The 144179-nt window shown below is 42.5% G+C and overlaps 1 protein-coding gene across 3 annotated transcripts; it reads right to left on the bottom strand.

Moving 5' to 3' along the window:
* Positions 1-57712: 57712 nt before the first annotated feature.
* Positions 57713-137100, bottom strand: MEIS3 (Meis homeobox 3). 3 transcript variants are annotated; one of them, XM_073641630.1, is made up of 13 exons: positions 136665-137098; positions 130540-130742; positions 99039-99186; positions 97109-97159; positions 84150-84200; positions 78620-78769; positions 75068-75179; positions 67312-67457; positions 62859-62935; positions 61738-61796; positions 61386-61475; positions 60930-61014; positions 58434-58570 (listed from the first exon to the last, which is right to left on the bottom strand). In XM_073641630.1, exons 1-12 carry the CDS (start codon positions 136674-136676, stop codon positions 60959-60961), a joined length of 1155 nt encoding a protein of 384 aa, XP_073497731.1. In that variant the 5' UTR covers positions 136677-137098; the 3' UTR covers positions 58434-58570; positions 60930-60958. The 3 variants fall into 3 exon arrangements, with proteins under 3 accessions (XP_073497729.1, XP_073497731.1, XP_073497730.1); XM_073641629.1 differs by having other exon boundaries at positions 60930-61017; positions 136665-137097; XM_073641628.1 differs by lacking the exon at positions 60930-61014 and having other exon boundaries at positions 57713-58570; positions 136665-137100.
* Positions 137101-144179: the final 7079 nt, after the last annotated feature.

The following is a 144179-nucleotide window of genomic DNA, read 5'->3' as shown; positions in this document are numbered from 1 at the left end:
TCATCACTCGAGCTGACGGATGGAGGGGGGTCCAGGGCAGCCCCATAGCAGTCGCATGGCCTGCCGCCATTGGCTCTAAGCTAGAAGAGACAGTCTCCTTACTCTCTCATTGACACAGATAGTGCATTACTGCTGAGGAGACCGACCGGCGAGGCACAATATAGGGGGAGCTCACAAGTCTATTATATATCCTATGTGTTATGTATATGCAGTATGCAGTCAGCTCTCAAGCTCCCCCTTGTGGTGGCAGCAGACAGCCGTAATGTTATAATTTAGAAAGATAATGTTATCAAAGATGCAAACATTAAACAGCTGGCTTAATTCTATAGGGCTCGTACAAACCTTTGTAATCGTCTCTTGTTTAAATCCCCTGAAGAAATTGAAGTTCCACCTATGAAATCAGCATGAGCTGGTTGTCCCACAAGGTAGACAGCAAGGAGACCATGACTAGTCCCTGTGGCAGCTCCGCCCAGGTGACTGGTAAGAGCGGCTGTTTTATAACCAGCGATTTAATAGCGGCAACCTTGATGACAGGGTCCCTTTAACAGAAAAAAGGGGTGTCTAAAATATTAACCAAATTCATCAGAAGTATTATTCTGTAGGTCAGTCTTTGTACAAGGCGTCCCGAACAATCAAAGTGTGGGGATTTTGTCAGATACTGAATAAATCGAGATGTTTTAAGGTTTTTGTTTCCATTTTTTCATCATTTGCCTACAGTAACATGTCTATCCATCCCCTGATTTCCATTGCTCCATGACTTTTCCTTCTTAGTGTTGCAATTTTAATGTTGCGGAGTGTATATGTATATGGACAGAGGTGTTTCTCCGTCTCGTGTTCTCCAGAATCTGTCTGTGCACAGATCCTCTCCTCCTCCTCCCACCTACTGAGTCCCGGGTTGACATTTGCTAAGATGATTGTTCTTGGAGAAGAGATGTATGTGTGATTTAATAATGTTTCCTCGGCAGCACATGGCTCTTCTGCCTCGTATATTTCTTACAAGAGATTATTGCAAATGCTGTGTTCCCGCTCAGGTAATATCTAAAATATCTAAAATATCTAAACCTGTAGAATTCATTCATTCATAATGGGCCCATTGCCATTACCGATTGGTGGTGTCCTCCATAAAAACTATTTTTTTCTAATTTAACCCACCGGAAACTAACAAATGTAGTTAACTTTCATGGTTGCACAACAACACTGTGATTTTCACCCATTGAATGACTCTTTCCATAGACATAGGTTTGGGTCACAGGTTTTCTAAGTCTAGGTGGCCATTCCCTGAGTAATGCTCATGACTTGGCCCAAAATAAAAAAACATTTTCAAAATTGAGCAAAGGTAAGATAGACATTATGGTTCCACGACAGAAAGCAAAGCCAGACCAGAGTCTATTTGTGTAGTAGTCAGCAATATTTAGTCTTTGTGGTCTCAAGGGGAAGGGATAGAAAAGGAAGTCAAGATTCGGTTTGGGCCAAAGTTAAAAAACCAAGGGGTCAAGGTTGGAAGTGCAGACAGAACGCTGGCTATACTGTAATCCACTACTGTCACTGGCATCATCTTGGTCCTCTTTCAATTTGAGAACCTGCAGAACAAATTGTTGAACCACACAATGTGCAGGGTGATGTAATTTTGGAGTTTTTTATTTGCAAGTTCTAAAAGTTTGTCTAAAATCATGTGGCAAGACTTTTTAAAGGGTCCAGTTTTGTAGGGTAGCACTAGAAAATCAGCTTTATTCCTTTCGGACAAGAGCTAATTTGCATACCCTTTCCCCAGGGAGTCCTTACATGTCCCATAAATCGCCTTATACCAGCTTGGTGGTCTCCCCAAGGAGAAATGGACTTACCTTTAAATACTAATTCTTATAGCGTCAGGAGGAGAGAACAGTTAAGTGTCTTTGTAGCCTAAGCAATTGATTACTTATTTATTTTTTTTAATCTTGTTTCAAAATGAAATTTTCCACATATTTAATGGATTAGTATACCATTATTGATTTTAGAGGGTGTACAATCATAGGGGCTTTATTTGACTGAGTGCAGCCTCTTGGGAATAAAGAGTTTAAACTCAGGGATCTTTAAAGGACTAAAGGATTTACTCTGCCAGAGATTCATGGCAGGGAAAGGATTAAGGGTAAAGAGTCTGGGTGTGAAGGGGTTAATAAGTGAGTCTTACTGGAGTTATGTTAAGAGAGTCTTGAGTTAAGAGTCTTGAGGTAATTCCCACCATTGTCCAACAGGTCACAGTATCAGAAGATAATCACGGTGACGGTTGTGAGTGTCAAGTCGCCAATGAACACTATCGGTCTAATATAAGCTTATGCCTTCCTCGTTTCCACAAGTCCTTGCCCGTATCTCCAAAATAAGATTGTTCAGCCCAGACGGACACTTTGACTGATGGATATTGGTTTGAGAAGGACAAGTAACTGTAAATAATCAATTTTGTGTCTGGAACACTCTGCTCTGTACAACACTTCACAACAAGTGACAAATTAGGTGGAAGTCGATGGGTCGGAGCTTTACTTGTGCATATAACTTACTGTCAACGTCCAAGAGTGAAATGGTCAACCTATCTGTTCACGTCCTCCTGTCAAACAAGGCCATAAAGATGAAGATGGACCTTCTGGAAATTTGGCTTGAGTGGAGTTTAGACATAACTTTTGATTGCGCAATGGATTTTGCAGTGTAGGAATGGATTGTAGCACCATGAATTAGTGGACGTCATACACTTTAGACTAACGTCGGCCAAACCTGCCGATCTTGGCAGTCTAATGTGTATGGGGGGGAGGGATCCAGCACACCGTATTCCCGATTGTTGATCTTTTTGTTCTCTTGGAGATAAACCGCCACCAGAGGAGCCTGGCAGTGGCCTTTTAATAGAGGAGCACTATCTATTGTGTATAGTGAAGGCTTTAGTTTTTATGAATGTGTGTCACACCTAGTAGGTAGAAAACTCAAAAGACTGGTGACCACAACTGCCTAAAGCCCTAACGACTGCCTTAGACACTGGATTTATAATAGTGAATATCTCACCTAAGGAGGTGGATTCTCGAAGCCCTTGGTCTGGATAACCAGATCAAATGTAGCACAAATTGATAAAATTGATGAAGTGAGGTGAGCTGGTTGGAGCAATGGAGGCTGTAGAGTCTGGATGGTGGTTGAAGGAATGGAGGTTATAGTTTCTGGAGATCCATCGAATAAGGACTGATGAAGCAGAGCAGGGATAACAGTTCAGTAGAGTAGTCTCATCAATGTAGCAGAGCTGATTAAGTAAAGAGACTCATGTTAAAGATGGAGTAGAATTAAGTGTTGTAGCAGAGCCCAGCAACAGAGCAGAGCTGGATATAACAGGAGACACAATCATGGTCATGTAGCAGAGCCCAGAGGCAAACCAGAGCTGCATACGCCGGGAGACTAACTGTGGACATATAGCAGAGCTGGGTACGACAAGTGTCTCACTGTAGAGATGTAGCAGAGCCCAGCAAAGTTCCAGAACTACCACATCAAATGGCCAATTAAGAGCTGCCGTAGGGAAGCAGTCCAGAGTAGTAGCTACCTCAGCCAGCCTGTGAGGCCTGAGAGTGTGACCATAATGGGTTACCATTAAGAGCAAAGATAGAGATGGCTGCTGGGGAAGGAGGACAAAGAGCTTGTGGTTGGAACCGGGAAAGGTGTTTAACAGTGAATCTCTTCAATTTTACTTGGATTGGTCAATAATCTATTTTCCATAGTCACCTGTTATCCATGTGGTGAAATAATGGGTCAGCAGGTTGGATTTGTATCCGTCCAATGCACAGGAATTTCTTATTGAAACAAAGTTCCTCCAATCCAAACATGGAGGTGAATCTGGCAGTAGGAGCCATCTCTTGCCAGACGAAACCAATCTTCAGCCAATGTTAGACTAGAGAAAATCCTTCAACAAATACAGATGTTACCCTAATTACTTTCTCATTTCCAAATTTCAAAGATCTCCAGAAAGCCGAGACTTAGGGAATATTAAAGCAGAGTTCTCACACGAGTCACCATCAGCTGGGCATGAGAAAATGGCCATATTGTGTCTTGTGAGCGACTTGATTGGAAAGAGGGAATAGGATTTGGGTGGAAGTTTGTTCCACAATGGGTGATATTGGATTTTTGATCCTACAGGGAATCCCATAATCACAACTTTAACTCTTGTTTTTTACGTAAGAAATTAAAAAATCATTTAGACTGGACCGATAGTAAGACCTATTGATTTTTGACATCATTGGACATAACAGCTTTGTGACCCACATAGAAAGACTGGGTTAAACAAAAATGAGAGTCTACTCACATAATAAATCAAATCAAACCAGACATTTCACTCGAAGCAAGGATCACCCAGCTACAACTTGTCTACTTTGAACACTTCAATCAAAGACAGCAATCACTGGAGAATCATGGTCGGAAGATTAGAAGAATCAAGGTGAAGAGGAAGACCAACAACCCGGTGGCTTGATACAATCAGCATAATAGCGGAGAAGACCCTGGTTGACCCATTTAGGCTTGCATAAGATCGATCTTCCTACAGAGCGTTCATCCATCAAGTCAACAACGCTCGAGATCAAGCCATAGGCCGTTAAAATAAAAGATCTCACATAATAGATGGTACTCAGTGTAATGATTTAATTTGAGTCATCCATAGCCGCTCTATAACTATAGATTGGGGTTCTTTCACCCACAAATTGTTTACAATACTCAGATGTCAACAAGGAATGCATCCAATTGGATGGATCCCAATGTTATGATATTTTATGGATATTTTTGGGGTTCTCTGCACAGAATGAGAATATCTTTTGCTAATTGGAAGGATTTTTGTGGAAAAAAAACCATTCCAATAATAGTAGTTAGCGCAAAAATTATTATCATTTATTATTATAGCGCCATTTATTCCATGGCGCTTTACATGTGAAAAAGGGGTATACATACAAAAACAATTACAATAATCTTGAACAAAACGTGACGGCGACTGGTACAGAAGGAAAGAGGACCATGCCCGCGAGGGCTCAGTCTACAGGGGATGCGTGAGGATACAGTAGGTGAGGGTAGAGCTGGTCGTGCAGCAGTATGGTGGAGCGAGAGTTACTGCAGGTTGTAGGCTTGTCGGAAGAGATGGGTCTTCAGGTTCCTTTTGAAGGTTTCCACGGTAGGTGAGAGTCTGATATGTTGGGGTAGAGAGTTCCAGAGTAGGGGGGGATGCACAGGAGAAATCTTGTATGCGATTGTGACAAAAAGAGATAAGAGGGGAGTAGAGAAGGAGATCAAGTGAGGATCGGAGGCTGTGTGCAGGTATGTATTCTTAGTTTACTGCCGTACTTGGTTGTATACAGTAATATGTTCTGCTTATTTAGTGTAAGTTAAATTATTGTCCATGTTGTAGGTGTAGGGTCGTTGTTGACTTGATGGCTATGTCCATGTCTGTAGACAGGTAGCAGAATGTAGGGACGCGCGGACAATTGCAAGAAGTTGCATATGCCACCAGGTGTGGATGGACAGACAGGAGTATATATCGCTGACAGCCATGTGTGGATGAAGGATCTTAATCTGCCTCAGGAGAGTGGGAGTCATCAGACTTATCCTGTCTCCCCATAATGTAACCCTGACCCTTTCTTTAGAGGCATTCATCACCGGCTCTGCTGCCTCTGATCTGACACCAGGAATGAGGATCCTGCACATCCCACCACATTCCAGCCGCCAAACAATCCAGACCTTCTCCAGAATGAGACTACTGGGAAATGTAGGATGGTTAACCTATTTATTGCTTGACGAGATGATAAATAACTGGTAACAGAAAGGCTTTGAGGTTTCCATCAACTGTGAATTTTCTTCTGGACATACAGGTCTCCCAAGGGTTAAACCCTGAACTTCATAGTAGGGCTCTGGTGGGAATGAGATGAGCTATATTTAAAGGAGAAGGGGGTAAAACTTGACTATGATCCATTGTACCACCGTGATCCCGTCTAAGAGGAGCTGTGTCTGTGCCAGTTCATGTCATGGTCACGTATTCCTTGCTGACATCTTCTTGTCTGCGTCATTACTTATGACTTTCGAAGAAGTTTGGCTTGAAAACTAAAAGTTGTTGAATGTACAGGAGTCAAAGTTTTATTTTTTGGATAAAAGCCATAAATCAGCAAATATAAATATAAAGTCATTTTTGTATAAAAAAAACAAAAAAAAAACAGGCTACCTGAAGCTACCACTAGAAGGCGCTTCAGAGCAGATTGTATACTGCATTATCTGGTTCATTTAAAGTATAATTGCACTTTAAAAAAAAAATGATATGTGATAGAAACATGTGAGAAATTTTAATCGTTGGGGGTCTGGGTAATGAGAACCACTAAAAAGAAAGAGCAGCGATCAATAGAGCCCTGCACTCATCCAAGACTGAATGCTTACTCCATAGACTTTCTATTTAGCTTGTCATCACTCTCAGAGGAGAGCAACACTTGGCTGGGCGCTTCTGCTCCTTTTTCTTTTAGTGATCAGTGTAGGTTTTGACAACTGAACCCCCCAGCAATCAAAACTTTTGACATGTCTCTGTAATATATCAACATTTTTTTTTTTAAAAAAGTTATACTTTACAAAGTATGCAGTGAGCTCTTAAGCTCCCTCTAGTGGTGGCACTGATTTCTATAAAAATAAGTTAAGAGGGGATGTCCAGTGGAAAACAGATTTTGACTCCCGATACTCTTACCGATCCCCCTACAGCTCTTATTTCGATGCTTGTCCAGTATCCGGAGGTCTCTACTTTGTCAACAAACAGGAAATCATCGATCACAGTGATCTAACAGATCATGCTCCTGGTCATTCAGTTAAGAGATCTCATATCTATAACCATCTCTAGATATGACCATTCACGCTTGGCTAAGCTTTCCATGCTTATTGAGTGGAATGACGATGACACTACTTGTTGAGCCGACAGCTCTGTGGGCACCTTTAATACTTACTCGTTCCCGAACAGACCTCTAATTTCCAGGGCTACCTGAACACTAATCCGATTATAAACACAAGTCCAAAGTAAAATAAACCATTATCCAAGCCGTGAGCGCAAGTGGAACGGGCTGCAGAGCTCATATAGGAATCCCAATTGTGTAAATAAACGGTGCTCAAAAATTCACTCTGATCCCGTCCACAGCATGGAAGTCACCAGGCGGATAACCAAGCAGTATAAAGATCCATGGAAAGCACAGTCCGTCCATTCCAGTCAGGCATATTCCCAGCCAGGTGTCCCTCAGCATCCACATCAGAAGTTTTCTAATGGCTTAATATAAACATTGTTTTATGGGAAAGGTAAAGCGAACATCATTCCTGAACGATTCCTTAATTTTGCACTTCAAATTATAAACCAAGTAATAATCCCAATATTTCCAAAAGCACTTGCAAACATTTTTACAACTTTTTGGTGAGGTTATAAAGGTCGATGCTCTAATTTTTTTGACCTGAAACCACTGTCTTTGAAGAACTGCTCGGTTCCATATGGACCAGTTTTTGAGAATTGGGGGAATGGAGACAGTTGGTGAAATGGTACATGGGAACGTGCCCTTTTACAGCTAATGAAATTTTTTGTCATTTCAGCCAATATTAGCACATACAATAAAAAATTATATTGTGGTACTGTGTTAGCCAGAAAAATCGATGTAAATACTTTTATGCCCAATGATGACAAAAATATTTTTGGAGTCATACCTTTATTGGCTAACCAGAACAAAATACACTGCTCAAAAAAATAAAGGGAATACTCAAATAACACATCCTAGATCTGAATGAAAGAAATATTCTCATTGAATTCTTTGTTCTGTACAAAGTTGAATGTGCTGACAACAAAATCACACAAAAATCATCAATGGAAATCAAATTTATTAACCAATGGAGGCCTGGATTTGGAGTCACCCCCAAAATTAAAGTGGAAAAACACACTACAGGCTGATCCAACTTTGATGTAATGTCCTTAAAACAACTCAAAATGAGGCTCAGTGTAATGCACACGCCCAGACTGACTGGCGTGTACGTGTTTATGTAGTGATTCCACTGTGCCATGAACCGGAGAGTGCCTGGAGGGGAGTAACTAAGTATCTTCCCGATCCGACCAAGGCCGCACGACGGCATACGACGCCAGTGCACCAGGGAGGAACCGAGCAGAGGAACCAGGGTCTACTCCAGGTCAGACTCCGGACACGGCTGTTGACCCATACCGGGGAATACAGGAACAGGCAGACTAGAGCGCAGGCTGGGTAGGGTCCAGTACAGACTGGGAGACAAATTTGAAACCGCAGACGCGGTGGACAGAGCTGAGCAAAGCGAAAACCGCAGACGCGGTGGACAGAGCTGAGCAAAGCGAAAACCGCAGACGCGGTGGACAGAGCTGAGCAAATCGAAAACCGCAGACGCGGTGGACAGAGCTGAGCAAAGCGAAAACCGCAGACGCGGTGGACAGAGCTGAGCAAAGCGAAAACCGCAGACGCGGTGGACAGAGCTGAGCAAAGCGAAAACCGCAGACGCGGTGGACAGAGCTGAGCAAAGCGAAAACCGCAGACGCGGTGGACAGAGCTGAGCAAAGCGAAAACCGCAGACGCGGTGGACAGAGCTGAGCAAAGCAAAAACCGCAGACGCGGTGGACAGAGCTGAGCAAAGCGAAAACCGCAGACGCGGTGGACAGAGCTGAGCAAAGCGAAAACCGCAGACGCGGTGGACAGAGCTGAGCAAAGCGAAAACCGCAGACACGGTGGACAGAGCTGAGCAAATCGAAAACCGCAGACGCGGTGGACAGAGCTGAGCAAAGCGAAAACTGCAGACGCGGTGGACAGAGCTGAGCAAAGCGAAAACCGCAGACGCGGTGGACAGAGCTGAGCAAAGCGAAAACCGCAGACGCGGTGGACAGAGCTGAGCAAAGCGAAAACCGCAGACGCGGTGGACAGAGCTGAGCAAAGCGAAAACCGCAGACGCGGTGGACAGGGCTGAGCAAAGCGAAACCGCAGACGCGGTGGGGACAGGGCTCTGTACACACGGAACAGACTAGAAGGGAAAGGCAGAACCAGATACCCACAGGGTACTTGCAGAGAAGTAGCGAGTGGACCACAAACTCACAAACGGAAGTACAGTGACAACGAGCAGGAGTTAGGTACGAGTTCAGACTCTGCAGAAAAAGGGAAAGTACGGACATAGAGAAAAACAAAACAGACTAGGAGAGTATTCAGACAAGAACAGACACAGCAGCAAGATACAGCAGCGGGTCTAGGTATACGGTCCCTAGAAGGCGGAACGAACAGGCAGGAGCGAGTTCACACAGGCCTGGAAATACAGCCTCCAGGATAGGCAGAAGACAACAGGCTAGAAGATAATACAGACAGGACACAGTTCAGACACGGGAACTGATACCGAAGGCAGGAAACATAAACGGGACCTGGCATATCAGTGACCAAAGGCCAACTGACAGAACACAATGCTCAGGCAGGGATTCATTGGAGCAGCTGGGTTAAATACCAGATGGCAGACAGCAATAGGCTGAGGACGCACAAGGGGTGTGTCTGCAGCAGGTACAAAAAGCAGGAAGTGATCGGGCGCCGCCCTTAAGCAGCAGACACAGAGGCAAACAGACAGCATGGAGGGAAGCCAGGCTAGCAAACTGGACTGGAGATCAAGTGCGCGCTCTTGCACAGTGGGAGATGGACCACTATGCAAGGACGCCGCCAGGTATGTTACAGTACCCCCCCCTTACGCCCCCTCTTCTTCAAGCCTGCCAGAATGTTCCGCAGGGAATTCGAGGGCCAATCCTTTACTTCAAGGAGATCACTTCCACTGTCCACCGGAAAAACTGGTCTGCTCTGGGTAGCTAGGATGCTACCTCCTATCCAGCCATCCTCAGCAACAGACGAAACGGGTGGAGTACCAGGAATAGCACACAAGGAAGTCTCTCTCCACTTATTATCAGGTAGCACCCCAGAGGGTTCAGGAGACAACTGGAAGCCCTCCGACGGGTTGGAGGGGTGCAGAGACTCGGGGGTAACCTCTGCTTCGGGGTACATCTTGTCAAGCTCACAGGATGAAATGGGCGAGGTATCAGGTACAAGGTGTAGAAAAGTCACTGTCTCTTTGTTATCAGGTGGTACCCCGGAGGATTCAGGAAACAACTGGGGGTCCTCCGCCAGGTCGGAAGAGTGCAGAGACTCGGGGGTAACCTCTGCTTCGGAGTACACTAGGTTGGACTCACTGGAAGAAGTGGGCGAGGTATCAGGTACAGAGTATAGGAGAGTCTCTGTCCATTCGCTATCAGGTAGCACCCCGAAGGGTTCAGGAGACAACTGGAGGTCCTCCGCCTGGTCAGAGGGGTGTAGAGACTCATGGGTAACCTCTGCTTCAGAGTACACTAGGTCGGACTCACTGGACGAAGCAGGCGAGGTATCGGGTGCCGAGTATAGGAAAGTCTCTGTCCATTCACCACCAGGTGGCACCCCGAAGGGTTCTGGAGACAAGTGGAGGTCCTCCGCCTGGTCAGAGGGGTGTAGAGACTAATGGGTAACCTCTGCTTCAGAGTACACTAGGTCGGACTCACTGGACGAAGCGAGCGAGGTATCAGGTACAGAGTATAGGAGAGTCTCTGTCCTTTCGCTACCAGGTAGCACCCCGAAGGGTTCTGGAGACAACTGGAGGTCCTCCGCCTGGTCGGAGGGGTGTAGAGACTCGGGGGTAACTACCACTTTGGGGTACCCATTGTCAGGCTCACAGGACGGAGTGGACAAAGTATCGAGTACCGGGTGTAGAGAAGTCTCTCTCCATTTGTCATCGAGTGGTATCCCGGAGGATTCAGGAGGCAACAGGGGGCCCTCCGCCAGGTAGTAGAGGTGCACAGACTCGGAGGTAATCACAGCTTCGGAGCATCCTTGGACATGCACACTGGTTAAAGTGGGTGAAGTATCTGATGCCGGGTGCAGGAAGTTCTCCTGTGTGGAGTCTGGATGGGCAGTAGTCTCTTCGGGCAGGAGAACTGGTGCACTACCCACGCACATTACCCGTTGGGGCTTCTCCGGAATACAGGGAGATGAATCTTCAGTAGGGACTTCAAGATTGGGGTCAGGAGGTCTCAGGGAGGACAAACCCTGGCGTGACGGCTTGCCTCTACGTCTAACACGTCTGGACTGCCTCTTGAGGTTGGGAGAAGTATTCCAGAGAGCGTAGTCACCCTGTGAGGATTCTGGGTGGGCAGTAGTCTCATTGGGCTGGAGGACTATTGCGCTACCCACACACATTACCCATCGGGGCTGCTCCGGGATATTGGGAAGTGAAGCTTCAGCAGGAGCCTCCGGGTTAGGATCATCGAAGACCATTAGAAAGGCCACCAGGAAGGCCATTATGTCCAGGACGATAGGATCCTGTGTTTCCCATAGGGGGTTGATCCATTCCAAGGCATCACCCGCTAGGTTAGACATAATGAATCCCACCTTAACCCGATCGGTGGGAAAACAAAGAGGGTAGAACTTGAAGTGTAGCATGCATTGCTCCACAAATGCACGACTCTGTCTTGGATCCCCATAGTACCGTGGCGGATCCGCAGGAACGAGAGCTGATAGATCCATCTGGACGGGTGCGTAATTCGCCTGGAACTCAGCTAGAGAAAAAAATATTTATTTTTACTGCACATATTCGCTGGAAAACGTCTCAGAGAGCGAAGGCCGAGGGGCTCAACGGGAACTATGGCCTGAGCATGCTGTAATGCACACGCCCGGACTGACTGGCGTGTGCGTGTTTATGTAGTGATTCCACTGTGCCATGAACCGGAGAGTGCCTGGAGGGGCGTAACTAAGTATCTGCCCGATCCGACCAAGGCCGCACGACGGCATACGATGCCAGTGCACCAGGGAGGAACCGAGCAGAGGAACCAGGGTCTACTCCAGGTCAGACTCCGGACACGGTTGTTGACCCACACCGGGGAATACAGGAACAGACAGACTAGAGCGCAGGCTGGGTCGGGTCCAGTACAGACTGGGAGACAAATTCGAAACCGCAGACGCGGTGGACAGAGCTGAGCAAAGCGAAAACTGCAGACGCGGTGGACAGAGCTGAGCAAAGCGAAAACCGCAGACGCGGTGGACAGAGCTGAGCAAAGCGAAAACCGCAGACGCGGTGGACAGAGCTGAGCAAAGCGAAAACCGCAGACGCGGTGGACAGAGCTGAGCAAAGCGAAAACCGCAGACGCGGTGGACAGAGCTGAGCAAAGCGAAAACCGCAGACGCGGTGGACAGAGCTGAGCAAAGCGAAAACCGCAGACGCGGTGGACAGAGCTGAGCAAAGTGAAAACCGCAGACGCGGTGGACAGAGCTGAGCAAAGCGAAAACCGCAGACGCGGTGGACAGGGCTGAGCAAAGCGAAACCGCAGACGCGGTGGGGACAGGGCTCTGTACACACGGAACAGACTAGAAGGGAAAGGCAGAACCAGATACCCACAGGGTACTTGCAGAGAAGTAGCGAGTGAACCACAAACTCACAAACGGAAGTACAGTGACAACGAGCAGGAGTTAGGTACGAGTTCAGACTCTGCAGAAAAAGGGAAAGTACGGACATAGAGAAAAACAAAACAGACTAGGAGAGTATTCAGACAAGAACAGACACAGCAGCAAGATACAGCAGCGGGTCTAGGTATACGGTCCCTAGAAGGCGGAACGAACAGGCAGGAGCGAGTTCACACAGGCCTGGAAATACAGCCTCCAGGATAGGCAGAAGACAACAGGCTAGAAGATAATACAGACAGGACACAGTTCAGACACGGGAACTGATACCGAAGGCAGGAAACATAAACGGGACCTGGCATATCAGTGACCAAATGCCAACTGACAGAACACAATGCTCAGGCAGGGATTCATTGGAGCAGCTGGGTTAAATACCAGATGGCAGACAGCAATAGGCTGAGGATGCACAAGGGGTGTGTCTGCAGCAGGTACAAAAAGCAGGAAGTGATCGGGCGCCGCCCTTAAGCAGCAGACACAGAGGCAAACAGACAGCATGGAGGGAAGCCAGGCTAGCAAACTGGACTGGAGATCAAGTGCGCGCTCTTACACAGTGGGAGATGGACCACTATGCAAGGACGCCGCCAGGTATGTTACACTCAGTATTGTGTGTGGCCTCCACGTGCCTGTATGACCTCCCTAAAACGCCTGGGCATGCTCCTGATGAGGTTGCGGATGGTCTCCTGTGGGATCTCCTCCCAGACCTGGACTAAAGCATCCGCCAACTCCTGGACGGTCTGTGGTGCAACGTGACGTTGGTGGATAGAGCGAGACATGATGTCCCAGATGTGCTCAATCGGATTCAGGTCTGGGGAACGGGCGGGCCAGTCCATAGCTTCAATGCCTTCATCTTGCAGGAACTGCTGACACACTCCAGCCACATGAGGTCTGGCATTGTCCTGCATTAGGAGGAACCCAGGGCCAACCGCACCAGCATATGGTCTCACAAGGGGTCTGAGGATCTCATCTCGGTACCTTTTGGCAGTCAGGCTACCTCTGGCGAGCACATGGAGGGCTGTGCGGCCCTCCAAAGAAATGCCAACCCACACCATTACTGACCCACTGCCAAACCGGTCATGCTGAAGGATGTTGCAGGCAGCAGATCGCTCTCCACGGCGTCTCCAGACTCTGTCACGTCTGTCACATGTGCTCAGTGTGAACCTGCTTTCTTCTGTGAAGAGCACAGGGCGCCAGTGGCGACTTTGCCAATCCTGGTGTTCTGTGGCAAATGCCAAGCGTCCTGCACGGTGTTGGGCTGTGAGCACAACCCCCATCTGTGGACGTCGGGCCCTCATACCATCCTCATGGAGTCGGTTTCTAACCGTTTGTGCAGACACATGCACATTTGGGGCCTGCTGGAGGTCATTTTGCAGGGATCTGGCAGTGCTCCTCCTGTTCCTCCTTGCACAAAGGCGGAGGTAGCGGTTCTGCTGCTGAGTTGTTGCCCTTCTATGGCCCCCTCCACGTCTCCTGGTGTACTGGCCTGTCTCCTGGTAGCGCCTCCAGCCTCTGGACACTACGCTGACAGACACAGCAAACCTTCTTGCCACAGCTCACATTGATGTGCCATCCTGGATGAGCTACACTACCTGAGCAACTTCTGTGGGTTGCAGAGTCCGTCTCATGCTACCACGAGTGTAAAAGCACAACCAACATTCAAAAGTGACCAAAACATCAGCCAGAAAGCATTGGTACTGAGATGTGGTCTGTGGTCCCCACCTGCAGAACCACTCCTTTATTGAGTGTGTCTTGATAATTGCCAATAATTTCCATCTATTGTCTATTCCATTTGCACAACAGCATGCGAAATTGATTGTGAATCAGTGTTGCTTCCTAAGTGGACAGTTTGATTTCACAGAAGTTTGATTTACTTGGAGTTATATTCCTTTGTTTAAGTGTTCCCTTTATTTTTTTGAGCAATGTATATATTTGCAAGTTTTCAGAGCACAGAGGTTCCTTCTTCAGGCAGGTTTACAAAAGATTTTGTGAACCTGCCTGAAGAAGGAGCCTCTGTGTTCTGAAAGCTTGCAAATATATATTTTGTTCTGGTTAGCCAATAAAGGTATCACTCCGAGAAAACTTTTGTCATCATTGGGCATAAAAGTATTTACAGCCAATATTAGCAAAAGCACTGAAGTTACAAACCACATAGGGCTCATTCACATTGTGGCAATTATTCTTTCTATTCTCTCCCATCTGTCCTTGCTTATTTTTGCCAAAAATGGAGTTGGATCTCCAGAGAAAGAGGACTGTTTACAGTTTTATAGTAAAGGTCACCATCCACATTAGATAAAAGTCACCTGAATTCGCTGATTTTGGTGTAATTGGTCGGCCATCTAATGTGTATGGGGGCTCTTAAATCCCCCCCCCACACACATGTGAGTGGAATACCAATGGCCAATCCTTTTTTTCGGAGGGGAAATAAGGCGCTGCCAGAGTAGTCTGGAGCTGTTGACTGAGCTTGAGCGTTCCTGTGTAGGGTAAGTCAGGAGCGATAGCTGTTGGCTGAATGATCCTTTGCCATTAGATTAAGGCTATTTGCTAAAAAGGTTCCCCCAAAATAGGCTGATTATGAGTTATGACCCATGTTGAGATAAAATCACTGATCAGTTCAGTAAGGTGGGTTCACATCAGGTGTTCCGTCCTCCTGCAGCGCCACCACAGGGGAAGCAAAGCATTACATGGTCAATAGACTGTCCCTGTAATGTACTCCTGGCCAGGTCCTCCAGAGAGACAGATTATGTTCTTGGTAGCAGCTGACCGTTCCAGCTAATTGATTTAGGTCCAGAATGAAGAACTCCGAGAACGCCCTATTAGGGTGTCTGAAAAATGAGGGTTTTTTTTAAAACTAGATTTACAGAACAGGTTTTACTTTGGATGTCTTGGTTTTTTTTTAATTAAGCTTACATAAATCTGTGTTTTTTTTCTAGTCAAACAGATACTTGTGGGTACAGAGATTAAAGAAGAACAATCATTACAATTTTTATTCCATCATCTGTCCTAATTATGTATGTAATGGTGTATAATCGCACTTAAATACTTACCGATCGCCATCTTTCCTGGTTTTCAGCGCAGCTCCAGTCCTCTTCTGGCTCCTGTGACCTGAAAACAGACTAACTGGCTCACACAGGGGTTTGTGTGGGCGAAGGAAGTCACTTTCTCAATGTAAGTCTGGGGAGATACGTTCTGAGTCTTATAGACTTCTGCTGGGAAAGAAGCATCAAAACAATAGATGTTGTATGAGCCGGCACAGCTGCAGAGAGGTCACGTGTACAAGAAGAGGACCGGAGCAGCGCTGGAAACCTGAGAAGACGGCGATTGGTAATAAGACCCCATTGGTTGTGGTCATGGCTGCGAATCAATTGTAAGATATGACGAGCAACAATGAAAAGTTGAATTTTCTTAGAAGTTAAGCTGGTATGTGGAAATACTTCCAGAGATTCAGTGCAGCACAAGAGAAGTCTGGGAGACAGGAGTGAGACGTTGTGATGAGGGAGAGTTATTACGGCAGGTCTGATCATGGTAGGAGAGTTGAGGCAAGAGACTATAGGGAGTTTGAGAAAACTGGACTATAATGGACGATTTTGCAGAGATTGCATAATTCTAAGGGCTTGTTCAGACGAGTGAATCATACGCATACATGTGCCAGGAACTGCACACAGAGAGCACATGGACCCTTTATAATCAATACGCCAGTGTGCATGACTGATTTTCCACATGGACCAATGTCCTACTTGAAAAAAATCACAGTATACGTATATCCGACCAGATTAGTGCATGTTGCACTTTTTTTTTTTTTACGCAGACCATTGGTCCGTATGGGAAATTGGCCACGTGCTCTGGGTATAATGGGTTCCTGTGCTTTCCGTCACTCTATAGCTGGACTCGTACAATGCTCATTTTAATATCAGGGATTGTATAGCTATTTAAATATGGATTTTCAAAGTAAGTACACCAGTCTTGTCAGGTGTAAGAGGCCTATTTAATAGTCGTTGACCGATTCACTCTGAAGATGCCATACACCTCAGATAGCTAAGCTATCGTTCCCAACCTCCTGATACACATTAGATGGTCGATCGATCCTGCTGAAATCGGCGGGTTCTTCTCTAACATATTTGGGGTCCAATAGGCCTTATGCACACAACCCTAATAAGGATTGGTATTGTATTTGGAAATAAAAGAAAAAAAAATTACTATAGAACTAATTTGCTTGGAGGAAAGTTTAGGTCCACCTCGTAGTTTCCTAGAATAACCCCTGTGACCTAATATATTTCAGAAATCTGCCCTGGAGGTAAATCCTATAAAATTACCGATGTGCCCCACTTTTACTAATAGACCATTATAAAGTTATATTTCGTTACGACGTCTCCACCCTGCGATGTGGGTATATAAGGGGGGTGACAATGGTAGTACACGTAGGGGTTTACCACTAATCCCAGGTCCTTACCTGATGAGGATATAATCACTTCTCCTCTGCTCGCTAAGTTCTCACCCTTCCCCAGTAATCACTCACTATTCCCAGTCATAACAAAACACCCTTTACTCCTGGCCCTGTCTCTGGGTAATTACCGGCTGCAAAGGCTTCTACCATACAGGCGCCTGGCAGTGTTTATACTGACCATATCCTGCGGGCTAAAGTGACCCCCCATCATAGAATGATATACACAAATCCATCCTACAGCGGAGAAATATGTGTTATGGAGATTTTATGTTAAATCACATCGCATGGTAGAAATATATTCATAGCTCTACAATCCATCAATCGCCTTATTGGCAATGGTATGTCTATGCTCATAAAAATTACAGCCCATTGCATTCTAGTCCAGGGGTCTCAAACTCGGCTGGGTATATGGGTCAACACGGAAATTTTTTTTTAATTTGGCGGGCCACATTCTTTGCATGAACTAGTGACATTTTTAATGATACCATTTTTTTTCTATACAATTTTTGAACTGGTCCTCATCTTGTAGTAATGCCCCATCCTGGTCCCCATCTTGTAGTAATGCCCCATCCTGGTCCTCATCTTGTAGTAATGCCCCATCCTGTTCCTCATCTTGTAGTAATGCCCCATTCTGGTCCCCATCTTGTAGTAATGTCCAATCCTGGTCCTCATCTTGTAGTAATGCCCCATTCTGGTCCTCATCTTGTAGTAATGCCCCATCCTGGTCCTCATCTTGTAGTAATGCCCCATCCTGGTCCCCATCTTGTAGTAATGCCCAATCCTGGTCCTCATCTTGTAGTAATGCCCCATCCTGGTCCTCATCTTGTAGTAATGCCCCATCCAGGTCCCCATCTTGTAGTAATGCCCCATCCTGATCCTCATCTTGTAGTAATGCCCCATCCTGGTCCTCATCTTGTAGTAATGCACCATCCTGATCCTCATCTTGTAGTAATGCCCCATCCTGGTCCTCATCTTGTAGTAATGCCCCATCCTGGTCCTCATCTTGTAGTAATGCCCCATCCTGGTCCTCATCTTGTAGTAATGCCCCATCCTGATCCTCATCTTGTAGTAATGCCCCATCCTGGTCCTCATCTTGTAGTAATGCCCCATCCTGATCCTCATCTTGTAGTAATGCCCCATCCTGGTCCTCATCTTGTAGTAATGCCCCATCCTGGTCCCCATCTTGTAGTAATGCCCAATCCTGGTCCTCATCTTGTAGTAATGCCCCATCCTGGTCCTCATCTTGTAGTAATGCCCCATCCTGGTCCCCATCTTGTAGTAATGCCCCATCCTGGTCCCCATCTTGTAGTAATGTCCAATCCTGGTCCTCATCTTGTAGTAATGCCCCATTCTGGTCCCCATCTTGTAGTAATGCCCAATCCTGGTCCTCATCTTGTAGTAATGCCCCATCCTGGTCCTCATCTTGTAGTAATGCCCCATCCTGGTCCCCATCTTGTAGTAATGCCCAATCCTGGTCCTCATCTTGTAGTAATGCCCCATTCTGGTCCTCATCTTGTAGTAATGCCCCATCCTGGTCCCCATCTTGTAGTAATGCCCCATCCTGGTCCTCATCTTGTAGTAATGCCCCATCCTGTTCCTCATCTTGTAGTAATGCCCCATTCTGGTCCCCATCTTGTAGTAATGTCCAATCCTGGTCCTCATCTTGTAGTAATGCCCCATTCTGGTCCTCATCTTGTAGTAATGCCCCATCCTGGTCCTCATCTTGTAGTAATGCCCCATCCTGGTTCCCATCTTGTAGTAATGCCCAATCCTGGTCCTCATCTTGTAGTAATGCCCCATCCTGGTCCTCATCTTGTAGTAATGCCCCATCCTGGTCCCCATCTTGTAGTAATGCACCATCCTGATCCTCATCTTGTAGTAATGCCCCATCCTGGTCCTCATCTTGTAGTAATTCACCATCCTGATCCTCATCTTGTAGTAATGCCCCATCCTGGTCCCCATCTTGTAGTAATGCCCCATCCTGGTCCTCATCTTGTAGTACTGTGCCTATCCTGGTCCTCATCTTGTAGTAATGCCCCATCCTGGTCCCCATCTTGTAGTAATGTGCCCATCCTGGTCCTCATCTTGTAGTAATGCCCCATCCTGGTCCCCATCTTGTAGTAATGTGCCCATCCTGGTCCTCATCTTGTAGTAATGCCCCATCCTGGTCCTCATATTGTAGTAATGCCCCATCCTGGTCCTCATCTTGTAGTAATGCCCCATCCTGGTCCCCATCTTGTAGTAATGCCCCATCCTTGTCTTCATCTTGTAGTAATGTGCTCATCCTGGTCCTCATCTTGTAGTAATGCCCCATCCTGGTCCCCATCTTGTAGTTATGCCCCATCCTGATCCTCATCTTGTAGTAATGCCCCATCCTGATCCTCATCTTGTAGTAATGCCCCATCCTGGTCCCCATCTTGTAGTAATGCCCCATCCTGGTCCTCAAATTGTAGTAATGCCCCATCCTGGTCCCCATCTTGTAGTAATGCCCCATCCTGGTCCCCATCTTGTAGTAATGCCCCATCCTGGTCCTCATCTTGTAGTAATGCCCCATCCTGATCCTCATCTTGTAGTAATGCCCCATTTTGGTCCCCATCTTGTAGTTATGCCCCATCCTGGTCCTCATCTTGTAGTAATGCCCCATCCTGGTCCTCATCTTGTAGTAATGCCCCATCCTGGTCCCCATCTTGTAGTAATGCCCCATCCTGGTCCCCATCTTGTAGTAATGCCCCATCCTGGTCCTCATCTTGTAGTAATGCCCCATCCTGGTCCTCATCTTGTAGTAATGCCCCATCCTGATCCTCATCTTGTAGTAATGCCCCATCCTGGTCCCCATCTTGTAGTAATGCCCCATCCTGGTCCTCATCTTGTAGTTATGCCCCATCCTGGTCCTCATCTTGTAGTAATGCCCCATCCTGGTCCTCATCTTGTAGTAATGCCCCATCCTGGTCCTCATCTTCTAGTAATGCCCCATTCTGGTCCCCATCTTGTAGTAATGCCCCATCCTGGTCCTCATCTTGTAGTAATGCCCCATCCTGTTCCCCATCTTGTAGTAATGCCCCATTCTGGTCCCCATCTTGTAGTAATGCCCCATTCTGGTCCTCATCTTGTAGTAATGCCCCATCCTGGTCCCCATCTTGTAGTAATGCCCCATTCTGGTCCCCATCTTGTAGTAATGCCCCATCCTGGTCCTCATCTTGTAGTAATGCCCCATCCTGGTCCCCATCTTGTATTAATGCCCCATCCTGGTCCCCATCTTGTAGTAATGCCCCATCCTGGTCCTCATCTTGTAGTAATGCCCCATCCTGATCTTCATCTTGTAGTAATGCCCCATCCTGGTTCTCATCTTGTAGTAATGCCCCATCCTGATCCTCATCTTGTCGTAACGTCCCCCATCCAGGTCCCCATAGTGTAGTAATGCCCCATCCTGATCCTCATCTTGTAGTAATGCCCCATCCTTGTCTTCATCTTGTAGTAATGTGCTCATCCTGGTCCTCATCTTGTAGTAATGCCCCATCCTGGTCCCCATCTTGTAGTAATGCCCCATCCTGATCCTCATCTTGTAGTAATGCCCCATCCTGATCCTCATCTTGTAGTAATGCCCCATCCTGGTCCCCATCTTGTAGTAATGCCCCATCCTGGTCCTCATCTTGTAGTAATGCCCCATCCTGGTCCTCATCTTGTAGTAATGCCCCATCCTGGTTCTCATCTTGTAGTAATGCGGATATGTCCCCATCCAGGCCCCCATATTGTAGGGATGTCCCCATCCAGGTCCCCATATTGTAGGGATGTCCCCATCCAGGTCCTCATATTGCAGCTATGTCCCCATCCAGGTCCCCATATTGCAGCTATGTCCCCATCCAGGTCCCCCATACTGTAGTTATGTCCCCTGTGCAGTTCTTCACATACACATAACAGAGGAAAAGAAAAGATTCTTCTCACCTGTCCTCCGTTTCCTTGGCGTCCTTTCTGCACCTGCCGCCCACCGGCACCATAGACCCCTTGGCGATCGCGGCCCGGTCCAGGAGCCGCGGACATCAGCGCTTTAGTTCAGTGTATTGCCGTGTAGAGACCGGTTCTCTGCACAGCAATACCAGTGCCAGCCGCCGGCCTATCAGAGGCCAGCAGCTGACATCTGTGCATGGCAGTGACGTCATACGCCGCTGCGCTGGGACGCAGATGTCAGCTGCTGGCCTCTGATAGGCCGGCGGCTGGCATTGGTATTGCTGTGCAGACAGCCGGTCTCTGCGCAGCAATACACTGCACTACAGCGCTGATGTCCACGGCTCCTGGACCGGGCCTCGATCGTCAAGGGATCCATGGTGCCTGTGGGCCGCATGAAGCAGCCAGAGGGGCCGCATGCTACCCGTGTGTTTGAGACCCCTGTTCTAGTCACTAACAAACATCCCCACAAGTTGTGACATCACTAAGTATATTATCCCTATACTGTGACATCACTGAGAGTATTATCCCTGTACTGTGACATCACTGAGAGTATTATCCCTGTACTGTGACATCACTGTGTGTATTATCACTATACTGTGACATCACTGTGTGTATTGTCCCTGTACTGTGACATCACAGTGTGTATTATCCCTGTACTGTGACATCACTGTGTTTATTATCCCTGTACTGTGACATCACTGTGTATATTATCCCTGTACTGTGACATCACTGTGTGTATTATCCCTGTACTGTGACATCACTGTGTGTATTATCCCTGTACTGTGACATCACTGTGTGTATTATCCCTATATTGTGATATCACTGTGTGTACTATCCCTGTACTGTGACATCACTGTGCTTATTATCCCTGTACTGTGACATCACTGTGTGTATTATCCCTGTACTTTTAAATCACTGTGTATTATCCCTATATTGTGACATCACTGTGTGTATTATCCCTGTAATGTGACATCACTGTGTGTATTATCCCTGTACTGTGACATCACTGTGTTTAATATCCCTGTACTGTGACATCACTGTGTGTATTATCCCTGTACTGTGACATCACTGTGTGTATTATACCTGTACTGTGACATCACTGTGTGTATTATCTCTGTACTGTTACATCACTGTGTGTATTTTTCCTGTACTGTGACATCACTGTGTTTATTATCTCTGTACAATGACATCACTGTGTTTATTATCTCTGTATGGTGACATCACTGTGTTTATTATCCCTGTACTGTGTCATCACTGTATTATCCCTGTACTGTGACATCACTGTGTGTATTATCCCTGTACGGTGACATCACTGTGTTTATTATCTCTGTACAATGACATCACTGTGTTTATTATCCCTGTACTGTGACATCACTGTATTATCCCTGCACTGTGACATCACTGTGTGTATTATCCCTGTACTGGGACATCACTGTTTATTATCCCTGTACTGTGACATCACTGTGTGTATTATCCCTGTACTGTGACATCACTGGATTTATTCTCCCTGTACTGTGACATCACTGTGTATTATCCCTGTTCTGTGACATCACTGTGTGTATTATCCCTGTACTGTGACATCACTGTTTATTATCCCTGTACTGTGACATCACTGTGTGTATTATCCCTGTACTGTGACATCACTGTGTGTATTATCTCTGTACTGTGACATCACTGTTTATTATCCCTGTATTGTGACATCACTCTGTGTATTATCCCTGTGCTGTGACATCACTGTGTGTATTATTCCTGTACTGTGACATCACTGTTTATTATCCCTGTACTGTGACATCACTGTGTGTATTATCCCTGTACTGTGACATCACTGTATTATCCCTGTACTGTGACATCACTGTGTATATTATCCCTGTACTGTGACATCACTGTTTTTATTATCCCTGTACTGTGACATCACTGTGTTTATTATTCCTGTATTGTGACATCACTGTGCTTATTATCTCTGTACTGTGACATCACTGTGTTTATTACCTCTGTACTGTGACATCACTGTGTGTATTATCCCTGTACTGTGACATCACTGTGTTTATTATTCCTGTACTGTGACATCACTGTGTGTATTATCACTGTATTGTGACATCACTGTGTTTATTATCCCTGTACTGTGACATCACTGTATTATCCCTGTACTGTGATATCACTGTGTGTATTATCCCTGTACTGTGACATCACTGTGTGTATTATCCCTGTACTGTGACATCACTGTGTTTATTATTCCTGTACTGTGACATCACTGTGTGTATTATCCCTGTACTGTGACATCACTGTTTATTATCCCTGTACTGTGACATCACTGTATTATCCCTGTACTGTGATATCACTGTGTGTATTATCCCTGTACTGTGACATCACTGTGTGTATTATCCCTGTTCTGTGACATCACTGTGTGTATTATCCCTGTACTGGGACATCACTGTTTATTATCCCTGTACTGTGACATCACTGTGTGTATTATCCCTGTACTGTGACATCACTGTGTGTATTATCCCTATATTGTGATATCACTGTGTGTACTATCCCTGTACTGTGACATCACTGTGCTTATTATCCCTGTACTGTGACATCACTGTGTGTATTATCCCTGTACTGTTAAATCACTGTGTATTATCTCTGTATTGTGACATCACTGTGTGTATTATCCCTGTAATGTGACATCACTGTGTGTATTATCCCTGTACTGTGACATCACTGTGTTTAATATCCCTGTACTGTGACATCACTGTGTGTATTATCCCTGTACTGTGACATCACTGTGTGTATTATCTCTGTACTGTGACATCACTGTGTGTATTTTCCCTGTACTGTGACATCACTGTGTTTATTATCTCTGTACAATGACATCACTGTGTTTATTATCTCTGTATGGTGACATCACTGTGTTTATTATCCCTGTACTGTGTCATCACTGTATTATCCCTGTACTGTGACATCACTGTGTGTATTATCCCTGTACGGTGACATCACTGTGTTTATTATCTCTGTACAATGATATCACTGTGTTTATTATCTCTGTATGGTGACATCACTGTGTTTATTATCCCTGTACTGTGACATCATTGTATTATCCCTGCACTGTGACATCACTGTGTGTATTATCCCTGTACTGGGACATCACTGTTTATTATCCCTGTACTGTGACATCACTGTGTGTATTATCCCTGTACTGTGACATCACTGGGTTTATTATCCCTGTACTGTGACATCACTCTGTGTATTATCCCTGTTCGGTGACATCACTGTGTGTATTATCCCTGTACTGTGACATCACTGTTTATTATCCCTGTACTGTGACATCACTGTGTGTATTATCCCTGTACTGTGACATCACTGTTTATTATCCCTGTATTGTGACATCACTCTGTGTGTTATCCCTGTGCTGTGACATCACTGTGTGTATTATTCCTGTACTGTGACATCACTGTTTATTATCCCTGTACTGTGACATCACTGTGTGTATTATCCCTGTACTGTGACATCACTGTATTATCCCTGTACTGTGACATCACTGTGTATATTATCCCTGTACTGTGACATCACTGTGTTTATTATCCCTGTACTGTGACATCACTGTGTTTATTATTCCTCTATTGTGACATCACTGTTTATTATTCCTGTACTGTGACATCACTGTGTGTATTATCCATGTACTGTGACATCACTGTGTTTATTATCCCTGTACTGTGACATCACTGTGTTTATTATTCCTGTATTGTGACATCACTGTCCTTATTATCTCTGTACTGTGACATCACTGTGTTTATTACCTCTGTACTGTGACATCACTGTGTGTATTATCCCTGTACTGTGACATCACTGTGTTTATTATTCCTGTACTGTGACATCACTGTGTGTATTATCACTGTACTGTGACATCACTGTGTGTATTATCCCTGTACTGTGACATCACTGTGTTTATTATTCCTGTACTGTGACATCACTGTGTGTATTATCCCTGTACTGTGACATCACTGTTTATTATCCCTGTACTGTGACATCACTGTATTATCCCTGTACTGTGATATCACTGTGTGTATTATCCCTGTACTGTGACATCACTGTGTGTATTATCCCTGTTCTGTGACATCACTGTGTGTATTATCCCTGTACTGGGACATCACTGTTTATTATCCCTGTACTGTGACATCACTGTGTGTATTATCCCTGTACTGTGACATCACTGTGTGTATTATCTCTGTACTGTGACATCACTGTGTTTATTATCCCTGCACTGTGACATCACTCTGTGTATTATCCCTGTTCTGTGACATCACTGTGTGTATTATCCCTGTACTGTGACATCACTGTTTATTATCCCTGTACTGTGACATCACTGTGTGTATTATCCCTGTACTGTGACATCACTGTGTGTATTATCTCTGTACTGTGACTTCACTGTTTATTATCCCTGTATTGTGACATAACTCTGTGTATTATCCCTGTGCTGTGACATCACTGTGTGTATTATTCCTGTACTGTGACACCACTGTTTATTATCCCTGTACTGTGACATCACTGTGTGTATTATCCCTGTACTGTGACATCACTGTATTATCCCTGTACTGTGACATCACTGTGTATATTATCCCTGTACTGTGACATCACTGTGTTTATTATCCCTGTACTGTGACATCACTGTGTTTATTATTCCTGTATTGTGACATCACTGTTTATTATTCCTGTACTGTGACATCACTGTGTGTATTATTCCTGTATTGTGACATCACTGTGTTTATTATCCCTGTACTGTGACATCACTGTGTTTAATATCCCTGTAGTGTGACATCACTGTGTGTATTATCCCTGTACTGTGACATCACTGTGTGTATTTTCCCTGTACTGTGACATCACTGTGTTTATTATCTCTGTACAATGACATCACTGTGTTTATTATCTCTGTATGGTGACATCACTGTGTTTATTATCACTGTACTGTGTCATCACTGTATTATCCCTGTACTGTGACATCACTGTGTGTATTATCCCTGTACGGTGACATCACTGTGTTTATTATCTCTGTACAATGACATCACTGTGTTTATTATCTCTGTATGGTGACATCACTGTGTTTATTATCCCTGTACTGTGACATCACTGTATTATCCCTGCACTGTGACATCACTGTGTGTATTATCCCTGTACTGGGACATCACTGTTTATTATCCCTGTACAGTGACATCACTGTGTGTATTATCCCTGTACTGTGACATCACTGGGTTTATTATCCCTGTACTGTGACATCACTCTGTGTATTATCCCTGTTCTGTGACATCACTGTGTGTATTATCCCTGTACTGTGACATCACTGTTTATTATCCCTGTACTGTGACATCACTGTGTGTATTATCCCTGTACTGTGACATCACTGTTTATTATCCCTGTATTGTGACATCACTCTGTGTATTATCCCTGTGCTGTGACATCACTGTGTGTATTATTCCTGTACTGTGACATCACTGTTTATTATCCCTGTACTGTGACATCACTGTGTGTATTATCCCTGTACTGTGACATCACTGTATTATCCCTGTACTGTGACATCACTGTGTATATTATCCCTGTACTGTGACATCACTGTGTTTATTATCCCTGTACTGTGACATCACTGTGTTTATTATTCCTGTATTGTGACATCACTGTTTATTATTCCTGTACTGTGACATCACTGTGTGTATGATCCCTGTACTGTGACATCACTGTGTGTATTATCCATGTACTGTGACATCACTGTGTTTATTATCCCTGTACTGTGACATCACTGTGTTTATTATTCCTGTATTGTGACATCACTGTCCTTATTATCTCTGTACTGTGACATCACTGTGTTTATTACCTCTGTACTGTGACATCACTGTGTGTATTATCCCTGTACTGTGACATCACTGTGTTTATTATTCCTGTACTGTGACATCACTGTGTGTATTATCACTGTATTGTGACATCACTGTGTTTATTATCCCTGTACTGTGACATCACTGTATTATCCCTGTACTGTGATATCACTGTGTGTATTATCCCTGTACTGTGACATCACTGTGTGTATTATCCCTGTACTGTGACATCACTGTGTTTATTATTCCTGTACTGTGACATCACTGTGTGTATTATCCCTGTACTGTGACATCACTGTTTATTATCCCTGTACTGTGACATCACTGTATTATCCCTGTACTGTGATATCACTGTGTGTATTATCCCTGTACTGTGACATCACTGTGTGTATTATCCCTGTTCTGTGACATCACTGTGTGTATTATCCCTGTACTGGGACATCACTGTTTATTATCCCTGTACTGTGACATCACTGTGTGTATTATCCCTGTACTGTGACATCACTGTGTGTATTATCTCTGTACTGTGACATCACTGTGTTTATTATCCCTGCACTGTGACATCACTCTGTGTATTATCCCTGTTCTGTGACATCACTGTGTGTATTATCCCTGTACTGTGACATCACTGTTTATTATCCCTGTACTGTGACATCACTGTGTGTATTATCCCTGTACTGTGACATCACTGTGTGTATTATCTCTGTACTGTGACTTCACTGTTTATTATCCCTGTATTGTGACATAACTCTGTGTATTATCCCTGTGCTGTGACATCACTGTGTGTATTATTCCTGTACTGTGACATCGCTGTTTATTATCCCTGTACTGTGACATCACTGTGTGTATTATCCCTGTACTGTGACATCACTGTATTATCCCTGTACTGTGACATCACTGTGTATATTGTCCCTTTACTGTGACATCACTGTTTATTATCCCTGTACTGTGACATCACTGTGTTTATTATTCCTGTATTGTGACATCACTGTTTATTATTCCTTTACTGTGACATCACTGTGTGTATTATCCCTGTACTGTGACATCACTGTGTTTATTATCCCTGTACTGTGACATCACTGTGCTTATTATCTCTGTACTGTGACATCACTGTGTTTATTACCTCTGTACTGTGACATCACTGTGTGTATTATCCCTGTACTGTGACATCACTGTGTTTATTATTCCTGTACTGTGACATCACTGTGTGTATTATCCCTGTACTGTGACATCACTGTGTTTATTATTCCTGTACTGTGACATCACTGTGTATATTATCCCTGTACTGTGACATCACTGTTTATTATCCCTGCACTGTGACATCACTGTATTGTCCCTGTACTGTGATATCACTGTGTGTATTATCCCTGTACTGTGACATCACTGTGTTTATTATTCCTGTACTGTGACATCACTGTGTGTATTATCCCTGTACTGTGACATCACTGTTTATTATCCCTGTACTGTGACATCACTGTGTTTATTATCCCTGTACTGTGACATCACTCTGGGTATTATCCCTGTGCTGTGACATCACTGTGTATATTATCTCTGTACAATGACATCACTGTGTTTATTATCTCTGTATGGTGACATCACTGTGTTTATTATCCCTGTACTGTGTCATCACTGTATTATCCCTGTACTGTGACATCACTGTGTGTATTATCACTGTGCGGTGACATCACTGTGTTTATTATCTCTGTACAATGACATCACTGTGTTTATTATCCCTGTACTGTGACATCACTGTATTATCCCTGCACTGTGACATCACTGTGTGTATTATCCCTGTACTGGGACATCACTGTTTATTATCCCTGTACTGTGACATCACTGTGTGTATTATCCCTGTACTGTGACATCACTGGGTTTATTCTCCCTGTACTGTGACATCACTGTGTATTATCCCTGTTCTGTGACATCACTGTGTGTATTATCCCTGTACTGTGACATCACTGTTTATTATCCCTGTACTGTGACATCACTGTGTGTATTATCCCTGTACTGTGACATCACTGTGTGTATTATCTCTGTACTGTGACATCACTGTTTATTATCCCTGTATTGTGACATCACTCTGTGTATTATCCCTGTGCTGTGACATCACTGTGTGTATTATTCCTGTACTGTGACATCACTGTTTATTATCCCTGTACTGTGACATCACTGTGTGTATTATCCCTGTACTGTGACATCACTGTATTATCCCTGTACTGTGACATCACTGTGTATATTATCCCTGTACTGTGACATCACTGTTTTTATTATCCCTGTACTGTGACATCACTGTGTTTATTATTCCTGTATTGTGACATCACTGTGCTTATTATCTCTGTACTGTGACATCACTGTGTTTATTACCTCTGTACTGTGACATCACTGTGTGTATTATCCCTGTACTGTGACATCACTGTGTTTATTATTCCTGTACTGTGACATCACTGTGTGTATTATCACTGTATTGTGACATCACTGTGTTTATTATCCCTGTACTGTGACATCACTGTATTATCCCTGTACTGTGATATCACTGTGTGTATTATCCCTGTACTGTGACATCACTGTGTGTATTATCCCTGTACTGTGACATCACTGTGTTTATTATTCCTGTACTGTGACATCACTGTGTGTATTATCCCTGTACTGTGACATCACTGTTTATTATCCCTGTACTGTGACATCACTGTATTATCCCTGTACTGTGATATCACTGTGTGTATTATCCCTGTACTGTGACATCACTGTGTGTATTATCCCTGTTCTGTGACATCACTGTGTGTATTATCCCTGTACTGGGACATCACTGTTTATTATCCCTGTACTGTGACATCACTGTGTGTATTATCCCTATACTGTGACATCACTGTGTGTATTATCCCTATATTGTGATATCACTGTGTGTACTATCCCTGTACTGTGACATCACTGTGCTTATTATCCCTGTACTGTGGCATCACTGTGTGTATTATCCCTGTACTGTTAAATCACTGTGTATTATCCCTGTATTGTGACATCACTGTGTGTATTATCCCTGTAATGTGACATCACTGTGTGTATTATCCCTGTACTGTGACATCACTGTGTTTAATATCCCTGTACTGTGACATCACTGTGTGTATTATCCCTGTACTGTGACATCACTGTCTGTATTATCTCTGTACTGTGACATCACTGTGTGTATTTTCCCTGTACTGTGACATCACTGTGTTTATTATCTCTGTACAATGACATCACTGTGTTTATTATCTCTGTATGGTGACATCACTGTGTTTATTATCCCTGTACTGTGTCATCACTGTATTATCCCTGTACTGTGACATCACTGTGTGTATTATCCCTGTACGGTGACATCACTGTGTGTATTATCCCTGTACGGTGACATCACTGTGTTTATTATCTCTGTATGGTGACATCACTGTGTTTATTATCCCTGTACTGTGACATCACTGTATTATCCCTGCACTGTGACATCACTGTGTGTATTATCCCTGTACTGGGACATCACTGTTTATTATCCCTGTACTGTGACATCACTGTGTGTATTATCCCTGTACTGTGACATCACTGGGTTTATTATCCCTGTACTGTGACATCACTCTGTGTATTATCCCTGTTCGGTGACATCACTGTGTGTATTATCCCTGTACTGTGACATCACTGTTTATTATCCCTGTACTGTGACATCACTGTGTGTATTATCCCTGTACTGTGACATCACTGTTTATTATCCCTGTATTGTGACATCACTCTGTGTATTATCCCTGTGCTGTGACATCACTGTGTGTATTATTCCTGTACTGTGACATCACTGTTTATTATCCCTGTACTGTGACATCACTGTGTGTATTATCCCTGTACTGTGACATCACTGTATTATCCCTGTACTGTGACATCACTGTGTATATTATCCCTGTACTGTGACATCACTGTGTTTATTATCCCTGTACTGTGACATCACTGTGTTTATTATTCCTGTATTGTGACATCACTGTTTATTATTCCTGTACTGTGACATCACTGTGTGTATTATCCATGTACTGTGACATCACTGTGTTTATTATCCCTGTACTGTGACATCACTGTGTTTATTATTCCTGTATTGTGACATCACTGTCCTTATTATCTCTGTACTGTGACATCACTGTGTTTATTACCTCTGTACTGTGACATCACTGTGTGTATTATCCCTGTACTGTGACATCACTGTGTTTATTATTCCTGTACTGTGACATCACTGTGTGTATTATCACTGTATTGTGACATCACTGTGTTTATTATCCCTGTACTGTGACATCACTGTATTATCCATGTACTGTGATATCACTGTGTGTATTATCCCTGTACTGTGACATCACTGTGTGTATTATCCCTGTACTGTGACATCACTGTGTTTATTATTCCTGTACTGTGACATCACTGTGTGTATTATCCCTGTACTGTGACATCACTGTTTATTATCCCTGTACTGTGACATCACTGTATTATCCCTGTACTGTGATATCACTGTGTGTATTATCCCTGTACTGTGACATCACTGTGTGTATTATCCCTGTTCTGTGACATCACTGTGTGTATTATCCCTGTACTGGGACATCACTGTTTATTATCCCTGTACTGTGACATCACTGTGTGTATTATCCCTGTACTGTGACATCACTGTGTGTATTATCTCTGTACTGTGACATCACTGTGTTTATTATCCCTGCACTGTGACATCACTCTGTGTATTATCCCTGTTCTGTGACATCACTGTGTGTATTATCCCTGTACTGTGACATCACTGTTTATTATCCCTGTACTGTGACATCACTGTGTGTATTATCCCTGTACTGTGACATCACTGTGTGTATTATCTCTGTACTGTGACTTCACTGTTTATTATCCCTGTATTGTGACATAACTCTGTGTATTATCCCTGTGCTGTGACATCACTGTGTGTATTATTCCTGTACTGTGACACCACTGTTTATTATCCCTGTACTGTGACATCACTGTGTGTATTATCCCTGTACTGTGACATCACTGTATTATCCCTGTACTGTGACATCACTGTGTATATTATCCCTGTACTGTGACATCACTGTGTTTATTATCCCTGTACTGTGACATCACTGTGTTTATTATTCCTGTATTGTGACATCACTGTTTATTATTCCTGTACTGTGACATCACTGTGTGTATTATCCCTGTACTGTGACATCACTGTGTTTATTATCCCTGTACTGTGACATCACTGTGTTTAATATCCCTGTACTGTGACATCACTGTGTGTATTATCCCTGTACTGTGACATCACTGTGTGTATTATCTCTGTACTGTGACATCACTGTGTGTATTTTCCCTGTACTGTGACAACACTGTGTTTATTATCTCTGTACAATGACATCACTGTGTTTATTATCTCTGTATGGTGACATCACTGTGTTTATTATCCCTGTACTGTGTCATCACTGTATTATCCCTGTACTGTGACATCACTGTGTGTATTATCCCTGTACGGTGACATCACTGTGTTTATTATCTCTGTACAATGACATCACTGTGTTTATTATCTCTGTATGGTGACATCACTGTGTTTATTATCCCTGTACTGTGACATCACTGTATTATCCCTGCACTGTGACATCACTGTGTGTATTATCCCTGTACTGTGACATCACTGTGTGTATTATCTCTGTACTGTGAGTTCACTGTTTATTATCCCTGTATTGTGACATAACTCTGTGTATTATCCCTGTGCTGTGACATCACTGTGTGTATTATTCCTGTACTGTGACACCACTGTTTATTATCCCTGTACTGTGACATCACTGTGTGTATTATCCCTGTACTGTGACATCACTGTATTATCCCTGTACTGTGACATCACTGTGTATATTATCCCTGTACTGTGACATCACTGTGTTTATTATCCCTGTACTGTGACATCACTGTGTTTATTATTCCTGTATTGTGACATCACTGTTTATTATTCCTGTACTGTGACATCACTGTGTGTATTATCCCTGTACTGTGACATCACTGTGTTTATTATCCCTGTACTGTGACATCACTGTGTTTAATATCCCTGTACTGTGACATCACTGTGTGTATTATCCCTGTACTGTGACATCACTGTGTGTATTATCTCTGTACTGTGACATCACTGTGTGTATTTTCCCTGTACTGTGACATCACTGTGTTTATTATCTCTGTACAATGACATCACTGTGTTTATTATCTCTGTATGGTGACATCACTGTGTTTATTATCCCTGTTCTGTGTCATCACTGTATTATCCCTGTACTGTGACATCACTGTGTGTATTATCCCTGTACGGTGACATCACTGTGTTTATTATCTCTGTACAATGACATCACTGTGTTTATTATCTCTGTATGGTGACATCACTGTGTTTATTATCCCTGTACTGTGACATCACTGTATTATCCCTGCACTGTGACATCACTGTGTGTATTATCCCTGTACTGGGACATCACTGTTTATTATCCCTGTACAGTGACATCACTGTGTGTATTATCCCTGTACTGTGACATCACTGGGTTTATTATCCCTGTACTGTGACATCACTCTGTGTATTATCCCTGTTCTGTGACATCACTGTGTGTATTATCCCTGTACTGTGACATCACTGTTTATTATCCCTGTACTGTGACATCACTGTGTGTATTATCCCTGTACTGTGACATCACTGTTTATTATCCCTGTATTGTGACATCACTCTGTGTATTATCCCTGTGCTGTGACATCACTGTGTGTATTATTCCTGTACTGTGACATCACTGTTTATTATCCCTGTACTGTGACATCACTGTGTGTATTATCCCTGTACTGTGACATCACTGTATTATCCCTGTACTGTGACATCACTGTGTATATTATCCCTGTACTGTGACATCACTGTGTTTATTATCCCTGTACTGTGACATCACTGTGTTTATTATTCCTGTATTGTGACATCACTGTTTATTATTCCTGTACTGTGACATCACTGTGTGTATTATCCCTGTACTGTGACATCACTGTGTGTATTATCCATGTACTGTGACATCACTGTGTTTATTATCCCTGTACTGTGACATCACTGTGTTTATTATTCCTGTATTGTGACATCACTGTCCTTATTATCTCTGTTCTGTGACATCACTGTGTTTATTACCTCTGTACTGTGACATCACTGTGTGTATTATCCCTGTACTGTGACATCACTGTGTTTATTATTCCTGTACTGTGACATCACTGTGTGTATTATCACTGTATTGTGACATCACTGTGTTTATTATCCCTGTACTGTGACATCACTGTATTATCCCTGTACTGTGATATCACTGTGTGTATTATCCCTGTACTGTGACATCACTGTGTGTATTATCCCTGTACTGTGACATCACTGTGTTTATTATTCCTGTACTGTGACATCACTGTGTGTATTATCCCTGTACTGTGACATCACTGTTTATTATCCCTGTACTGTGACATCACTGTATTATCCCTGTACTGTGATATCACTGTGTGTATTATCCCTGTACTGTGACATCACTGTGTGTATTATCCCTGTTCTGTGACATCACTTTGTGTATTATGCCTGTACTGGGACATCACTGTTTATTATCCCTGTACTGTGACATCACTGTGTTTATTATCCCTGCACTGTGACATCACTCTGTGTATTATCCCTGTTCTGTGACATCACTGTGTGTATTATCCCTGTACTGTGACATCACTGTTTATTATCCCTGTACTGTGACATCACTGTGTGTATTATCCCTGTACTGTGACATCACTGTGTGTATTATCTCTGTACTGTGACTTCACTGTTTATTATCCCTGTATTGTGACATAACTCTGTTTATTATCCCTGTGCTGTGACATCACTGTGTGTATTATTCCTGCACTGTGACATCGCTGTTTATTATCCCTGTACTGTGACATCACTGTGTGTATTATCCCTGTACTGTGACATCACTGTATTATCCCTGTACTGTGACATCACTGTGTATATTGTCCCTGTACTGTGACATCACTGTTTATTATCCCTGTACTGTGACATCACTGTGTTTATTATTCCTGTATTGTGACATCACTGTTTATTATTCCTGTACTGTGACATCACTGTGTGTATTATCCCTGTACTGTGACATCACTGTGTTTATTATCCCTGTACTGTGACATCACTGTGCTTATTATCTCTGTACTGTGACATCACTGTGTTTATTACCTCTGTACTGTGACATCACTGTGTGTATAATCCCTGTACTGTGACATCACTGTGTTTATTATTCCTGTACTGTGACATCACTGTGTGTATTATCCCTGTACTGTGACATCACTGTGTTTATTATTCCTGTACTGTGACATCACTGTGTATATTATCCCTGTACTGTGACATCACTGTTTATTATCCCTGCACTGTGACATCACTGTATTATCCCTGTACTGTGATATCACTGTGTGTATTATCCCTGTACTGTGACATCACTGTGTTTATTATTCCTGTACTGTGACATCACTGTGTGTATTATCTCTGTACTGTGACATCACTGTGTTTATTATTCCTGTACTGTGATATCACTGTGTTTATTATTCCTGTACTGTGACATCACTGTTTATTATCCCTGCACTGTGACATCACTGTATTATCCCTGTACTGTGATATCACTGTGTGTATTATCCCTGTACTGTGACATCACTGTGTTTATTATTCCTGTACTGTGACATCACTGTGTGTATTATCTCTGTACTGTGACATCACTGTGTGTATTATCCCTGTACTGTGACATCACTGTGTTTATTATTCCTGTACTGTGATATCACTGTGTGTATTATCCCTGTACTGTGACATCACTGTGCTTATTATTCCTGTACTGTGACATCACTGTGTGTATTATCTTTGTACTGTGACATCACTGTGTGTATTATCCCTGTACTGTGACATCACTGTTTATTATCCCTGTACTGTGACATCACTGTGTTTATTATCCCTGTACTGTGACATCACTCTGGGTATTATCCCTGTGCTGTGACATCACTGTGTATATTATCTCTGTACTGTGACATCACTGTGTATATTATCTCTGTACTGTGACATCGCTGTGTGTATTATTCCTGTACTGTGACATCACTGTTTATTATCCCTGTACTGTGACATCTCTGTGTGTATTATCCCTGTACTGTGACATCACTGTATTATCCCTGTACTGTGACATCACTGTGTATATTATTCCTGTACTGTGACATCACTGTGTGTATTATCCCTGTACTGTGACATCACTGTGTTTATTATCGCTGTACTGTGACATCACTGTGTTTATTATTCCTGTACTGTGACATCACTGTGTGTATTATTCCTGTACTGTGACATCACTGTGTGTATTATCCCTGTACTGTGACATCACTGTTTATTATCCCTGTACTGTGACATCACTGTGTTTATTATTCCTGTATTGTGACATCACTGTGCTTATTATCTCTGTACTGTGACATCACTGTTTATTACCTCTGTACTGTGACATCACTGTGTGTATTATCCCTGTACTGTGACATCACTGTGTTTATTATTCCTGTACTGTGACATCACTGTGTGCATTATCCCTGTACTGTGACATCACTGTATGTATTATCCCTGTACTGTGACATCACTGTTTATTATTCCTGTATTGTGACATCACTGTGTTTATTATTCCTGTATTGTGACATCACTGTGTTTATTATCCCTGTACTGTGACATCACTGTGTGTATTATCCCTGTACTGTGACATCACTGTGTGTATTATCTCTGTACTGTGACATCACTGTGTTTATTATCCCTGCACTGTGACATCACTCTGTGTATTATCCCTGTTCTGTGACATCACTGTGTGTATTATCCCTGTACTGTGACATCACTGTTTATTATCCCTGTACTGTGACATCACTGTGTGTATTATCCCTGTACTGTGACATCACTGTGTGTATTATCTCTGTACTGTGACTTCACTGTTTATTATCCCTGTATTGTGACATAACTCTGTGTATTATCCCTGTGCTGTGACATCACTGTGTGTATTATTCCTGTACTGTGACACCACTGTTTATTATCCCTGTACTGTGACATCACTGTGTGTATTATCCCTGTACTGTGACATCACTGTATTATCCCTGTACTGTGACATCACTGTGTATATTATCCCTGTACTGTGACATCACTGTGTTTATTATCCCTTTACTGTGACATCACTGTGTTTATTATTCCTGTATTGTGACATCACTGTTTATTATTCCTGTACTGTGACATCACTGTGTGTATTATCCCTGTATTGTGACATCACTGTGTTTATTATCCCTGTACTGTGACATCACTGTGTTTAATATCCCTGTACTGTGACATCACTGTGTGTATTATCCCTGTACTGTGACATCACTGTGTGTATTTTCCCTGTACTGTGACATCACTGTGTTTATTATCTCTGTACAATGACATCACTGTGTTTATTATCTCTGTATGGTGACATCACTGTGTTTATTATCACTGTACTGTGTCATCACTGTATTATCCCTGTACTGTGACATCACTGTGTGTATTATCCCTGTACGGTGACATCACTGTGTTTATTATCTCTGTACAATGACATCACTGTGTTTATTATCTCTGTATGGTGACATCACTGTGTTTATTATCCCTGTACTGTGACATCACTGTATTATCCCTGCACTGTGACATCACTGTGTGTATTATCCCTGTACTGGGACATCACTGTTTATTATCCCTGTACAGTGACATCACTGTGTGTATTATCCCTGTACTGTGACATCACTGGGTTTATTATCCCTGTACTGTGACATCACTCTGTGTATTATCCCTGTTCTGTGACATCACTGTGTGTATTATCCCTGTACTGTGACATCACTGTTTATTATCCCTGTACTGTGACATCACTGTGTGTATTATTCCTGTACTGTGACATCACTGTTTATTATCCCTGTATTGTGACATCACTCTGTGTATTATCCCTGTGCTGTGACATCACTGTGTGTATTATTCCTGTACTGTGACATCACTGTTTATTATCCCTGTACTGTGACATCACTGTGTGTATTATCCCTGTACTGTGACATCACTGTATTATCCCTGTACTGTGACATCACTGTGTATATTATCCCTGTACTGTGACATCACTGTGTTTATTATCCCTGTACTGTGACATCACTGTGTTTATTATTCCTGTATTGTGACATCACTGTTTATTATTCCTGTACTGTGACATCACTGTGTGTATGATCCCTGTACTGTGACATCACTGTGTGTATTATCCATGTACTGTGACATCACTGTGTTTATTATCCCTGTACTGTGACATCACTGTGTTTATTATTCCTGTATTGTGACATCACTGTCCTTATTATCTCTGTACTGTGACATCACTGTGTTTATTACCTCTGTACTGTGACATCACTGTGTGTATTATCCCTGTACTGTGACATCACTGTGTTTATTATTCCTGTACTGTGACATCACTGTGTGTATTATCACTGTATTGTGACATCACTGTGTTTATTATCCCTGTACTGTGACATCACTGTATTATCCCTGTACTGTGATATCACTGTGTGTATTATCCCTGTACTGTGACATCACTGTGTGTATTATCCCTGTACTGTGACATCACTGTGTTTATTATTCCTGTACTGTGACATCACTGTGTGTATTATCCCTGTACTGTGACATCACTGTTTATTATCCCTGTACTGTGACATCACTGTATTATCCCTGTACTGTGATATCACTGTGTGTATTATCCCTGTACTGTGACATCACTGTGTGTATTATCCCTGTTCTGTGACATCACTGTGTGTATTATCCCTGTACTGGGACATCACTGTTTATTATCCCTGTACTGTGACATCACTGTGTGTATTATCCCTGTACTGTGACATCACTGTGTGTATTATCTCTGTACTGTGACATCACTGTGTTTATTATCCCTGCACTGTGACATCACTCTGTGTATTATCCCTGTTCTGTGACATCACTGTGTGTATTATCCCTGTACTGTGACATCACTGTTTATTATCCCTGTACTGTGACATCACTGTGTGTATTATCCCTGTACTGTGACATCACTGTGTGTATTATCTCTGTACTGTGACTTCACTGTTTATTATCCCTGTATTGTGACATAACTCTGTGTATTATCCCTGTGCTGTGACATCACTGTGTGTATTATTCCTGTACTGTGACATCGCTGTTTATTATCCCTGTACTGTGACATCACTGTGTGTATTATCCCTGTACTGTGACATCACTGTATTATCCCTGTACTGTGACATCACTGTGTATATTGTCCCTGTACTGTGACATCACTGTTTATTATCCCTGTACTGTGACATCACTGTGTTTATTATTCCTGTATTGTGACATCACTGTTTATTATTCCTTTACTGTGACATCACTGTGTGTATTATCCCTGTACTGTGACATCACTGTGTTTATTATCCCTGTACTGTGACATCACTGTGCTTATTATCTCTGTACTGTGACATCACTGTGTTTATTACCTCTGTACTGTGACATCACTGTGTGTATTATCCCTGTACTGTGACATCACTGTGTTTATTATTCCTGTACTGTGACATCACTGTGTGTATTATCCCTGTACTGTGACATCACTGTGTTTATTATTCCTGTACTGTGACATCACTGTGTATATTATCCCTGTACTGTGACATCACTGTTTATTATCCCTGCACTGTGACATCACTGTATTGTCCCTGTACTGTGATATCACTGTGTGTATTATCCCTGTACTGTGACATCACTGTGTTTATTATTCCTGTACTGTGACATCACTGTGTGTATTATCCCTGTACTGTGACATCACTGTTTATTATCCCTGTACTGTGACATCACTGTGTTTATTATCCCTGTACTGTGACATCACTCTGGGTATTATCCCTGTGCTGTGACATCACTGTGTATATTATCTCTGTACAATGACATCACTGTGTTTATTATCTCTGTATGGTGACATCACTGTGTTTATTATCCCTGTACTGTGTCATCACTGTATTATCCCTGTACTGTGACATCACTGTGTGTATTATCCCTGTACGGTGACATCACTGTGTTTATTATCTGTGTACAATGACATCACTGTGTTTATTATCCCTGTACTGTGACATCACTGTATTATCCCTGCACTGTGACATCACTGTGTGTATTTTCCCTGTACTGGGACATCACTGTTTATTATCCCTGTACTGTGACATCACTGTGTGTATTATCCCTGTACTGTGACATCACTGGGTTTATTCTCCCTGTACTGTGACATCACTGTGTATTATCCCTGTTCTGTGACATCACTGTGTGTATTATCCCTGTACTGTGACATCACTGTTTATTATCCCTGTACTGTGACATCACTGTGTGTATTATCCCTGTACTGTGACATCACTGTGTGTATTATCTCTGTACTGTGACATCACTGTTTATTATCCCTGTATTGTGACATCACTCTGTGTATTATCCCTGTGCTGTGACATCACTGTGTGTATTATTCCTGTACTGTGACATCACTGTTTATTATCCCTGTACTGTGACATCACTGTGTGTATTATCCCTGTACTGTGACATCACTGTATTATCCCTGTACTGTGACATCACTGTGTATATTATCCCTGTACTGTGACATCACTGTTTTTATTATCCCTGTACTGTGACATCACTGTGTTTATTATTCCTGTATTGTGACATCACTGTGCTTATTATCTCTGTACTGTGACATCACTGTGTTTATTACCTCTGTACTGTGACATCACTGTGTGTATTATCCCTGTACTGTGACATCACTGTGTTTATTATTCCTGTACTGTGACATCACTGTGTGTATTATCACTGTATTGTGACATCACTGTGTTTATTATCCCTGTACTGTGACATCACTGTATTATCCCTGTACTGTGATATCACTGTGTGTATTATCCCTGTACTGTGACATCACTGTGTGTATTATCCCTGTACTGTGACATCACTGTGTTTATTATTCCTGTACTGTGACATCACTGTGTGTATTATCCCTGTACTGTGACATCACTGTTTATTATCCCTGTACTGTGACATCACTGTATTATCCCTGTACTGTGATATCACTGTGTGTATTATCCCTGTACTGTGACATCACTGTGTGTATTATCCCTGTTCTGTGACATCACTGTGTGTATTATCCCTGTACTGGGACATCACTGTTTATTATCCCTGTACTGTGACATCACTGTGTGTATTATCCCTGTACTGTGACATCACTGTGTGTATTATCCCTATATTGTGATATCACTGTGTGTACTATCCCTGTACTGTGACATCACTGTGCTTATTATCCCTGTACTGTGGCATCACTGTGTGTATTATCCCTGTACTGTTAAATCACTGTGTATTATCCCTGTATTGTGACATCACTGTGTGTATTATCCCTGTAATGTGACATCACTGTGTGTATTATCCCTGTACTGTGACATCACTGTGTTTAATATCCCTGTACTGTGACATCACTGTGTGTATTATCCCTGTACTGTGACATCACTGTCTGTATTATCTCTGTACTGTGACATCACTGTGTGTATTTTCCCTGTACTGTGACATCACTGTGTTTATTATCTCTGTACAATGACATCACTGTGTTTATTATCTCTGTATGGTGACATCACTGTGTTTATTATCCCTGTACTGTGTCATCACTGTATTATCCCTGTACTGTGACATCACTGTGTGTATTATCCCTGTACGGTGACATCACTGTGTTTATTATCTCTGTACAATGATATCACTGTGTTTATTATCTCTGTATGGTGACATCACTGTGTTTATTATCCCTGTACTGTGACATCACTGTATTATCCCTGCACTGTGACATCACTGTGTGTATTATCCCTGTACTGGGACATCACTGTTTATTATCCCTGTACTGTGACATCACTGTGTGTATTATCCCTGTACTGTGACATCACTGGGTTTATTATCCCTGTACTGTGACATCACTCTGTGTATTATCCCTGTTCGGTGACATCACTGTGTGTATTATCCCTGTACTGTGACATCACTGTTTATTATCCCTGTACTGTGACATCACTGTGTGTATTATCCCTGTACTGTGACATCACTGTTTATTATCCCTGTATTGTGACATCACTCTGTGTATTATCCCTGTGCTGTGACATCACTGTGTGTATTATTCCTGTACTGTGACATCACTGTTTATTATCCCTGTACTGTGACATCACTGTGTGTATTATCCCTGTACTGTGACATCACTGTATTATCCCTGTACTGTGACATCACTGTGTATATTATCCCTGTACTGTGACATCACTGTGTTTATTATCCCTGTACTGTGACATCACTGTGTTTATTATTCCTGTATTGTGACATCACTGTTTATTATTCCTGTACTGTGACATCACTGTGTGTATTATCCATGTACTGTGACATCACTGTGTTTATTATCCCTGTACTGTGACATCACTGTGTTTATTATTCCTGTATTGTGACATCACTGTCCTTATTATCTCTGTACTGTGACATCACTGTGTTTATTACCTCTGTACTGTGACATCACTGTGTGTATTATCCCTGTACTGTGACATCACTGTGTTTATTATTCCTGTACTGTGACATCACTGTGTGTATTATCACTGTATTGTGACATCACTGTGTTTATTATCCCTGTACTGTGACATCACTGTATTATCCATGTACTGTGATATCACTGTGTGTATTATCCCTGTACTGTGACATCACTGTGTGTATTATCCCTGTACTGTGACATCACTGTGTTTATTATTCCTGTACTGTGACATCACTGTGTGTATTATCCCTGTACTGTGACATCACTGTTTATTATCCCTGTACTGTGACATCACTGTATTATCCCTGTACTGTGATATCACTGTGTGTATTATCCCTGTACTGTGACATCACTGTGTGTATTATCCCTGTTCTGTGACATCACTGTGTGTATTATCCCTGTACTGGGACATCACTGTTTATTATCCCTGTACTGTGACATCACTGTGTGTATTATCCCTGTACTGTGACATCACTGTGTGTATTATCTCTGTACTGTGACATCACTGTGTTTATTATCCCTGCACTGTGACATCACTCTGTGTATTATCCCTGTTCTGTGACATCACTGTGTGTATTATCCCTGTACTGTGACATCACTGTTTATTATCCCTGTACTGTGACATCACTGTGTGTATTATCCCTGTACTGTGACATCACTGTGTGTATTATCTCTGTACTGTGACTTCACTGTTTATTATCCCTGTATTGTGACATAACTCTGTGTATTATCCCTGTGCTGTGACATCACTGTGTGTATTATTCCTGTACTGTGACACCACTGTTTATTATCCCTGTACTGTGACATCACTGTGTGTATTATCCCTGTACTGTGACATCACTGTATTATCCCTGTACTGTGACATCACTGTGTATATTATCCCTGTACTGTGACATCACTGTGTTTATTATCCCTGTACTGTGACATCACTGTGTTTATTATTCCTGTATTGTGACATCACTGTTTATTATTCCTGTACTGTGACATCACTGTGTGTATTATCCCTGTACTGTGACATCACTGTGTTTATTATCCCTGTACTGTGACATCACTGTGTTTAATATCCCTGTACTGTGACATCACTGTGTGTATTATCCCTGTACTGTGACATCACTGTGTGTATTATCTCTGTACTGTGACATCACTGTGTGTATTTTCCCTGTACTGTGACATCACTGTGTTTATTATCTCTGTACAATGACATCACTGTGTTTATTATCTCTGTATGGTGACATCACTGTGTTTATTATCCCTGTACTGTGTCATCACTGTATTATCCCTGTACTGTGACATCACTGTGTGTATTATCCCTGTACGGTGACATCACTGTGTTTATTATCTCTGTACAATGACATCACTGTGTTTATTATCTCTGTATGGTGACATCACTGTGTTTATTATCCCTGTACTGTGACATCACTGTATTATCCCTGCACTGTGACATCACTGTGTGTATTATCCCTGTACTGTGACATCACTGTGTGTATTATCTCTGTACTGTGACTTCACTGTTTATTATCCCTGTATTGTGACATAACTCTGTGTATTATCCCTGTGCTGTGACATCACTGTGTGTATTATTCCTGTACTGTGACACCACTGTTTATTATCCCTGTACTGTGACATCACTGTGTGTATTATCCCTGTACTGTGACATCACTGTATTATCCCTGTACTGTGACATCACTGTGTATATTATCCCTGTACTGTGACATCACTGTGTTTATTATCCCTGTACTGTGACATCACTGTGTTTATTATTCCTGTATTGTGACATCACTGTTTATTATTCCTGTACTGTGACATCACTGTGTGTATTATCCCTGTACTGTGACATCACTGTGTTTATTATCCCTGTACTGTGACATCACTGTGTTTAATATCCCTGTACTGTGACATCACTGTGTGTATTATCCCTGTACTGTGACATCACTGTGTGTATTATCTCTGTACTGTGACATCACTGTGTGTATTTTCCCTGTACTGTGACATCACTGTGTTTATTATCTCTGTACAATGACATCACTGTGTTTATTATCTCTGTATGGTGACATCACTGTGTTTATTATCCCTGTACTGTGTCATCACTGTATTATCCCTGTACTGTGACATCACTGTGTGTATTATCCCTGTACGGTGACATCACTGTGTTTATTATCTCTGTACAATGACATCACTGTGTTTATTATCTCTGTATGGTGACATCACTGTGTTTATTATCCCTGTACTGTGACATCACTGTATTATCCCTGCACTGTGACATCACTGTGTGTATTATCCCTGTACTGGGACATCACTGTTTATTATCCCTGTACAGTGACATCACTGTGTGTATTATCCCTGTACTGTGACATCACTGGGTTTATTATCCCTGTACTGTGACATCACTCTGTGTATTATCCCTGTTCTGTGACATCACTGTGTGTATTATCCCTGTACTGTGACATCACTGTTTATTATCCCTGTACTGTGACATCACTGTGTGTATTATCCCTGTACTGTGACATCACTGTTTATTATCCCTGTATTGTGACATCACTCTGTGTATTATCCCTGTGCTGTGACATCACTGTGTGTATTATTCCTGTACTGTGACATCACTGTTTATTATCCCTGTACTGTGACATCACTGTGTGTATTATCCCTGTACTGTGACATCACTGTATTATCCCTGTACTGTGACATCACTGTGTATATTATCCCTGTACTGTGACATCACTGTGTTTATTATCCCTGTACTGTGACATCACTGTGTTTATTATTCCTGTATTGTGACATCACTGTTTATTATTCCTGTACTGTGACATCACTGTGTGTATTATCCCTGTACTGTGACATCACTGTGTGTATTATCCATGTACTGTGACATCACTGTGTTTATTATCCCTGTACTGTGACATCACTGTGTTTATTATTCCTGTATTGTGACATCACTGTCCTTATTATCTCTGTTCTGTGACATCACTGTGTTTATTACCTCTGTACTGTGACATCACTGTGTGTATTATCCCTGTACTGTGACATCACTGTGTTTATTATTCCTGTACTGTGACATCACTGTGTGTATTATCACTGTATTGTGACATCACTGTGTTTATTATCCCTGTACTGTGACATCACTGTATTATCCCTATACTGTGATATCACTGTGTGTATTATCCCTGTACTGTGACATCACTGTGTGTATTATCCCTGTACTGTGACATCACTGTGTTTATTATTCCTGTACTGTGACATCACTGTGTGTATTATCCCTGTACTGTGACATCACTGTTTATTATCCCTGTACTGTGACATCACTGTATTATCCCTGTACTGTGATATCACTGTGTGTATTATCCCTGTACTGTGACATCACTGTGTGTATTATCCCTGTTCTGTGACATCACTTTGTGTATTATGCCTGTACTGGGACATCACTGTTTATTATCCCTGTACTGTGACATCACTGTGTTTATTATCCCTGCACTGTGACATCACTCTGTGTATTATCCCTGTTCTGTGACATCACTGTGTGTATTATCCCTGTACTGTGACATCACTGTTTATTATCCCTGTACTGTGACATCACTGTGTGTATTATCCCTGTACTGTGACATCACTGTGTGTATTATCTCTGTACTGTGACTTCACTGTTTATTATCCCTGTATTGTGACATAACTCTGTGTATTATCCCTGTGCTGTGACATCACTGTGTGTATTATTCCTGCACTGTGACATCGCTGTTTATTATCCCTGTACTGTGACATCACTGTGTGTATTATCCCTGTACTGTGACATCACTGTATTATCCCTGTACTGTGACATCACTGTGTATATTGTCCCTGTACTGTGACATCACTGTTTATTATCCCTGTACTGTGACATCACTGTGTTTATTATTCCTGTATTGTGACATCACTGTTTATTATTCCTGTACTGTGACATCACTGTGTGTATTATCCCTGTACTGTGACATCACTGTGTTTATTATCCCTGTACTGTGACATCACTGTGCTTATTATCTCTGTACTGTGACATCACTGTGTTTATTACCTCTGTACTGTGACATCACTGTGTGTATAATCCCTGTACTGTGACATCACTGTGTTTATTATTCCTGTACTGTGACATCACTGTGTGTATTATCCCTGTACTGTGACATCACTGTGTTTATTATTCCTGTACTGTGACATCACTGTGTTTATTATCCCTGTACTGTGACATCACTGTTTATTATCCCTGCACTGTGACATCACTGTATTATCCCTGTACTGTGATATCACTGTGTGTATTATCCCTGTACTGTGACATCACTGTGTTTATTATTCCTGTACTGTGACATCACTGTGTGTATTATCTCTGTACTGTGACATCACTGTGTTTATTATTCCTGTACTGTGATATCACTGTGTTTATTATTCCTGTACTGTGACATCACTGTTTATTATCCCTGCACTGTGACATCACTGTATTATCCCTGTACTGTGATATCACTGTGTGTATTATCCCTGTACTGTGACATCACTGTGTTTATTATTCCTGTACTGTGACATCACTGTGTGTATTATCTCTGTACTGTGACATCACTGTGTGTATTATCCCTGTACTGTGACATCACTGTGTTTATTATTCCTGTACTGTGATATCACTGTGTGTATTATCCCTGTACTGTGACATCACTGTGCTTATTATTCCTGTACTGTGACATCACTGTGTGTATTATCTTTGTACTGTGACATCACTGTGTGTATTATCCCTGTACTGTGACATCACTGTTTATTATCCCTGTACTGTGACATCACTGTGTTTATTATCCCTGTACTGTGACATCACTCTGGGTATTATCCCTGTGCTGTGACATCACTGTGTATATTATCTCTGTACTGTGACATCACTGTGTATATTATCTCTGTACTGTGACATCGCTGTGTGTATTATTCCTGTACTGTGACATCACTGTTTATTATCCCTGTACTGTGACATCTCTGTGTGTATTATCCCTGTACTGTGACATCACTGTATTATCCCTGTACTGTGACATCACTGTGTATATTATTCCTGTACTGTGACATCACTGTGTGTATTATCCCTGTACTGTGACATCACTGTGTTTATTATCCCTGTACTGTGACATCACTGTGTTTATTATTCCTGTACTGTGACATCACTGTGTGTATTATCCCTGTACTGTGACATCACTGTGTATTATCCCTGTACTGTGACATCACTGTTTATTATCCCTGTACTGTGACATCACTGTGTTTATTATTCCTGTATTGTGACATCACTGTGCTTATTATCTCTGTACTGTGACATCACTGTTTATTACCTCTGTACTGTGACATCACTGTGTGTATTATCCCTGTACTGTGACATCACTGTGTTTATTATTCCTGTACTGTGACATCACTGTGTGCATTATCCCTGTACTGTGACATCACTGTGTGTATTATCCCTGTACTGTGACATCACTGTTTATTATTCCTGTATTGTGACATCACTGTGTTTATTATTCCTGTATTGTGACATCACTGTGTTTATTATTCATGTATTGTGACATCACTGTGTTTATTATTCCTGTATTGTGACATCACTGTGTGTATTATCCCTGTACTGTGACATCACTGTGTGTTTAACCCAGTACTGTGACATCACTGTGTGTATTATCTCTGTACTGTGACATCACTGTTTATTATTCCTGTATTGTGACATAACTCTGTGTATTATCCCTGTGCTGTGACATCACTGTGTGTATTATTCCTGCACTGTGACATCGCTGTTTATTATCCCTGTACTGTGACATCACTGTGTGTATTATCCCTGTACTGTGACATCACTGTATTATCCCTGTACTGTGACATCACTGTGTATATTGTCCCTGTACTGTGACATCACTGTTTATTATCCCTGTACTGTGACATCACTGTGTTTATTATTCCTGTATTGTGACATCACTGTTTATTATTCCTGTACTGTGACATCACTGTGTGTATTATCCCTGTACTGTGACATCACTGTGTTTATTATCCCTGTACTGTGACATCACTGTGCTTATTATCTCTGTACTGTGACATCACTGTGTTTATTACCTCTGTACTGTGACATCACTGTGTGTATAATCCCTGTACTGTGACATCACTGTGTTTATTATTCCTGTACTGTGACATCACTGTGTGTATTATCCCGGTACTGTGACATCACTGTGTTTATTATTCCTGTACTGTGACATCACTGTGTATATTATCCCTGTACTGTGACATCACTGTTTATTATCCCTGCACTGTGACATCACTGTATTATCCCTGTACTGTGATATCACTGTGTGTATTATCCCTGTATTGTGACATCACTGTGTTTATTATTCCTGTACTGTGACATCACTGTGTGTATTATCTCTGTACTGTGACATCACTGTGTTTATTATTCCTGTACTGTGATATCACTGTGTTTATTATTCCTGTACTGTGACATCACTGTTTATTATCCCTGCACTGTGACATCACTGTATTATCCCTGTACTGTGATATCACTGTGTGTATTATCCCTGTACTGTGACATCACTGTGTTTATTATTCCTGTACTGTGACATCACTGTGTGTATTATCTCTGTACTGTGACATCACTGTGTGTATTATCCCTGTACTGTGACATCACTGTGTTTATTATTCCTGTACTGTGATATCACTGTGTGTATTATCCCTGTACTGTGACATCACTGTGCTTATTATTCCTGTACTGTGACATCACTGTGTGTATTATCTTTGTACTGTGACATCACTGTGTGTATTATCCCTGTACTGTGACATCACTGTTTATTATCCCTGTACTGTGACATCACTGTGTTTATTATCCCTGTACTGTGACATCACTCTGGGTATTATCCCTGTGCTGTGACATCACTGTGTATATTATCTCTGTACTGTGACATCACTGTGTATATTATCTCTGTACTGTGACATCGCTGTGTGTATTATTCCTGTACTGTGACATCACTGTTTATTATCCCTGTACTGTGACATCTCTGTGTGTATTATCCCTGTACTGTGACATCACTGTATTATCCCTGTACTGTGACATCACTGTGTATATTATTCCTGTACTGTGACATCACTGTGTGTATTATCCCTGTACTGTGACATCACTGTGTTTATTATCCCTGTACTGTGACATCACTGTGTTTATTATTCCTGTACTGTGACATCACTGTGTGTATTATCCCTGTACTGTGACATCACTGTGTATTATCCCTGTACTGTGACATCACTGTTTATTATCCCTGTACTGTGACATCACTGTTTATTATTCCTGTATTGTGACATCACTGTGCTTATTATCTCTGTACTGTGACATCACTGTTTATTACCTCTGTACTGTGACATCACTGTGTGTATTATCCCTGTACTGTGACATCACTGTGTTTATTATTCCTGTACTGTGACATCACTGTGTGCATTATCCCTGTACTGTGACATCACTGTGTGTATTATCCCTGTACTGTGACATCACTGTTTATTATTCCTGTATTGTGACATCACTGTGTTTATTATTCCTGTATTGTGACATCACTGTGTTTATTATTCATGTATTGTGACATCACTGTGTTTATTATTCCTGTATTGTGACATCACTGTGTGTATTATCCCTGTACTGTGACATCACTGTGTGTTTAACCCAGTACTGTGACATCACTGTGTGTATTATCTCTGTACTGTGACATCACTGTTTATTATTCCTGTACTGTGACATCACTGTGTATTATCTCTGTACTGTGACATCACTGTGTTTATTATTCCTGTACTGTGACATCACTGTGTGTATTATCCCTGTACTGTGACATCACTGTTTATTATTCCTGTACTGTGACATCACTGTGTTTATTATTCCTGTATTGTGACATCACTGTGTGTATTATCCCTGTACTGTGACATCACTGTGTGTATTATCTCAGTACTGTGACATCACTGTGTGTATTATCTCTGTACTGTGACATCACTGTGTTTATTATTCCTGTACTGTGACATCACTGTGTATTATCTCTGTACTGTGACATCACTGTGTTTATTATTCCTGTATTGTGACATCACTGTGTGTATTATCCCTGTACTGTGTCATCACTGTGTGTATTATCCCTATACTGTGACATCACTATGTGTATTATTCCTGTACTGTGACATCACTGTGTATTATCTCTGTACTGTGACATCACTGTGTTTATTATTCCTGTACTGTGACATCACTGTGTGTATTATCCCTGTACTGTGACATCACTGTGTGTATTATCCCTGTACTGTGACATCACTGTGTCTATTTTCCCTGTACTGTGACATCACTGTGTTTATTATCCCTGTACTGTGACATCACTGTGTATTATCCCTGTACTGTGACATCACTGTGTTTATTATTCCTGTACTGTGACATCACTGTGTATATTATTCCTGTACTGTGACATCACTGTGTGTATTATCCCTGTACTGTGACATCACTGTGTTTATTATCCCTGTACTGTGACATCACTGTGTTTATTATTCCTGTACTGTGACATCACTGTGTGTATTATCCCTGTACTGTGACATCACTGTGTATTATCCCTGTACTGTGACATCACTGTTTATTATCCCTGTACTGTGACATCACTGTGTTTATTATTCCTGTATTGTGACATCACTGTGCTTATTATCTCTGTACTGTGACATCACTGTTTATTACCTCTGTACTGTGACATCACTGTGTGTATTATCCCTGTACTGTGACATCACTGTGTTTATTATTCCTGTACTGTGACATCACTGTGTGCATTATCCCTGTACTGTGACATCACTGTGTGTATTATCCCTGTACTGTGACATCACTGTTTATTATTCCTGTATTGTGACATCACTGTGTTTATTATTCCTGTATTGTGACATCACTGTGTTTATTATTCATGTATTGTGACATCACTGTGTTTATTATTCCTGTATTGTGACATCACTGTGTGTATTATCCCTGTACTGTGACATCACTGTGTGTTTAACCCAGTACTGTGACATCACTGTGTGTATTATCTCTGTACTGTGACATCACTGTTTATTATTCCTGTACTGTGACATCACTGTGTATTATCTCTGTACTGTGACATCACTGTGTTTATTATTCCTGTACTGTGACATCACTGTGTGAATTATCCCTGTACTGTGACATCACTGTTTATTATTCCTGTACTGTGACATCACTGTGTTTATTATTCCTGTATTGTGACATCACTGTGTGTATTATCCCTGTACTGTGACATCACTGTGTGTATTATCTCAGTACTGTGACATCACTGTGTGTATTATCTCTGTACTGTGACATCACTGTGTTTATTATTCCTGTACTGTGACATCACTGTGTATTATCTCTGTACTGTGACATCACTGTGTTTATTATTCCTGTATTGTGACATCACTGTGTGTATTATTCCTGTACTGTGTCATCACTGTGTGTATTATCCCTATACTGTGACATCACTAAGTGTATTATTCCTGTACTGTGACATCACTGTGTATTATCTCTGTACTGTGACATCACTGTGTGTATTATCCCTGTACTGTGACATCACTGTGTCTATTTTCCCTGTGTGGATTATCCTGGTTCGTGACCTAACTGCAAGTATTTTTCCATTGCTGTGACATTAGTCTGTGCATTTCCAGGGCACATTGTACAAATGTTGCACTTGCACTTGGGATCTTGTACCTGTGGTGGCCCAAAATGATACCAGTACTATAAACTGCATGTAAAGATGGGACCTCATTCCAGATTTTGCACCAGGGTCAGGAACTTTAAGATTCTTTTCATCGATGCTGATTCTAAGTTCAAATAAATTTGAAGTCCCAAGAGTAGTTTATTTCTAGAGTATAGCCCACTGCTGCGGAGAATTTTGGGATGTATGCCTTTCTTCTTGAGAAAACCTGGATTCCAGTTGTGGTGGGCATGATGAACTCCTCTCTGTCATCCTTCTTCTGTGCAGTTGACCCAACACATCTGCTCCTTTCTTCCTCTCAGATATATTTAGACTCAGGTTCTGCTCTGCCGGGTCTTTCAGACCGTTTTATCTTCCCTGTCTGTCTGGCATCTGTCCCAGAAATATCAGTTCATTATGAAGGCTACAACCCTGTGTGTGTATACGAAATATCCCAGAGAGGACCATGTAATAAGACACACTCAGAAATGTCTACACTCAGGACACTTAAACCCACGGGTCAGATTGTGGTTGAGGATGTGAAGTAAGGTTCTCAAGGTCGGTCATTGCGAATACTTCCCTTTCCACCAATTGCTCCAACATCTCTGGTGTGTCTAGTAGTTGTGTCCAAGAGTCCATACCACTTACCTGAATATTTCTATCTTGGTACCAGCTATTGTACTGCTGGATACAATGGACCCACCAAAAGAGGAGCTTCTAGTTTTTTTGCTGTCCAGACTTAAGATTTAGGGTTGTGCTTACTACGTCTTTTTCAGGTGGACTTTGCTCCAAAAAACCCCTGAAAGAGCGCTAACTAAATGCTCAAAAGAATGAACATATTCATTTCTAGGTAAAGACGACATGCCATTCACATGTTCAGGCTTTTAAGCGTCTTTTTACTGCTTCAGATTTCCAAAGATGCCAAGCAGTTTAAAGAAGTGACATGTCCATTCTTCAGGCGGCTTCTGCTTGGAAGACACTGTACTTTATAACAGAAGTCAATGGGAAGGCTTACAAGGTTGCCTGGGTATCTTTTTGAGCGTTTTTACTTAAAAAACTGTTAGTCGTTTCTTCATTGCTGAATGGAGCTAGAAAAAAAACATTCAGAAAACACCAGTAAAACAGAACGCAGCAAAAACTATGGAAAAATTGTGGAAAAAATCTCAGATGTCAAAAATGTCAGAAAAAAAGGTTAAAATGGAGCTTAAAAAAATAAACGCTGTTTTTTCCTGAATCGTCTTCCCGCCTAAAAAAAAAAAACGTGTGCACATACCTTCATATGGCCTTAAATTCTCCAAATTGGGGATGAAAAAGTGCAAAACTTGTCTTAAAATTCTACACTTCTGCAGTCAGTAGAAAAGACCCTACGAGATAATTTTTTCATGACATAGAGCAAGAGCTGTCGGTGACTAATTGACATATCTACCTTATGTTTACGCTACAGTATGGCCAGGGGGTCGAGCATTACAATGATGCATCCTCCACTAGTAATCTGTAGATTGCAGTTATTTATTTCCTTACTATAGGCGCTTCTGATCTAATGCTGGCCATACACAAAAAAGGCTCATACACAGGTCCAGCCACAATGATCGCAGTGGTGACTGAGCAACATTGGCCAACTCTCTATTGAGACCAATGATAACCTAATGGAGACTCAAATCCCAGTGATGGCACACTTATGACAGGTCTGATTGATAGGTCATAAAGTTTTGGGGAAAAGAAACCTCTTTAGAATTATGGGGAAGTACCTTGTATTGTCTTGTCCTGTCCTGATGCTTATTATTGTTCAGTATGCCAATTACTATCTGCCATGTTGGTCGCAGTCAAAGTCATCATGATTTTCCTTCTGCTGTAATCGCTGCTATGAATTTGGCAGGAACGGGCACATCCTCCCTCAGGCACTCAACATATTGAGTATATTCTTTGCCCTGGACTTGGGTTGAGATAGTTTCCTTTTCCAGGAACACTCTATGGCATAGTCATGGGTGCCTACAACTTCCATACAAGTATATTGGGAGGGTATTGCTCAGCATTGTATTACAAGGCGCCTCTGTATTTTTTTTGTTGGGGTCTTTTTTGGAAGGTGGGATTAGTATGAAATGGTATTTAATAGAGATGATCAAATCGATTTGCAGGACCCTGGTCCAGCAGACATATGAGTTGTCCATGGCCATCAGACAGGAGCCTCCTACATGCCGGAATCTCTGGTGCCTCTTTGGATTTGTAGGTCCAGCATGAAGTCACTGCTTCAATGTGTTACACATATGATGCCAGGCTGGCTAATCCTGGATGTATGTGGCAGCCATGGACAGGAGAGATGGACGCTGGACCCAGGTCCTGCAAATTGATTTTCTCATCTCTAGCATGTAGAGATTTGGGGGAACGGACGCTTGGGTGGCTTTCTAGACAAATAATGATGCACAGACACGGTCTCCATAAACTTCACTTGTCTTTCATCTTTGCATGGTCTTCTGGCTCAGGGAATGTTGACCACCATTGTTTTGGAAAGGGCTTGTGAGCACTTTTTTTTTAGCACTTGGGTGAAGTAAGCACAATCTTGGGCTCTCAAAAACTTAGTATGGTACAAAATTATATAAGTTGTACTCTCTATAAATGAGAAGTCAGTAGACGACCTGTTGGGCGGCTCATTACAATGAGTGACCACTACAGTCTCAATCAGTATATAAAATATGAAAAATGTCACACGCCGGGATCAATTTCCCCTTACAAGTACTAGTTTTGCAGAAACTACGCTGTTGCCTGATCTAGGACTGCAAGAACTCGGCAAGCGGAATAAAAAAAAAAAATCTCTCGTCCCCAATTCCACAGGAAGACAAGTCATGCAAGTCCCTCCAGACCAAACAGGAGATTGATTCATCTAAAACACTAATGTTGTAAGGCCACCCATAATTAGTGGCTGCAGACTGACCTCGAGGTCAGCCTAGTGGGAGGAACTAGACGGGCTGTCACCATCCATGTCCCTGCGGGCAAATAAGATGACATTGTTGGCACTGTCATTGGCAGGTGCAAAAGATGAAGAGGGTCAGAGGGTGAAGAGGAGACCGGCTGTTAGATTATGGTAGTCACATCCTTGTTTGATAGAAATATGGAAAATGGTGGGGGAGTTGGGGGATACACTTCTGTATCCAAATGTATATCTCTTTTTTAATTCTTTTTAGCACATTAGGGCACATGCATCAATAGTCACCAGAACGGCAAAGGGAGAGCTGCACCAAAATCAAGATGGTGACCACTCCACACAGAAGACCATCTTATCAACCTGGCATCATCTCATGGCTGTGCACTCCAATAATTCATGCCAGTTAATTGCTCGTCCATAAAAAATGTGGCACAACCATTTTGTTGTTAAACCATATCCGATTCATACAAATCTATAGTTTATATTACCAATCTCAATGTTTTATAGAAATATGGTGTCAATTGTTTAAGCACATAAACTATTTTTCTGCTTCATGTGTCCCTATGAGCAACAAGTTGTCCCACAGTTTTCGTTCAAGATCCCTAGGCCTGCCTGGATCATCCAAGAGAACATCTTGGCTACCTTGAGGAGATTGAAATAACCCACTGATAGACTATTCAGAAAGCAGCTTGGCTTTGAGAACAGTCATCCACAGCCTTTTAACGATGGAAGAACCTCAAAAAGATGGTTTTACTTCAGAAGAACCCTACCTTTGAGGAATAATAAATCCCACAAGAAATCGGACATCTGTGAAGATTTTTTACCACCATTTCTTAGATGGTCACCATAGTAAGAGATGACCACCAGGAATAATCTAATGGCCATCTTAGGGTCGACCCAGATCCCTTGGCCTTCCTGGGTCAGCCAAGAGAGCATCTTGGCTACCTTTGGGAGATGGGAATAACCCACTGATAGACTCTTCAGAAAGCAGTTTGGCTTTGAGAACCATCATCCACAGCCTTTTAACCATAGAGGAACCTCGGAAAGATGGTTTTACTTCAGAAGAACCCTACCTTTGAGGAATAATAAATCCCACAACAAGAAATCAGACATCTGTGAAGATTTTTTCCCACCATTTCTTACTCACCATACCAAAGAGATGACCACCAGGAATAATCTAATGGCCATCTTTAGGGTGTCATGTTGGGAAGGAGGTAAATGGGTCATCAAATATGGAAACTGAGGGAGCATTTCAAGAAGAGGAAACATTCATGTGCTTGAAGTGCTGCCTAAGTTTCCAGTTTTTTTGCAAAAAGGAACTGTAAGACCTCCAGGTCTTAAAGAGCCATGCATCATACTCAAATCCACAGCTGCTGCTTTACTTTAATTTATAGGAGTAGGTGACCAGGACAAAGTTCTTCACATTCAAGTAATGGTGCACTGTCGGTGGATGGCTGGCACTTAAAAGGGTTTCTGTGGACAGACTTTGCGCCCAACAGGTCGTCTACTGACTTTTCATTTATAGAGAGTACAACTTATATAATTTTGTACCATACTAAGCTTTTGAGAACCCAAGATTGTGCTTACTTCAGCCACTCCATCTAGTATATCCAAGGGGAGCACTTTAACCCCTCTACAGGGATCTGAACTTGCGCGCGGTCCAGTGGGTTGAGTCAAACGAGTGGCTGCTGGCTGGTAAAGTGGGCTGGCAGAGGACGGTCAGAAAGCCGGTTTAGTACCAAGAGGTCAGGATAGCAACAAAGTCATCAGGCAAAATAGTCAAATCACAAGCTAAGGTCAGTAACGGGAAACAAACTAGCTGAGCAAGATCAGAGTAACAGGCGTGAACCTGGATAAGTAGAACTTATAATTGGCATTGGGAGCAGGGAGCTAGGGCCACAACAATGTAAGGCCGCGCCCAAGGCTCAGAGCAGGGAGTTAATGAGACAACAATATGAGGAATTAATCCACAAGGTCCCTGTCTGGACAGTACCACAAGACCCAGAATGCTAAACAGAAGCAGAAGAAGCAAGTACAGGCATGGATGTTACAATCCACTAGTGCACCACCAAGAAGTTCAGCTTATGAGATTTTGATGAACTACGGTAGCTAGGTCATTATTCAGATGGTCACCTCACAAGCCCGGGAAAACAGAGAAGGTCATGTAGAACATTCTGTATCTATCTCAGTGAAGACCACCAAATAAGCCATACAATCCGCCCAAGTGAGCCTAATGTCGAAGACGGTAGTACCAACCTTCTCCAAATCTATAGGCTCTCTCTTCATTAAAGGGAAATTACACCTCGAACAGTCTTCTCATATACCGTACAGATATTTCGGGAGGCAATGCTGCATGCACAGGTCTCATAAGTGTTCATACTAAGCATAATTGGCAGCAGAGTTGAATTTGCATGGACTGTCCTGTATTTTTGGAAACAATCCTGAATAATTTGGGCCAATCTTGAAACAGAAAGAGGTGGGATTTACATACACTCCACCCAAAGTGTGGGTGGATCCCTGGAGGCAGGACTTAAATGTTCCAATTTTACCGACAGTAATATAGGTATGTATGCGAAGGTGGCTTCTCCTTTGTTCAAGACAGAGTGCCACTGACCACAGAGGCATGGACATTTGGTTGGGGCACATAAAACCTATATGACCTGAAGTTCCCCTTTAAATAACCAGTAAAGTCTGGATTTGGAGACTGATATAAATAAAAAAAAATCGACTGAAAGCATTCCTCTAGACCCTGCAGTTTATGAGTGCTATAAATATTTATACAATTATATATACATCCACAGTGGAATTTTTTTTTTTCAAGTTCTTTTTCTTTATCATAAAAAAACAAGTAAAACAGTACACGTATCAACCCAAATAATTATAATATTAATTAAAAAATGTACAAGTTTAACTTAGTCCCTGCTGCAAGTGATGGCGTAGAAAAAAAAAAAATAACAGAACAAAAAAAAAGTTTCAACGATCGCGCGTTTTAGTTCACATCTGTCCGTAGACTCAAGTTTCATGTTGGTCCATCCAAGGAAAAAAAAGGGAAATTGTGGGGCAGGGGGAGGTGTGCGTGAAAAGAAAAAAACAAAACCCAGAACTATGAGTGTTATCCTCACACCAAGTGTCAGCTCTTCAGTCCACTCTGCAAAATATTTAGGAAGACGGTAGAAAGAGTTTTGCTTTTCGTTCCTTTGCTTTTCGTGGCAGCCACTCCTCGGCTGGAGGGGATTTTTTTTTCTCTCTCTCTGACGGGCAACAAGCCCAACAAGAACTGAGGATTTGTTCAAAGGCTTTGTTATTTTGGAAGCTGGAGGAAAAAAGATAAAAATGTAATGAGCCTGACACCCGGTAAGGCTGAATGTTAGTGAGCGTGAATGTCTATGTTTTGACCGTTCAGAAGTGCGTCTGCCGGGCTCTGCGCTGACACCAAGTGGTGAGGGGAGGTGCCTGTGGGCAGGATCATGGAGGCGTGATGTGGGTGCCCGGGGAGGTAGGAGTGTAAAGACGGTCCGTGACGGAGGCCGGCAGGGTGCGGGGGCATTGCGGGCGTGTAACCGGCCGGCGGGAATCCCATGGTCATAGAGCTTGGGGCTGCACTGTAATCCCCTGGGATCCCTTGGAAGCCTGTAGGCCAAAAAAAAAAAAAAAAGCAAAAAAAGAAACAAAAAAAATGTTAGTTCGTCAGCCATATATCAGCAAATAAATGTAAGTAGTCATATATATCTACCCCTCCCCAGGCAGGAGGTATAAAGGGAAATGATTCATTCAAAAAGTTCAGAAATGTTTGAAAGTTTTTCTTAAAAAACTTTGATGGCTAAAGAGAAATTATGTACATTTAAAATGTTCTTTCAAGAAAAAGAGGGACATGTTGGCTGCATGAAACAGTACCCAGGTTATAAAACATTTTTTTCTGATAAGTTGTCCTTTGGCCATAGCAACAAATCCAAATCCATGTTTTAAAGAGGACTTTTCACTGTATTTTTCCATTGAAATTGACTACATCCTCCAATTGCCGCCGCTCCACTGATTCTGGAACAGTTTTTCTTTTTCTTCTGAGCACCTCCATTCCAAAGTTATGTCCCCCGGTAATAAAGATGCAAATTTTCCCTTCAACACCATAGAACTTCTCAGTGGGTGTGGCCATGTTTTGATTGGCCGACATCAGAAGATAAAAAGCCAACGCCCACAGAGAAGATCTATGCTACACGCCCAGTTAACTAATGTGAAAATTTGCATCCTTACTTCCGGAGGGCATAACTTTGGAACGGAGAAGCACAGAAGAAAAAGAAAAACTGTTCCAGAATCAATGGAGCAGCGGAAATTGGGGGACGCATTCAAAGTAACTAAAAAAAATCTAGTGGAAAATCCTCTTTAAATTCTGCTGGAAAGATAAAAGTTGCCTCTGATTACAGGTCACAAGGCCACTATTGGTGGGGCATTCTTTGATATGCGCGGTACAAAGTCTTTTCATTCACATCATGCAGTCACACAACTCGGCTCTGGGTCAGGTCATGCATTGCCTCGCACAAAAGAGAATGAATGGCGCCAATTTCAGTCCTGACGCTCCCTTTTTTAATGCTATGGCTCACACACCCTATTATAAGAGTGGCCCATGATGAGGTCAGATACATTTTTTAAGGTTATACGTGGAGTTACAATGGATTAAATCCAGTTTGGCTGGTAGAGTGTCGTCTTGGCTAATTTCTGAATGTGGAAGTTAGTACAATAAAAGGTTTTCCCTGCAGCTGTCGGAGAGGGTTAATGTTATCCCTCATTTATAAAATGAAATACTTCCCGCTGCAGCGTAGTGCGCCCTCCGCTGACCCATGATAAAGCGCCGCTCGGAAGCAGAGAAATCTACATACCTGCCCAGTCACTACAATTCGACACGCCGCCACAGACGGACTATTTAGTTTGCTGCCTATCAATTAGCTCCTGCTGGGGTCCTGTGTCCTCATCTTCTGTGGCTAATTCTCCCTCGCAGCCTTACCCCTCCTCCTACTTGCTGCACAGAGACACAGGGAAGACCCCCAGCCCCTTCTCCGCTGCCTCTCCCTGATGTCTCCAGCTGAGGGTAAAGTGATCCTAACGCTTCTTACGGTGCCGTATTTCATCTATGGCGGTCTATCCGCCCCTTATTTTTCACACCTAATGACTGCTGGCAACTACAGATGTGGCGGTTATGGAACCTGCCCCAAGCTCTTTACATGACAGGGAACAAGTAGACATCGAGGGGTCTTGTTCCTAACATATAGGGGGCACTCTCTAAAAATAGAAAAAGACTAGAGTCGATAAAAATTCTACTCGGTTTCCGAAAAAGTTGGGTGAAATCCAATATGGCCTCCTCTTACCAGATGGCCATATTGGTCGATTCCCAGTTCTGCAGCACCATGCAAAATCCATCTCTGCAAAACTAGGAAGATTTATCAGTCTGGCGGTTGGGTGACTGTCTCAGGCGGCCATAATACTGGTCACCCAAAGATGTTGTTATGTTAATTCGTCTCATGAAAATCTGATGACAGATATTCATGGCTGTACCCTGCAGACTTTTTCCACGTCAGATTCCTACCCTTTTTTTACATTGCGTGCAAAAAATTTTTTCGATGCATTTGAGCGGGGGATGAGAAAAGTTCACTCGCGTGCTCGGAAAGTGGGTTTAGGCCTGGATTTTGCATGGGAAATCTGCTACGTTTTGCAAAAAAATAAAAATGCTAAAATTCCGCACTGATAAAAAAATGGTGGCAACCAAATTAGAGGCCTCCTATTTTACGTATAAATGTGATCTCACATCCCCCCCTTCCCCGGTTACACACATGCAGCGGTGGTCATGCATGTGACACGTGTCATCATTCACTCGTTACATGACAAGGGTGACGTGCTCACGATGATAAGAGTGGGTTGGGAAATTGTGACTGACAGGCACCCGGCCCACCCACCTTTCAGGTCAAAAGACAAATATATATATATATAAATATTTACTTACATCCCTAGTACCAGAAAGATGGCAGGGGGTTACATGTAGTGCCACTGCCCTTCCATACCTACGGCCATGCCTAATCCTCCCATCGCTCCTAGGGGAAGACAGGCATCTAAGACCACAAGAAGTCCACTGTGGCACCACCAGCGCCCACATGCAGTGTGTCACCTGGCATACCCCGTGTAACAGACTCATCATCTACTAAAAAAGTCTCCAGCGGAGTCCAAGGTAGGAGAACTACAACCCCAGTCCACACTGATGGGGGCTGTGGTTACACAACAGCCCGTGAAGCTCAGGTTCATATCTCATGTTCTATATGTTAGCAATCTTCATTCTTGTGGTTTGGAAAGACACCAAAACCCATCCAAGTGAGCAGACGGCATTACTCTGCCCCTAGCTATGTGCTTCCCACTAATTAGACTGAACCCCATCATTGTACTCTTTAAATACATGGATGCTCACCTGGTGGGCGAATTCCCATGTGTTGCTGGCCATCCATAACATATCCCCCAATGTTCTGGCCGTCTGGACTATAGGGGCCGCCACCCTGACCTGTATTAAGAAAAAGAAGACCGGAGCTTTAGTGCAAAATATTTGTGCAAAAAGGTGCAACTTTTTTTTTCAAAAGTGCCAAGAAAAGGGGGTGAAGGTTTAGCCGGAGTGGTAGTAGGCAATAACGATTTGACGTCTTTCTCATAATGAATTAAATTTTCGCCCGTTCATACTCGGTGTAAACTTCAAATTCTGGTGCATGGACAGCCCAAAGACGTGACACGTTTATCCGAAAGATGATTTTCCCCCATATTGTGATCACCTGTTCGATTTGATTGGTCAATCATCGGCTGGACGATTCGTCTTCTTGCATTTATAAACCTGAAATGAAATGTGAACAAGCATTTAGTTGTCAGACGTATGTGTAGAAAACAACTGGTCGTAAATAAACAATTAAATGGAGTGTCCAGGATTAAAAAAAACATGGTTACTTTCATCCAGAAACAGCACAATACCTCTCCATGGGTTGTGTCTGGTATTCTAGCTCAGTTCCATTAAAGTGAAAATCTGAGGTGTAATACCGCACACAACCTGAGTACAGACATGTGGCGCTGTTTTTAAAAGAAAGCAGCCATGTATTCCTAATTCTGTACAAACCTGTTAATTTTATCATATCCCGTTACTAAATTGAAAAACTTCTTTAGGTCACAGGGTTACTGTTTTCTCTAGGCGCTTTTAGGGCTTGTGGACGTTAAAAAGAGGCATCCCCTTTTCCCCAGTTGAGAATGCATTAGGTGGACAGCTCATAGATTTCAAGAATAGTCATCTTCTTCCCCCCATTGAAAAACGTGGACAGTCAGATGGATAAGCTGGACGAGCCCTCTAACAGTGCTGTGTATTGGGGACCAATTTTTATGGCCAGCTTAAAGGGGTCTTCCGGGGCTGCTCACTTCCGCCTTGGAGGTGATCGCTGTCGATGATGTTACGACTCCACGTATTCGTCGAGGCTTGTGTATGTGTCCTATTCTGATGAACAAGATGAGTGCACGATATCTGCCGATGGCGCCCATGTCTTAGCAGTGGAGATGAGCGAATCAAGCCTGGCGGTCCTAAGAATGGCCTCCAACCTGATGGCATCTACGGCTCCCCTTTCGATTAGCTTTCTCATCATTGCGGCATGACGTACACAGAGTTGGCTATCCAAAAAAGGAGCCCTGGCTGCAGTCAGATAGGAGGCGGCTCTCAGGAACCAAATTCTAACCTCTACACAAAATCTTTCGAACTGATTAGCTCATCTCTACTTGACAGGTATGTGGGGTCCTAACATCTTCTGCACCGCTCACCTCTAATGGCAGAAGCTAGCAGCGCTGGACAACCCCTTTAAGACTATGGTTACCCTCCCCCAATGTGGAAGCTTACTGCATGTTTCATACGGCGTCTTACCAGTTATTGACCTGTAGTATCGTGAGCCCGGTGTCTTGCGCTAGCTGTTTCTTCTGTTCTTCTGAGGGATATGGATGCTTTATAAGGAAAGAGCAAAAAAAATGATTTAGGGATCTGGATGAATTTGAAAAACACACAAAAAATATTTTATTGATTAAAAACATTAAGTGGAATCATAAAAAAAAAATTATTTCATCCCACCCCCCACCTAGCTAAATGTGACCGGGCCGGCAGGATACGAGGACGTTCCTATGTTGTCCCCGTCTTTGGGTATGAAGGCCAGGACGCAGTCACACAGGCCTTCTGTCCCTACAACATTGATTCTATCTCTATACTTTTTGTGTACAAAAAGGGCAAATTAACCAGTTTATTAAAGCGGTGGTCGTCCATTAGTCCTTCCACTGATGAATTGAGGATAATCCGAGAGTCTTCTAATAAAACGTCGGACCATCTGGTTTCTTAAGGGTTGAGGTGGGGGAGGATTTGGCCTTTTTTTTTTCTTCATGGTATCCTTCCTAGATCAAGGACAGATGGGACTCACACAAGCCTGGCTTTCTCTTTATCAGGGACCCAGGAAATGTGCAACTGGCCCCCTGCTTGATTAGGAGGCCTTAAAATGACAAAAAAAAAGCTCCATGGACCTGTCAAGGTCGGCAATGATGGATGAGGTTGGGGTTCTTAGGTTGCAGTCAAACACAGACCCTCGCTTGACAGCTTAGTGACAGATGAAGGGCCTAAGTTCAGGCCTAGACAGACGCTTAGGCCAAAAAAAAAGAGAAGCAAACAGGCGGGAGAACGCACAGATCTAAATGGTCGTTAAGAGTTACCCATCCGGGGCTTTGATAATTCGCAGATATTTGTTGTGTAACCAACTTTTGGCTGTGAATCGCTGAGCGAGGCCTGGTTTATTTACGTCTCCAGTAAATGATGGGGAACACAACATTTCTCTCTTCGATTCCACTTAAAACATGTGAAGTGAAGAAATGACATTTTTTTACATACATATATATTTCATTTTTGATGGAGCTGAATTGCAAAAATTTTCTTTTTTTTAACATTTTTCTTTTTTTTTTCCATTAATCCTTTTGGATTCTTCACAAATTTTTCTAAAGGTTATAAAAAATCCCACACACATAGAAATCACACAAAGTGGCGGCCAAGCTCTACAGCATGCCATTTTATCCCATTTTAAAATTAATAGTCAATGGCGGTGTGACTTGTGCAGATACCTTTTTTTTTACGCCCCAATCCACACGTCGTTATCGATTAAAAATATATACAATTACGTAAAAAATGGACGTTGGAGAGTTTTTTGGCAGCCCTTAGGCTATTCTGGGTCACCGTACCTCTAAAACAAATATCTAAACACCTCTGAAACAAATATCTACCTGAAATATCTATCTAATATCTATCTGAAAACATAAAGCCATCTTCTGTGCGCTCCAAAATATCTGAACCAGGTGTGAACTGGTCCAGCGGAGGTTCCTCCAGTGAGTCTAGGCTCGGAAGCTGCCATATGTTAGACAGCTGTCGGCCTAACCTTCATTAGGCAGACAGCTCCCGAATCTCCCGTATATGTAAGAAAGGACTGGGCATAGACAGAAGAGGGTCCGAGTGCAAGACCAATATATGGGCCCTTTCCAGTCCAATAACTTATCACAAGCACAATTCCACCCTTATCTCTCGAACCCCTGCGTGGCTGCACAGGTTGCACCAATGGTATATCCACCCCTGAATTTTGAGCAATCGTGTGTTTTCAAGGGGAAAAAAGGAAAATGTCGCTGCCAGACTCTTCTTGGTCTGATACATGAGAACTGCCACCCCTATGTGGGGCCATTATTCTGTATGGAGGACTATGTGGGCCAATTATTATGTATGGAGGACTATGTTGGGCTCATTATTCTGCATGGAGGACTATGTGGGCCCATTATTCTGTATGGAGGACTATGTGGAGCCATTATTCTGTATGGAGGACTATGTGGGACCGATTATTCTGTATGGAGGACTATGTGGACCCATTATTCTGTATGGAGGACTGTGTGGGGCCCATTATTCTGTATGGAGGACTATGTGGGGCCATTATTCTGTATGGAGGACTATGTAGGGCCCATTATTCTGTATGGAGGACTATGTGGGGCCCATTATACTGTATGGAGGACTATGTGGGAGCTATTATTCTCTATGGAGGACTATGGAGGGCCCATTATTCTGTATGGAGGACTATGTGGGGCCCATTATACTGTATGGAGGACTATGTGGGAGCTATTATTCTCTATGGAGGACTATGGAGGGCCCATTATTCTGTATGGAGGACTATGTAGGGCCTTTGTTTTTCGTTTTGGCCCTTTGTTTAAGTTTGACATCCCTGATCTAATGTGTATGGGGGCCTATGACTCAGACAACCCCTGTGTGATACGGACGACCCTTGATGAGAATGGGTCACATTTTTGGGGTTTATAATTTTATAAGTGGAGCATGAGCAGCATTAAAGACCTCGCATATTAGGCGACACATCCACAGTAGTGGGCAACCGGTGGCCCAGAACGTAACACATTAGCCTGAAAGGGTCTTGCTTTACATAGGTATCATCCACCCTGAAATCAAACCTCCATTTTCATGCGTTTTGACAATTTTGAAGAGCTGCCAATGGAAACTGCATATATAAAGGCTGCGTGATGCGCTGCCCGATCCAGAGATGTTCAGCAGCTGACTCTCCCTCTCTTCTCTCCCCGATGCGGTGCCTGCCGCTAAGCAGGTTCAGGGTAATTACCTAGAATTGATTACCCGTTTACCAGCTTCTAATAGGTTTATAGCTTCGTCAATTAGTAACTAATTGGTCAGCGTTCATTAACTCTGCTTTGTTTAACTAGGCAAGGACAGGCCCTGTTCTGACTAATTGTTTCTGTGCACTCCGCTAGCTGAGATTTTGCCCGGGGCCGACTTCATGGGTAGTTACAGCAGAGATTCTGAGCTTTTATGCTGCACTTTAGTAATTTTTAATTGGGTCAGCATTGTTAATATCTCCTACGAAGAAGCTGGGAGGGGAAAGTCTTGTTTAAAAAAAAAATCAATCATACAGCGACGGATTGCAAACAGGGAAAAGGATGTAAACTGGGTGCAAAATAGAAAAAAAAATTTTTTTTTAAATTAATAATAATAATAAAACGCATTGATTGCTGGACGCCACATCTGATGAAAAGTATGTGGTGACATAGAGAAGCTTGTATTTTTTTTACCTTTCTCACGGTTTACAAAAACATTTCAATAGGCTGGTAACGGGATATAAAGTGTAATGGGTACCTCTAAAAATTATACAGGGACAAGTTAGTCTCCTTAAAAGGGATTTTCTCATCATTACAAATGGATAGAACTGAACTGTTCTTGTAAAAACAATCATAATTTACCTCTTTCTCAAGAAGGGTTTTCAATTTTATTGTTTATGGCTCGTAGCCTAAGTTACCAGCCACTGCTGAAGTCAATCAGGGGTGGCCAGTCTACCGAGCCACTGAGCACGGTTCTGCCTATGTAGTTTGCAAGTGCTGCTCTGAAGATGTCTGGATTGCTGGATCCGGCTAGATTCAGTACCACCGCGCTCCTCTGATTGTGCAGGACTAACGCAACCTCTGTTTGCAGCACTGGAAAGTGCCGAGTTTGGCCAGATGGCTCAATAATGACTCTAATCTATAACAATCAAAATCAGGAGCACAGGGCTCCTCAACAAACAGGAAGGGTAGCAGAGCGCACTGCTCCCCAGCAAATAGGAAGGGTAGCAGAGAGCACTGTTCCACAGCAAATAGGAAGGGTAGCAGAGCACACTGCTCCCTAGCAAACAGGAAGGATAGCAGAGCACACTGCTCCCTAGCAAACAGGAAGGATAGCAGAGCACACTGCTCCCTAGCAAACAGGAAGGATAGCAGAGCACACTGCTCCCTAGCAAACAGGAAGTATAGCAGAGCAAACTGCTCCCTAGCAAACAGGAAGTATAGCAGAGCACACTGCTCCCTAGCAAACAGGAAGGATAGCAGAGCACACTGCTCCCTAGCAAACAGGAAGTATAGCAGAGCACACTGCTCCCTAGCAAACAGGAAGGATAGCAGAGCACACTGCTCCCTAGCAAACAGGAAGGATAGCAGAGCACACTGCTCCCTAACAAACAGGAAGTATAGCAGAGCACACTGCTCCCTAGCAAACAGGAAGGATAGCAGAGCACACTGCTCCCTAGCAAACAGGAATGATAGCAGAGCACACTGCTCCATAGCAAACAGGAAGGATAACAGCACACTGCTCCTCAGCAAACAGGATGGGCTGCAGAATTCTCCTGATTAAGATCTTGGGACAACCCCTTTAAAGTCTTGTACTGTGAGTCCACAGTAAACCCAAGTCTAGATCTATATATCCCAAATTCTACAACCATATTTCCCTAGAAGCGGATCAGTATCGACAATGTACTTACCGAAAGGTGCTGGAAGAGCCACGCCCGCATTATGTTTGTGGCCACTTTAGGAAAAATGCCCCGTTTCTTGTTCCTCTTTTTGTCCCTGTCTAAGTCATCGTCATCCCCCGTGCTGGGTGAGGCCACGCTGTTGTCTAGACAGTCACCTAAAGGGTAAAAAAAAACAAAAAAATAAAATGGAGATTAGCATACCGGATATTAAAGCGTTAAAACATTTCTGTACCGCAAGATTCCAACCGCGAGAACCATGCGATAATCCAAGGCTGATTTCACGATTTTTTGGAGCAATGTGGAGGTCACAAGTCCTGACACCCTGGGAGACATGATAACAAACTACAAAAAATAAGCCTTTTGTAAGGTTGATGCACAAAGCTAATTACAGATGAGATGTGATAAGTAACGAACGCGTACAAACAAATTGTGATTCTATGGTAATAAAAAAAATAGATGTTTTTCTCATATATACCAACTGGTTATTTCTAATGCAAGAATGCTATAAAGGAATTCCAGAGATCTCCAGCTTTTATAGGACAGGGTAGGCGCCCGGGGCAGTCACGGATGGGCAGATGTCTCGATGATACTTTATTAGAAGGCATCTGCCCATGTTTCTGTCCAGAGTAGAGAAATCTTCTACCACCAATGTATGGCCAAGTTCACACAAACCTTTAACCCCTTTACGCCGCAGCTCTTTTCCATTTTTGTGCTTTCGTTTTCTGCTACCTTCCTTCCCAGAGCCATAACTTTTTTATTTTTTTGTCAATATGGCCATGTGAGGGCTTGTTTTTTTTGCCGGACGAGTTGTACTTTTGAACGACACCATTGGTTTTACCATATCGTGTACTTTTTTTGCCTTGAAATTGCAAAAAAAAAGGCAATTCCACAATTTGGGTGTGGGATTTTTTTTTTTACCATGTTCACTAAATGCTAAAAATGACCTGGCATCATGATTCTCCAGGTCATTACGAGTTCATAGATACCAAATATTTATAGGTTCTTTTTTATTTGAGTGGTAAAAAAAAAATCCAAAGTTTGTTAAAAAAAAAAAAAAAGACTTGTAGCGTCTCCATTTTTCAGTATCTGGGGCTGGGTGAGGGCTTATTTTTTTTGCGCCGAGCTGCCATTTTTTATTGATACAATTTTGGGGGTTTATTGCATTTTATTGTAGTGTTGTAGCGACCAAAAAAACTTAATTCTGGCATTTAGATTTTTTTTCTCGTTACGCTGTTTACCGATCGGATTAATTCTTTTTATATATTGCTAGATCGGGCGATTCTGAACGCGGCGATACCAAATATTTGTATATTTGATTTTTTTTTATTGTTTTGTTTTGAATGGGGCGTGATTTGAACTTTTACATATTTTTAATTTGTTAAATATTTTTAAAAACATTTTTTTCTACTTTTCACTTGCTTCAACAGTCTCCATGGGAGACTAAAAGCTCCGATCATCTGATCGCCTGTGCTACACCCAGCAGGGCTTCAACCATGCTATGTGTAACAAAAATGCTGATCTGCTATGAGCGCCGATCACTGGGCCACTGTCAGAGATTGACAGCGGCATGTAACATATCAGCCGCGGGTGGATCGCGATTCCACCCGCGGCTGTTAGGGGCACATGACAGCTGATCAGATCAGCGCCGGAACCTGCACTAAAGGGGGAGATGCGACATGCGCCGTACAAATCATCCGATTTTCATGTAGGACAAAACAGACCATTTTTTGTCTGCTTAAATTTACACTCTACATACAGTTTTCAATGTTAAAGAATTTCAAAGTATCTGTAAAAATCATGGTTGTTCCGTACAGGATCCAATTTATTTGTGCACGTCCGTAGACTTGAATGGACCAGTCTTATCCGAGATACAGAGAAGACTAAAGCATGGCTCTTTTTTTTTTTTTCACAGGGTACCGTAACGGTCATCTGAACAGCCCTATAGAACATTATTGGTCTGAGTGCAATAAGTTTTTTTCGCCAACAATATGGTCGAGTGAACTTAGTAACCATCACCGCTAATAAGCGAAGATGTGATATATTCCAGTATGAAATGTGTTCAAAAGAAACTCAGGACGAGACTGAAGGTCAGTTTTCATCCATTTTTCTTGGAACGGATGTCCATTTCTGGAGGATGTCCCTTTCTGGACCGATGCGCTCTACCTCGGCCTGGGCCTGCACACACAATCTATCCTGTCTTCTAAACATAAATCAGAGAGGAGGAGGACAGGGGGGACTATATAACAGCTGCTCAGCTCCTATAACCTGCGGCAAAAAAGAGGCTTAAAAGCTTGCCTGGAGGGGAAGTAAATTATGCATCAGAGCCTGCGTCTGCTCGTCCCCGTGTTACACAGTATTGCTTCCCTCCCCTCACCTCCACAACGCCCCGTTATCCTTTCTGATCCCATATGCAAAATGCAGCACTGGCTGATGAATTTTCATAAAGTTATGAAGATTCAAGAACAAAGGTTTCTTATACAGGGGGGGACGCGCCGATGTGTGTTGGGGTCATATGAGGTAGGGGAGAAGCATGGGTGCGGGGTGCTCATTATATTGTCTCCTGGGTAGATGACCTGGAGGGCAGGAGTACACAGCAACATCAGATTTGGGAAGGAATGGGATAGTTTTCCTATTTTCAGTGGTCATCAGTCCGCATGAGCAAAAGTATAATAAAAAATTAAGTTCTGGGCTCTTTGCATATTTAATTTTTTGCTTATTTTGTGTATAATTCCGATGACACCTTATAGCCATGCAGTGGTATATGTTATACTTCAGCCATTGTATAAAAAAAAAGTATATCTGTTACTCCTATATCAGGGTGGGCAATTCATTTAACAAAGTGGGCTACACAAGGAACCGGGACTCTGTGGAGGACCAATTGGGGGATAACGGGCAGCTATGGCTGCGACACCAATCACGTGGCCAAAGATCGCTCTGTGCTGCTGCTACATTGCGTCGCCAACGATCGCTCTGTGCTGCTGCTACATCGCGTGGCCAAAGATTGCTCTGTGCTACTGCTACATCGCGGGGCCAAAGACCTCTCTGTGCTGCTGCTACATCGAGGGACCAAAGATCACTCTGTGCTGCTGCTACATTGTGTGGCCAAAGATTGCTCTGTGCTGCTGCTATATCACATCACCAAAGATCGCTCTGAGCTGCTGCTGCATCGCATGACCAAAGATCGCTCTGTGCTGCTATATCATGTGGCCAAAGATCGCTCTGTGCTGCTGCTACATTGCGAGACCAAAGATCGCTCTGTGCTGCTGCTACATCACGTGGCCAAAGATCGCTCTGTGCTGCTGCTACATCGCGGGACCAAAGATCGCTCTGTGCTGCTGCTACATCACGGGACCAAAGATCGCTCTGTGCTGCTGCTGCTGCATGTCGTGACTAAAGATCGCTGTGTTGCTGCTACATCATGTGGTCAAAGATCACTCTGTGCTGCTGGTATATCGTGTGACCAAAGATCGCTCTGTGCTGCTGCTCCATCATGTGACCAAAGATCGCTGTGTTGCTGCTACATTGAGTGACCAAAGATCGCTCTGTGCTGCTGCTACAATGTGTGACCAAAGATCGCTGTGTTGCTGCTACATTGAGTGACCAAAGATCGCTCTGTGCTGCTGCTACATCGTGTGACCAAAGTCTCTCTGTGCTGCTGCTACATCGCGTGAACAACAATCGCTCTTTGCTGCTATTAGCTAGCAGTGCAATGCAGGTAAACGGGGCGATCTGCAGGGCATTGCCAAAAACATGTAACCCTCCAGCTTTGGACAGTACATAGTCATGCACGTATATAAGAACACCATGCACGCAGTATAACTGCATTGCGCTGTCAGTGTGGCAGCAAATGTTTTTTTTTTATTTCCGTATGTGTATGCGTCTTTCTGCACCATCATTACTGTGTGCACACTCACGTATAAGTAAATTGAAAAAGAAAATAGCAGTTGCCTTCTAATTTCCAAAGAATGAGATGTGTCTCATAAAATGTCCAGCTCTGTCCTATATTGTAAAAAGAAAAAACGTTTACGGACGCACTTTGTTGCACAGCGGCCTATGGATCTGTTCAGTGCCACGTGTGTTCCTGCCACGGCTAAAGTAAAGACGAAATGTGAACAGATCTTTAACTAGCGGATGATTATCCAGATCTGTGCCCCGACCAGAGATCTGTCAGCATTGGGTATAATCTAATCAGCTCCTATCTTAGGTTTATAGAAAGCCATTCTGCCTCCCGCCTCATTGAATCAGAGCCGATAGAGGACTGGAGATAACTCAATCAGTCCTGATCAACAGATAATTGGGACCATTACTACTCTATAATTATATAGTACACAAGCCGAGATAATCCGGCGTGTCCGCACGATCACGGGAGTCATTACTGACCAGGCGTCACGGAGGGGCACGGCTTGGGGGTCAGCCAGCCCCCTCCCCGTAATGGTTATAAGTTCCTTTTTTAATATGGATCTACAGATACATAGAGGTCTGAGTGAGCGAGGCAGCGGCTTCTGGAACAGGCAGCACACGTCTGCTCCACTTGTTTATTTTACACTAATCCAGTTTACATACTGCAAGGAGCGACTGGAAGAGGGAGAGGGTGGTGCTGCTACGGGGAGAGAGTGCGGATCTGGGGGCGGTATGCATGGCCCCCCCTTAGGATTATTCTGTGATTAACCAACACTCCCTGTGGCTTTATAGCAGCCCTTGCTGTGAGTCAATGAAGCAGACACACAGTGCAGCAGCATGAAGAAGAAGAAGAAGGCGACTGAAGGGGGGGGGATGTAGTGTTGAGCAATTGAAGGGGGGTGGGGATGCGGAGATTTATGAATGAGCGGTCACACACAGATGGAAGGGAAAAAAAAACAACTTCTCCAGCAGCCCAGTTAAGGCTCTCTGCACAGTTATCTGATGACCTTGAAGTTTGAGAGCGGGGAAGGGGGGGGGAAGGGGGTGGGTGATGCAATGAAAGAAGGGGTCTGGATTTGGCACAAGAAGCTGGCTTTGATTGCAGGATACTAAAGACTCAGATTTGGACCCCAGAACCTGACGCTGATCAGTTTGTCCCCGCGATCCGGCAGGGTCAGCCTGTAGGGTGTACAATCCACCTCTCCGCGGCCCCTTCGCTCTCAGCAATTCCTAGCAAACCATTCTACTCCATCCAGGCGGAGTGCTGGAATCCCGCTCCTAATTACCATATCAGTCATCCTGATCTATAAGTAAACACTGAAATGCCTTCATGACCAACTCAAAATGCAGCTGGCCTTCCCCAATTGTCCCTGGCGAGGCCTGGTGCCCACCCCCAACTCCAGGTTCTCCGGCTGCTTTTAAAGCCCCTCTTCTTCTTCTTCCTCTTCTTCTTCTTCTAAGTCTCGAAAATTAACTGTTCGCCTTTTTTTTTTTAATGACCATTGCGGAAGAATAAGTTGTGAAATTACGATTCCTAAGATGCTACAAACCACAATCTATGAGAACGCAATAAGTCTGAAATTACAATTTTATTTTTTTTTCTTAAATGTTTCCTATACGCCTATAATGGGACAAAGTATGGGAAAGTTGACCTACACGGCATTTTTTTTTTTCATACATTACGGAGCCTTACTATAAAATAGAAAAAAAAAATCTAAAAATCTGTAAAAATAATAAATTAAGAAAAAATATTGAGTTTGTGTCGCCATTTTCCAAAACCCGTAACTTTTTATATGTATTTTTCTATCAATGCAGCTGTGTGAGGGCTTGTTTTCTGCACGCTGAGCTGTAGCTTTTATTGATACTATTTTGAGGGACATAGAAGGTTTTGATTGCTTTTTATTGCATTTTTTTCCATGGGGAGGTGCGTTAATGGAACAGTGATAATTCCAAGGCTTTGATTTCTTTTTTTGCTTTACAAGGTTTAAATAATTGGCTTATTTTCATAGATCGGACTTTTGCGGATGCAGCCAAATGCCAAGTATGTTTATTTTTTATTTCTTTATTTTCACCGTGAGAAAAGGAAGTTGATTTCAATTTTTATATTTTTTTAAATAATTTTTACAACTTTTTTTTTCATGTTACACTTTTTTTTTAAACCCCCAATCTGCGATTTGTTTGATTGTTTGCTCTATATACTGTAAAATCGTACAAATCACGGTCTCCTATGAGACTTTACAGGATTATCAAGATGACAGCGTTATAGGGACTTCAATGGGGCCCCAACTGCCTTGGATTGGAACCCTGCAATCATGTCGCAAGGGGCTGAGTGTGCCCAATTGGAACCAGGCAGCTTATATACCGCTGTCAGTAATTAATAACAGCATTTAAAGTGTTAACCAGCAGCGATCAGAGCTAGCTTTAATTGCAGCTGTATAGCACAGTGCCGGCTGTATAGCACAGTGTCGATGCCATTCTGTATAGCACAGTGTCGATGTCATCCTGTATAGCACAGTGCAGGCTGTATAGCACAGTGCCGGTGCCATCCAGTATAGTACAGTGTCGATGTCATCCTGTACAGCATAGTGCCGGCTGTATAGCACAGTGCCGATGCCATCCTGTACAGCATAGTGCAGGCTGTATAGCACAGTTCCGGCTGTATAGCACAGTGCCGATGCCATACTGTACAGCATAGTGCAGGCTGTATAGCACAGTTCCGGCTGTCTAGCACAGTGCTGATGCCATCCTGTAGAGCATAGTGCCGGCAATATAGCACAGTTCCGGTTGTATAGCACAGTGCCGGCTGTATAGTACACTGCTGGTGCCATCCTATATAGCACAGTGCCGGTTGTAAAGCACAGTACCGGCTGTATAGCACGGTGCCGGCTGTATAGCACGGTGCCGGTGCCATCCTGTATAGCACAGTGCCGGCTGTATAGCACAGTGCCGGTGTCATCCTGTATAGCATGGTGCCGGCTGTATAGCAAAGTGCTGGTGCCATCCTGTATAGCACAGTGCCAGCTATATAGCACAGTGCCGGTGCCATCCTGTATAACACAGTGCCAGCTGTATAGCACAGTGCTGGTGCCATCCTGTATAGCACAGTGCCGGCTCTATAGCACAGTGCTGGTGCCATCCTGAATAACACAGTGCCGGCTCTATAGCACAGTGCTGGTGCCATCCTGTATAGCACAGTGCCAGCTGTATAGCACAGTGCCGGTGCCATCCTGTATAGCACAGTGCCAGCTGTATAGCACAGTGCCGGTGCCATCCTATATAGCACAGTGCTGGTGCCATCCTGTATAACACAGTGCCGGCTGTATAGCACAGTGCTGATGCCATCCTGTATAGCACAGTGCCGGCTGTATAGCACAGTGCCGGCTGTATAGCACAGTTCCAGCTGTATAGCACAGTGCCGATGCCATCCTGTACAGAGTAGTGCAGGCTGTATAGCAAAGTGCCGGTGCCATCCTGTATAGCACAGTGCCAGCTGTATAGCACAGTGCCGGTGCCATCCTATATAGCACAGTGCCAGCTGTATAGCACAGTGCTGGTGCCATCCTGTATAACACAGTGCCGGCTGTATAGCACAGTGCTGATGCCATCCTGTATAGCACAGTGCCAGCTGTATAGCACAGTGCCGGCTGTATAGCACAGTTCCAGCTGTATAGCACAGTGCCGATGCCATCCTGTACAGAGTAGTGCAGGCTGTATAGCACAGTGCCGGCTGTGTAGCACATCCGGTGCCTGCAATGTGTGGAGCTTCCTCCATATACCCCGATCCGCTCCATGTTGGATATATACATCATGGAGGATGAAAGGTTTAATATAGACAGATCGCTAGCGTGAGTGACATCGTCCTTACCTTGTTCACTGGAGTTATCCCCGCTCTGTGATGCCAGCCCTCCACTGGATGGACCTGGCGTTCCTGAGTGGGTAGATCCCGTTTCATCGTGATCCCGGATCCATGAGTTATTCTATATAAAAGACATAAAAGTTTAATAAATGCATGATTTAAAATTGGTTTATTTTTTTATGTATAGAGACCGATATGAGTCTCTGATTTCCAGCCGCACCTCGTCCTGGAGAGGGCTCAATACCAAGCAAAGCCATAAAGGAAATCGCAGGCAGCGTTCTAGGGAGAACTCATTTTCTATGGTCTCTTTTGTAAAGAGCTTTTAGAAAACTCAACACCGGGGAGATAAGAGTGGGATGAAAGGAAATCTGCTGCTTGGGATGTGAGGGGTCGTTTTCATTTGTACATACACCCCCTCTGGGAGCTGAACTGACCCTTATTGACCCTTTAATCCCACATTCAAAGAGCTGGCTGCCTTTAGGCTCCCCGGTCCGGCTCGCTGGCTCCCTTTGCCCTGTGTAGTTAGCCGTTACTTCCAGGTGATCACAGAGTTTTAGGTTCCAGCTGTGAAGATTTGGATATAGCAACAACAAAAAAAAAAAATCTGCGACCCTTTACCCCTGTCCTGATTAACCTGGGGGGGCTCAAGGGTTAAAGAGGGAGGCAGGCGGGCGCTCTGACCCCAAGGGAACACAAGGCAGGGAGAGTTTTGTTTGGGATCTGCAGGAGGCCACGATTCAGACACGAGATGTAAATGAAATACAGGCGGCCGTTCCTTTAAATGCTAATTCCTGCCATTCTCTTCATCTGCAAAATTTAGAAAATACTCCCATATTCTTATATAGCGGCAGAAAACCCTACCGAAGGGTCAGAGGCTTTCCCGGCGGGGGTCATCTCTTCCTTAGGACCGCATCATACCAGGGACTGGCGATTGTTTTACGGATCAGTCCCTCCTAACATTAGCATGCGCTAATGACAGTGACCTGGCGAATAGGTCAGCGTTTCCGACAGCGATGTACAAATCTCAACCACGTATTTCCTGGGTCGGTCCCTACACCAAATCCACTGTTGTGAAGAACGCATTTGTAAAAGCAAGGTCAGCCGTGATGCACAATATAGCCCCTGGTGTCTGCAAAAAAAAATGTCACATTTGCATTTATTTTCCTTGGTGCAATAATTTAATATGAACACCAGGGGGGGCTAGGGGAGGGATCCATGCCATCTAACGGACAAGATGGCCTCTGGCGTTACGGTCTGAAAACACAGTACCATGACACCAAATGCCACCGCTTATAGGCGCACTCATTTATCACTATCACTAGTGGAGATAGGACGACATTTAATATTTAAAGGGATGTCACCTGCTATTATTGAGGTATAACCTCTTTAAAGGAAATTCTTCCAGGTCACAGAAAACCCTGCGCATCATACAGTAAGTGCACATCAACCCACAACAGCCGAGGCTACAAAAGGGTGATAGTTAAGTTGCAATGTAATACCCATAACTACCACTGGGGGATGGTAGTGAGGATAACGATCTAAATCTCAAATAAATCTCAAAGTGGCATAAAACTGATGTAAGCGCTCATTGAGACAAGGTGATAAATCAAGAACGAGCTTTTACTGGTTTTCTTTGGCCGGCAATCGCCTAACAAATGAGCTAAAAATGTTTGTTCGTCGGGTGAGATGATTTAGGGCTTGTTCATCGGGTGAGATGATTTAGGGCTTGTTCGGGCGGGTGAGATGATTTAGGGCTTGTTCTTCGGGTGAGATGATTTAGGGCTTGTTCATCGGGTGAGATGATTTAGGGCTTGTTCTTCGGGTGAGATGATTTAGGGCTTGTCCGTCGGGTGAGATGATTAAGGGTTTGATCACCCCCTTTATGTTTTCCGCTACACGTTACAGTACCAGCAAAGGGAATCAGATTTCTGAAATATGCACATGCTGCTTATTTTATTTCCTACCGTTTTCTTTTTTTAAGTCTGCAGCATGTGAATTCTTGCAGCATTTTTCACCTATGCAAATAAAAGTAAAAACCGCATCAAAAACACAGGTATTTTACGCAGTGTCTTTTTTTACTGTTTTTTGGTGCAGTGAAATCTGCCGTAAATACTCTTCTGATCGTCGTTCTCGGCAGCACATCGTCTTTTGTGTCAGCTGGTGATGTGCTGCCGAGTGCACACAGAATGGATCATACTGACCAACATCTTACTGGCATGGAAGTGCAGTCGACTGACTAAATGAGTTATTAAACGACCGATCAGTGGTCGTTTTACGGCTACAGTCTGCCTGTCTGAATGGGTCCTGACGGTGCAATTCTGCTTCCTGCACCCTCCTCACCCTCTATGATTTCATCCTGCGATGAATATTTGGAAACGTTGAGCGCCCACTAGAGGCAGGAGGTATAATTAATGAGCCCTTTTTAACATTGCAGCCTGTGGTGAGGAAGGGGTTAGGCGTGGATGGCGCGCGTGGGGGGTGACAGGCACACAATAGGCCGCTGCTTGGAATTTGGAATTAGTGCACTCAGTGCGAGGCCTCGCTCTGCACCCTGCCTGCTCTGTAGCCTGAAGGAATATTAAAAATGCATCAGTCCAGTATAGGCAAATGCACCGCCTGCATTAGTTTGTAAAGAAGGAGGCGAGAGAACGGCCGGGTGTTATCTAGAGGAAAGCGTAACCCACAATTAACAGTCTTGGGATGTGCCTCATTAAAGATGCAGTGGAGGGTCTCTCTGCTGGGTCTACACCCCCGCCACCGCCTTAACGAACAGGCGCTAGAACGACAGACGCACGTATAGTGCCATAATAAAGTGACGGCCAATGCTAGGAATACGAATAAGACTGCGATCAGGTGACTTTATATTCGGCCCGTGATAGGTGCCATATATTTCTTCCCCCCCAAAAAAAAGGAATGGATCCCATTTATTCCGGGGCTACACAGCGGCGATTCTCAGAAAAGATCTGTACAACATGTCTGATTATTTTAGAACTGTGATTTTACCATAAAAAATGGTCAAATCGCTGCATGCAAAAAAAAAAAGAAAAAGATGTAAAATCCAACAAAAAGTTGGAAACATTTGTGACTATGTGTCGCAGGAGGTCACCATAGAAAATCATTTTAGATGTGATGCCATGTAGACCAAGCCTAAAGGCTCATTCACATGTCCAATTTTATCGCGTACGAGAAAAACAGACCCATTATTCTGTTTAGCGTGTGGTCCAAGTGTCATCCATTTTTCTTGTACATGAAGACATAAAAAAAAAAGTTTCTCCACCTTTTCCATTCTGACCGTGAAAATCGGAACGGAGTCAGTGCGGCACACTTCTTTCACGGACTCACTGATTTGCATTGCCGACTTTGACATGTCTCGGGCGTGAGAATGGCCCCGTAGACTATCGCAGGTATGAGTGTTATCTGTTAAAACCACAGCAAGCACTCATATGAGAAAATCGGAAGTGTGAATAAGCCCTAAAGAAGAGTCTAGAGATTTCCTGCTTTTCTGTTATAGAGTCTACTCAGATGCCCCCCTTATAGAAATCCACCCAAGAACATCCTCACCTGATCTGATAAACTCGTGCAGGATCCTGTGAAATCTTCCAAGTCTGATTTGGAGGAACCGTCGCGGTCGTCTATCACCAGGTCGATGGGCATCTTGCCTTTCAAACAGGTGATATATCGGTGGCAGAAATTGTCACATAGGTCGTGAACCTATAAGGAGGCACAAGATGGTTTCAAGAAGTGATAATCAGTCGCAAGAGCTCTCAGGATTTTATGACAGTCGGGGTTAAACGCTATGATCACATTCTTCACCTAATCAGCTAATCCCTCACTTAGCGGCTTTCTTCGGGATCACACGGGTAACATTTCACCACTCCAGAAACACTACGGGCAGAAAGAGACCGGCTGGGCCAGGAGGAGAGGCGGCACGATCTGCTCTGCCCTAATACGTCCCTACTCGAGGAGTTAGGCAGGACCACCAGAAGATGACACTTTCAGATAGACCTGGCCTGTTGATCAGGTGGCACAAACCTGATGGTTCAGTTCTACACCTAGGGCTGAATTCACAAGGAGTCTTTTTGCTGAGTTTCTGGAGAAGAAACCCTCCATATCCTCCTAAAAAACTTCTTTAGTCTCCAAAAACTCGGCAAAAAAACACCCAAAACTCCACGTGAACACATCCTAGGTCAAGATTTTTGGGGCTAATTCTCCTGAAAAATTGCTTCAAAAATGCTTGGAAAACTCTTCTTATTTATCCCACTTTTACTGTTTATACAAAGAGTCTTTCCGAAAAAATAAATAAATAAAGTGCCCGCCAAGTCTCTAAACGCTCTAAAGTGGGCACTGTTCAATCAGAAGGCTGCAAAAATGCTTCGGAATTCTTAGGCCTCGTTCAGACGTCAGTGTTTTTCGCCTTCGCAAAAAGAAATGTCGTCAGGGTTTTTCACACATGGATAAATAAATAAATTACAAATCTTCTTCTATACTTTGGCATTGTCCTGTAAGCGGCTTCGCCCTGGGAAAACTCTATGTCAAAAATATGTTGTGTGCATGTAGCCTTAGGATAAGTTATTATTGTTTTTTACATGGTGTAAACCGACCTGCGGTGCATTTTTAAAATCCACAACAAGTCAATTTCTCTTGCGGGTACGCTGAGTTTTCTGTACAGATTTTACCCAACAGAATTCCATTAGAAGCAGAAAATCCGCAAGTAAAAAGTATGTAATCAGCACCTGACTGCATCAATAAAGCATCAAAACCAAAGCAGCCGGGTTTAAAACATGACACCAAAAAGAGACAAAAATCACCGCATCAAAAACACAATAAAAATGCAAGTTACAAAAACACAGTCAAAAACCAATGAAAAAAAAACCACTACAGTTTATCGAATAGATGCAGGAATACTGCAGAAAATCTATGTTCACATACTCATCATGGGAACACAGCCTTACAAAACCATTCAGGAAACAAAAAAAAACTCCTCCAAAAACTCCCCGATGCTATACGCTGTTTTGAAGCACTAAAAAAACAAGTTTTCCAAGCTGAAAACACTTGAGGAAACGTTCCTTCTACGTGGTGTTTTCTATGTTTTTTTTTTTGTTCTGAAGCATTTATTTTTTAACAGATAATTTTTATTAAAGAATTAAATAGAAATAAACCCTTCCCATTTCCACCCCAACCCTCTACCTATCCCAAAACCTACATTTTGTTCTGAAGTGTTTTGCTAACAATTCCTTGATTGTTTTATCATTTCTATTGAAGCGTTTTTTGTGAAAAGTTTTGTAAATGTTTTTTTAAGCATGTTTTGAGCATTTTTTTGTTTTTGCGGGTGATTCTCTTATTTTTTTTATTAGATCCATTAAAGGGGTATTCCCATCTCCAAGATCCTATCCCAATATGTAGTAGGTGTAATAATATTAGCAAATACCTCCAATTAGAAATGTAGTATAGTTCTTCTGATTCGCTATGTCTCTTTCCTCATGTGCAGGCATTGCGGGACCTTAGGTATCTATGTTTATGACCACTGATAGAGTGACAGGTAGTTGGCTAGTTGCTGTAACCATGGATACCTAAGGTCCTGCAATACCTGCACACGAGAAAAGAGACAGTGAATCAGAAAAACTATACTACATTTCTAATTGAAAGTATTTGCTAATATTATTATTATTATACCTACTACATATTGGGATAGGATCTTGGAGATGGGAATACCCCTTTAAGTAAAGAATAAAACGTGATTGTTTTATGAGACAAAAATGCTTAGAAAAAAGCTAGAAAAAAACGCACAAAAAGTCACCAAGGCGTCTTCTGGGCGCTTTTTTGGCCTTCCCATTGACTTCTATTGAAAAGTATAGCGTGGCTTCATAGCCTGAAGAATGGTCAGGTCACTTCTTTTGACCGCCTGGTGTTTTCAGAAAGCTGAGGGTAATTAAAAAAACGATCAAAAGCCTGAACGTATGAACAGCAAAGAAGTTTTACAATTGAAATTAGAAGGAGTCTTGCAAGTGGATTTTGAGCAACTTTTCAGGCGTCTTTTGTACATGATGAATCGAGCCCCAAGTCTCTTAACCACTGAGCCACCCACACGTTCTAAACGAGTCAGTTGACAAGAACCTTACACAGAATATGGTATTCTGTAAAACAGACAAGACATAAAAACCTGGCCATACCGTTAAAATGCTGTTGGCCATCTCTCCCGACCCCTTCACGCACATGAATGCTAGGGAAAGGGGATTAAAGGAACCCGTACACATCAGTCTATAAAAAGTATATAAAAAAGGAATATTTCTACCATAACGAACGATCACTGGGTGAAATTTAACAGTGATTGTTCTAGCTGATAGATCATCATCTTCTGAAAAAAATGTCTGAAATTTTTATTCAATGGTCACTTGTAGAAGTTTATGGGTCACAAGGTCATTGCACATATACTAATCCGAGATCATACAGGGGGAAGAGTGTAGATCGGTTTAAGGAACAATGGTTTGTCAGACGCCATTGAACTTGATCATGTGTCCGGTTGCGTTGGTGTAAGCCACCATTATATCCATGGTCCCTCGAAAACAAAAGGATTGGCCAAGTTCAAATCCAATATTCCATTCCTTCTCTCTCCCTTCTTTGGTGGAGGCTCGGGATTCCCGCGTCCACATTAGATGGTCATCCAGTTCTGCCTAAATTGACGGGTTCGGTGGACATTATATTGTTGGTGAGACCTCAGTCTGCCCCAAAACCTCTGGGCCGATCACAATTTCTAGATCAGTTCTGTGGCCAATAAGCTACCATGAGCCAACCATGGTCTGACTATTCGACAAAGCCTCGGTCAGTATGTAGGGCAGTGTGCCCCAACTCCGGTCATCAAGAGTCTCCCTTCTTTGGTGAAGGCTCGGGATACCGGCATCCACATTTGATGGTCATCCAGTTATGCTTAAATTGACGGGTTCGGTGGTCATTATTCCGTTGGTAAGACCTCAGTCTGCCCCAAAATCTCTTTGTCAATCACAATTTCTAGCTCAGTTCTGTGGCCAATAAGCCTACCATAAGCCAACCATGGCCTGACTATTCGACAAAGCCTCGGTAAGTATGTAGGGCAGTGTTCCCCAACTCCGGTCGTCAAGAGCCACCAACAGGTCATGTTTTCAGGGTTTCCTTAGTATTGCCCAAGTGATGGACTTCTTGCCTGTCCAGTTGATGCAATTATCACCTGGGCAATACTAAGGAAATCCTGAAAACATGACCTGTTGGTGGCTCTAGAGGACTGGAGTTTGGGAACACTGATGTGGGGGATGGCCTGTCCTCAGACGGTGCATGGGGCTTGAAGATGGAAGGAAGACTAGATGTGTCTTGGCGTTAACAATGCTCTTAAAAGTTGCCATTGTCTAACAGTCCTGATATCACAACCCAAAAGCCACAATTTCGAAAAATTAAGAAAAAAAACCCTGAAAGTGATTCCAGTGTCTGACGAAAAAACCCAGGCCATGGCCTCCTAGAATAAACAAGGCTTCCTGACTGCAAAAGACGCGGGACTGGGATTTATTAAGGGAGCAGTCTTCTTGCCAACAGGTAACCCGGCTGGAAGGTGACCCTACGAGATGGGGCTATCATTTTTAAAAAGGCATAGCTCTTACCTCCCGCATCTACAACCCCCCAGGCCTGTTTCTTTAATCCTTCTTGATTCCCCAGCAGGCCAGCAAAGGGAATCAAAGGGTTAATTACCACATTAACAAGAGGATTATCTGGTTACAAACCACCAGCGCCTCTTGTATCCTTTAATGAGCTCATTAGCTTATCAAACCAGAGGGGCAGTTCTGAAGTAGCGCCTTTCATCTCTCACCCCCCTCCCCAGCTTCTCAAAGTGGTATGTGCCAACTGTGCTCATCCAAAGGCTGAAGGGATTCTCCATAAGGGATGGAGGGGAGGGGTGGAGTATTTTTTTTTTTTTTTTACTGTACAATTAACCTTTTCCTGCCTGCAGGCATGCACAGCATGCCCTGGTGTGTCTCCTCATCTTTACATGGACAGCTCATTACTGCACCTCGCATCCATCCGTGTAAAATAGACAGAAAACTACATGCACTGTTTAGCAGTTGACCTAAATATCCAATGGACCTTAATGTGTTTATGTACAACCCTTGCAGTATACACTGAACGAGGGAGGATTTAGCAGGTGCTATACTACACAGTCTGACCTGCAGAGCTCACGATCTAGAGCCTTATATTTTATTTGCCGCCATTGCTGTGGGTGATCTAATTCGTAATATCCAACCATAAACAAGAAGCTCAATGGTTAAAAGTCACTAAACAGAATGCTCATAAGAAAGTCATCAAATTGAAAAAAAAACATCCAAAGCCTCCAATTCACTGAAAAAACATGTTGAATACTCTGCAGTCTCCTAGGACTGTAACCAACCACTTTCCATCTCTACAGCCTTAGTAATATCAAAGTATCTGGCTATGGGTAGGTGTTTATTACTACTGAGCTGTCACACACTATCTGTAATTCTGTAATGTTTATTCAGTATTTGATGGCTTTTGCTATAGCTAAGCTGTGACATCCTTCCACTATCCAGGTTCGCCATAATATTGGCTGCTGCATTCCCTTCCTTGGCTTTTATACAGGCTAAGATAAACTGATTGACTTCGGTATCGCACGTAATGTAATAACCTAGGGTTAATTTTTTTTTTTGCAAATCAAATCACAAATTGTTAAAATTTCATAAAATTCAACACAAATTTGATTTGTAACAAATTTCTAATCTCTAATATCTATCAATAGACACAGTGGAAAGTATCCTAAAGGAGCGGCGCCTTCAGGCATCAAAAAAATATTCCCCTTTTGCACCCATTTTACAGATGTAACACCCAACCCTTCTGCAAGTTGTTAGTCCCAAAAACAGAGCACCATAGAAGTCTATGGTTCTCTAACTCCGGTCCTCCACTAAATGGAAAGGATCAGACGAGTCGATGCCCCTGTTGCAACCAGCAATCTTATGTTTTTCACTATTGGGGTTCTTAAAGGGATACACATTGTACAGCAATAATTAGCAGTCACCATTTCCAAAAATAACAAAAAACTTTGCATTGTTGGACTTACCTTTTCTAGTTCTAATAGGTGAAATCTCAAAACCTGGATTGCTTGGATCATCTAGAAATAAAAAAATAAATCAGAATTAATTTTGACTCTACTTACAGTCTATATCAGTGGATGCCAACCTGTGGCTCTTTAGCGGTTATAGAACTACAACTGCCAGCATGGTACATGCTGGATATCACTCATATATTAGACTCTGTGCATTGTGTATACCCAGAAGTATAGGTCAGGAAGGTGTACAGGTGCATCTCACTAAATTAGAATATCACTAAAAAGTAAATTTATTTCAGTTCTTCAGTACAAAAAGTGAAACTCATATATTATATAGAGTCATTACAGACAGAGTGATCTATTTCAAGTGTTTATTTCTGTTAATGTTGATGATTATGGCTTACAGCCAATGAAAACACAAAAGTCATTATCTCAGTAAATTAGAATACTTTATAACAACAGCTTGAAAAAGGTTTTTAAAATCCAAAATGTTATCCTACTGAAATGTCTGTTCAGTAAATGGCCTCAATACTTTGGATTGTGGCCTCTCCACTCTTCCTCCAGACTCTGGGACCTTGTGGAGTGTGTCAATGACTGCCTTCTGGACATTTGTCAGGTCAGCAGTTTTCCCCATGATTGTGGAGCCTACTGAAACAGGCTAAGGGACCTTTTTAAATGCTTAGGAAGCTTTTGCAGGTCTTTTTTGTTAATTATTTTAATTTACTGAGATAATGACTTTTGTGTTTTCATTGGCTGTAAGCCATAATCATCAACAATAACAGAAATAAACACTTGAAATAGATCACTCTGTTTGTTATGACTCTACATAATATAGGAGCTTCACTTTTTGTATTGAAGAACTGAAATAAATTAACTTTTTGATGATATTCTAATTTAGTGAGATGCACCTGTATACTCAGAAGTATAGGTCAGGGAGGTGTATACTCGGAAGTATAGGTCAGGGAGGTGTATACTCAGAAGTATAGGTCAGGGAGGTGTATACTCAGAAGTATAGGTCAGGAAGGTGTATATTCAGAAGAATAGGTTAGAAAGGTGTATACGCAGACGTATAGATGAAGAAGGTGTATGCAGGGAAGAATAGGTTAGGAAGTTGTATAATCAGGTCAGGAAGGTATATACTCAAGAGCTTAGGAGAGAGGAAGGTGTATGCTAAGAAATATGTGTCAGGAAAGGGTATACTCAGAAGTATAGGTCAGGAAGATCTGTACTCGGAAGAATAGATCAGGATGGTGTATACTCAGATGTATAGGTCAGGAAGTTATGTACTCAGGTCAGGAAGGTGTAGACTCAGTAGACTTAGATGACAGTGAGAGGAAGTACAAGTCAGGGGAAAGTTTATACTTGGAAGTATAAGTCAGGAAGGTATATACTCTGAAATATGGGTCAGAGGAAGGTGTATACTCAGAAGTATAGGTCAGGGAGGTATATACTCAGAAGTATAGGTCAGAGAGGTGTATACTCAGAAGTATAGGTCAGGGAGGTGTATACTCAGAAGTATAGGTCAGGGAAGTGTATACTCAGAAGTATAGGTCAGGGAGGTGTATACTCAGAAGTATAGGTCAGGGAGGTATATACTCAGAAGTATAGGTCAGGGAGGTGTATACTCAGAAGTATAGGTCAGGGAGGTGTATACTCAGATGTATAGGTCAGGGAGGTGTATACTCAGAAGTATAGGCCAGGGAAGTGTATACTCAGAAGTATAGGTCAGGGAGGTATATACTCAGAAGTATAGGTCAGAGAGGTGTATACTCAGAAGTATAGGTCAGGGAGGTGCATACTCAGAAGTATAGGTCAGGGAGGTGTATACTCAGAAGTATAGGTCAGGGAGGTGTATACTCAGAAGTATAGGTCAGGGAGGTGTATACTCAGAAGTATAGGTCAGGGAGGTGTATACTCAGAAGTATAGGTCAGGGAAGTGTATACTCAGAAGTATAGGTCAGGGAGGTATATACTCAGAAGTATAGGTCAGGGAAGTGTATACTCAGAAGTATAGGTCAGGGAGGTATATACTCAGAAGTATAGGTCAGGGAGGTGTATACTCAGAAGTATAGGTCAGGGAGGTGTATACTCAGAAGTATAGGTCAGGGAGGTGTATACTCAGAAGTATAGGTCAGGGAAGTGTATACTCAGAAGTATAGGTCAGGGAGGTATATACTCAGAAGTATAGGTCAGGGAGGTGTATACTCAGAAGTATAGGTCAGGGAGGTGTATACTCAGAAGTATAGGTCAGGGAGGTGTATACTCAGAAGTATAGGTCCGGGAGGTATATACTCAGAAGTATAGGTCAGGGAGGTATATACTCAGAAGTATAGGTCAGGGAGGTGTATACTCAGAAGTATAGGTCAGGGAGGTGTATACTCAGAAGTATAGGTCAGGGAGGTGTATACTCAGAAGTATAGGTCAGGGAAGTGTATACTCAGAAGTATAGGTCAGGGAGGTGTATACTCAGAAGTATAGGTCAGGGAGGTGTATACTCAGAAGTATAGGTCAGGGAGGTGTATACTCAGAAGTATAGGTCCGGGAGGTGAATACTCAGAAGTATAGGTCAGGGAGGTGTATACTCAGAAGTATAGGTCAGGGAAGTGTATACTCAGAAGAATAGGTCAGGGAAGTGTATACTCAGAAGTATAGGTCCGGGAGGTGAATACTCAGAAGTATAGGTCAGGGAGGTGAATACTCAGAAGTATAGGTCAGGGAGGTATATACTCAGAAGTATAGGTCAGGGAGGTATATACTCAGAAGTATAGGTCAGGGAGGTATATACTCAGAAGTATAGGTCAGGGAGGTGTATACTCAGAAGTATAGGTCCGGGAGGTGAATACTCAGAAGTATAGGTCAGGGAGGTGTATACTCAGAAGAATAGGTCCGGGAGGTGAATACTCAGAAGTATAGGTCAGGGAGGTATATACTCAGAAGTATAGGTCAGGGAGGTATATACTCAGAAGTATAGGTCAGGGAGGTGTATACTCAGAAGTATAGGTCACGGAGGTGTAGACTCAGAAGTATAGGTCAGGGAGGTATATACTCAGAAGTATAGGTCAGGGAGGTGTATACTCAGAAGTATAGGTCAGGGAGGAGTATACTCAGAAGTATAGGTCAGGGAGGTATATACTCAGAAGTATTGGACAGGGAGGTGTATACTCAGAAGTATAGGTCACGGAGGTGTATACTCAGAAGTATAGGTCAGGGAGGTATATACTCAGAAGTATAGGTCAGGGAGGTGTATACTCGGAAGTATAGGTCAGGGAGGTGTATACTCAGAAGTATAGGTCAGGGAAGTGTATACTCAGAAGTATAGGTCAGGGAGGTATATACTCAGAAGTATAGGTCAGGGAGGTGTATACTCAGAAGTATAGGTCTGGGAGGTGAATACTCAGAAGTATAGGTCAGGGAGGTGTATACTCAGAAGTATAGGCCAGGGAAGTGTATACTCAGAAGTATAGGTCAGGGAAGTGTATACTCAGAAGTATAGGTCAGGGAGGTATATACTCAGAAGTATAGGTCAGGGAGGTATATACTCAGAAGTATAGGTCAGGGAGGTGTATACTCAGAAGTATAGGTCCGGGAGGTGAATACTCAGAAGTATAGGTCAGGGAGGTGTATACTCAGAAGTATAGGTCCAGGAGGTGAATACTCAGAAGTATAGGTCAGGGAGGTATATACTCAGAAGTATAGGTCAGGGAGGTATATACTCAGAAGTATAGGTCAGGGAGGTGTATACTCAGAAGTATAGGTCACGGAGGTGTATACTCAGAAGTATAGGTCAGGGAGGTATATACTCAGAAGTATAGGTCAGGGAGGAGTATACTCAGAAGTATAGGTCAGGGAGGTATATACTCAGAAGTATTGGACAGGGAGGTGTATACTCAGAAGTATAGGTCAGGGAGGTGTATACTCAGAAGTATAGGTCAGGGAGGAGTATACTCAGAAGTATAGGTCAGGGAGGTATATACTCAGAAGTATAGGTCACGGAGGTGTATACTCAGAAGTATAGGTCAGGGATGTATATACTCGGAAGTATAGGTCAGGGAGGTGTATACTCGGAAGTATAGGTCAGGGAGGTGTATACTCAGAAGTATAGGTCAGGGAAGTGTATACTCAGAAGTATAGGTCAGGGAGGTGAATACTCAGAAGTATAGGTCAGGGAGGTGTATACTCAGAAGTATAGGCCAGGGAAGTGTATACTCAGAAGTATAGGTCAGGGAAGTGTATACTCAGAAGTATAGGTCAGGGAGGTATATACTCAGAAGTATAGGTCAGGGAGGTATATACTCAGAAGTATAGGTCAGGGAGGTGTATACTCAGAAGTATAGGTCCGGGAGGTGAATACTCAGAAGTATAGGTCAGGGAGGTGTATACTCAGAAGTATAGGTCCGGGAGGTGAATACTCAGAAGTATAGGTCAGGGAGGTATATACTCAGAAGTATAGGTCAGGGAGGTATATACTCAGAAGTATAGGTCAGGGAGGTGTATACTCAGAAGTATAGGTCACGGAGGTGTATACTCAGAAGTATAGGTCAGGGAGGTATATACTCAGAAGTATAGGTCAGGGAGGAGTATACTCAGAAGTATAGGTCAGGGAGGTATATACTCAGAAGTATTGGACAGGGAGGTGTATACTCAGAAGTATAGGTCAGGGAGGTGTATACTCAGAAGTATAGGTCAGGGAGGAGTATACTCAGAAGTATAGGTCAGGGAGGTATATACTCAGAAGTATAGGTCACGGAGGTGTATACTCAGAAGTATAGGTCAGGGATGTATATACTCGGAAGTATAGGTCAGGGAGGTGTATACTCGGAAGTATAGGTCAGGGAGGTGTATACTCAGAAGTATAGGTCAGGGAAGTGTATACTCAGAAGTATAGGTCAGGGAGGTATATACTCAGAAGTATAGGTCAGGGAGGTGTATACTCAGAAGTATAGGTCCGGGAGGTGAATACTCAGAAGTATAGGTCAGGGAGGTGTATACTCAGAAGTATAGGTCAGGGAAGTGTATACTCAGAAGTATAGGTCAGGGAAGTGTATACTCAGAAGTATAGGTCAGGGAAGTGTATACTCAGAAGTATAGGTCCGGGAGGTGAATACTCAGAAGTATAGGTCAGGGAGGTGTATACTCAGAAGTATAGGTCCGGGAGGTGAATACTCAGAAGTATAGGTCAGGGAGGTATATACTCAGAAGTATAGGTCAGGGAGGTATATACTCAGAAGTATAGGTCAGGGAGGTGTATACTCAGAAGTATAGGTCACGGAGGTGTATACTCAGAAGTATAGGTCAGGGAGGTATATACTCAGAAGTATAGGTCAGGGAGGTATATACTCAGAAGTATAGGTCAGGGAGGTATATACTCAGAAGTATAGGTCAGGGAGGTATATACTCAGAAGTATAGGTCAGGGAGGAGTATACTCAGAAGTATAGGTCAGGGAGGTATATACTCAGAAGTATTGGACAGGGAGGTGTATACTCAGAAGTATAGGTCAGGGAGGTGTATACTCAGAAGTATAGGTCAGGGAGGTGTATACTCAGAAGTATAGGTCAGGGAAGTGTATACTCAGAAGTATAGGTCAGGGAGGTGTATACTCAGAAGTATAGGTCACGGAGGTGTATACTCAGAAGTATAGGTCAGGGAGGTATATACTCAGAAGTATAGGTCAGGGAGGTGTATACTCAGAAGTATAGGTCAGGGAGGAGTATACTCAGAAGTATAGGTCAGGGAGGTATATACTCAGAAGTATTGGACAGGGAGGTGTATACTCAGAAGTATAGGTCATGGAGGTGTATACTCAGAAGTATAGGTCAGGGCAGTGTATACTCAAAAGTATAGGTCAGGGAAATGTATACTCAGAAGTATAGGTCCGGGAGGTGAATATTCAGAAGTATAGGTCAGGGAGGTGTATACTCAGAAGTATAGGTCAGGGAAGTGTATACTCAGAAGTATAGGTCAGGGAGGTATATACTCAGAAGTATAGGTCCGGGAGGTGTATACTCAGAAGTATAGGTCGGGGAGGTGTATACTCGGAAGTATAGGTCAGGGAGGTATATACTCAGAAGTATAGGTCAGGGAGTTGTATACTCAGAAGTATAGGTCAGAGAGGTGTATACTCAGAAGTATAGGTCAGGGAGGTATATACTCAGAAGTATAGGTCAGGGAGGTGTATACTCAGAAGTATAGGTCAGGGAGGTGTATACTCAGAAGTATAGGTCACGGAGGTGTATACTCAGAAGTATAGGTCACGGAGGTGTATACTCAGAAGTATAGGTCAGGGAGGTGTATACTCAGAAGTATAGGTCAGGGAAGTGTATACTCAGAAGTATAGGTCAGGGAAGTGTATACTCAGAAGTATAGGTCAGGGATATGTATACTCAGAAGTATAGGTCAGGGAGGTGTATACTCAGAAGTATAGGTCAGGGAGATGTATACTCAGAAGTATAGGTCAGGGAGGTGTATACTCAGAAGTATAGGTCAGGGAGGTGTATACTCAGAAGTATAGTTATGTATATCCCTATCACATGTAAAGCGCCATGGAATAAATGGCGCTATAATAATAAATAATAATAATAATAATAATAAAAGTATAGGTCCGGGAGGTGAATACTCAGAAGTATAGGTCAGGGAAGTGTATACTCAGAAGTATAGGTCAGTGAAGTGTATACTCAGAAGTATAGGTCAGGGAAGTGTATACTCAGAAGTATAGGTCCGGGAGGTGAATACTCAGAAGTATAGGTCAGGGAAGTGTATACTCAGAAGTATAGGTCAGGGAGGTATATACTCAGAAGTATAGGTCACGGAGGTGTATACTCAGAAGTATAGGTCAGGGATGTATATACTCGGAAGTATAGGTCAGGGAGGTGTATACTCGGAAGTATAGGTCAGGGAGGTGTATACTCAGAAGTATAGGTCAGGGAAGTGTATACTCAGAAGTATAGGTCAGGGAGGTGAATACTCAGAAGTATAGGTCAGGGAGGTGTATACTCAGAAGTATAGGTCAGGGATGTATATACTCGGAAGTATAGGTCAGGGAGGTGTATACTCGGAAGTATAGGTCAGGGAGGTGTATACTCAGAAGTATAGGTCAGGGAAGTGTATACTCAGAAGTATAGGTCAGGGAGGTGAATACTCAGAAGTATAGGTCAGGGAGGTGTATACTCAGAAGTATAGGCCAGGGAAGTGTATACTCAGAAGTATAGGTCAGGGAAGTGTATACTCAGAAGTATAGGTCAGGGAGGTATATACTCAGAAGTATAGGTCAGGGAGGTATATACTCAGAAGTATAGGTCAGGGAGGTGTATACTCAGAAGTATAGGTCCGGGAGGTGAATACTCAGAAGTATAGGTCAGGGAGGTGTATACTCAGAAGTATAGGTCCGGGAGGTGAATACTCAGAAGTATAGGTCAGGGAGGTATATACTCAGAAGTATAGGTCAGGGAGGTATATACTCAGAAGTATAGGTCAGGGAGGTGTATACTCAGAAGTATAGGTCACGGAGGTGTATACTCAGAAGTATAGGTCAGGGAGGTATATACTCAGAAGTATAGGTCAGGGAGGAGTATACTCAGAAGTATAGGTCAGGGAGGTATATACTCAGAAGTATTGGACAGGGAGGTGTATACTCAGAAGTATAGGTCAGGGAGGTGTATACTCAGAAGTATAGGTCAGGGAGGAGTATACTCAGAAGTATAGGTCAGGGAGGTATATACTCAGAAGTATAGGTCACGGAGGTGTATACTCAGAAGTATAGGTCAGGGATGTATATACTCGGAAGTATAGGTCAGGGAGGTGTATACTCGGAAGTATAGGTCAGGGAGGTGTATACTCAGAAGTATAGGTCAGGGAAGTGTATACTCAGAAGTATAGGTCAGGGAGGTATATACTCAGAAGTATAAGTCAGGGAGGTGTATACTCAGAAGTATAGGTCCGGAGGTGAATACTCAGAAGTATAGGTCAGGGAGGTGTATACTCAGAAGTATAGGTCAGGGAAGTGTATACTCAGAAGTATAGGTCAGGGAAGTGTATACTCAGAAGTATAGGTCAGGGAAGTGTATACTCAGAAGTATAGGTCCGGGAGGTGAATACTCAGAAGTATAGGTCAGGGAGGTGTATACTCAGAAGTATAGGTCCGGGAGGTGAATACTCAGAAGTATAGGTCAGGGAGGTATATACTCAGAAGTATAGGTCAGGGAGGTATATACTCAGAAGTATAGGTCAGGGAGGTGTATACTCAGAAGTATAGGTCACGGAGGTGTATACTCAGAAGTATAGGTCAGGGAGGTATATACTCAGAAGTATAGGTCAGGGAAGTGTATACTCAGAAGTATAGGTCAGGGAGGTGTATACTCAGAAGTATAGGTCACGGAGGTGTATACTCAGAAGTATAGGTCAGGGAGGTATATACTCAGAAGTATAGGTCAGGGAGGTGTATACTCAGAAGTATAGGTCAGGGAGGTATATACTCAGAAGTATTGGACAGGGAGGTGTATACTCAGAAGTATAGGTCATGGAGGTGTATACTCAGAAGTATAGGTCAGGGCAGTGTATACTCAAAAGTATAGGTCAGGGAAATGTATACTCAGAAGTATAGGTCCGGGAGGTGAATATTCAGAAGTATAGGTCAGGGAGGTGTATACTCAGAAGTATAGGTCAGGGAAGTGTATACTCAGAAGTATAGGTCAGGGAGGTATATACTCAGAAGTATAGGTCCGGGAGGTGTATACTCAGAAGTATAGGTCCGGGAGGTGTATACTCGGAAGTATAGGTCAGGGAGGTATATACTCAGAAGTATAGGTCAGGGAGTTGTATACTCAGAAGTATAGGTCAGAGAGGTGTATACTCAGAAGTATAGGTCAGGGAGGTATATACTCAGAAGTATAGGTCAGGGAGGTGTATACTCAGAAGTATAGGTCAGGGAGGTGTATACTCAGAAGTATAGGTCACGGAGGTGTATACTCAGAAGTATAGGTCACGGAGGTGTATACTCAGAAGTATAGGTCAGGGAGGTGTATACTCAGAAGTATAGGTCAGGGAAGTGTATACTCAGAAGTATAGGTCAGGGAAGTGTATACTCAGAAGTATAGGTCAGGGATATGTATACTCAGAAGTATAGGTCAGGGAGGTGTATACTCAGAAGTACAGGTCAGGGAGATGTATACTCAGAAGTATAGGTCAGGGAGGTGTATACTCAGAAGTATAGGTCAGGGAGGTGTATACTCAGAAGTATAGGTCCGGGAGGTGAATACTCAGAAGTATAGGTCAGGGAAGTGTATACTCAGAAGTATAGGTCAGTGAAGTGTATACTCAGAAGTATAGGTCAGGGAAGTGTATACTCAGAAGTATAGGTCCGGGAGGTGAATACTCAGAAGTATAGGTCAGTGAGGTGTATACTCAGAAGTATAGGTCCGGGAGGTGAATACTCAGAAGTATAGGTCAGGGAGGTATATACTCAGAAGTATAGGTCAGGGAAGTATATACTCAGAAGTATAGGTCAGGGAGGTATATACTCAGAAGTATAGGTCAGGGAGGTGTATACTCAGAAGTATAGGTCAGGGAGGTGTATACTCAGAAGTATAGGTCATGGAGGTGTATACTCAGAAGTATAGGTCACGGAGGTGAATACTCAGAAGTATAGGTCAGGGAGGTGTATACTCAGAAGTATAGGTCAGGGAGGTGTATACTCAGAAGTATAGGTCAGGGAAGTGTATACTCAGAAGTATAGGTCAGGGAGGTGTATACTCAGAAGTATAGGTCAGGGAGGTGTATACTCAGAAGTATAGGTCAGGGAGGTATATACTCAGAAGTATAGGTCAGGGAGGTATATACTCAGAAGTATTGGACAGGGAGGTGTATACTCAGAAGTATAGGTCATGGAGGTGTATACTCAGAAGTATAGGTCAGGGCAGTGTATACTCAAAAGTATAGGTCAGGGAAATGTATACTCAGAAGTATAGGTCCGGGAGGTGAATATTCAGAAGTATAGGTCAGGGAGGTGTATACTCAGAAGTATAGGTCAGGGAAGTGTATACTCAGAAGTATAGGTCAGGGAGGTATATACTCAGAAGTATAGGTCCGGGAGGTGTATACTCAGAAGTATAGGTCCGGGAGGTGTATACTCGGAAGTATAGGTCAGGGAGGTATATACTCAGAAGTATAGGTCAGGGAGTTGTATACTCAGAAGTATAGGTCAGAGAGGTGTATACTCAGAAGTATAGGTCAGGGAGGTATATACTCAGAAGTATAGGTCAGGGAGGTGTATACTCAGAAGTATAGGTCAGGGAGGTGTATACTCAGAAGTATAGGTCACGGAGGTGTATACTCAGAAGTATAGGTCACGGAGGTGTATACTCAGAAGTATAGGTCAGGGAGGTGTATACTCAGAAGTATAGGTCAGGGAAGTGTATACTCAGAAGTATAGGTCAGGGAAGTGTATACTCAGAAGTATAGGTCAGGGATATGTATACTCAGAAGTATAGGTCAGGGAGGTGTATACTCAGAAGTACAGGTCAGGGAGATGTATACTCAGAAGTATAGGTCAGGGAGGTGTATACTCACAAGTATAGGTCAGGGAGGTGTATACTCAGAAGTATAGGTCCGGGAGGTGAATACTCAGAAGTATAGGTCAGGGAAGTGTATACTCAGAAGTATAGGTCAGTGAAGTGTATACTCAGAAGTATAGGTCAGGGAAGTGTATACTCAGAAGTATAGGTCCGGGAGGTGAATACTCAGAAGTATAGGTCAGTGAGGTGTATACTCAGAAGTATAGGTCCGGGAGGTGAATACTCAGAAGTATAGGTCAGGGAGGTATATACTCAGAAGTATAGGTCAGGGAAGTATATACTCAGAAGTATAGGTCAGGGAGGTATATACTCAGAAGTATAGGTCAGGGAGGTGTATACTCAGAAGTATAGGTCAGGGAGGTGTATACTCAGAAGTATAGGTCACGGAGGTGTATACTCAGAAGTATAGGTCACGGAGGTGAATACTCAGAAGTATAGGTCAGGGAGGTGTATACTCAGAAGTATAGGTCAGGGAGGTGTATACTCAGAAGTATAGGTCAGGGAAGGGTATACTCAGAAGTATAGGTCAGGGAAGTGTATACTCAGAAGTATAGGTCAGGGATATGTATACTCAGAAGTATAGGTCAGGGAGGTGTATACTCAGAAGTATAGGTCAGGGAGGTGTATACTCAGAAGTATAGGTCAGGGAAGTGTATACTCAGAAGTATAGGTCAGGGAAGTGTATACTCAGAAGTATAGGTCCGGGAGGTGAATACTCAGAAGTATAAGTCAGGGAAGTGTATACTCAGAAGTATAGGTCAGTGAAGTGTATACTCAGAAGTATAGGTCAGGGAAGTGTATACTCAGAAGTATAGGTCCGGGAGGTGAATACTCAGAAGTATAGGTCAGGGAGGTGTATACTCAGAAGTATAGGTCCGGGAGGTGAATACTCAGAAGTATAGGTCAGGGAGGTATATACTCAGAAGTATAGGTCAGGGAAGTATATACTCAGAAGTATAGGTCAGGGAGGTATATACTCAGAAGTATAGGTCAGGGAGGTGTATACTCAGAAGTATAGGTCAGGGAGGTGTATACTCAGAAGTATAGGTCAGGGAGGTATATACTCAGAAGTATAGGTCAGGGAGATGTATACTCAGAAGTATAGGTCCGGGAGGTGAATACTCAGAAGTATAGGTCAGGGAGGTGTATACTCAGAAGTATAGGTCAGGGAAGTGTATACTCAGAAGTATAGGTCAGGGAAGTGTATACTCAGAAGTATAGGTCAGGGAGGTATATACTCAGAAGTATAGGTCAGGGAGGTGTATACTCAGAAGTATAGGTCAGGGAGGTGTATACTCAGAAGTATAGGTCACGGAGGTGTATACTCAGAAGTATAGGTCCGGGAGGTGAATACTCAGAAGTATAGGTCAGGGAGGTATATACTCAGAAGTATAGGTCCGGGAGGTGAATACTCAGAAGTATAGGTCAGAGAGGTGTATACTCAGAAGTATAGGTCAGGGAGGTATATACTCAGAAGTATAGGTCAGGGAGGTGTATACTCAGAAGTATAGGTCAGGGAAGTGTATACTCAGAAGTATAGGTCAGGGAAGTGTATACTCAGAAGTATAGGTCAGGGATATGTATACTCAGAAGTATAGGTCAGGGAGGTGTATACTCAGAAGTATAGGTCAGGGAGATGTATACTCAGAAGTATAGGTCAGGGAGGTGTATACTCAGAAGTATAGGTCCGGGAGGTGAATACTCAGAAGTATAGGTCAGGGAAGTGTATACTCAGAAGTATAGGTCAGTGAAGTGTATACTCAGAAGTATAGGTCAGGGAAGTGTATACTCAGAAGTATAGGTCAGGGAGGTATATACTCAGAAGTATAGGTCCGGGAGGTGTATACTCAGAAGTATAGGTCCGGGAGGTGTATACTCAGAAGTATAGGTCAGGGAGGTGTATACTCAGAAGTATAGGTCAGAGAGGTGTATACTCAGAAGTATAGGTCAGGGAGGTATATACTCAGAAGTATAGGTCAGGGAGATGTATACTCAGAAGTATAGGTCAGGGAGGTGTATACTCAGAAGTATAGGTCAGAGAGGTGTATACTCAGAAGTATAGGTCAGGGAGGTGTATACTCAGAAGTATAGGTCAGGGAGGTATATACTCAGAAGTATAGGTCAGGGAGGTGTATACTCAGAAGTATAGGTCAGGGAAGTGTATACTCAGACGTATAGGTTAGTAGGAAGGTTGTCTCATGTTTGTAAATGGGTAAAACTGCAATCTATTGCTTCCAGTTATCAGCCATTTCCAGTTAGGGAGAGTTATACTGTAGTGTTATAATAAGGCATGAGTAGCATCAGCAGCTTTGCACTTATGGGGGGGTGAGAGGGGGGAGTACTCTTTTAAAATTCATATTGCGACAGATCAATACGATTGAAAAACAGTTTTTGGCACAGCTTACCAGATTGTCCAGCTCGGGGTTGGATGAGAATAAAGGTTTTTCTGTTCTGACCTGGAGACATGAAGCAGAAGGCAGGTTATTAGGAGCTGTCAGGCCGGCGCGGCGTTCATCCCCCGTCAGTCCTACTCCAGATAAACTTTGCGTTTTAATCCCCAATAATCTATTAAACTGTTGATCTTCCTGCCTGGCGCTTCCCAGGAGAAGCCTCCACCACGGCCTCCTGACAGCATCCTTCGCTTTTATGTCCTAAACCTTTTCAGTTTCGCCATCCATAAAACATCAGCGCTCAGATATCGAGATTTTATCCTAATGCCCGACTTCAAAAAGCGCCAACATATGTAGCGGGAGCAGCGAGCGATTGGGGCTTTTTTAAGTGTTTCAAATTGATTTTTTTTTTTCTTTCCCCGATGCATTTTTTATTATTTTTCTATTGCGCGAAAAGAGATCACAAATTAACCCCTCGTATCCTCATTAGAAGCACGAAGCTTGAACACATCACACGCTGCCGCCCGCGTCCCTTTCTTTTTACAGTCTCCCAGGCTCGTATCGACAGCCAGGCTCATTATTAATCATTATGCTCACACTTTTAATTACGATGCGGTCGCACATATGCCGACAGCCGGCAGAGGTCCGACTGCAATGGATCGTCTTACCATATGTATATACATATGCGCCTTTTTTGTGGGTTTTGCAGACATTCATTTTCAGGGTCCGCTTAAAGACATTATCCTCCTTCCTATGTCCTTACGTCGTGCTCTTTTGTGAAAGTTTTACAACTGTTTTAAGAAGTTTTTAAAATTGTTGGGCATGGGTATTTTTTTGTTTTTTTAAAACAGCGCCACTTTTGGCAGGTGGTTGAAGGTGGAATTGCATCTCGTCAGCAATTATAGAAGATGTAATACCAGGCACATCCTATGGACAAAAGTAGACCCTAATCACAATCACTTTTAAGCCACAACTACTATTCAGAACTGCAAGTCCCAGCATGTCTTAAGGTAACCTGCCCTCTTTTTTTTCCGGCAATGGACCAGCGCTTTCCAAAATACGACAATGCTCGTATAGGGAATACATTCACAACCTACTGCTTTCCAACACTTCTGGGACTTGCAGTTCTCCTTGCTGAAGTTGCTGACATACGTCTTGTGTTATAAATGACATTATAATAATAATAAAAAAAACTGTAAAATAAATGAAAAAGTTTGGCCCCGACTTTTTTTTTTTTTGCACAAGTCAAAGTTTGGATTTTAGGCCTATTTCTATTTGCCTTTTTTTTAATAATTTTTACACATTTTTTGTGGGGTTTTCTTGACAATATTGGGTGTGTTTTTAATTATCCAGATGTTTTTTTGGATAATTCATCATTTGTGACTTTTTAAACTGTTGCAACATTTTTTTGCCCAATGGTACTTTAACGGGAGTACAAAACATAATTTTTTTTTTGCGCCTTTGAAAACTAAAATGCGACATTTTAAAGTTTAAGAAAAAAGTTTTTTCAGACATTTTGCTGAAAAAAAGAAAGAAAAGAAAGCAAAAGAGCGAAGAAATTATTATTTTTTTTAATTTACACCAAATTTATTCGGTTTTCATTCATTTGGCGCAAAATCCGCCAATGGGAAAAGAAAGACAAATTCTGGGCCTTTGTGTTTCTGCTGCATTTAAAGGACTCTCCCCCACCACAAAAAAAAAAAAAAAAAAGTGGGGTGGTGTTCCCTTAAATATGGAGATCCTATGAGACCCCCACGAGGATGGAGATGCATCCATCACGCGGCCACCTGGTCTTTGTACGCTGTCAGCGTTCGGGGGGGCTTCTAAGGGAGCCGTTTTGAATTGTGTTAATTAAATCCACCTTCCTCGCAGATCGAGGGTCTTGATAAAAGCCGCCACATCTGAGGAACCGTCGGCGGCTCTACGCTCTGCAAATCAAACTGACCTGTTTGGCAAATACAGCGATGTCTTCGTTGAATGAATCCGAGGAGCAAACGTCCCCCCCTGGGAAGGAGCCGGAATTATCCCGTGGTGAACAAGTAGCCAGCTCACACTTCTCAAACACCAGCGCCAGCAGGGGAAACAGGGGGTGTCTGTGCGGGGGGGAGATAGCACAGTTACAAGTCAGGTCGTCACGTGGGGTACAGAGAAAGCACACAATATACACAGCACGCTCAAGAGCTCGCAATCTGTCCACAAGCTACAATTTTTATCAAAAATTTCTCCCTTATCCCGACATGTAAGCTGCGTCCTGCACCATAAAAATGCTTTGGTTCACCATTGATGATGTGCAGCGCTCGGCCGCTCTACTGCAGATACACTCGTATATATAGTATATATCAGGCCGCTCTACTGCAGATACACTCGTATATATAGTATATATCAGGCCGCTCTACTGCAGATACACTCGTATATATAGTATATATCAGGCCGCTCTACTGCAGATACACTCATATATATAGTATATATCAGGCCGCTCTACTGCAGATACACTAGTATATATAGTATATATCAGGCCGCTCTACTGCAGATACACTCGTATATATACTATATATCAGGCCGCGCTACTGCAGATACGCTTGTATATATAGTATATATCAGGCCGCTCTACTGCAGATACGCTTGTATATATACTATATATCAGGCCGCTCTACTGCAGATACGCTTGTATATATAGTATATATCAGGCCGCTCTACTGCAGATACGCTTGTATATATACTATATATCAGGCCGCTCTACTGCAGATACGCTTGTATATATAGTATATATCAGGCCTCTCTACTGCAGATACGCTTGTATATATACTATATATCAGGCCGCTCTACTGCAGATACGCTTGTATATATAGTATATATCAGGCCGTTCTACTGCAGATACGCTTGTACATATACTATATATCAGGCCGCTCTACTGCAGATACGCTTTTATATATAGTATATATCAGGCCGCTCTACTGCAGATACGCTTGTATATATAGTATATATCAGGCCACTCTACTGCAGATACGCTTGTATATATACTATATATCAGGCCGCTCTACTGCAGATACGCTTGTATATATACTATATATCAGGCCGCTCTACTGCAGACACGCTTGTATATATAGAATATATCAGGCCGCTCTACTGCAGATACGCTTGTATATATACTATATATCAGGCCGCTCTATTACAGATACGCTTGTATATATACTATATATCAGGCCGCTCTACTGCAGATACGCTGGTATATATAGTATATATCAGGCCGCTCTACTGCAGATACGTTTGTATATATACTATATATCAGGCCGCTCTACTGCAGATACGCTTGTATATATAGTATATATCAGGCCGCTCTACTGCAGATACGCTTGTATATATACTATATATCAGGCCGCTCTACTGCAGATACACTAGTATATATACTATATATCAGGCCGCTCTACTGCAGATACGCTTGTATATATATTATATATCAGGCCGCTCTACTGCAGATACGCTTGTATATATACTATATATCAGGCCGCTCTATTGCAGATATGCTTGTATATATACTATATATCAGACCGCTCTACTGCAGATACGCTTGTATATATACTATATATCAAGCCGCTCTACTGCAGATATGCTTGTATATATACTATATATCAGGCCGCTCTACAGCAAATACGCTTGTATATATAGTATATATCAGGCCGCTCTACTGCAGATACACTTGTATATATAGTATATATCAGGCCGCTCTACGGCAGATACGCTTGTATATATACTATATATCAGGCCGCTCTACTGCAGATACGCTTGTATATACAGTATATATCAGGCCGCTCTACTGCAGATACGCTTGTATACATACTATATATCAGGCCGCTCTACTGCAGATACGCTTGTATATATAGTATATATCAGGACTCTCTACTGCAGATACGCTTGTATATATACTATATATCAGGCTGCTCTACTGAAGATACGCTTGTATATATACTATATATCAGGCCGCTCTACTGCAGATACACTTGTATACATACTATATATCAGGCCGCTCTATTACAGATACGCTTGTATATATACTATATATCAGGCCACTTTACTACAGATACGCTTGTATATATACTATATATCAGGCCGCTCTATTGCAGATACGCTTGTATATATACTATATATCAGGCCGCTCTACTGCAGATACACTTGTATATATACTATATATCAGGCCGCTCTACTGCAGATAAGCTTGTATATATACTATATATCAGGCCGCTCTACTGCAGATACGCTTGTATATATACTATATATCAGGCCGCTCTACTGCAGATACGCTTGTATATATAGTATAAATCAGGCCGCTCTACTGCAGATACTCTTGTATATATACTATATATCAGGCCGCTCTACTGCAGATAAGCTTGTATATATACTATATATCAGGCCGCTCTACTGCAGATATGCTTGTATATATAGTATATATCAGACCGCTCTACTGCAGATACGCTTGTATATATAGTATAAATCAGGCCGCTCTACTGCAGATACACTTGTATATATAGTATAAATCAGGCCGCTCTACTGCAGATACGCTTGTATATATAGTATATATCAGGCCGCTCTACTGCAGATACGCTTGTATATATACTATATATCAGGCTGCTCTACTGCAGATACGCTTGTATATATACTATATATCAGGCCGCTCTACTGCAGATACGCTTGTATATATACTATATACAGTTATATGAAAAAGTTTGGGCACCCCTATTAATCTTAAGCTTAATGTTTTATGAAAAATGGTGTTTTTGCAACAGCTATTTCAGTTTGATATATGTAATAACTGTTGGACACAGTAATGTTTCTGCCTTGAAATGAGGTTTATTGTACTAACAGAAAATGTGCAATCTGCATTCAAACAAAATTTGACAGGTGCATAAGTATGGGCACCCTTATCATTTTCTTGTTTTAAATACTCCTACCTACTTTTTACTGACTTACTAAAGCACTTTTTTTGGTTTTGTAACCTCATTGAGCTTTGAACTTCATAGCCAGGTGAATGCAATCATGAGAAAAGCTACTTAAAGTGGCCACTTGCAAGTTGTTCTCCTGTTTGAATCTCCTCTGAAGAGTGGCATCGTGGGCTCCTCAAAACAACTGTCAAATGATCTGAAAACAAAGATTATTCAACATAGTTGTTCAGGGGAAGGATACAAAAAGCTGTCTCAGAGATTTAACCTGTCAGTTTCCACTGTGAGGAACATAGTAAGGAAATGGAAGAACACAGGGACAGTTCTTGTTAAGGCCAGAAATGGCAGGCCAAGAAAAACATCAGAAAGGCAGAGAAGAAGAATGGTGAGATCAGTCAAGGACAATCCTCAGACCACCTCCAGAAAGCTGCAGCATCAACTTGCTGCAGATGGTGTCACTGTGCATCGGTCAACTATACAACGCACTTTGCACAAGGAGAAGCTGTATGGGAGAGTGATGCGAAAGAAGCAGTTTCTGCAAGCACGCCACAAACAGAGTCGGCTGAAGTATGCAAAAGCACATTTGGAGAAGCCAATTTCTTTTTGGAAGAAGGTCCTGTGGACTGATGAAACCAAGATTGAGTTGTTTGGTCATACAAAAAGGCGTTATGCATGGCGGCAAAAAAACACAGCATTCAAAGAAAAACACTTGCTACCCACAGTAAAATTTGGTGGAGGTTCCATCATGCTTTGGGGCTGTGTGGCCAATGCCGGCACCGGGAATCTTGTTAAAGTTGAGGGACGCATGGATTCCACTCAGTATCAGCAGATTCTTGACAATAATGTTCAAGAATCAGTGATTAAGTTGAAGTTACGCAGGGGATGGATCTTTCAGCAAGACAATGATCCAAAACACCGCTCCAAATCTACTCAGGCATTCATGCAGAGGAACAATTACAATGTTCTGGAATGGCCATTCCTCTCCCCAGACCTGAATATCATTGAACATCTGTGGGATCATTTGAAGAGGGCTGTCCAAGCTCAGCGACCATCAAACTTAACTGAACTGGAATTGTTTTGTAAAGAGGAATGGTCAAAAATACCTTCATCCAGGATCCAGGAACTCATTAAAAGCTTCTGGAAGCGACTAGAGGCTGTTATTTTTGCAAAAGGAGGATCTACTAAATATTAATGTCACTTTTCTGGTGAGGTGCCCATACTTATGCACCTGTCAAATTTTGTTTGAATGCAGATTGCACATTTTCTGTTAGTACAATAAACCTCATTTCAAGGCAGAAACATTACTGTGTCCAACAGTTATTACATATATCAAACTGAAATAGCTTTTGCAAAAACACTAATTTTTATAAAACATTAAGCTTAAGATTAATAGGGGTGCCCAAACTTTTTCATATAACTGTATCACGCCGCTCTACTGCAGATACACTTGTATATATACTGTATATCAGGCCGCGCTACTGCAGATACGCTTGTATATATACTATATATCAGGCTGCTCTACTGCAGATACACTTGTATATATACTATATATCAGGCCGCTCTACTGCCGATACGCTTGAATATATAGTATATATCAGGCCGCTCTACTGCAGATACGCTTGTATATATAGTATATATCAGGCCGCTCTACTGCCGATACGCTTGAATATATAGTATATATCAGGCCGCTCTACTGCAGATACGCTTGTATATATAGTATATATCAGGCCGCTCTACTGCAGATACGCTTGTATATATAGTATATATCAGGCCGATCTACTGCAGATACGCTTGTATATATAGCATAAATGAGGCCGCTCTACTGCAGATACGCTTGTTTATATAGTATAAATCAGGCCGCTCTACTGCAGAAACGCTTGTATATATATTATATATCAGGCCGCTCTACTGCAGATACGCTTGTATATATACTATATATCAGGCCGCTCTACTGCAGATACGCTTGTATATATAGTATATATCCGGCCGCTCTACTGCAGATACACTTGTATATATACTATATATCAGGCCGCTCTACTGCAGATACGCTTGTATATATAGTATATATCAGGCCGCTCTACTGCAGATACGCTTGTATATATAGTATATATCAGGCCGCTCTACTGCAGATACGCTTGTATATATAGTATATATCAGGCCGCTCTACTGCAGATATGCTTGTATATATAGTATATATCAGGACTCTCTACTGCAGATACGCTTGTATATATACTGTATATCAGGCCGCTCTGCTGCAGATACGCTTGTATATATACTGTATATCAGGCCGCTCTGCTGCAGATACGCTTGTATATATACTGTATATCAGGCCGCTCTACTGCAGATACGCTTGTATATATACTGTATATCAGGCCGCTCTGCTGCAGATACGCTTGTATATATACTATATATCAGGCCGCTCTACTGCAGATACGCTTGTATATATACTATATATCAGGCCGCTCTACTGCAGACACTCTTCTATATATACTGTATATCAGGCCGCTGTACTGCAGACACGCTTGTATATATAGAATATATCAGGCCGCTCTACTGCAGATACGCTTGTATATATACTATATATCAGGCCGATCTATTACAGATACGCTTGTATATATACTATATATCAGGCCGCTCTACTGCAGATACGCTGGTATATATAGTATATATCAGGCCGCTCTACTGCAGATACGCTTGTATATATACTATATATCAGGCCGCTCTACTGCAGACACGCTTGTATATATAGTATATATCAGGCCGCTCTACTGCAGATACGCTTGTATATATACTATATATCAGGCCGCTCTACTGCAGATACACTAGTATATATACTATATATCAGGCCGCTCTACTGCAGATACGCTTGTATATATATTATATATCAGGCCGCTCTACTGCAGATACGCTTGTATATATACTATATATCAGGCCGCTCTATTGCAGATACGCTTGTATATATACTATATATCAAACCGCTCTACTGCAGATACGCTTGTATATATACTATACATCAGGCCGCTGTACTGCAGATATGCTTGTATATATACTATATATCAAGCCGCTCTACTGCAGATATGCTTGTATATATACTATATATCAGGCCGCTCTACAGCAAATACGCTTGTATATATAGTATATATCAGGCCGCTCTACTGCAGATACACTTGTATATATAGTATATATCAGGCCGCTCTACGGCAGATACGCTTGTATATATACTATATATCAGGCCGCTCTACTGCAGATACGCTTGTATATACAGTATATATCAGGCCGCTCTACTGCAGATACGCTTGTATACATACTATATATCAGGCCGCTCTACTGCAGATACGCTTGTATATATAGTATATATCAGGACTCTCTACTGCAGATACGCTTGTATATATACTATATATCAGGCTGCTCTACTGAAGATACGCTTGTATATATACTATATATCAGGCCGCTCTACTGCAGATACACTTGTATATATGCTTATATCAGGCCGCTCTATTACAGATACGCTTGTATATATACTATATATCAGGCCGCTTTACTACAGATACGCTTGTATATATACTATATATCAGGCCGCTCTATTGCAGATACGCTTGTATATATACTATATATTAGGCCGCTCTACTGCAGATACACTTGTATATATACTATATATCAGGCCGCTCTACTGCAGATAAGCTTGTATATATACTATATATCAGGCCGCTCTACTGCAGATACGCTTGTATATATACTATATATCAGGCCGCTCTACTGCAGATACGCTTGTATATATAGTATAAATCAGGCCGCTCTACTGCAGATACTCTTGTATATATACTATATATCAGGCCGCTCTACTGCAGATAAGCTTGTATATATACTATATATCAGGCCGCTCTACTGCAGATATGCTTGTATATATAGTATATATCAGACCGCTCTACTGCAGATACGCTTGTATATATAGTATAAATCAGGCCGCTCTACTGCAGATACACTTGTATATATAGTATAAATCAGGCCGCTCTACTGCAGATACGCTTGTATATATAGTATATATCAGGCCGCTCTACTGCAGATACGCTTGTATATATACTATATATCAGGCCGCTCTACTGCAGATACGCTTGTATATATACTATATATCAGGCCGCTCTACTGCAGATACGCTTGTATATATACTATATACAGTTATCTGAAAAAGTTTGGGCACCCCTATTAATCTTAAGCTTAATGTTTTATGAAAAATGGTGTTTTTGCAACAGCTATTTCAGTTTGATATATGTAATAACTGTTGGACACAGTAATGTTTCTGCCTTGAAATGAGGTTTATTGTACTAACAGAAAATGTGCAATCTGCATTCAAACAAAATTTGACAGGTGCATAAGTATGGGCACCCTTATCATTTTCTTGTTTTAAATACTCCTACCTACTTTTTACTGACTTACTAAAGCACTTTTTTTGGTTTTGTAACCTCATTGAGCTTTGAACTTCATAGCCAGGTGAATGCAATCATGAGAAAAGCTACTTAAAGTGGCCACTTGCAAGTTGTTCTCCTGTTTGAATCTCCTCTGAAGAGTGGCATCGTGGGCTCCTCAAAACAACTGTCAAATGATCTGAAAACAAAGATTATTCAACATAGTTGTTCAGGGGAAGGATACAAAAAGCTGTCTCAGAGATTTAACCTGTCAGTTTCCACTGTGAGGAACATAGTAAGGAAATGGAAGAACACAGGGACAGTTCTTGTTAAGGCCAGAAGTGGCAGGCCAAGAAAAACATCAGAAAGGCAGAGAAGAAGAATGGTGAGATCAGTCAAGGACAATCCTCAGACCACCTCCAGAAAGCTGCAGCATCAACTTGCTGCAGATGGTGTCACTGTGCATCGGTCAACTATACAACGTACTTTGCACAAGGAGAAGCTGTATGGGAGAGTGATGCGAAAGAAGCAGTTTCTGCAAGCACGCCACAAACAGAGTCGGCTGAAGTATGCAAAAGCACATTTGGAGAAGCCAATTTCTTTTTGGAAGAAGGTCCTGTGGACTGATGAAACCAAGATTGAGTTGTTTGGTCATACAAAAAGGCGTTATGCATGGCGGCAAAAAAACACAGCATTCAAAGAAAAACACTTGCTACCCACAGTAAAATTTGGTGGAGGTTCCATCATGCTTTGGGGCTGTGTGGCCAATGCCGGCACCGGGAATCTTGTTAAAGTTGAGGGACGCATGGATTCCACTCAGTATCAGCAGATTCTTGACAATAATGTTCAAGAATCAGTGATTAAGTTGAAGTTACGCAGGGGATGGATCTTTCAGCAAGACAATGATCCAAAACACTGCTCCAAATCTACTCAGGCATTCATGCAGAGGAACAATTACAATGTTCTGGAATGGCCATTCCACTCCCCAGACCTGAATATCATTGAACATCTGTGGGATCATTTGAAGAGGGCTGTCCATGCTCGGCGACCATCAAACTTAACTGAACTGGAATTGTTTTGTAAAGAGGAATGGTCAAAAATACCTTCATCCAGGATCCAGGAACTCATTAAAAGCTTCTGGAAGCGACTAGAGGCTGTTATTTTTGCAAAAGGAGGATCTACTAAATATTAATGTCACTTTTCTGGTGAGGTGCCCATACTTATGCACCTGTCAAATTTTGTTTGAATGCAGATTGCACATTTTCTGTTAGTACAATAAACCTCATTTCAAGGCAGAAACATTACTGTGTCCAACAGTTATTACATATATCAAACTGAAATAGCTGTTGCAAAAACACTAATTTTTATAAAACATTAAGCTTAAGATTAATAGGGGTGCCCAAACTTTTTCATATAACTGTATCAGGCCGCTCTACTGCAGATACACTTGTATATATACTATATATCAGGCTGCTCTACTGCAGATACACTTGTATATATACTATATATCAGGCCGCTCTACTGCCGATACGCTTGAATATATAGTATATATCAGGCCGCTCTACTGCAGATACGCTTGTATATATAGTATATATCAGGCCGCTCTACTGCAGATACGCTTGTATATATAGTATATATCAGGCCGATCTACTGCAGATACGCTTGTATATATAGCATAAATGAGGCCGCTCTACTGCAGATACGCTTGTTTATATAGTATAAATCAGGCCGCTCTACTGCAGATACGCTTGTATATATATTATATATCAGGCCGCTCTACTGCAGATACGCTTGTATATATACTATACATCAGGCCGCTCTACTGCAGATACGCTTGTATATATAGTATATATCCGGCCGCTCTACTGCAGATACACTTGTATATATAATATATATCAGGCCGCTCTACTGCAGATACGCTTGTATATATAGTATATATCAGGCCGCTCTACTGCAGATACGCTTGTATATATAGTATATATCAGGCCGCTCTACTGCAGATATGCTTGTATATATAGTATATATCAGGACTCTCTACTGCAGATACGCTTGTATATATACTGTATATCAGGCCGCTCTGCTGCAGATACGCTTGTATATATACTGTATATCAGGCCGCTCTGCTGCAGATACGCTTGTATATATACTGTATATCAGGCCGCTCTGCTGCAGATACGCTTGTATATATACTGTATATCAGGCCGCTCTACTGCAGATACGCTTGTATATATACTGTATATCAGGCCGCTCTGCTGCAGATACGCTTGTATATATACTATATATCAGGCCGCTCTACTGCAGATACGCTTGTATATATACTATATATCAGGCCGCTCTACTGCAGACACTCTTCTATATATACTGTATATCAGGCCGCTCTACTGCAGATACGCTTGTATATATAGTATATATCAGGCCGCTCTACTGCAGATGCGCTTGTATACATACTATATATCAGGCCGCTCTACTGCAGATACGCTTGTATATATACTATATATCAGGCCGCTCTACTGCAGATACGCTTGTATATATAGTATATATCAGGCCGCTCTACTGCAGATACGCTTGTATATATAGTATACATCAGGCCGCTCTACTGCAGATACGCTTGTATATATACTATATATCAGGCCGCTCTACTGCAGATACGCTTGTATATATACTATATATCAGGCCGCTCTACTGCAGATACGCTTGTATATATACTATATATCAGGCCGCTCTACTGCAGATACACTTGTATATATAGTATATATCAGGCCGCTCTACTGCAGATACGCTTGTATATATACTATATATCAGGCCGCTCTACTGCAGATACGCTTGTATGTATACTATATATAAGGCCGCTCTACTGCAGATACGCTTGTATATATAGTATATATCAGGTCGCTCTACTGCAGATACGCTTGTATATATAGTATATATCAGGTCGCTCTACTGCAGATACGCTTGTATATATAGTATATATCAGGTCGCTCTACTGCAGATACGATTGTATATATACTATATATCAGGCCGCTCTATTACAGATACGCTTGTATATATACTATATATCAGGCCGCTCTACTGCAGATACGCTTGTATATATAGTATACATCAGGCCGCTCTACTGCAGATACGCTTGTATATATACTATATATCAGGCCGCTCTACTGCAGATACGCTTGTATATATACTATATATCAGGCCGCTCTACTGCAGATAAGCTTGTATATATACTATATATCAGGCCGCTCTACTGCAGATACGCTTGTATATATACTATATATCAGGCCGCTCTACTGCAGATACGCTTGTATATATAGTATAAATCAGGCCGCTCTACTGCAGATACTCTTGTATATATACTATATATCAGGCCGCTCTACTGCAGATAAGCTTGTATATATACTATATATCAGGCCGCTCTACTGCAGATACGCTTGTATATATAGTATATATCAGGCAGCTCTACTGCAGATACACTTGTATATATACTATATATCAGGCCGCTCTACTGCAGATAAGCTTGTATATATACTATATATCAGGCCGCTCTACTGCAGATATGCTTGTATATATACTATATATCAGGCCGCTCTACTGCAGATACGCTTGTATATATAGTATAAATCAGGCCGCTCTACTGCAGATACACTTGTATATATAGTATAAATCAGGCCGCTCTACTGCAGATACGCTTGTATATATAGTATATATCAGGCCGCTCTACTGCAGATACGCTTGTATATATACTATATATCAGGCCGCTCTACTGCAGATACGCTTGTATATATACTATATATCAGGCCGCTCTACTGCAGATACGCTTGTATATATACTATATATCAGGCCACTCTACTGCAGATACACTTGTATATATACTGTATATCAGGCCGCGCTACTGCAGATACGCTTGTATATATACTATATATCAGGCTGCTCTACTGCAGATACACTTGTATATATACTATATATCAGGCCGCTCTACTGCCGATACGCTTGAATATATAGTATATATCAGGCCGCTCTACTGCAGATACGCTTGTATATATAGTATATATCAGGCCGCTCTACTGCAGATACGCTTGTATATATAGTATATATCAGGCCGATCTACTGCAGATACGCTTGTATATATAGTATAAATCAGGCCGCTCTACTGCAGATACGCTTGTTTATATAGTATAAATCAGGCAGCTCTACTGCAGAAACGCTTGTATATATATTATATATCAGGCCGCTCTACTGCAGATACGCTTGTATATATACTATATATCAGGCCGCTCTACTGCAGATACGCTTGTATATATAGTATATATCCGGCCGCTCTACTGCAGATACACTTGTATATATACTATATATCAGGCCGCTCTACTGCAGATACGCTTGTATATATAGTATATATCAGGCCGCTCTACTGCAGATACGCTTGTATATATAGTATATATCAGGCCGCTCTACTGCAGATACGCTTGTATATATAGTATATATCAGGCCGCTCTACTGCAGATACGCTTGTATATATAGTATATATCAGGACTCTCTACTGCAGATACGCTTGTATATATACTGTATATCAGGCCGATCTGCTGCAGATATGCTTGTATATATACTGTATATCAGGCCGCTCTGCTGCAGATACGCTTGTATATATACTGTATATCAGGCTGCTCTACTGCAGATACGCTTGTATATATACTGTATATCAGGCCGCTCTGCTGCAGATACGCTTGTATATATACTATATATCAGGCCGCTCTACTGCAGATACGCTTGTATATATACTATATATCAGGCCGCTCTACTGCAGACACTCTTGTATATATACTGTATATCAGGCCGCTCTACTGCAGATACGCTTGTATATATAGTATATATCAGGCCGCTCTACTGCAGATACGCTTGTATATATACTATATATCAGGCCGCTCTACTGCAGATACGCTTGTATATATACTATATATCAGGCCGCTCTACTGCAGATACGCTTGTATATATAGTATATATCAGGCCGCTCTACTGCAGATACGCTTGTATATATAGTATACATCAGGCCGCTCTACTGCAGATACGCTTGTATATATACTATATATCAGGCCGCTCTACTGCAGATACGCTTGTATATATACTATATATCAGGCCGCTCTACTGCAGATACGCTTGTATATATACTATATATCAGGCCGCTCTACTGCAGATACACTTGTATATATACTATATATCAGGCCGCTCTACTGCAGATACGCTTGTATATATACTATATATCAGGCCGCTCTACTGCAGATACGCTTGTATGTATACTATATATAAGGCCGCTCTACTGCAGATACGCTTGTATATATAGTATATATCAGGTCGCTCTACTGCAGATACGCTTGTATATATAGTATATATCAGGTCGCTCTACTGCAGATACGATTGTATATATACTATATATCAGGCCGCTCTATTACAGATACGCTTGTATATATACTATATATCAGGCCGCTCTACTGCAGATACGCTTGTATATATACTATATATCAGGCCGCTCTACTGCAGATACGCTTGTATATATAGTATATATCAGGCCGCTCTACTGCAGATACGCTTGTATATATAGTATACATCAGGCCGCTCTACTGCAGATACGCTTGTATATATACTATATATCAGGCCGCTCTACTGCAGATACGCTTGTATATATACTATATATCAGGCCGCTCTACTGCAGATACGCTTGTATATATACTATATATCAGGCCGCTCTACTGCAGATACACTTGTATATATAGTATATATCAGGCCGCTCTACTGCAGATACGCTTGTATATACAGTTAGGTCCATATATATTTGGACAGAGACAACATTTTTCTAATCTTGAATCTAGACATTACCACAATGAATTTTAAACAAAACAATTCAGATGCAGTTGAAGTTCAGACTTTCAGCTTTCATTTGAGGGTATCCACATTAAAATTGGATGAAGGGTTTAGGAGTTTCAGCTCCTTAACATGTGCCACCCAGTTTTTAAAGGGACCAAAAGTAATTGGACAATTGGCTCCAAGGCTATTTCATGGACAGGTGTGGGCAATCCCTTCATTATGTCATTCTCAATTAAGCAGATAAAAGGCCTGGAGTTGATTTGAGGTGTGGTGCTTGCATTTGGAAGGTTTTGCTGTAAAGTAAACATGCGGTCAAAGGAGCTCTCCATGCAGGTGAAACAAGCCATCCTTAAGCTGCAAAAACAGAAAAAAACATCCGAGAAATTGCTACAATATTAGGAGTTGCAAAATGTACAGTTTGGTACATCCTGAGAAAGAAAGAAAGCACTGGTGAACTCATCAATGCAAAAAGACCTGGGCGCCCACGGAAGACAACAGTGGTGGATGATCGCAGAATAATCTCCATGGTGAAGATAAACCCCTTCACAACAGCCAGCCAAGTGAACAACACTCTCCAGGAGGTAGGCGTATCAATATCCAAATCTACCATAAAGAGAAGACTGCATGAAAGTAAATACAAAGGGTTCACTGCACGGTGCAAGCCACTCATAAGCATCAAGAATAAAAAGACTAGACTGGACTTTGCTAAAAAACATCTAAAAAAGCCAGCACAGTTCTGGAAGAACATTCTTTGGACAGATGAAACCAAGATCAACCTCTACCAGAATGATGGAAAGAGAAAAGTATGGCGAAGGCGTGGTACAGCTCATGATCCAAAGCATACCACATCATCTGTAAAACACGGCGGAGGCAGTGTGATTGCTTGGGCATGCATGGCTGCCAGTGGCACTGGGTCACTAGTGTTTATTGATGATGTGACACTGGACAGAAGCAGCCGAATGAATTCTGATGAATTCAGAGCCATACTGTGTGCTCAGATCCAGCCAAATGCAGCCAAACTGATTGGTCGTCGTTTCATACTACAGATGTACAATGACCCAAAACATAAAGCCAAAGCAGCCCAGGAGTTTATTAAAGCAAAGAAATGGAATATTCTTGAATGGCCAAGTCAGTCACCTGATCTCAACCCAATTGAGCATGCATTTCACTTGTTAAAGACTAAACTTCAGACAGAAAGGCCCACAAACAAACAGCAACTGAAAACCACCGCAGTGAAGGCCTGGCAGAGCATCAAAAAGGAGGAAACACAGCGTCTGGTGATGCCCATGAGTTCAAGACTTCAGGCAGTCATTGCCAACAAAGGGTTTCCAACCAAGTACTAGAAATTAACATTTTATTTACAATTATTTAATCTGTCCAATTACTTTTGGTCCCTTTAAAAACAGGGTGGCACATGTTAAGGAGCTGAAACTCCTAAACCCTTCATCCAATTTTAATGTGGATACCCTCAAATGAAAGCTGAAAGTCTGAACTTCAACTGCATCTGAATTGTTTTGTTTAAAATTCATTGTGGTAATGTCTAGAACCAAAATTAGAAAAAAGTTGTCTCTGTCCAAATATATATGGACCTAACTGTATACTATATATCAGGCCGCTCTACTGCAGATACGCTTGTATATATAGTATATATCAGGCCGCTCTACGGCAGATACACTCGCATATATACTATATATCAGGCCGCTCTACTGCAGATACGCTTGTATATATACTATATATCAGGCCGCTCTACTGCAGATACGCTTGTATATATAGTATATATCAGGCCGCTCTACTCCAGATACGCTTGTATATATACTATATATCAGGCCGCTCTACTGCAGATACGCTTGTATATATAGTATATATCAGGTCGCTCTACTGCAGATACGCTTGTATATATAGTATATATCAGGTCGCTCTACTGCAGATACGCTTGTATATATAGTATATATCAGGTCGCTCTACTGCAGATACGATTGTATATATACTATATATCAGGCCGCTCTATTACAGATACGCTTGTATATATACTATATATCAGGCCGCTCTACTGCAGATACGCTTGTATATATAGTATACATCAGGCCGCTCTACTGCAGATACGCTTGTATATATACTATATATCAGGCCGCTCTACTGCAGATACGCTTGTATATATACTATATATCAGGCCGCTCTACTGCAGATAAGCTTGTATATATACTATATATCAGGCCGCTCTACTGCAGATACGCTTGTATATATACTATATATCAGGCCGCTCTACTGCAGATACGCTTGTATATATAGTATAAATCAGGCCGCTCTACTGCAGATACTCTTGTATATATACTATATATCAGGCCGCTCTACTGCAGATAAGCTTGTATATATACTATATATCAGGCCGCTCTACTGCAGATACGCTTGTATATATAGTATATATCAGGCAGCTCTACTGCAGATACACTTGTATATATACTATATATCAGGCCGCTCTACTGCAGATAAGCTTGTATATATACTATATATCAGGCCGCTCTACTGCAGATATGCTTGTATATATACTATATATCAGGCCGCTCTACTGCAGATACGCTTGTATATATAGTATAAATCAGGCCGCTCTACTGCAGATACACTTGTATATATAGTATAAATCAGGCCGCTCTACTGCAGATACGCTTGTATATATAGTATATATCAGGCCGCTCTACTGCAGATACGCTTGTATATATACTATATATCAGGCCGCTCTACTGCAGATACGCTTGTATATATACTATATATCAGGCCGCTCTACTGCAGATACGCTTGTATATATACTATATATCAGGCCACTCTACTGCAGATACACTTGTATATATACTGTATATCAGGCCGCGCTACTGCAGATACGCTTGTATATATACTATATATCAGGCTGCTCTACTGCAGATACACTTGTATATATACTATATATCAGGCCGCTCTACTGCCGATACGCTTGAATATATAGTATATATCAGGCCGCTCTACTGCAGATACGCTTGTATATATAGTATATATCAGGCCGCTCTACTGCAGATACGCTTGTATATATAGTATATATCAGGCCGATCTACTGCAGATACGCTTGTATATATAGTATAAATCAGGCCGCTCTACTGCAGATACGCTTGTTTATATAGTATAAATCAGGCAGCTCTACTGCAGAAACGCTTGTATATATATTATATATCAGGCCGCTCTACTGCAGATACGCTTGTATATATACTATATATCAGGCCGCTCTACTGCAGATACGCTTGTATATATAGTATATATCCGGCCGCTCTACTGCAGATACACTTGTATATATACTATATATCAGGCCGCTCTACTGCAGATACGCTTGTATATATAGTATATATCAGGCCGCTCTACTGCAGATACGCTTGTATATATAGTATATATCAGGCCGCTCTACTGCAGATACGCTTGTATATATAGTATATATCAGGCCGCTCTACTGCAGATACGCTTGTATATATAGTATATATCAGGACTCTCTACTGCAGATACGCTTGTATATATACTGTATATCAGGCCGATCTGCTGCAGATATGCTTGTATATATACTGTATATCAGGCCGCTCTGCTGCAGATACGCTTGTATATATACTGTATATCAGGCTGCTCTACTGCAGATACGCTTGTATATATACTGTATATCAGGCCGCTCTGCTGCAGATACGCTTGTATATATACTATATATCAGGCCGCTCTACTGCAGATACGCTTGTATATATACTATATATCAGGCCGCTCTACTGCAGACACTCTTGTATATATACTGTATATCAGGCCGCTCTACTGCAGATACGCTTGTATATATAGTATATATCAGGCCGCTCTACTGCAGATACGCTTGTATATATACTATATATCAGGCCGCTCTACTGCAGATACGCTTGTATATATACTATATATCAGGCCGCTCTACTGCAGATACGCTTGTATATATAGTATATATCAGGCCGCTCTACTGCAGATACGCTTGTATATATAGTATACATCAGGCCGCTCTACTGCAGATACGCTTGTATATATACTATATATCAGGCCGCTCTACTGCAGATACGCTTGTATATATACTATATATCAGGCCGCTCTACTGCAGATACGCTTGTATATATACTATATATCAGGCCGCTCTACTGCAGATACACTTGTATATATACTATATATCAGGCCGCTCTACTGCAGATACGCTTGTATATATACTATATATCAGGCCGCTCTACTGCAGATACGCTTGTATGTATACTATATATAAGGCCGCTCTACTGCAGATACGCTTGTATATATAGTATATATCAGGTCGCTCTACTGCAGATACGCTTGTATATATAGTATATATCAGGTCGCTCTACTGCAGATACGATTGTATATATACTATATATCAGGCCGCTCTATTACAGATACGCTTGTATATATACTATATATCAGGCCGCTCTACTGCAGATACGCTTGTATATATACTATATATCAGGCCGCTCTACTGCAGATACGCTTGTATATATAGTATATATCAGGCCGCTCTACTGCAGATACGCTTGTATATATAGTATACATCAGGCCGCTCTACTGCAGATACGCTTGTATATATACTATATATCAGGCCGCTCTACTGCAGATACGCTTGTATATATACTATATATCAGGCCGCTCTACTGCAGATACGCTTGTATATATACTATATATCAGGCCGCTCTACTGCAGATACACTTGTATATATAGTATATATCAGGCCGCTCTACTGCAGATACGCTTGTATATACAGTTAGGTCCATATATATTTGGACAGAGACAACATTTTTCTAATCTTGAATCTAGACATTACCACAATGAATTTTAAACAAAACAATTCAGATGCAGTTGAAGTTCAGACTTTCAGCTTTCATTTGAGGGTATCCACATTAAAATTGGATGAAGGGTTTAGGAGTTTCAGCTCCTTAACATGTGCCACCCAGTTTTTAAAGGGACCAAAAGTAATTGGACAATTGGCTCCAAGGCTATTTCATGGACAGGTGTGGGCAATCCCTTCATTATGTCATTCTCAATTAAGCAGATAAAAGGCCTGGAGTTGATTTGAGGTGTGGTGCTTGCATTTGGAAGGTTTTGCTGTAAAGTAAACATGCGGTCAAAGGAGCTCTCCATGCAGGTGAAACAAGCCATCCTTAAGCTGCAAAAACAGAAAAAAACATCCGAGAAATTGCTACAATATTAGGAGTTGCAAAATGTACAGTTTGGTACATCCTGAGAAAGAAAGAAAGCACTGGTGAACTCATCAATGCAAAAAGACCTGGGCGCCCACGGAAGACAACAGTGGTGGATGATCGCAGAATAATCTCCATGGTGAAGATAAACCCCTTCACAACAGCCAGCCAAGTGAACAACACTCTCCAGGAGGTAGGCGTATCAATATCCAAATCTACCATAAAGAGAAGACTGCATGAAAGTAAATACAAAGGGTTCACTGCACGGTGCAAGCCACTCATAAGCATCAAGAATAAAAAGACTAGACTGGACTTTGCTAAAAAACATCTAAAAAAGCCAGCACAGTTCTGGAAGAACATTCTTTGGACAGATGAAACCAAGATCAACCTCTACCAGAATGATGGAAAGAGAAAAGTATGGCGAAGGCGTGGTACAGCTCATGATCCAAAGCATACCACATCATCTGTAAAACACGGCGGAGGCAGTGTGATTGCTTGGGCATGCATGGCTGCCAGTGGCACTGGGTCACTAGTGTTTATTGATGATGTGACACTGGACAGAAGCAGCCGAATGAATTCTGATGAATTCAGAGCCATACTGTGTGCTCAGATCCAGCCAAATGCAGCCAAACTGATTGGTCGTCGTTTCATACTACAGATGTACAATGACCCAAAACATAAAGCCAAAGCAGCCCAGGAGTTTATTAAAGCAAAGAAATGGAATATTCTTGAATGGCCAAGTCAGTCACCTGATCTCAACCCAATTGAGCATGCATTTCACTTGTTAAAGACTAAACTTCAGACAGAAAGGCCCACAAACAAACAGCAACTGAAAACCACCGCAGTGAAGGCCTGGCAGAGCATCAAAAAGGAGGAAACACAGCGTCTGGTGATGCCCATGAGTTCAAGACTTCAGGCAGTCATTGCCAACAAAGGGTTTCCAACCAAGTACTAGAAATTAACATTTTATTTACAATTATTTAATCTGTCCAATTACTTTTGGTCCCTTTAAAAACAGGGTGGCACATGTTAAGGAGCTGAAACTCCTAAACCCTTCATCCAATTTTAATGTGGATACCCTCAAATGAAAGCTGAAAGTCTGAACTTCAACTGCATCTGAATTGTTTTGTTTAAAATTCATTGTGGTAATGTCTAGAACCAAAATTAGAAAAAAGTTGTCTCTGTCCAAATATATATGGACCTAACTGTATACTATATATCAGGCCGCTCTACTGCAGATACGCTTGTATATATAGTATATATCAGGCCGCTCTACGGCAGATACACTCGCATATATACTATATATCAGGCCGCTCTACTGCAGATACGCTTGTATATATACTATATATCAGGCCGCTCTACTGCAGATACGCTTGTATATATAGTATATATCAGGCCGCTCTACTCCAGATACGCTTGTATATATAGTACAGACCAAAAGTTTGGACACACCTTCTCATTTAAAGATTTTTCTGTATTTTCATGACTATGAAAATTGTACATTCACACTGAAGGCATCAAAACTATGAATTAACACATGTGGAATTATATACTTAACAAAAAAGTGTGAAACAACTGAAAATATGTCTTATATTCTAGGTTCTTCAAAGTAGCCACCTTTTGCTTTGATGACTGCTTTGCACACTCTTGGCATTCTCTTAATGAGCTTCAAGAGGTAGTCACCGGAAATGGTTTTCCAACAATCTTGAAGGAGTTCCCAGAGATGCTTAGCACTTGTTGGCCCTTTTGCCTTCACTCTGCGGTCCAGCTCACCCCAAACCATCTCGATTGGGTTCAGGTCTGGTGACTGTGGAGGCCAGGTCATCTGGCGTAGCACCCCATCACTCTCCCTCTTGGTCAAATAGCCCTTACACAGCCTGGAGGTGTGTTTGGGGTCATTGTCCTGTTGAAAAATAAATGATGGTCCAACTAAACGCAAACCGGATGGAATAGCATGCCGCTGCAAGATGCTGTGGTAGCCATGCTGGTTCAGTATGCCTTCAATTTTGAACAAATCCCCAACAGTGTCACCAGCAAAGACACCCCCACAATATCACACCTCCTCCTCCATGCTTCACGGTGGGAACCAGGCATGTAGAGTCCATCCGTTCACCTTTTCCGCGTCGCACAAAGACATGGTGGTTGGAACCAAAGATCTCAAATTTGGACTCATCAGACCAAAGCACAGATTTCCACTGGTCTAATGTCCATTCCTTGTGTTCTTTAGCCCAAACAAGTCTCTTCTGCTTGTTGCCTGTCCTTAGCAGTGGTTTCCTAGCAGCTATTTTACCATGAAGGCCTGCTGCACAAAGTCTCCTCTTAACAGTTGTTATAGAGATGTGACTGCTGCTAGAACTCTGCGTGGCATTGACCAGGTCTCTAATCTGAGCTGCTGTTAACCTGTGATTTCTGAGGCTGGTGACTCGGATAAACTTATCCTCAGAAGCAGAGGTGACTCTTGGTCTTCCTTTCCTGGGGCGGTCCTCATGTGAGCCAGTTTCTTTGTAGCGCTTGATGGTTTTTGCAACTGCACTTGGGGACACTTTCAAAGTTTTCCCAATTTTTCGGACTGACTGACCTTCATTTCTTAAAGTAATGATGGCCACTCGTTTTTCTTTACTTAGCTGCTTTTTTCTTGCCATAATACAAATTCTAACAGTCTATTCAGTAGGACTATCAGCTGTGTATCCAATAGACTTCTGCACAACACAACTGATGGTCCCAACCTCATTTATAAGGCAAGAAATCCCACTTATTAAACCAGACAGGGCACACATGTGTAGTGAAAACCACTTCCGGTGACTACCTCTTGAAGCTCATCAAGAGAATGCCAAGAGTGTGCAAAGCAGTCATCAAAGCAAAAGGTGGCTACTTTGAAGAACCTAGAATATAAGACATATTTTCAGTTGTTTTACACTTTTTTGTTAAGTATATAATTCCACATGTGTTAATTCATAGTTTTGATGCCTTCAGTGTGAATGTACAATTTTCATAGTCATGAAAATGCAGAAAAATCTTTAAATGAGGTGTGTCCAAACTTTTGGTCTGTACTGCATACTATATATCAGGCCACTCTACTGCAGATACTCTTGTATATATACTATATATCAGGCCGCTCTACTGCAGATACGCTTGTATATATACTATATATCAGGCCGCTCTACAGCAGATATGCTTGTATATATACTATATATCAGGCCGCTCTACTGCAGATACGCTTGTATATATACTATATATCAGGCCGCTCTATTACAGATACGCTTGTATATATAGTATATATCAGGCCGCTCTACTGCAGATACACTTGTATATATAGTATATATCAGGCCGCTCTACTGCAGATATGCTTGTATATATACTATATATCAGGCCGCTCTACCGCAGATACTCTTGTATATATACTATATATCAGGTCGCTCTACTGCAGATACGCTTGTATATATACTATATATCAGGCCGCTCTATTGCAGATACGCTTGTATATATACTATATATCAGGCAGCTCTATTGCAGATACGCTTGTATATATACTATATATCAGGCCGCTCTACTGCAGATACGCTTGTATATATACTATATATCAGGCCGCTCTACTGCAGATACGCTTGTATATATACTATATATCAGGCCGCTCTATTGCAGATACGCTTGTATATATACTATATATCAGGCAGCTCTATTGCAGATACGCTTGTATATATACTATATATCAGGCCGCTCTACTGCAGATACGCTTGTATATATACTATATATCAGGCCGCTCTACTGCAGATACGCTTGTATATATACTATATATCAGGTCGCTCTACTGCAGATACGCTTGTATATATACTATATATCAGGTCGCTCTACTGCAGATACGCTTGTATACATACTATATATCAGGCCGCTCTACTGCAGATACGCTTGTATATATACTATATATAAGGCCGCTCTACTGCAGATACGCTTGTATATATAGTATATATCAGGCCGCTCTACTGCAGATACGCTTGTATATATACTATATATCAGGCCGCTCTACTGCAGATACGCTTGTATATATAGTATATATCAGGCCGCTCTACTGCAGATACGCTTGTATATATAGTACAGTTAGGTCCATATATATTTGGACAGAGACAACATTTTTCTAATTTTGGTTCTAGACATTACCACAATGAATTTTAAACAAAACAATTCAGATGCAGTTAAAGTTCAGACTTTCAGCTTTCATTTGAGGGTATCCACATTAAAATTGGATGAAGGGTTTAGGAGTTTCAGCTCCTTAACATGTACCACCCTGTTTTTAAAGGGACCAAAAGTAATTGGACAATTGACCTCAAGGCTATTTCATGGACAGGTGTGGGCAATCCCTTCGTTATGTCATTCTCAATTAAGCAGATAAAAGGCCTGGAGTTGATTTGAGGTGTGGTGCTTGCATTTGGAAGGTTTTACTGTGAAGTAAACATGCGGTCAAAGGAGCTCTCCATGCAGGTGAAACAAGCCATCCTTAAGCTGCAAAAACAGAAAAAACCCATCCGAGAAATTGCTACAATATTAGGAGTAGCAAAATCTACAGTTTGGTACATCCTGAGAAAGAAAGCACTGGTGAACTCATCAATGCAAAAAGACCTGGGCGCCCACTGAAGACAACAGTGGTGGATGATCGCACAATAATCTCCATGGTGAAGAGAAACCCCTTCACAACAGCCAACCAAGTGAACAACACTCTCCATGAGGTAGGCGTATCAATATCCAAATCTACCATAAAGAGAAGACTGCATGAAAGTAACTACAGAGGGTTCACTGCACGGTGCAAGCCACTCATAAGCATCAAGAATAAAAAGGCTAGACTGGACTTTGCTTAAAAAAAACATCTAAAAAAGCCAGCACAGTTGTATATATACTATATATCAGTCCGCTCTACTGCAGATACGCTTGTATATATACTATATATCAGGCCGCTCTTCTGCAGATACGCTTGTATATATACTATATATCAGGCCGCTCTACTGCAGATACGCTTGTATATATACTATATATCAGGCCGCTCTACTGCAGATACGCTTGTATATATACTATATATCAGGCCGCTCTATTACAGATACGCTTGTATATATAGTATATATCAGGCCGCTCTACTGCAGATACGCTTGTATATATACTATATATCAGGCCGCTCTACTGCAGATACGCTTGTATATATACTATATATCAGGCCGCTCTATTACAGATACGCTTGTATATATACTATATATCAGGCCGCTCTACTGCAGATACGCTTGTATATATACTATATATCAGGCCGCTCTATTACAGATACGCTTGTATATATACTATATATCAGGCCACTCTACTGCAGATACGCTTGTATATATACTATATATCAGGCTGCTCTATTACAGATACGCTTGTATATATACTATATATCAGGCCGCTCTACTGCAGATACGCTTGTATATATAGTATATATCAGGCCGCTCTACTGCAGATACGCTTGTATATATACTATATATCAGTCCGCTCTACTGCAGATACGCTTGTATATATACTATATATCAGGCCGCTCTTCTGCAGATACGCTTGTATATATACTATATATCAGGCCGCTCTACTGCAGATACGCTTGTATATATACTATATATCAGGCCGCTCTACTGCAGATACGCTTGTATATATACTATATATCAGGCCGCTCTACTGCAGATACGCTTGTATATATACTATATATGAGGCCACTCTACTGCAGATACGCTGGTATATATACTATATATCAGGCCGCTTTACTGCAGATACGCTTGTATATATACTATATATTAGGCCGCTCTATTGCAGATACGCTTGTATATATACTATATATCAGGCCGCTCTACTGCAGATACGCTTGTATATATACTGTATATCAGGCCACTCTACTGCAGATACGCTTGTATATATACTATATATCAGGCCGCTCTACTGCAGATACGCTTGTATATATACTATATATCAGGCCGCTCTACTGCAGATACGCTTGTATATATACTATATATCAGGCCGCTCTACTGCAGGTACGCTTGTATATATAGTATATATGAGGCCGCTCTACTGCAGATACACTTGTATATATAGTATATATCAGGCCGCTCTACTGCAGATACGCTTGTATATATACTATATATCAGGCCGCTCTACTGCAGATACGCTTGTATATATACTATATATGAGGCCGCTCTACTGCAGGTACGCTTGTATATATAGTATATATCAGGCCGCTCTACTGCAGATACGCTTGTATATATACTATATATCAGGCCGCTCTACTGCAGATACGCTTGTATATATACTATATATCAGGCCGCTCTACTGCAGATACGCTTGTATATATACTATATATCAGGCCGCTCTATTACAGATACGCTTGTATATATAGTATATATCAGGCCGCTCTACTGCAGATACGCTTGTATATATACTATATATCAGGCCGCTCTACTGCAGATACGCTTGTATATATACTATATATCAGGCCGCTCTATTACAGATACGCTTGTATATATACTATATATCAGGCCGCTCTACTGCAGATACGCTTGTATATATACTATATATCAGGCCGCTCTATTACAGATACGCTTGTATATATACTATATATCAGGCCGCTCTATTACAGATACGCTTGTATATATACTATATATCAGGCCGCTCTACTGCAGATACGCTTGTATATATACTATATATCAGGCCGCTCTATTACAGATACGCTTGTATATATACTATATATCAGGCCACTCTACTGCAGATACGCTTGTATATATACTATATATCAGGCTGCTCTATTACAGATACGCTTGTATATATACTATATATCAGGCCGCTCTACTGCAGATACGCTTGTATATATAGTATATATCAGGCCGCTCTACTGCAGATACGCTTGTATATATACTATATATCAGTCCGCTCTACTGCAGATACGCTTGTATATATACTATATATCAGGCCGCTCTTCTGCAGATACGCTTGTATATATACTATATATCAGGCCGCTCTACTGCAGATACGCTTGTATATATACTATATATCAGGCCGCTCTACTGCAGATACGCTTGTATATATACTATATATCAGGCCGCTCTACTGCAGATACGCTTGTATATATACTATATATGAGGCCACTCTACTGCAGATACGCTGGTATATATACTATATATCAGGCCGCTTTACTGCAGATACGCTTGTATATATACTATATATTAGGCCGCTCTATTGCAGATACGCTTGTATATATACTATATATCAGGCCGCTCTACTGCAGATACGCTTGTATATATACTGTATATCAGGCCACTCTACTGCACATACGCTTGTATATATACTATATATCAGGCCGCTCTACTGCAGATACGCTTGTATATATACTATATATCAGGCCGCTCTACTGCAGATACGCTTGTATATATACTATATATCAGGCCGCTCTACTGCAGGTACGCTTGTATATATAGTATATATGAGGCCGCTCTACTGCAGATACACTTGTATATATAGTATATATCAGGCCGCTCTACTGCAGATACGCTTGTATATATACTATATATCAGGCCGCTCTACTGCAGATACGCTTGTATATATACTATATATGAGGCCGCTCTACTGCAGGTACGCTTGTATATATAGTATATATCAGGCCGCTCTACTGCAGATACGCTTGTATATATACTATATATCAGGCCGCTCTACTGCAGATACGCTTGTATATATACTATATATCAGGCCGCTCTACTGCAGATACGCTTGTATATATACTATATATCAGGCCGCTCTATTACAGATACGCTTGTATATATAGTATATATCAGGCCGCTCTACTGCAGATACGCTTGTATATATACTATATATCAGGCCGCTCTACTGCAGATACGCTTGTATATATACTATATATCAGGCCGCTCTATTACAGATACGCTTGTATATATACTATATATCAGGCCGCTCTACTGCAGATACGCTTGTATATATACTATATATCAGGCCGCTCTATTACAGATACGCTTGTATATATACTATATATCAGGCCACTCTACTGCAGATACGCTTGTATATATACTATATATCAGGCTGCTCTATTACAGATACGCTTGTATATATACTATATATCAGGCCGCTCTACTGCAGATACGCTTGTATATATAGTAAATATCAGGCCGCTCTACTGCAGATACGCTTGTATATATACTATATATCAGTCCGCTCTACTGCAGATACGCTTGTATATATACTATATATCAGGCCGCTCTTCTGCAGATACGCTTGTATATATACTATATATCAGGCCGCTCTACTGCAGATACGCTTGTATATATACTATATATCAGGCCGCTCTACTGCAGATACGCTTGTATATATACTATATATCAGGCCGCTCTACTGCAGATACGCTTGTATATATACTATATATGAGGCCACTCTACTGCAGATACGCTGGTATATATACTATATATCAGGCCGCTTTACTGCAGATACGCTTGTATATATACTATATATTAGGCCGCTCTATTGCAGATACGCTTGTATATATACTATATATCAGGCCGCTCTACTGCAGATACGCTTGTATATATACTGTATATCAGGCCACTCTACTGCAGATACGCTTGTATATATACTATATATCAGGCCGCTCTACTGCAGATACGCTTGTATATATACTATATATCAGGCCGCTCTACTGCAGATACGCTTGTATATATACTATATATCAGGCCGCTCTACTGCAGGTACGCTTGTATATATAGTATATATGAGGCCGCTCTACTGCAGATACACTTGTATATATAGTATATATCAGGCCGCTCTACTGCAGATACGCTTGTATATATACTATATATCAGGCCGCTCTACTGCAGATACGCTTGTATATATACTATATATGAGGCCGCTCTACTGCAGGTACGCTTGTATATATAGTATATATGAGGCCGCTCTACTGCAGATACGCTTGTATATATACTATATATTGGGCCGCTTTATGAAGACGTCTGTATTTATAGCCGTGAGCTCACACGTGTCTGTATATTTATAGACGGGCTGTGGGTGGTATTGTGTTACATACCAGCACTTTTTCACTACTTTAATGAGAGAAATCTCCGGCTACAAATTGTGACTTTTTTCAATAAATAATTCAGGTTCGTGTTTAGATTGCAAGCTCCTGGAATCAGAAAACTGCGCTGCCATCACCGAGCCCCTGACACCAGATATAGGTACCGACATAATACAGTATATATATATATACATATACAGAGAGCAAGCAGACATAATACCATATATATACAGCACAGACCAAAAGTTTGGACACACCTTCACATTTAAAGATTTTTCTGTATTTTCATGACTTTGAAAATTGTAATGGTCTGTACTGTATATATACATATATATATATATATATATATATACACTGCTCAAAAAAATAAAGGGAACACTTAAACAACAGAATATAACGCCAAGTAAATCAAACTTCTGTGAAATCAAACTGTCCACTTAGGAAGCAACACTGATTGACAATCAATTTCACATGCTGTTGTGCAAATGGAACAGACAATAGATGGAAATTATTGGCAATTATCAAGACACGCTCAATAAAGGAGTGGTTCTGCAGGTGGGGACCACAGACCACATCTCAGTACCAATGCTTTCTGGCTGATGTTGTGGTCGCTTTTGAATGTTGGTTGTGCTTTCACACTCGTGGTAGCATGAGACGGACTCTACAACCCACAGAAGTTGCTCAGGTAGTGCAGCTCATCCAGGATGGCACATCATTGCAAGCTGTGGCAAGAAGGTTTGCTGTGTCTGTCAGCGTAGTGTCCAGAGGCTGGAGGCTCTACCAGGAGACAGGCCAGTACACCAGGAGACGCGGAGTGGGCTGTAGGAGGGCAACAACCCAGCAGCAGGACCGCTACCTCCGCCTTTGTGCAAGGAGGAACAGGAGGAGAAGTGCCAAAGCCCTGCAAAATGACCTCCAGCAGGCCACAAATGTGCATGTGTCTGCACAAACGGTTAGAAACCGACTCCATGAGGGTGGTATGAAGGCCCGACGTCCACAGATGGGGGTTGTGCTCACAGCCCAACACCGTGCAGGACGCTTGGCATTTGCCACAGAACACAAGGATTGGCAAAGTCGCCACTGGCGCCCTGTGCTCTTCACAGATGAAAGCCGGTTCACACTGAGCACATGTGACAGACGTGACAGAGTCTGGAGACGCAGTGGAGAGCGATCTGCTGCCTGCAACATCCTTCAACATGACCGGTTTGGCAGTGGGTCAGTAATGGTGTGGGGTGGCATTTCTTTGGAGGGCCGCACAGCCCTCCATGTGCTCGCCAGAGGTAGCCTGACTGCCATTAGGTACCGAGTTGAGATCCTCAGACCCCTTGTGAGACCATATGCTGGTGCGGTTGGTCCTGGGTTCCTCCTAATGCAGGACAATGCCAGACCTCATGTGGCTGGAGTGTGTCAGCAGTTCCTGTAAGATGAAGGCATTGAAGCTATGGACTGGCCCGCCCGTTTCCCAGACCTGAATCCGATTGAGCACATCTGGGACATCATGTCTCGCTCCATCCACCAACGTCATGTTGCACCACAGACTGTCCAGGAGTTGGTGGATGCTTTAGTCCTGGTCTGGGAGGAGATCCCACAGGAGACCATCCGCAACCTCATCAGAAGCATGCCCAGGCGTTGTAGGGAGGTCATACAGGCACGTGGAGGCCACACACAATACTGAGACTCATTTTGACTTGTTTTAAGGACATTACATCAAAGTTGGATCAGCCTGTAGTGTGTTTTTCCACTTTAATTTTGGGGGTGACTCCAAATCCAGGCCTCCATTGGTTAATAAATGTGATTTCCATTGATGATTTTTGTGTGATTTTGTTGTCAGCACATTCAACTTTGTACAGAACAAAGTATTCAATGAGAATATTTCATTCATTCAGATCTAGGATGGGTTATTTGAGTGTTCCCTTTATTTTTTTGAGCAGTGTATATACTCTATATGTATAGCCAAACCTACAAAAGACAAAAAATATATCTCATACCCTACCATCATTATATATAAATGTAAAGCAAAGTTGCATATGACATATAGGGTACTTAGTAAACTATTTTTTTTTTTATCAAAAATAGTTCACTAAGTACCCTATATGTCATATGCAACTTTGCTTTTCATTTATATATAATGATGGTAGGGTATGAGATATATTTTTTGTCTTTTGTAGGTTTTGCTTCTTTTTGCTAGTGTGAACATGCTCCTATTTCTTGCATGTGTACCATCTTAGACCTCAGTTCACATTCCTTGGTTTACTGTATATGTATAGTTATACAGAGAGTGAGCAGAAATAATATATAATACCGTATATATGTATATATATATATATATATATATATATATACAGAGAGAGAGAGCAGAAATAATACATAATAGCGTATACATATAGAAAGAGAGCTAATAGGAATAAGGGGCTCAGCCACTACAATGGCCCCGTCATGGGAACGTGAGATTAGAGCGTGCGGACCCCCAGCAGGGTTAATCATACAGATCATAGGTAAATGATGGTGATATATGGAGCTCAGGATGGTCCTGGCCATGTGGAAAATCACATACACAAGAACAGCAGTCATGTATATCTGTAGTAACACCCCACTACATAATCCACAAATGTGCACCGCAAAAATCAGCGCCAGCGCAAGAGCCGATTCTTATACAACCTGGTACACAATAATACTATATATATATCATATACAGTATCATCTACTACATGAGTATAGAGAGAGGGAGGGATAGATGGATGGATAATACATGGATATTAGATAGATAGTAGATAGATATATAATAGATAGATATTAGATAGATGATAGATGGATAATAGATAGATAGATATTAGATAGATGATAGATAGATAGATAATAGATGGATAATAGATAGATAGATAGATGATAGATAGATAGATAATAGATAGATAGATAATAGATAGATAGATAGATAGATAGATAGATAGATAGATAGATAGATAGATAGATAGATAGATAGATAGATAGATAGATAGATATGACCTGTCCTCCAATATATCCAAAAAACAGAGGCGGCACTCCAATACAGAAAAATATCTAAAAAATATTCAACGGCCAATAGCGGCAATGGCGACATTTCAGTCTAAATGAGGACCTTTCTCAAGTCATTTGGACCGAAATGTCGCCATTGCCGCTATGGGCCATGAAATACTTTTCTAATTGTCTGTATTGGAGTGCTGCTTTTATTTTTTGGATATATTGGAGGACAGGTCGTACCCGGGAGGCTTTGCACGCTACTATTGGTCTGCTGCTGGTGCTGCACCCATTTTTTATTTTAGACAGATAGATATGAAATCTATCTAATCTATATCTATCTCTCTCAGTAACGTAAAGCAATGTCAATATCCAGATGAGATTCCCATATACAACAGCACAATATATTCTGCTACAGATTACACCCATTGTGTATAAATCCGCACACGTGCACAGTGTGGGGATGTGACCATATAATCCCATACATAGAACATATACCGTATATATATATGTGTATATATATATATATATAATATAACCAATAAAGGGAATAACCTAAGAAACAACAACTAATTGCACCCAATACACCAGTAGGTAAATCTATATACATGACATACATCGCTGTCTATGTACGAGCCCCACACCATGGAGTAGACCCGACACCTCATGAAGGCCGTCCATGCTCACTGTCGCTCTATAGGCCATGGCAGCATTACTATAGGCCTTGGTGAGGTCCATGGACCCCAGAGCTAGCAGTCACACAACACATAATGTACTCAGGTCCAGGTCCTGTGACTAGATGTGAGTGAGGGGCACTTAGGGGAATGCATACATGTAAATTTGTATAACACATAAGCGAGCACCGTGGACGTATCGTTTAAGCAGCTGTGATCCTGTAAGATTTGCAAATCTTCTATTCCGCCAAGGGGTCAGCACTAATGTGCAGCCAGCAGTGAGCTCATGAGGCGCCAGCCTCGCTTACCCATAAATCTCATCCTTCTCTCTCTTCAGGCTGTCGTTGCTGCCCATCCCGGGGGGCATAGGGACCCGATGAGGTGCCCCCGCAGTTCCATAGGGTGAGCTTTGGCTTAGGGAGTGATGCTGCATGGCTCTTCCTGGGTGCGCATCCCCAAATCCTGTTAGGGAGATCCCATCTAACCCCGGGTAATGCACCATCTCATCGTACTGCAAGCACAGGACAGGACAGGTTACTCAACACATCCCTATAGATATAGGTGTCACATGCAGAACACGTATAACGCAAAACATGGCATCCACTCTACATGTAGCAGAGCTGAATGGGTCTTTTTAAGGTTTTGTGGATACCTTTGTGGATTCAGATAATTAATAAGTGCAATGCAAATTCACAGGAACAGACTGTGACACATATGACCAACTCAGCTCTGCTACATCTGGGAATAAAATATGATCATAGTATATTGCAGTCACCATGCACGTACATACAACGTATAATCTAGCATCAATACCATAAACACATGTACGATATCTTCTATAAAATCTACACACAATGCTCAGCTACAAATAACCAGTGTATGTGAATGTGTATATATATATATATATATATATTTTTTTTTTATATATAATTTCTATTTTTTTCTTCATTATTTTTTTCACCAATAAAAAAATAAATCGTAAATGAAACAAATTCAATTTTCATAACAAAAATATAAACATTTTTATTTAAAAATTAACGCATAGAAATAAAATTAACATTTTTTACAAACACAAAAATTGCAAAAAAACAACAACTCACAAACCTCTATTTTTTTTTAATTACAACTCACCCTCAAAAAGCCTCACCCCAAACATACTTTAACTATTTTTTATATAGATTTTTATATCCCAGAAACCAATCCTGTAATATAAAACTAAATTTTTTAGTATTTTCCCTTAAAACCAGAAATGTTCTGATAGACACTAACCAAAAACAGCAAAATGAAATAAACCCTAAAATCAACATTTTACATTACAATTTTAGTCTGGACATGAATTTGGAGAAGAAAATGTATTTTTTTTTTATTTCATAAATAAAGGTTGAACCTAACACTGGATAAATTGTCTAAAAAGTTACACTTATTGTCAGACCTTAATTATTTACTTTATTTTTTTTTTTACATAGTTTAACAGTTTTGGATGGGGCAAAGAAAAAGAAAATCCTCATTTTATTAGCCCTTTTGATTTTGCCTTGCTGTATTGTAGTAATTTATGCGAATCGTTAGAGGTACGTGCATCAAGCAGAGTAAATTATCCTCTCCCTAACACAATATATTGTATTATTTTTATTTAGTAGTTTTCTTCCCACACCCCTCACACTCAGTTCTCTCTGCTCCCAAACAGCAATCAGTCAACTGTAAAGAAACTTTTGTAAAATGTAAATCTCCAGCCAGAAGCTCCTTCTCTCCCTCTCTCTCTCCTTACATTTTCCTGCCTTGGCCCTGGAGATTTGGGAAAGTTTGGAGAACTGTGTGAATTTCTACTGGTGACTTCTACATGGTGCAAGAACAGCTTACAATATACAGCGGAGAACTATCTATCTATCTATAATCTATCAATCTATCAAACTACACAAACATATATGTATTGAAAGATTGATAGATAATATATGTTTTACACATTACACACAATACAAATATACACACACATATAACTGTATCTATATTCGGAACATTTTATTGTATATTTTTCTTTTTATTGTTTACACTTATAAATATTTATCCTTTTTACTATGTTCTTTTTTCCTTTTTTTTTAACACATCCATAAAAACTTTAGCTGACTTTTTCCTTCTTTCATAACCATCTTTTAATCTACTTACACACAGAACAATCTATTATCAAGTATATCCTATATATCCACATACAAACAAATATTTATACTTATTACTATTTTTTTTTCCCCCTTTTTTTTTTAACACATCCATAAAAACTTTTGTTGACTTTTCTTTTTTCAGAACCATCTAGGGTACGTTCCAGTCAAAATACTGGAAAAAAAAAAATTTATACATATATATCTATCAATATATATACGTATATATGGAGACTATTATAAAGCTGCATGGGGGGAGCTGGGGCAGTAAACACATTAGTTCACACATTTAATGAGGATGACATTCCAATGTTAATTTGTGCAGAACTAATTAGAGCAATTGTGTTATTTGCATAGTGATCGGTGTGTTTGAGAATTGTGTCATATATACATATTTTTATATATATATATATATATATATATATAGCACATGTCATACTGCTACAATCACTATACAGAGAGTATATGAGGCCATAAGACTTATAATATGTACATTAAATAAGAACTTTGCTGTGTATTTATACATACAGTGTAAATAGATACACACATACAGTATACAGTCAGTATATAAGGATGGATAAATAGATACACACATACAGTATACAGTCAGTATATAAGGATGGATAAATAGATACACACATACAGTATACAGTCAGTATCTGAGGCTACAGGACTGTGCTGTGTGTAATGCATATGTTATACAATCAGTATATTATTAGTAAATATTGCAGAACTCTGCTGTGTATATACATACAATATACAGTCAGTATATAAGGATGGATAATTATATTTGTGTGTATTCATATATATTATATAGTTAGCATATAAGGAGGCATATATATAGATATATCTATATATAGATAGATATATAGATATATATAGATAGATATATAATGAGTGTACACAGTCAGTGTAGGAGGCAGCAGGCTGTTCTCAGGCTAGAGATAAGATCTCTCCTGCGGCTTAGAGACAAGAAAACTTCAGTTGCTTGGAACAGAAAGTTTTGTACAAGGGAAGAAGTGATGTGGAGCCTGGAGGAGGCTGTATACACAGTGCAGGGAGCTGCTTGTACGACATATAAAGCACTGCTAAGGACTCGATGTGTAATCTGCATGTGTATATATACAGGAACTGTGCACTATAATTGTAATAGAATCTACATTTTCTAAAAGTATTGAGGATTTATCAGAATTGAGAATGTTATTGAGAGATTCTTGCAATGTTAGAGGTCCATACTGGTGGCTAGCCAGAAGAAGCAGCCAAAGAAATACCCTAAAAGAGTAGGCAAATGTTGAAAACTGCTCCTTGACCTCAGTGCATCCTGTGTGTTATGTGATAAAATGTGTCCAGTGTATTCTAGGAGATAATGTATCCAGTTTATTATCTGATGTGTCTAGTATATTCTGTGTACTTTATCTGTTTATAGAAGGGTATAGTACAGTTTAGGTTTCTAGTGTAGTATATATTGTATGTTTACAGTATATTTTAGCACATTATGTGTAGTATATGTGTATAGTGCATTATATACTTTTGAGTGTTTTATTACATATAGTATCCAATGTGCTGTTAAAAAGGGTCTAGTAAGCCATGTTATCTGTTGGTCTAATATATTATAGTATGGGTTGGTTTATTAGAGTTTGAGGGTTTTGTTATTTAGTATCCAGAGTATGTTACATGGGTCTATTATATATTAGTCTAGTATATTAGAGAACATATTATATTAATAATATATATTGGTTTTGTATAGTTTGAGTGATTTATTATCTAGTATATTGTGTCACATATGGGTCTAGTATATTATAGTAAATATTGGTAGAGTATCTGGTATCCAGAATATTATGTTACATATAGATCTAGTATATTATTATGGTACATATTGGTCTGGTATATTCTAAGATATATTGGTTTGTTATATTATAGTATATACTGGTTTACAATAGTTTAACTGTTTATTATTTTGTAACCACAGTATTATCTTACATATGAGACTTGTATATATTGGTCTATTATAGTATATATTAGTCCTGTGTACTTTGAGAGTTTATTATCTAGTATCCAGAGCATTATGTTACATATGGGTCTGGTATATTATAATATATTGCTTTTGTATACGGTAGTTCGAGTGTTGATAATCTAGTATATCATAGTATATATTGGTCTTGTATATCATAGTATACATTAATATTGTATAGTTTATGTGTTGATTATTATATTCTGTTACATATGGGTCTGGTGCATTATAGTATATATTGGTTTTGTATAGTTTGATTGTTGATTATTATATTCTGCTACATGTGTGTCTGGCATATTATAGTATATACTGGCTTTATATATAGTTTGAGTGTTTATTATGTAGTCTATTCTGTTACGTAGGTGTCTGGTATATTATAGTATATATTGGTCCTGTGTACTTTGAGAGTTTATTATCTAGTATCCAGAGCATTATGTTACATATAGGTCTGGTATATTATAATATATTGCTTTTGTATAGTTTGAGTGTTGATAATCTAGTATATCATAGTATACATTAATATTGTATAGTTTATGTGTTGATTATTATATTCTGTTACATATGGGTCTGGTATATTATAGTATATATTGGTTTTGTATAGTTTGAGTGTTGATTATTATATTCTGTTACATGTTAGTCTGGTATATTATAGCATATATTGGCTTTATATAGTTTGTGCGTTTATTATGTAGTCTATTCTGTTACATATGGGTCTGGTATATTATAGTATATATTGGTTTTGTATAGTTTGAGTGTTGATTACTACATTCTGTTACATGTGGGTCTGGTATATTACAGTATATATTGGTTTATTAAATTTTGTTACATAGGGGTCTGGTATATTATAGTATATATTGGTTTTGTATAGTTTGTGTGCTGATTCTGTTATATAGGGGTCTGGTATATTATAGTATATATTGGTTTTGTATAGTTTATGTGTTGATTAGTATATTCTGTCATATAGGGGTCTGGTGTATTATAGTATATATTGGTTTTGTATAGTTTGTGTGCGGATTCTGTTATATAGGGGTCTGGTATATTATAGTATATATTGGTTTTGTATAGTTTGTGTGCTGATTCTGTTATATAGGGGTCTGGTATATTATAGTATATATTGGTTTTGTACAGTTTATGTGTTGATTAGTATATTCTGTCATATAGGGGTCTGGTATATTATAGTATATATTGGTTTTGTATAGTTTGTGTGCTGATTCTGTTATATAGGGGTCTGGTATATTATAGTATATATTGGTTTTGTATAGTTTGTGTGCTGATTCTGTTATATAGGGGTCTGGTATATTATAGTATATATTGGTTTTGTATAGTTTGTGTGCTGATTCTGTTATATAGGGGTCTGGTATATTATAGTATATATTGGTTTTGTATAGTTTGTGTGCTGATTCTGTTATATATGGGTCTGGTATATTATAGTATATATTGGTTTTGTATAGTTTGTGTGCTGATTCTGTTATATAGGGGTCTGGTATATTATAGTATATATTGGTTTTGTATAGTTTATGTGTTGATTAGTATATTCTGTCATATAGGGGTCTGGTATATTATAGTATATATTGGTTTTGTATAGTTTGTGTGCTGATTCTGTTATATAGGGGTCTGGTATATTATAGTATATATTGGTTTTGTATAGTTTGTGTGCTGATTCTGTTATATAGGGGTCTGGTATATTATAGTATATATTGGTTTTGTATAGTTTGTGTGCTGATTCTGTTATATAGGGGTCTGGTATATTATAGTATATATTGGTTTTGTATAGTTTGTGTGCTGATTCTGTTATATAGGGGTCTGGTATATTATAGTATATATTGGTTTTGTATAGTTTGTGTGCTGATTCTGTTATATAGGGGTCTGGTATATTATAGTATATATTGGTTTTGTATAGTTTGTGTGCTGATTCTGTTATATAGGGGTCTGGTATATTATAGTATATATTGGTTTTGTATAGTTTGTGTGCTGATTCTGTTATATAGGGGTCTGGTATATTGTAGCATATTGTGGTCCAGTCTTTATAACATATTAAGTGTCCAGTCTGTTCTATATAATATTGCACATGGCTGTAATGTGATGTATAAGGAGTGCAGTAGTGGTTTCCTATGAAGTGTCATGTGAGTGCCCTCCACCCAGGCTAAATCACTGCCCACCCTACAGAGCCCCAGGCTGCTCTCTGCCCATGTAGCCGGCCTAAGGAGCATGCTAGCCGGCTGCAGCTGCCTGCCCGCCCCGGTCACAATGGTAGAAGAAGGAGGGCACCTACCCTTTGTGCCATTCCGCCTGTGCTCGTCCTTGTGGCTGGAGACAATGGGAGGTGAGGGCGCTAGCAGCAGCAGCTCCTGGCTGGAGGGGAGCACAGGGCTGGGGGACAAGGTGCTGGAGCTGGAGGGCTGGAGGCTGGAGCATGGAGGGACGCAGCGGAGAGGAGCTGCTCTCACAGCCGCCTGTCCATCAATGTGTCAGGGAGCAGATGAGTGATGAGTCCTGCTGTCTGAGCCCCTGGAAGAAGCTCCTGCTCCGCTCACACAGCAGACATGCCGGCTTCCTGCAGGAGGATGATGCTGGGCAGCGGCAGCTCTGGCTGTGATGTGTGCTGTGCTGTGTACAGGGGGTGATGATGATGATGATGATGATGATGATGATGATGCTCCTCTCTCCCTCCCTCCTTCTTCTCTCTCCAAGCCCTGAGCAATGAGCAAACCCGGAAATAGAAGAGCCTTTAACTCCTGCACTGCCTGCCCTGACCAGTCCTGGAGTGCTTTGCCCCCTCCTAGAATGATGCCAGCACAGAGCAGGGCACACACCAGTCACTGACTCCCTGCACAGAGCAGGGCACACACCAGTCACTGACTCCCTGCACAGAGCAGGGCACACACCAGTCACTGACTCCCTGCACAGAGCAGGGCACACACCAGTCACTGACTCCCTGCACAGAGCAGGGCACACACCAGTCACTGACTCCCTGCACAGAGCAGAGCACACACCAGTCACTGACTCCCTGCACAGAGCAGGGCACACACCAGTCACTGACTCCCTGCACAGAGCAGAGCACACACCAGTCACTGACTCCCTGCACAGAGCAGGGCACACACCAGTCTCTGACCCCCTGCACAGAGCAGGGCACACACCAGTCACTGACCCCCTGCACAGAACCGGGCACAAACCAGTCACTGACTCCCTGCACAGAGCAGGGCACACACCAGTCACTGACCCCCTGCACAGAGCAGAGCACACACCAGTCACTGACTCCCTGCACAGAGCAGGGCACACACCAGTCACTGACCCCCTGCACAGAGCAGAGCACACACCAGTCACTGACCCCCTGCACAGAGCAGAGCACACACCACTCACTGACCGCCTGCACAGAGCAGGGCACACACCAGTCACTGACTCCCTGCACAGAGCAGAGCACACACCAGTCACTGACTCCCTGCACAGAGCAGGGCACACACCAGTCACTGACCCCCTGAACAGAGCAGGGCACACACCAGTCACTGACCCCCTGCACAGAGCAGGGCACACACCAGTCACTGACTCCCTGCACAGACCAGGGCACACACCAGTCACTGACTCCCCGCACAGAGCAGGGCACACACCAGTCACTGACCCCCTGCACAGAACCGGGCACAAACCAGTCACTGACTCCCTGCACAGAGCAGGGCACACACCAGTCACTGACCCCCTGCAAAGAGCAGAGCACACACCAGTCACTGACTCCCTGCACAGAGCAGGGCACACACCAGTCACTGACCCCCTGCACAGAGCAGAGCAAACACCAGTCACTGACCCCCTGCACAGACCAGGGCACACACCAGTCACTGACTCCCTGCACAGAGCAGAGCACACACCAGTCACTGACTCCCTGCAAAGAGCAGAGCACACACCAGTCACTGACCCCCTGCACAGACCAGGACACACACCAGTCACTGACCCCCTGCACAGAGCAGGGCACACACCAGTCACTGACCCCCCTGCACAGAGCAGAGCACACACCAGTCACTGACTCCCTGCACAGAGCAGAGCACACACCAGTCACTGACCCCCTGCACAGACCAGGACACACACCAGTCAATGACTCCCTGCACAGAGCAGAGCACACACCAGTCACTGACTCCCTGCACAAAGCAGAGCACACACCAGTCACTGACCCCCTGCACAGAGCAGAGCACACACCAGTCACTGACTCCCTGCAAAGAGCAGGACACACACCAGTCACTGACTCCCTGCACAGAGCAGGGCACACACCAATCACTGACTCCCTGCACAGAGCAGGGCACACACCAGTCACTGACTCCCTGCACAGAGCAGGGCACACACCAATCACTGACTCCCTGCACAGACCAGGGCACACACCAGTCACTGACTCCCTGCACAGAGCAGGGCACACACCAGTCACCGACTCCCTGCACAGAGCAGGGCACACACCAGTCACTGACTCCCTGCACAGAGCAGGGCACACACCAGTCACTGCCTCCCTGCACAGAGCAGAGCACACACCAGTCAATGACTCCCTGCACAGAGCAGAGCACACACCAGTCACTGACTCCCTGCACAGAGCAGGGCACACACCAGTCACTGACTCCCTGCACAGAGCAGGACACACACCAGTCACTGACTCCCTGCACAGAGCAGGGCACACACCAGTCACTGACCCCCTGCACAGAGCAGGGCACACACCAGTCACTGACTCCCTGTACATAGCAGGGCACACACCAGTCACTGACTCCCTGCACAGAGCAGGGCACACACCAGTCACTGACCCCCTTCACAGAACAGGGCACACACCAGTCACTGACCCCCTTCACAGAGCAGGGCACACACCAGTCACTAACTCCCTGTACATAGCAGGGCACACACCAGTCACTGACCCCCTGCACAGAGCAGGGCACATACCAGTCACTGACTTCCTGCACAGAGCAGGGCACATACCAGTCACTGACTCCCTGCACAGAGCAGGGCACACACCAGTCACTGACCTCCCTGCACAGAGCAGGGCACACACCAGTCACTGACTCCCTGCACAGAGCAGAGCACACGCCAGTCACTGACTCCCTGCACAGAGCAGGGCACACACCAGTCACTGACTCCCTGCACAGAGCAGAGTACACACCAGTCACTGACTCCCTGCACAGAGCACAGCACACGCCAGTCACTGACTCCCTGCACAGAGCAGGGCACAAACCAGTCACTGACCCCCTGCACAGAACAGAGCACACACCAGTCACTGAACCCTGCACAGAGCAGGGCACACACCAGTCACTGACTCCCTGCACAGAGCAGGCCACACACCAGTCACTGACCCCCTGCACAGAGCAGGGCACACACCAGTCACTCACCCCCTGCACAGAGCAGGGCACACACCAGTCACTGACTCCCTGCACAGAGCAGGGCACACACCAGTCACTGACCCCCTGCACAGAGCAGGGCACATACCAGTCACTGACTTCCTGCACAGAGCAGGGCACATACCAGTCACTGACTCCCTGCACAGAGCAGGGCACACACCAGTCACTGACCTCCCTGCACAGAGCAGGGCACACACCAGTCACTGACTCCCTGCACAGAGCAGAGCACACGCCAGTCACTGACTCCCTGCACAGAGCAGGGCACACACCAGTCACTGACTCCCTGCACAGAGCAGAGTACACACCAGTCACTGACTCCCTGCACAGAGCACAGCACACGCCAGTCACTGACTCCCTGCACAGAGCAGGGCACAAACCAGTCACTGACCCCCTGCACAGAACAGAGCACACACCAGTCACTGACCCCTGCACAGAGCAGGGCACACACCAGTCACTGACTCCCTGCACAGAGCAGGCCACACACCAGTCACTGACCCCCTGCACAGAGCAGGGCACACACCAGTCACTCACCCCCTGCACAGAGCAGGGCACACACCAGTCACTGACTCCCTGCACAGAGCAGGGCACACACCAGTCACTGACCCCCTGCACAGAGCAGGGCACACACCAGTCACTGACCCCCTGCACAGAGCAGGGCACACACCAGTCACTGACTCCCTGCACAGACCAGGGCACACACCAGTCTCTGAATCCCTGCACAGAGCAGGGCACACACCAGTCACAGACTCCCTGCACAGAGCAGGGCACACACCAGTCACTCACCCCCTGCACAGAGCAGGGCACACACCACTCACTGACCCCCTGCTTAGAGCAGGGCACATACCAGTCACTGACTCCCTGCACAGAGCAGAGCACACACCAGTCACTGACCCCCTGCACAGAGCAGAGCACACACCAGTCACTGACCGTCTGCAAGAGCAGAGCACACACCAGTCACTGACCCCCTGCACAGAGCAGGGCACACACCAGTCACTGACTCCCTGCACAGAGCAGAGCACACACCAGTCACTGACCCCCTGCACAGAGCAGAGCACATACCAGTCACTGACTCCCTGCACAGAGCAGGGCACCTACCAGTCACTGACTCCCTGCACAGAGCAGAGCACACACCAGTCACTGACTCCCTGCACAGAGCAGGGGACACACCAGTCACTGACTCCCTGCACAGAGCAGGGCACACAGCAGTCACTGACTCCCTGCACAGAGCAGAGCACACACCAGTCACTGACCGCCTGCAAAAGCAGAGCACACACCAGTCACTGACCCCCTGCACAGAGCAGGGCACACACCAGTCACTGACTCCCTGCACAGAGCAGAGCACACACCAGTCACTGACCCCCTGCACAGAGCAGAGCACATACCAGTCACTGACTCCCTGCACAGAGCAGGGCACCTACCAGTCACTGACTCCCTGCACAGAGCAGAGCACACACCAGTCACTGACTCCCTGCGCAGAGCAGAGCACACACCAGTCACTGACTCCCTGCACAGAGCAGAGCACATACCAGTCACTGACCCCCTGCACAGAGCAGAGCACACACCAGTCACTGACTCCCTGCACAGAGCAGAGCACACACCAGTCACTGACCCCCTGCACAGAGCAGGGCACACACCAGTCACTGACTCCCTGCACAGAGCAGAGCACACACCAGTCACTGACCCCCTGCACAGAGCAGAGCACATACCAGTCACTGACTCCCTGCACAGAGCAGGGCACACACCAGTCACTGACTCCATGCACAGAGCAGGGCACACACCAGTCACTGACTCCCTGCAAAGAGCTGGGCACACACCAGTCACTGACTCCCTGCACACAGCAGAGCACACACCAGTCACTGACTCCCTGTACATAGCAGGTCACACACCAGTCACTGACTCCCTGCACAGAGCAGGGCACACACCAGTCACTGACTCCCTGCACAGAGCAGGGCACACACCAGTCACTGACTCCCTGCACAGAGCAGGGCACACACCAGTCACTGACCCCCTTCACAGAGCAGGGCACACACAAGTCACTGACCCCCTGCACAGAGCAGGGCACACACCAGTCACTGACTCCCTGCACAGAGCAGGGCACACACCAGTCACTGACTTCCTGCACAAAGCAGAGCACACATCAGTCACTGACTCCCTGCACAGAGCAGAGCACACACCAGTCACTGACTCCCTGCACAGAGCAGGGCACACACCAGTCACTGACCCCCTTCACAGAGCAGGGCACACACAAGTCACTGACCCCCTGCACAGAGCAGGGCACACACCAGTCACTGACTCCCTGCACAGAGCAGGGCACACACCAGTCACTGACTCCCTGCACAAAGCAGAGCACACACCAGTCACTGATTCCCTGCACAGAGCAGAGCACACACCAGTCACTGACTTCCTGCACAGAGCACGGCACACACCAGTCACTGACTCCCTGCACAAAACAGGGCACACACCAGTCACTGACTCCCTGCACAGAGCAGGGCACACACCAGTCACTGACTCCCTGCACATAGAAGGGCACACACCAGTCACTGACCCCCTGCACAGAGCAGGGCACACACCAGTCACTGACCCCCTGCACAGAGCAGGGCACACACCATTCAATGACCCCCTGCACAGAGCAGGGCACTCACCAGTCACTGACTCCCTGCACAGATCAGGGCACACACCAGTCACTGACCCCTTGCACAGAGTAGGGCACACCCCAGTCACTGACCCCCTGCACAGAGCAGGGCACTCACCAGTCACTGACTCCCTGCACAGAGCAGGGCACACACCAGTCACTGACTCCCTGCACAGAGCAGGGCACACACCAGTCACTGCCTCCCTGCACAGAGCAGGGCACACACCTGTCACTGCCTCCCTGCACAGAGCAGAGCACACACCAGTCACTGACTCCCTGCACAGAGCAGAGCACACACCAGTCACTGACTCCCTGCACAGAGCAGGGCACACACCAGTCACTGACTCCCTGCACAGAGCAGGGCACACACCAGTCACTGACTCCCTGCACAGAGCAGGGCACACACTAGTCACTGACTCCCTGCACAGGGCAGGGCACACACCAGTCACTGACTCCCTGCACAGAGCAGGGCATACACCAGTCACTGACCCCCTGCACAGAGCAAGTCACACACCAGTCACTGACTCCCTGCACAGAGCAGGGCACACACCAGTCACTCACCCCCTGCACAGTGCAGGGCACACACCAGTCACTGACTCCCTGCACAGAGCAGGGGACACACCAGTCACTGACTCCCTGCACAGACCATGGCACACACCAGTCACTGACTCCCTGCACAGAGCAGGGCACACACCAGTCACTGACCCGCTGCACAGAGCAGGGCACACACCAGTCACTGACCCCCTGCACAGAGCAGGGCACATACCAGTCACTGACTCCCTGCACAGAGCAGGGGACACACCAGTCACTGACTCCCTGCACAGAGCAGGGCACACACCAGTCACTGACCCGCTGCACAGAGCAGGGCACATACCAGTCACTGACTCCCTGCACAGACCATGGCACACACCAGTCACTGACTCCCTGCACAGAGCAGGGCACACACCAGTCACTGACCCGCTGCACAGAGCAGGGCACATACCAGTCACTGACTCCCTGCACAGAGCAGGGCACACACCAGTCACTGACTCCCTGAACAGAGCAGGGCACACACTAGTCACTGACTCCCTGCACAGGGCAGGGCACACACCAGTCACTGACTCCCTGCACAGAGCAGGGCATACACCAGTCACTGACCCCCTGCACAGAGCAGGTCACACACCAGTCACTGACTCCCTGCACAGAGCAGGGCACACACCAGTCACTCACCCCCTGCACAGAGCAGGGCACACACCAGTCACTGACTCCCTGCACAGAGCAGAGCACACACCAGTCACTGACTCCCTGCACAGACCATGGCACACACCAGTCACTGACTCCCTGCACAGAGCAGGGCACACACCAGTCACTGACCCGCTGCACAGAGCAGGGCACACACCAGTCACTCACCCCCTGCACAGAGCAGGGCACATACCAGTCACTGACTCCCTGCACAGAGCAGGGGACACACCAGTCACTGACTCCCTGCACAGAGCAGGGCACACACCAGTCACTGACCCGCTGCACAGAGCAGGGCACATACCAGTCACTGACTCCCTGCACAGACCATGGCACACACCAGTCACTGACTCCCTGCACAGAGCAGGGCACACACCAGTCACTGACCCGCTGCACAGAGCAGGGCACATACCAGTCACTGACCCGCTGCACAGAGCAGGGCACACACCAGTCACTGACCCGCTGCACAGAGCAGGGCACACACCAGTCACTGACCCCCTGCACAGAGCAGGGCACATACCAGTCACTGACTCCCTGCTCAGAGCAGGGCACACACCAGTCACTGACTCCCTGCACAGAGCAG

The sequence above is a fragment of the Phyllobates terribilis genome, unplaced genomic scaffold, assembly GCF_046119375.1.
Source record: "Phyllobates terribilis strain yellow unplaced genomic scaffold, ASM4611937v1 Scaffold_7__3_contigs__length_470593459, whole genome shotgun sequence".
Lineage (NCBI taxonomy): Eukaryota > Metazoa > Chordata > Amphibia > Anura > Dendrobatidae > Phyllobates > Phyllobates terribilis.
Note: the sequence above shows the minus strand (reverse complement) of the source record. Positions and strands in the feature narration are given on the sequence as shown.

Bases quoted from the DNA above. Each gene is read 5' to 3' on its own strand.
- MEIS3 (XM_073641628.1), bottom strand. The intron at 97,160-99,038 runs GTCAGTTTGATT...TCATGTCTCCAG, and splicing joins TCGCTGTATTTGCCAAACAG to GTCAGAACAGAAAAACCTTT. The intron at 78,770-84,149 runs GTAAGTCCAACA...GCCTCCTTATAG, and splicing joins ACCTATTAGAACTAGAAAAG to GTTCACGACCTATGTGACAA.